Genomic DNA, 144,179 nt, shown 5'->3' on the forward strand with positions numbered 1-144,179 from the left:
GGAATTATTGTGTGTAGGTGTAACCCAAAGGAGAGTGTGAAGACGCACCATAAGCTGAGGATGGAAACCTCTACGTATGAGTAGTCATGGGAGATGTGAAGCTGGGGATAGTGAGGGGGATGCCCATCACAGTCATCCCAAGAGTTATGGATGTGTGATCCAACCCCTAGGGTGTGTGATGCAGATGTGGAGTGTAATCCAAGGTTTTAAAAGATGATGAGAGGTGTGATATAGAAGAGGGTGGGATGGGAGGGAAGTGAGAAGTGTGTGTGATATGCTTAAATGAAACAGAAGCTGTAGATGTACTTGAATTTCGTCTGCTTCGGGAGCCCCCTCTATTGAAGTTCACATACGCAAAGTCATCCGGATCTTGTACCTCAAAAGAAGAAACAAATGCCATGCTGGCTGAACGCTGGAGCAAGCCGTGGTACCTCTCCTACATCCGACTCCAACCATTCTGTATAGCAATGACGGTTCCTTCAACTATACGCGAAATGGGTCAAGTGTTACTAACCCTACTTTTCTGTTTGCAAGTGTATGTGATGTCTTAAGTGTGGGGACGCCAGCGTCCAGTCAGTTTATGAGTCCTAGGTTATGTTTCTGCATCTAACCCTATCCGTTAAGGTTTTAAGTGTGGGGACGCATCCCTACGCGTCTATGATGAATACTTGCCCTGTATATGCCTCACTTTAATCCTGTATGTATGCCATGACCCAATTTTACCCTGATGGGCTCCCTTTCCCACCCACTCGTCCATATTCAACCCATCCTTGGGGCCGTTCCTTCTCTGTTTCCCTTTATCCATTATTGTGATGATTTTCCATGACAACACATCCTACGTTCACCGAGACCCCCATTCAACCTTATAGCCTTGTTTGTCCTTTTGAACTGTCCATTTTTCCTTTTTACCCATCCCTATTCTGCCCAATAGTTCTTGAGTTATTAATTTTTGATGAATTTCCATAAATTGGATGGTTTTCCATGTGAACACACCTTTATTGCTTCCGAACAACCATCTAACATGACAGCCTTGTCCTCCATCTTCCTTTTGTCATTTTTTAATTTTTTTCTCCCTATCCTTCGGATGCACAGTTTTCGGGACCTTTTCGTGCGTAATTTTCACAATTTTCCCATGACCACATGCCCTGTTTGCACAGGACGTCCCATTTAATTTGACAACCGTGTCTCCCAGCCTTTTTTCCACTTTTTCCTTTTTCCTCCCCCCGTTTTGACTACCATATTTTTAGTTATTAAAATTTCCATGTATTTTCGGGTGTCTTTTTTGTGTTTTTTGCATGTGAATCCTTCTTCACTCCACCAGCAGTGAGTTTTGACTTGACAGTCCTATGCATTCCCTTCCTCCGGACATTTTTCATTTTTACTGTCCTCTATTCTGGTGCACAGATCATTCCATATTAATTTTCACATCCCTTTTCGGGTACAATTTTTGGGTTTTTTCCATGTGAACGCATCCTCTCTCTCGGTCGAAACCGTGTGTTGACATGATAGGTTTGTCGAGCACATTATTTGGCACATTTTTCCTTCTTTCTGCCTTGCGTTCCGACGGGTGGATTTTTCCCTATTACTCCTCGAATGTATTTTTAGCACTGTTTTTTGTGTTTTTTCCATGTGAACACCCTGATTTTGCCTCGAAACCCGTGTCACATTTTTTTAAATCATATTTTCCTCGTCTCCCGGCACATTTTTCCTTTTTATAGTTTTTCGATCCGGTGTATGATTTGGGTTTTATTAAATTTTCTTCCTCTCGCTGTGTGGCCACGTCTCTCATGTTGCGTGTGAACGTGCCTAATTTTGGTTTTCAGCGCCTCGGGACGCCCTGTGACCTCTTTGCCTCGCGTGTCGCCGTCCCCACTCCGTTTGATCCCGCCGTTGCAAATTTTTTTACTTTCGTCCCGCGTGCATGCGCGAGACAGGGTGCACTCACTTTTTAATGGATTTCGCAAAAAAAAAAAGGAAAAATAAACGAAAAAAAACGCACACAAAACACAACTAAAAAAAAAAAGAAAAAGACAAACACGAAAAGCAATAACCAAAGAAAAAAAAAACAAGACACAAAGAAAAACACCAACAACTGAAACAACCACACATAATTCAAAAATAAACAATAACAAATTTTAAAAAAACTAAGAGACGAAAAAAAAGCCAAACCCAAAAAGATCGCAATTAAAACTTCCACACCACAAACAAAAACCACAAAAAAAAAAAACATAAAACACACAAATTAAAACAAAATTTTCAGCACATAATAACATATAAAACAAAAACACAACTAATTTTTTTTTAAAAAATTAAAAAAAAACAAACAAACAACGACCTTACCTATTCGTTACCCCGCGGCCTCCTCCTCCTCGTCCACGTCTTCTCCCCCCTCCATCATCGCAGCCTCCGTTCTCCCCCCTCCATGGTCGCAGCCTCCGCGGCCTTGGCCCCCTCCTCTTCCCTCGCCTCTGTCCTCCCCTTCGCCCCACCTGTTTCTCACCTCTTCTTTCAACCCTCGCCGCCTCACCTCCTTACGCTCTCCACATGCCTTGCCAACCGCCTGGGTCCAAGCCTCCGTCGCCTCACCTCCTCACGCCCTCCACACACCGTTTGCGTGGGTTCACGCCCCGCCGCCCGCCTGGGTCCACGTCGTCACCTCGCTTGGGTCCACACTGCCGCCGACCTGGTTCCACACCCCGCCGCCCGCCTGGGTCCACACCGCCGCCTGCCTGGTTCCACACCCTCACCCACCTGGTTCCTTTTTACACCTCCCCTTGAGCACCACCCCCAACCCCTATTTTATCCTTCCACCGCCACTTTTACCCCCCCTTCCCCACTTTACCCTACCCCCACATTTAACCCCCCTTCCCTCTATTTACCCCATCCCCCATTACCCTGTGTTCACGAGCTCATGTGTTTGTGTGTGCGCATGTTCACGTGGCGTCATGTGGGAGCCGCTCTTGTGTTTGTGTGCCTGGTTCGTGCACGAGTTTGTGGGAATTTTCCAGTGGGTGTTCATGCACGAGGATGTGTGTTTGGTATTCTCTGTGCGGTGGTGTGTGTCGTGTCCGAGCACACACAGCTGTTCACACGCAGCCCGGTCAGTGGTTTTTGCTTTTTTGTTGGATTCCTTGCATTTGGGACTACTCATTTCGCCCTCAGTCTCTTGCATACACACCATTACCAGGCTTTTTTGTTGGATTCCTTGCATTTGGGACTACTCAGTGCGCCCTCAGTCTCTTGCATACACACCCCTACCAGGCATTCTCTATGATTGTCTGTGTTTGGTGTGTGTATATTCCATCTGAATGGCGCCTCAAGATCCGCCTCCTATTCAGTATGTCCCATTGATCAATAGGGATTATTCTTCCCTGCTAAGTTTTGAGCCTATCGCGAAAGCTAGCCTTGCAACTTTTGTGGCTACTTCACTCCCTTTGATTCTAGACGATCCAGCCCTATGTGATGAGTGTCTTGTGTCATACAGTAAGAAATCGGGCTTGGTTCATGGTACTTCCATTGTTTTGACACCTAGAGGGTTAAGGAAGGCTTTGTCTCTTCCCTACGAAGGAGACCCCTTTGTTACAGCCAGACAGTTATTCTCAAATGATGAGATTCTCAAGCTGTTACAGAAGCAGATCAAAGAGGTCCTCGATGTCAAGAAGGTGATTAACACTTCAAGAGTGTCTTTTTCAATGATCTCACTGATCCTCTCTGGAAGCTAGTCTGCCAATTTCTCCAAGACAGGTTTATGCCTGCCAAGACACCATCCCACTATTTGTCCAAGGAGCTCTTCACAGCTTCTAGGATGGTGTTAAAAGGGGTTGCCATTGATTGGAGTACTTACCTTTTTACGAAGATGGACCAACATTTTGTCAAAGTGACTAGAGGGAATGCTACTAATGTAACCTATGGTTCATATTTATATGCTTTCTTGACATATTCAGGCCTTAAGAAGGATGTGCTTCCTCCTCCATCTGATCCATTCCCTCCCCCTCCACCTTCAGAAGATTCAGAACCCATTGACATAGAGGATCTTGATTCCCCTTCTCCATTGGTCATTCAACGGAAGCACTTGAAGCGTGTAGTAGAGAAAATTCAACCAGTCATTCCTTCAATAACAGCTCCTGCTACCTCTGGAAGTGACCTTCCTGCCTACCTCACATGCAACAACTTATTCAGGGCACATCAAGAGGGTTCTTTGGAAATATCAATTCCTTTGCTGAACAGTTTAGTGTCAGGGGATGCCATTCCTTTCCTTTGTAATGACATCCAGAGTTCTATTGAACTCTCAGTGATAGCTTGTGTTCAATAGTTATATGCTTCTTTCTATGAAGAATTGATGCAATCCAAAAATCAGATGCATAAGGCAACCACAGAGTTAGCCTCTACTAAAGACACTCTTGCCGATTTGTTTAAGCAGATGGAGCAGCAGACACAAATGATTGAGACCCAGAGAGAAGAAATATCTTCTTTGAAAATTCAGTTATTAGCAGAAGCTCAGTCAGAGCTCACTAGAGTTTTGACAGAGAAAGAGAAAATGTCCAAAGAAGCTCAAGAGTTTAAGACTCTTTTAGATATGAAATTGTCAGCTTTGCACACTGCTCACCATACATTGGAATCCCAAGCTTCCTAGATTAAGCAGTTGTTGCAGGACCAACTGGCGTAGTCACGGTCCATTCCTCCAAGCCCCAATGTTCCTATGATTCCTTCTATATCTCAATAGGACTTGGCAGTTCTCTAGAGACAAGCCAGATTATGTCCGTTGTTTCAAGCTAAAGTGGAAAGATTGCAATCCAGGATGGATTTATTATGGTCTACATTTGAGCACTTTCAGGAGTATGTTCCTCCAGACCATTCCTTTTTTGTCCACTATTAGTTGCAAAAGTTGGCCTTCTATATTAAGCTTTCAACGATGGATGTCCCTCTTCCAAAGGATGGTTGGAGTGGGGCTTGGTCTTCTGATTTGCTAACAGAAGTTGTTCGTATAGTCTTTGAAGGTTCTGTGTGACGACGGATACCATGCTGATGCCGTATATGTATCTATGAGGTGATCTGTTAATTTTAGATGATGTAGATCTAGCTTGGTATGTGGGGGATGTGGTCTTACAAGCTACCTTATATGTCAACTATTTGGAGTTGAGGATAGATGACATGTTCCAGTGCTATTCTTCTAAAGTGGCTACTTGCCCTGACACTTCATGGCATTCAATGATTGATTCTGTATTCTTGAACCAATGCCAGAATACAACTTCTACTTATGTGCACATCACTAACCAACTGAGGGTGAATCTCCTAGCTTATCTTTCCAAGAACCATCCATTTGATTCATCCTTCTTTGATGCCTACCATCGACGATCTATTTTAGGTCCCTCTGTTCCTAGCTTATTGTACTATCTACAAATGGCCCATCGTTATGATGCTTATTTTTCCCTTTATAAATCCAACTCAGCAGCTATCTTACCTCTCCTTTTTCAACCTCAGGGTTTTCCTCAAATTCCAACCTTTGCCTATTGTTCTTTAATTGAAGTTGAGTCTTTTCCCCTTCTCCACCATGTCCTTCTCCATCTATCCATATACCTTATACTTTTCTTTCTTATCAATTGACACATTTCTTAACTGATTCACTTAAATTTTCAGCCACTCCTTCTTTAGCTTATTCCTCATTTTATGATTTTTCCTATCCGTCTCTTCATCCTCTTTTACGTATTCCACTTCCATCTCCTACCACTTCTATTTCTCAAACCCCTCAGTTGGTTAGTGGTTATGAAGGATTTGATTAGCAGATTCCGAGAAGAAGAGGATGGAACTCAACTGATTCTCTCACGGTGTCGTGCTGCTGTGCATTCGAGCCGTAAACACCTCCAATTTTTGTTGTGCATCTGTGTTATCTTTTCGCGCGTGTTTCATTGTGTGTGATTGATGCATTATCTTTCCGTCCTTTTCAGTACCCGCATCCAATGTATATACTCCACTTGTGTGTTTGTGTTTATGTGTGTTTCTGTTTGTGTGCATGTTGTGTGTGTGTGTGTCAGAAAAATATGAAAAACTGATGCCAAAGGACATTATCAAGCTGTTAATTTCAATGATGATCTCCAAGAAAAGTGCAAGAAATCGTGGAATCGAAGGAAGGCTCGGGAATTCGCTGCGGATGCTGCGATGAAGTGGTTAGCTATTCATCATTTGAAGCTCATGCTGAATGTGGAGAAGGTTGAGGCAGGAGAATTTTGAAACTCTCTCACCTCAGGAGTGCTCGAGAAATGGTTTTGGAGTATGGAGTGGATACATTGGCTGAGGTTCTACTTGAAGGTTTCTCGCGCGTCAAGAAATGTACTAATGAGGGTCGTGCTCTAATGTCACTAGACCTTCAGGTTTTGATAAATGGATTGAGGCATCTAGCTCCACACAGGCTTGCCGCAAATCTGCATGTCATTGAGGCTTATATTAAGGCATTTTATCTTCCTGAGACAGAATACATTCACTGCATTCGTGCTCATCTGGAGTACACGAAGACCCAAGTGACAAATCTAATAAACTTAGTTGTTCTTTCAAATAACTGGAAGAGGGAAAACCGGGAGCTAGCTGTTGGAATTTCGGAGGGAAAAGCGAGAGGGATAAGCGCTGGTTGTCATTGTTGATGTCATCGACCAGAGCAGGTCAAACACCAGAAATATTTAGTTTATTGGTTTTTTTTAGAACGATCGGTCTCTCTCCCAGGGAATCAATGGAAAAAGCTAGTAAGGGAGAATAGGGCGGCTGAAACTCAGGGAGATCTTCCCTAAACATGGCACGGAAAAAGCAATGAACAGAATTATCTAATCGCTGGTGGAATTGGGCATGAATCTTCAACCAGAAACAGTTCGCGATCCTCCTCTGCAGGTCTTCCCACCACAGCTGATCTGCCGCATCGCCTTCCTTCCTTCCGATCTTTCTTTGCCCGATTGTTCATTTGAATGACCTTCTCAGCTCCGTTTCATCATCATCGAAGCTCAGCAGGATCTTCCAGGACTTGTTTATTTGTGAAGCCGAGCATGAGGTCGATGCTATCTTGGACAGAGGTTGTTGAATGGTCTGATTGATAAAACAAAGTTTCAATGTCTTCGTACATTTCTCCTTCTTGACGTGGAAACCTTTCACTTCTCCGCCTTCACCCTTTTGGGAAACGGATCGAGGGATGGCATCGAAATCCCTCCACAACACGTCCGCCATAGCCATTGCTTCCTTGCAAGCTAAGCAGGGCAAGTGGATAAGCTACGTTACAGGAGTTCTGTTCCAGGATTTCTATTGTTATTTCAACAAGCCTGTCTTTCTATCGTAAACGCTCTGCTGACATCTTCTCCGTTGTGGGGGCCCTGCCATGTAATTCAAACATAGATAATCGAACAGTTATTGATATCTATGTTGCAGGTGATTAATTGATCGAACCTCGTCATCTGAAATCAATTAGGAAGGATATCTATTGGTCTGGATTGTGGTGGTGGTCTATCATCAACAGAGGTAGCGTTGTCTTTTATTATGGCCGAATAACAAGAAAATATAGAATTCAGCACATTACCAAAGAATTTGGAAAGTTAGCTAACTATCTCAACTCTGTCGTTGATGGAGTGCTGACATTGGAATGTACCTTCACAATTTTCCACATATGCTGCAACAAGTTGCAGAATTATCAGTTGGCTATGAGCAGGGAAACACGCATGAAAATTGCACATGGTGCTGCTCGTGGTTTGGCATACCTGCATGAAGATTGTCATCCTCGAGTTATCCACCGGGACATCAAATCTTCTAATATTCTGCTATGTTTTGAGGCACAAGTTTTAGATTTTGACCTTGTAAAGCCAATATCAGATACAAATATACATGTGACCACTAGAGTTATGGGAACATTTGGGTATCTGGCCCCTGAGAATGCTTCAAGTGGAAAACTCACAGAAAAAATCTGACATGTACTCTTTTGGAGGTTTGCTGCTGAATACAGTTTTGAAGTTTCTAAACTGAAACTTGTTGATGCAAAGCTACATTTTTCAGATAACTATGTTCTTGTAAGAGAATGTATCAGTGTGAAGATTGATTGGGTGTACTCTGGTTCATACACTAGAGGGAAAATTGAAGCAATTATTGACCAAATTGAAGTATGGCCGATGGCTCAGTTGTACTTATTGTACTTTGATACCACAGTTTTGCAATGAATGCAGTTTTTGTATGTTATACCAGTTGCACACAGAACTTCAATGTTTTGGCACTGAATGGATTTTTGAGAATTGATCACAGGGATAGCTGCCCAGCTGAACTCATCAAGCCTATGTGCCAATGGCAAAATTGTTCTTGAACACCTAAATGCAAAGCTGGTTATGAGATACTACAGATTTTTCTGATCATGAACCTCATGTAATTTACTTGACAAGCAATATAGTGATCTTTGGAATCAAATATTGAGTTATTGAGTTCATCATGTTAGCCTCTTTCCTTGTTGTACCTTGAACACTGTATTCTGCAGCTCTTGCACGAACTCTACGACATTTCTGGTGAACCCGACGTGACAGTGCTGCGTTAATTTTCAGCAAGATGGGAGACTTGCAAGAAGAGATGACAGATAACAATGTCATGAAGCATCTGTTTCAGTCATTTACAACCTATATGCAGCAGAGCAAGCTACGCGAAATGTGATAGTGATGCCATGGATGCCTTGAAAGATGTCCAACAGGAGATGAAGCAGTTCAACGGCCAACAAGTTTCAACTTACTTGCATTTGTATGAAGAAAAGATGAAGTTTTTTGGGGTTTCTCAAGATGTTTGGAGCCGCTACTTCTTGCGGATCGTGGTTCGCGTGCTTGAAGTCCAAATTTCAGAAATTCAAGGAACACATGCTGGTTGGACAGAGTTTAAGAAGGCATTAAAAGATGAATACTTCCTGGAGGATACAGGTCTTATGAACCACAGGAATTTCTTAGCATGGGTTTCTATGCCTAATAAAGGACTTTCAGCGCCCTTCTGCGAGAGTTTGAGAGCCGCTATGATCAGTTGGATGGAACTGAGCAGCAAGCTTTTGAGATGCAGAAAGTGGAATTATTTTTACAAGCTGCTGATGCTGATTTGCAGGAAAAGTTGGATGATCTTTTGGAAGATCAAGCTACCGATTCAGGTTTAAAGACCGAGTGGAGACATGTCATTGATGCTGTGAATGCTCTTGTTAAGAAGCAGCGCAAGAGAGTACGATTGCATCGTAATACAGGATCTGCATCTGAAAAATCTTTGGAGACCTCTACTTCTACCCCTGCTGCAAGTTCTATGCCTAAGCCTACTCCTCCTGTTGTAAATCCACCAGTTCCTACTGCTCCAGTGCCCTTATCCGTAGATGATGTTATTAAAGGCTTGGCAGATTTGACGATAGAGGCAGTCAAAGCTGAAGTTGGAAAGTTAAAAGAGCAACTTATGTCAGTACCTGCTGTAGCACCTGCTCTAGCAACTACTTTTCCAACTGGCCAAAGAAAAGGGAGACGATGTATTTGGTGCGATAGTACAGAGCACCAACACTGCAGAGATTGTGATGCTTTTCAGGAAGCGCATAAGAAGAACGTAGTGTTTTGGGGACAAGATGGGAAGATATGGCTGATAGAGACTAGTGCTCCTCTTGACACGAACTTTGGTAAGGGAGGCATGAAGAAGCTCGTTGATGATATGGCTGCGCGATCAGCTTATGTGAGTGTTAGAGGCGATGCTTCAGCTTATGGAGTCCAGCTTGAGCAGAAATCAGATGGAGACTCTGCTTTATGGTCCTCTGCCTTGGAGATAGCGAGAAGAGGGAAAGTTCAGGCATCTAGTATGACTTGTGTGGGCTCCAGCATTTGAGGAGAAACGGGATGGGATTCTCCTGTTGATAGGTATTCTATTTTTGCTTATATGGCAAAAACACAGGGTTTAGATGCCATGGTTGAGGAAAAGAGAAGAAGAGATGAGGAGGGTCTCAGCACCTCCAAAAAGACTAGAGGGGGTGACTTTGTTTTGCCACCTATTACAGCTCCACCTATGACGAGTTCTCCAGCTCAATCAGGTCCTGAACAACCTATGGGAGACAAGCAGATGAAAGAAAAGAGGCAACCAAGAAAGGAGCCAGGATTCAAGCTCTTGTCGGACCTTGATATGTAGACGGATATGAGTAAGATTTTTCATGAAAGAATTTTGAATAGTGAAGTCACTTTTACTATTGGAGAAGCTCTTGGGATTGCTAGAAGAGAAATACAGGATCAGATGCAGGATCTTTTGCGGAGGAAATAACATGCGATGGAAGGACCTGCTTTACAGGGATTATGGCATGGAGCTCTTGGAGAAGAGCATGATGATGCAGTGATGGTTGAGAATGCTTCTGTCAATCCACGGTTGGAGAAAATAGTTCAGCCTATGCAGTATGAAGATGATGAAACCCCTATCCTCATTCCTCGCAGCCATTTTTCACGCAGTCATTGGGCTAGAGCAACCACTGAGATGGTGGTAAGGATTGGAGAGAAACAGATTCCTTTGGTCGCTTTAGTCGATCATGGTTCCGAGATTAATCTTATTGCTCGAGGTGTTTATGAGAGTGGCAAGTGGCCTATGGATGCAGAGCATGGCTGGCGCATGAGAGCAGCCAATAATACTTCTGGTGATATGTATGCTGCTTGTCCGAGCATCAGAATTTCTATTGGTAATATTGAAGAGGATTATCATTGCTTTGTTCAGGATTCTTGCTCTTATCCGATTATTCTTGGACAGCCTTTCATTACAGAAGCAAGAATGGAGACAAAAGTGATGGATGATGGCTCAGCCTATGCACGGATATGCAGTAAAGATGGTATGCGAGCTGTTCAGTTTATGACTGTTGGATTAAATCATCCGAGAAACAGGGACTCCTTGCGTGAGGCACCACTACCTGCGAAGGAGTTGGATTTTCATTAGGTACCGCTGTCTTGCGAGACGCTAGTGGTACAGTGCAGAGAAAAGAGGAGATCTTCCCTGCAATGGATGATGGCTCAGCCTATGCACGGATATGCAGTAAAGATGGTATGCGAGCTGTTCAGTTTATGACTGTTGGATTAAATCATCCGAGAAACAGGGACTCCTTGCGTGAGGCACCACTACCTCCGAAGGAGTTGGATTTTCATTAGGTATTGCTGTCTTGCGAGACGCTAGTGGTACAGGGAGATCTTCCCTCAACATGGCACGAAAAAAGCAATGAATAGAATTATCTAATCGCTGGTGGAATTGGGCATGAATCTTCAACCAGAAACAGTTCGCGATCCTCCTCCGCAGGTCTTCCCACCTAAGCTGATCTGCCGCATCGCCTTGCTTCCTTCCGAGCTTTTTTCGCCCGATTTTTCATTTGAATGACCTTCTCAGCTCCGTTTCATCATCATCGAAGCTCAGCAGGATCTTCTAGGACTTGTTTATTTGTGAAGCCGAGCATGAGGTCGATGCTATCTTGGACAGAGGTTGTTGAATGGTCTGATTGATAAAACAAAGTTTCAATGTCTTCGTACATTTCTCCTTCTTGACGTGGAAACCTTTCACTTCTCCGCCTTCACCCTTTTGGGAAACGGATCGAGGGATGGCATCGAAATCCCTCCACAACACGTCCGCCATAGCCATTGCTTCCTTGCAAGCTAAGCAGGGCAAGTGGATAAGCTACGTTACAGGAGTTCTGTTCCAAGATTTCTATTGTTATTTCAACAAGCCTGTCTTTCTATCGTAAACGCTCTGCTGACATCTTCTCCGTTGTGGGGGCCCTGCCATGTAATTCAAACATAGATAATCGAACAGTTATTGATATCTATGTTGCAGGTGATTAATTGATCGAACCTCGTCATCTGAAATCAATTAGGAAGGATATCTGTTGGTCTGGATTGTGGTGGTGGTCTATCATCAACAGAGGTAGCGTTGTCTTTTATTATGGCCGAATAACAAGAAAAGACAGAATTCAGCACATTACCAAAGAATTTGGAAAGTTAGCTAACTATCTCAACTCTGTCGTTGATGGAGTGCTGACATTGGAATGTACCTTCACAATTTCCCACATATGCTGCAACAAGTTGCAGAATTATCAGTTGGCTGTGAACAGGGAAACATGCATGAAAATTGCACATGGTGCTGCTCGTGGTTTGCATACCTGCATGAAGATTGTCATCCTCGAGTTATCCACCGGGACATCAAATCTTCTAATATTCTGCTATGTTTTGAGGCACAAGTTTCAGATTTTGACCTTGCAAAGCCAACATCAGATACAAATATACATGTGACCACTAGAGTTATGGGAACATTTGGGTATCTGGCCCCTGAGAATGCTTCAAGTGGAAAACTCACAGAAAAAATCTGACATGTACTCTTTTGGAGGTTTGCTGCTGAATACAGTTTTGAAGTTTCTAAACTGAAACTTGTTGATGCAAAGCTACATTTTTCAAATAACTATATTCTTGTAAGAGAATGTATCAGTGTGAAGATTGATTGGGTGTACTCTAATTCATACACTAGAGGGAAAATTGAAGCAATTATTGACCATATTGAAGTATGGCCGATGGCTCAATTGTACTTGTTGTACTTTGATACCACAGTTTTGCAATGAGTGCAGTTTTTGTATGTTATACCAGTTGCACACAGAACTTCAATGTTTTGGCACTGAATGGATTTCTGAGAATTGATCACAGGGATAGCTGCCCAACTGAACTCATCAAGCCTATGTGCCAATGGCAAAACTGTTCTTGAACACCTAGATGCAAAGCTAGTTATGAGATACTAAAGATTTTTCTAATCATGAACCTCATGTAATTTACTTGACAAGCAATATAGTGATCTTTGGCATCAAATATTGAGTTATTGAGTTCATCATGTTAGCCTCTTTCCTTGCTGTACCTTGAACCCCGTGTTCTGCAGCTCTTGCACGAACTCTACGACAACGGGACCACATATTAATTGGCCATTAATTCCAGGGGACTGGACAACTACTATTCAAGCATACCAAAATTACCTCCATTTTTCTCAACAATATTCACAATCTCTAGATCCTTCAGTGAGATTGACAGCCCATTTTGCTTGGTACTTAGCATATATGCATGGGCATTCCTATAATGATCAAAAGGCCATTCCAAAGCTTTGTATGAATGTCAATGTGAACATTGATTCCCAACAGTTGGATGTCTTATATTTTCATTCCCTTTGTCTACCTAGCAAATACCTTGTTTTGCTAGAATAGATGTGTTGCCTTCAATTCTTTCAGAATCCTCCAAAATCTTTTGTAGATGATTCTTTATCCCTGGATCACTTTTGTAATCATCAAGCTTTCAAGAGGGATCATCTTGATTGATACCCATGAATGTATCTTCTGTGCTTCTTAATGAGACATTTTTTGGAGGTGTCATTCAGATGGTTGTGTTTGTGTGTGTGTTGTAATAATTTATACATGATGAGTTCGTGCTGGTTGAATAATTTTTTCAAGAGCTCTCTTTTCAACTATTTATGGTGATGGTGGATGGCAATCCTATGATGGAAAGCTGAAGAATCTCTTATATCCTTTACAAATTTGTTATGAATTTTATTGATTATTAGATATGTTAATGAATAACAAAGTTTTCCTTTAGTAGTATTCTTTTCTAGAGATACAGGTGATAAGTTGGGGTCATGGTGGAGTGATTGTTGAAGATGCTGAAGAAGATTAAATTGAGCTCTTTACTGAACTTGTATTCTTATTTTCCTTAGGTCGCGAGGACGCTTCCTTTCTAAGTGTGGGGATATGTTGAGAGTGGAAAAAGACTGAATTTTTGTTGTTTTTGAGGTCTCAATGATTGATTTTTGATGGATTTAGAGTGATGTATGGTTGTTAATGGAAGTTTTTTTTAAGTGTTTTGGATGATGTTGATTATGTTTTGGAAGTTCATAATGATTTTTAGTAGAAATATGAAGCTCTGTTATGTTCTGATAGGTTCTATTGAGGTTATGATACCTTCTGTATAGCTTCTATTTTGTTCTGATTTTCTTCTGTGTATGAAGCATGGATTGATGATTGATGAAGGTTAAAATCTTTTGGAAGTTTATTGAATAGTTTTTTGATAGTTTAGAATGGTTTTAGTATGAGTTATGAGGATTTTTTGTTCTCTGATGAGCTTCAGTAACCCTTTGTAAACCTTTTATAGAGCCTCTGTCTCTGTTCTGTCTCTGCTCTGTACCTGTTCTGTTTTGTTTTGTAGAATGTAGGTGTGACTTTGGAAAAATTTTCTAACTTTTGGAAAGGATGAATCTAAGTTCAAAAGAGCTAAAATAAATGGAAGAAGTAGCTGCTGAAGACTGAAGAGAAGACTGAAGTGATAGTGACAGTAGTGAGCTATGAAGGGACACTATAGTGGCTCTGGTGCCTCTTCGCATCAGACATACCTCTTGGCAGGTGCAACCACAACCTAAGAAGGATTATTGAGAGTCATTATTGAGTATTGTACTGAGGAGATGATGTACTATTGAGAGAGAGAGAGAGAGAGAGAGAGAGAGAGAGAGAGAGAGAGAGAGAGAGAGAGAGAGAGAGAGAGAGAGAGAGAGCCAGAGATAGCCGATTCTATCAAAATAGTGTATCTATATATGAGAGATTGAGAGAGAAAACTATGAAGACATTGAAGATGAATACTATGTGATTGATTTCCATTCAAAAATGGTGTATTATTTTATGTTCCTTGTTCTATTGATGGATTCTATGAAGATGCTGAAGATTATGATTGATTCTATCAAATCCGTGGGAGATATCTACTATGATACTGCGTGAAGATTTGATGTTTCTTTTGTTTTGATCATCAAAAGAATAAAATAAAAGCTTGTTGATGTTACAAGATAGATTTTCTTGCAGTAGAATCCCCTTTTCCTTGGTATTCCTCTTGGGGCTCCATGTTTCCACAGGAAAAGAGCACAATAGGTATAGAATGGTAACCATCAAAATCAATACATGAATGAAGAAGATGCTTTCTCTATCAACAACAGCTTCAACAGATTGTTTTGAAGACATTTTCATTGTATCTTTCCCATAGTGGACCTTGTGTTTTCCCATAGTGGGTTTTGTTTCCCTTAGTGGATGATGTTTTGTAGAAACCCTTGCGAAAGATGTATAGTTTCAAGCTTTAACTTGACTAGGCTGCCTATGGGCTAGTCTCCTGGGCCATGTCATCATGTAGGGGTGGGGGGCAAAAGCCAGCAAGTGTAGGAACTCATCATTTGAGGGGGTGTGTTGAAAGATATGACAAATGATGTACAATCTAGAAAGAGATGCTATGTATCCCATAAGCATAGTGAGGAGAGTGGAACAACGCAAAGGCTACATAAGCATGTACTTGGTTCTTATTTCAATGCAATGCTATTGTGCTTTGTACTTCCAATCTGTGTCCTTGTCATGTCCTACTCAAGACTGTGTTTATGAGTTCAAGCACTTAATCTTGGAACCTAATTCACTTAAGTAACAATCCTTGTCTCTTGTCTATGTTACCATGGTTCATGTGTATGTATTCTATCCTCCATAGTTAAACCATGCTCAAGATTTGTGTTTCTCAACAAAGACAGGGAGTATCTAAGGTGATGGATGGGACTCAAGGCTAGGAAAGAGGGGTAGATCTACAAAACACAGATATGAAGGGTACAAATGCAATAAATGAAATAAAATAGATAAAAAACGTGTCACTTAGCTGAGAAAAGGGGTTGCCTGGCAGAAAGAGTACTCATCCTAGTAAAGACATCAAAAAGTAGATCTCTTTACATGTATGTACCAATGCGACTTGCATAAAAAAGAGCATATGATGGTTGTGAAACATGCTATCCTAGTCTAGAAATGTATAGCCTATGTCTACATAGAACGTGCCTTGGATTGAGAGTAGCAGCTTGGTCAAATAGATCCCTGCCTTGGTCTAAAAATAGCGACCATAGTTAAACATACGCTACCTAATTCTAAGAAATGGCTAGCAGATCCAAATAATGGTCGTCTTGGCACAAAAAAAAAGATTAATGGTAGCACTACATGAAACACAGATGTGTTGATCAGTTCAAGAGCTGCCAACTAAGGGAGGAATAGGTCACCTAGCTATTAGGAAGATGTGTGTACATACAGAACATAGCTTGTCCCTACAAAAACACAGCTAACAATGGGCTAAAAACAAGCCACCCTGCAATGTTTGATGCCAAATGCAAATTTTGCAACATATGTGGATAGCATCTACTAATTGAATGTGTCCATATATAGCACACTCTTTGAGATATTTGCCTCCCAACTATGCCTCTAATACCATGTGAGAGTACGCAATGGAAAGAGGAAAGTGAGCATAGAGAGAAGAATGAGAAAAAGAGAGAACACAGGTGAGAGAAGGAACAATGTGATTCCAATGGCTGAACGTACAAGGCTACAATAGTCAGTCCCAATAGGAAGCTCTGTGTGTCAGCGTGGGCATGAGGTGATACTTGGGGGATAAGAGAATGAGGGGGGTTGGATGATCCCGAAGGAACAATGATGGATAATGAGAGTAGGAGGGCAAGCCACCTACACATAGGCAAAACTAGGGCCAAAAGTGACTAGGCCCAAAATAGGGCACCTAGGATAACCAAAAGTACTAAAAAAGAAATGCACTAATGTGTCCTTCATCTAAAGTTCTTGAAACACATAAAATGACTAATAATTACGATGTTAAAGCTCCTAATGTCCTTGTTTGAACTCTCAGACTGAGGCTCATAGGCAGGAGATGATCGTACAAGATACACATGATTGCTAATGCACTTTGCATGAAAATTTTGAAGTAATTGTGACCTCGAGGCATGCCAACCTAAATAAGCTAAGAAAATAATAATAAAATGATCAAGTAAGGCTAATTACAAAACAAATATCTGCCTAACTACTCTTGTACATGGTGAAACTGCCTTATATATGCTTGTGCCTGACCAAATCTCTAATTCCCCCTCTTAGATTTTGGACATAGCATGAGGCTAAGGGATCTAGAATGCTGACAAAGAATGGCCCACGGAAGTGTCTCGATGAACAAATAAGCCACGTTGTCCTTTGTCTTGTAATACACCACATTAATGCTCTTATCCAAAAATGAATGAAGTGGCTACTCGATCTCCATGTTCTTCATCCTCACATGAAATATGGGATTTCGACCAAGGCTATGCAACTCTCATTGTCACATAGAAGTGTAGTAGTACTTGTCTATTGATAGCCAAGCTCTCCCAACAACCTCGAAAGCCATGGTCTCACATGTGGTAGAAGATTGGAGATGAAATGACAACTATAAGCTGCTTCTTGATGCTCTAAGAAGTCACACCTACGCCAAGAATGAAGCAATAGCATGTAGCATGTAGTAGATCTTTTGTGATTGACATCACTAGTCTAATTTCCAGCCTCGAAGTACCAAAGCTGAATCACTTGCACCTATTTGATAAAATAGGCCAAAGTTTAGGGTCTCTATCAAGTTGTTCGGCGATATTGTCAATTCATGTCTGAGTTTGCGCATATCTCAAATTCCAATGGGCTGGTTGAATTTTATTATTTTATTATTTCATGCTAGATTGTTGGTGGACCTAATCATACCAAGGGCCTATTTATGTCAAAGCACTTCCTCCTTCACATTTTTTCATAGCATACATTTACACGCAGGTTCTAGTATTGGTAGCCGGTTGGTATGATTAAAACATGGATGAGATTATGATCATTTGATGCCATAGCTACTAACAGGGAGTTGGTGCCTAGTGCCCACACAAGTGAAGACTCATGTTGTTCACATATTGTCTCATATCTTGCTATATGGATTCCATTTCTTGAGCATCTTCTTTCTTTTGAGTTTTTTGTGCAGTGTTCTTCTTTGTACTATTTCTCTTCTCTCTTGTCTTGTGTTACGTAGTCTATTACAACAGTTTTCTATGCTTCCATCACTACATCCACTTTTGACATGCTATTAGAGCTCACTATCAAAGTCTAACTTTGTTAGCCCTCTCTACTTGAGTTATTGGTGATGTTTTCTACTATTGTAGGTTGGTGCTTTGATCTTTTTGTTGCTGATTGGACCTCTCCTAAACTACTCCAAGTGTTCTATAGCTTGGATGACCACTTGTTGCAACGTTTTGGCCTATCTCCACCCTATTCAACTAGTTTTAGGACAAGTGGTCATCCAAGCTATAGAACCATCCAAGCTATAGCTATAGAACAAGTGTATAGAACCATCCAAACACTTGTTGAATAACGTCATAGCTATAGAACCATCCAAGCTATAGCTATAGGACAAGTGGTCATCCAAGCTATAGAACCATCCAAGCTATAGAACACTTGTTGAATAACGTCATCCAAGCTATAGAACCATCCAAGCTATAGCTATAGGACAAGTGGTCATCCAAGCTATAGCTATAGAACCATCCAAGTATTGTCATGAAAGATGGTTTGTGCAAAAGCAACTAAGATACCTTGTTTTAAGAGCTATTTGTGTTTCCATATTGTAGATCCTATTCCAAATGATTGGGACCACAACAACTATGAGGAAGTGTGCATGCAAGAAGCTATACAACTACATGAAGGCAATAGCATACATGCAAATATTCTTCAGACAAGGTTGCTTAAGCAATACATTCATGTGAGCACTACCCTAATCCAAATATATGCCAACTATGGATACTCACACAAGCACAAGATGTGTTTGATGAGCTTTTAGCAGCAAATTCAATGTCCTGGAACATACTAATAACTAGATATGCTAGTGTGAATATAGTAATGAAGCTCTAAAATGTAGTGGGTGCATGCATGTGAAATTTTCTTCCCAAATGTAGTCACTTTTATTTTATTTTCAAAGCTTGTGATATCATACAAGCAACTAATAAGGGCAAATAGATATATGCTAAGGTCCACAATGCATCTATTACACAAGGATTTATCAATTTCTTTTATGAAAAAAATAAACTTACAATAAGGGATTGATAAAATATGGTAAAAAGTTATAGAAGGATCAAGAAAATATCACAAAATAGGTTACATAGGGATATATAAAACATACCACAAATGCATGTTATATACAAGATTTATACATAGTGACCCTCCCTCCCCTCCGAGTTTGTGGTGCACCAAAAAGAAAGGAAAAAATTTGATACCTGTAGGTTGTGTGAATGCACCCTAATCTCAATGAGCACATGAAAATTGATTGATGGAGAGGAAACCATGACCAAAAAGCAATCTCGAAAAGCAATCTAGACAAGTTGAAAATTGATAGCATAAGGAGAAAAAGAAAAATACAACATGTAATTTTCACGATTTATTTTGGAGTTTTATGGAAATTTTCTCAATTTATTAGACTTTAGGTTTTCTTGTTTTTTAAATAACAAATAAAACCAATAAAAAAGAGGAATTTTGGAGTGTGATCAATCAACTTAGTTGGTATGTGTTTGTTTTGTTTTTATTAAATAAATAAGATTGGGACATGTGTGAATATGTGTTTGGATTAATCAATTTCTTTAATTTTTTTGTGTTTTTTAATTGAAAAAATATTATTTTCCTTTTTTTCAACTCAAAATGTGAAAAGAATGTGTCATGAAGTGTTTCAAATTTCTTTGGTAAAATTTTTGGCTATATTTTTTAAATTTTATGAGTTTTAAGGGATATTGGATATTTCAAAAAGTAATAATTTTTAAATTATTTTTAAAAATATTCAAACATTATATTTTAATGTATTCTTATTTGTGAAATATTTTCAATCTTTTTTATTTTTAAATTAATTTTCGAATGTGAGAAGGTGTGTACCTAGACTCATATGCTGCACGTGAAAAGTAGCTCTTTGAGCTCCACGACACGATTAAGATGGCACGCATGTCCTCACATGTAAACAATAGCCAATCAACCATATACGCACATATGGAAAGATCACACAGGAATAATAGGTGAGAGTGAAACACACAAGAATTAGGTTGCAGTCCCATGTGCGAATATTATTAGTGAGTATGACACGCACATGCAAGCGCAAATCGCACGATGAGCCACCACAAGATGGAGGCATGCGAATCGTATTGATGAAGGCATGGGGAAAACACACCCGTTGTCGTGCCGCTACACCCACACAGTGTAAAAAAATCTAGAATGTGGCTTCCTTTTAGATTTAGAGAGCCAATGCCACTTTTGGCATTAGTGTTAATGTCCATGGTTCAAAATATTAGATTTTTTTGGACAAGTTTTTAGTCAATTTTTTATATTCCAGATATTATCTCTTGTAGAGTGATCTGGCTGAATGTTGGCTAGGTGTCCTGGTATTTAACCTCTCCTTTCGGAGCTAATGGAGGCATCAGATTGGCAATCTAAGAAGCATAGAGGAAGGTATTATTTTGTACACGTTTTTGTCTATTAGAGTTATATTTTCTCATAATGTTGAAAGAAACAGACAGGCTTCATCTCTATTAGTATTCTTCTATATTTTCTAATTCTTTTTTAGAGTATTCTTCTACATCTTCAATCTCTTCGAACCCCTTCTCTTCCATCTACTCCTCTCCCTAAATCTACCTTCATCTTGATGTCTCTTATCTTCAAGAACTTGGCTTGAAACCTCCAACCCTTCTCTTATCTCTACCATCTCCCGAGTAAAAGCTCTTGAACCCCCATACATTCTTCTCTTGCCAAACCCCTATGGTGACCTTCAACCCTACGTGCTCCGACATTGGTGAACCTGACGTGAAGGTCGGTGTAAGAGAACTCCAAGATGGGGGATTCTTCAGGAGATACTCTACAACAATTGGTGCGCATACTACAGCAGACTCAGCAACAACAAACCCAAATGTTACAACAACAACAACAAAGGCAAGACGAAGAGAAGATTGATTCCACATCTATCAAGGCCCTAGAGAAAGTTGGGCGTGAATTAAAACAATTTAATGGTCAAAATATCTCTGTTTTTATTCGCTTATATGTTGAAAAAATGCTCTTCTTTGGTGTACCACAACATGCATGGAGCCGTTATTTTGCCAGACTAGCCAAGCATGGTCTTCAAGAAAGAATCCATGGTCTTTTTCAGCAAGATGCAGATTGGGATGCATTCAAAAAATCACTATGCAAAGAATTATTCTTAAAAGACTTTGGCCTAACGCGACGAAGAAAAGTTTCACTGATTGGGTTGAGAAACCCAACAAAGGTTTAGCTGCAACCACTTTATACTATGAGTTTGAAAGTAAATTTGGACAACTTGATGCTGAAGACCAACGAAGTATGGAAGGTCGGAAGATTGAATTATTCCTTAAGGCCGCAGATCCCATTCTGCAAGAGAAGCTTGCTGATCACCTAGAAGATGCTACCTCTGAATCAGGAGTCAAGACTACATGGACAGATTCTACTTCAACTTCAACAACTCCATTGATGGAGCTTGTTCCACCTTCAAAATCCCCTATTCCTTTGACTAATCAACCAACTCTTTCTTCTTCTATTCCTTCTAAAAATGATGTAATGGATGAACTCATTAAAAGCATGCGTGACCTTCATTTGAATCTTATAGAAATTAGTTCCAAGGTGGAGAAGTTGGATGTCAAAGTTGAAGAACGAGGATGATCATCAACTCAAAGACCCATGAGAGAAGGCTTTAAGAGGCGTTGTATTTGGTGCGATAGCCAACAACATGACAAGAGGGAGTGTTCTGCCTTCCATGAGGCTGAAGCACATAAGCTCTTCTTTTGGAAAGACGAAAAAATTCATGCAACTGAAACTGGTCTTCCACTAGAGCCAAATTTTGGCAATGGTGGAATGAAGAAAAGATTAGAAGATTTAGATGTAATGAATGCCTATGCAGCAACTGATGCAGCTACCTATGGGCTACACATTGAGCCAACTAAATCAAGTTTGAAAGCATGTAAAGCTAATGTGTAATCTAAAGTATGGATGCAAGCACTAGATCAAATGGAACGTGGTAAAGTAGCCAAAGAAGATTTGGCCAATGCTAGTCAATGCATTCGAGGAATAATTGGTTGGAAAGAACCGGTAGATTCTTTTTCCACCTTTTCACATTTGGCTGACATCAATCATAAAGAAGTCCTGATTGAAGAAAAAATAAGAAGAGAAGATGAACCACGGCCTTCCTCTTATGGCCCTCCAAAACGGGTAACTAGAAGAACGGCTGAACAACCAAAGCTTGCTGAAAATATAACCCCAGATCAAGAGATGGAAGATGCACCACAAACAAAGAAGACCGAAGGAAAGAAGAAAAGCAAGCAGTCAGGCTACAAATTGCAGTCTGACATAGAATCTGCAAAAACCGATCTCAAATGAGTCCTAGAAGAATGAATTCTAGGAAGCAAAATTGAATTCACCTTAGGCGAAATTCTTGGAATTGCCAAAATGTGAATTCCATGATGTAATTATTAATGTAATCAAAAGGAAAAGACAATATGTTGGTGATGAAGTTGAAGAAATAGTGCATGCCTTTTTGCAAGTTTTTCAAGTTTTTGTGTAGGATGAAGAGAAGCTAACTTCACAAGGAATTCATCTTGAAGCAGTTAAATAATTAATTACAGCAATTGAGGCTGAAGATAAAGAAAGCATGAAAGCTGAAGATAAAGAAAGCATGAATGCAAAAACTAAAGAAGTGAAAGCTGAAAATGTAATGGTTGGCTGGTCCAAACCAGTTGAACAATCCACCTTTCAAAAAGTAGACCGTCTACAGCACATGAATGAGGAGAAAGAGGCTTGGTTCATTCCAAATAGTCACTACTTGTGTACGCATTGGGCAAGAGCAATAACGGAGGCAATCGTCAAAATTGGAGAAAAAGAAACACCATGTATTGCACTCTTAGACCATGACTCGGAGATAAACTTCATGGCAAGGAGTCTCTATGAAAGTGGTGGATGGCCCATAGATGTTGATCCAGGATGGCAAATGAGAGCTGCAAACAACTCTTCTGGAGAGTTATATGCTGCATGTCCTAATGTGCAGGTAACTATTGGAGACATAAAGAAAATTTTCTCTTTTTTGTTCAAGACTCTTATAGTTACCCTATCATTCTTGGGCAACCTTACATTTCTGAAGCCCACTTGGAAACAAAAGCTCTTGATGATGGTTCTTCCTATGCTTAAATCCGAAGCAAGGATAATGAACGAGCTATCCAATTTCTTATTGTGTGTGCAACCATCATCGAAACAAAGATTGACTATGTGATTATCTTGTGCCTCCTAATGCCCGAGAATTCAAGGGTTTTCGGGCTGCACTACTATAAAAGGAGGCTATGGTAGTGCGTCATGTAAAAAGATTGAACCTCCTTATGCTACAAAAATTGTGTCTCTAGCAAATTTGTATGTATGTACAGCCAATAGTATGGGCTGTTATAAGTCTCTTCCAGCCATGACTAAAGCTGAAAGAAAATATTTATGTCATGTAAAAAGGGAGTTGAAAACTTATGACATGATGGCTGAAAATGAAGATATTTCAGGCATTTGTTTTGGACTAATTACTACTAACACATTGGGTGAAATATATGCAGCTGCTCATGCAGAAAATAGGGCTGAAAATTAGTCCATAGAAGTACGTACATTGGATTTTTATCGAACAATTTAAGAATTTTTTGAGCAGGAAGACATTGGTTTACTCAACAAGGCTGAAGCGCAAGTGGAGACAAAATACAAGATGGTGGATAAGAAAGTCAAACCTATGGTAGTCCCACTACCTCCTGAAAGTGAAGAGCTCGCTGATAGGGCAGCAAATAAGCCAAGTCTTCGTGGTCCGCATGTGCACTCTACCACAAGGTGCAACAAGCTTCGTAGCCCATATGATGAATGCCATGCATAAAGTCTTGAGGGACTATATTCCACAACTTACTCTTCCATTTCTTGATGATGTACCTATCAAGGGATGTGAAGTCAATGAAAAGAATGAGGAGCTTGAAAAGATGGTTGTAGGACATTTGCAGTTAACCATATTCATGATTGTGACAGGATTTTGACAAGGCTAGAAGAGGTACATCTTACCCTTTCTGGAGCTAAGTCAATTTTTGGAGTAGAAGAAGTCCTAGTGGTCGGCCATCTATGTGTCCCCTATGGACGCAAACCTTCTCCAATTAAGATAGATGCCATTAGCAGAATGCAAGAAAAATACACAAATGTTTCAGAGGTGAGAATATTTCTTGGCGCATGTGTATTCTATCTCATATGGATACCACATTTTGCTTATGTAGCCAAAAATCTTTATCAATTATTAAGAAAAGGCCAAAGATTCTCTTGGAATAAAGAGCATACTCTCACTATGCGTAAATTAAAGAAGCTGTTAATTTCAACCCCCACTCTCAAAAGGGCTGACTATTCAAATGGTCAACCCATCACCCTTACTGTGGATACAAGTCCCATTGGGATAGGATGGGCTGTTGGCCAAGAGGATCTTGAAGGAAACAGATATGCAATTCGTTTTGGAGCAAAAGTTCTCAATGAACATCAAAGAAGGTATGCACAAGTAAAAAGGGAATTATGGAGAGTTGTAATAGCATTAAAGTGTGATCATGAATACTTTATAGGTGCTTCCATAGTGGTAGAAACTGATTGTCTTCCACTCTTGGGCATGATTGCCAACTGCTCAACACCCGACATTGCTATGCTAAGATGGATTGCATATATTAAGTCTCTCAACCCCAAATCAAAGCATATTGCAAAAAAGGAAAATCCAGTTATTGATATGCTATCACATGCAAGATATGACAATGAAGAAGAGCTGATGAAAGAAGATGAAGCTGAAGAATCTATACTTGCTGAATTTCATTCCATGGCTACTTAAAATACCTTTTTAGGTATTGCATATACTAGTCCAAAGCTGAAAACAACAGGATGGTCAACTAGAAGCCAGCATGCTCATTGCATTGCTCAAGTTCTAGTTCATTTCATTGAAGAAGATTATGAAGAAGATAGGCTGAAGATTTGCCAATGTTTGAGCACAATGAAGAAAAAGGAGACTTGGACTGATGAGGAATTCAAGCATATGAAGAGAAAAGCTTATGGTTTTTTTCTTAAAGAAGGACATCTATGGAAGTATGCAACGAAGAAGAAAGGATCGCCTGTCCGAGTTGTAGGTAACAAAAGGTTCCAACAATAGATAATGAAGGAATTTCATGAAAGCTTGTGGGCAGGACATAGAGGCATATGGGGAACCTTTATTAAAGTCAAAGAAAAATATGGTGGCAAAACATGTATCGGGACATAGCACATTTGTTGAAACATGTTATGTGTGTCAGATGTATTCTATGGTCAAGCATTGAGATGGGTTACAACTAACTTATCCCTTGTCTATACATTATAGATGGGTTATTGATCTTGTAACCATGCCTACAGGAATATGGAATATGTGACATTTAGTGCTTGTAAGAGAGGATCTAACCAATCAAGGAAAGGGAAAAGCCTTAACAACCAAATCAACTCAAGTTGTTTGTTGTTTTTTGCTTGAAGAAGTGTTTTGTAGATATGGTTGTGTAAGTAAAGTAACTGCAGATAGAGGAGAGTTGGATGCTGATGAGGCACACAACTTCTTTGCTCAATTGGGTATTAAGTTGGCTTTAACATCAGCCTACAACCCTAAAGGTGATGGGAAAAGTGAGAGAGGGCACTAGCCTATTCTCAAAGCTCTAGCAAAGTCTTGTAGAGAAAAGATCAAAGAATGGCCTAAAATGCTACCTTTTGAATTATGGGCTGACCAGACTACTCACAAGTACAATGATTGGCTATATGCGAGCTGAACTTATACATGGACAACAACCAATTATGCCAATTGAAGAATCTATTCTCACATGGAGTCTTTTACCTTGGGAGGAAGGCATCAGTAGAGAAGAGTTGTTGACTTTGTGCATATGGTAGCTAGAAAGAAGGCTTGAAGATGTTCAAGCAGCTATTGAGAAGCTAAAGACATCAAGACTAAAGAACAAAAGAAGATTTGATAAGTGACATCAACTTTGGCCAAGAGCAATTCAAGAAAATGATTGGGTGCTTGTCTATGACAGCAGCCTAGACAATCAATACAGTGCTTCTAGGAAGATGGTGAAGCGTTGGTTTGGTCCATATGTGGTAAAGGTCATTCATGAAAATGCCACATATCCATTGGCTAAATTGGATGGAACAAGCATGAAGATACCCATAGATGGAAAAAGAATCGAGCTCTTCAAACGAAGAGAAAGTTCAACATATGAGCTAGAAGACTTGAATATAATTCAAGAGCATGAAGACATAGAGGAAGAAGAAGAGGCAGAAGATGAAGACATTGACATGGTAGAAGATACTTCTTCTGACACTGCAAATCCGTAAGACTTTGGCACATGCCAAAGGATGTGCAGGTTAGGAGGGGATGGGTGTCGTGCCGCTACGTACACACCATGTAAAAGAATCTAGAGTGTGGCTTCCTTTTAGATTTAGAGAGCCAATGCCACTTTAGGCATTAGTGTTAGTGTCCATGGTTCAAAATATTAGATTTTTTTAGACAAGTTTTTAGTCAATTTTTGATATTCTAGATATTATCTCTTGTAAAAATCCATAAAACTATAAATAACTTCTAGATTACGATGACATGTAAAAGAAAGCATGTAGTTTTCAGCAAATTTGAGAAGAATTTATGTAAAAAGAGATTGACGAAATTGTGGGATGTGCGATCACTGTTTTCAGGCAGTGAATAACACTCCAAAGTGGGAGATGAAGAAGGAGTGATTTGGCTAAATTTTGGCCAGGTGTCTTGGTATTTAACCCCCCCTTTCAAAGCTAATGGAGGCATCAAATTGGTGATCTGAGCAGCATAGATGAAGGTATTATTTTGTACACATTTTTGTCTATTAGAGATATATTTTCTCATAATGCTAAAAGAAACTGATAGGTTTCATCTCTGTTAGTATTCTTCTATATTTTCTAATTCTTTTTGGGAGTATTCTTCTACATCTTCAATATCTTTGAACCCCTTCTCTTTCGTCTACTCCTCTCCCTAAATCTACCTTCACCCTATTATCTCTTATCTTTAAGAAATTGGCTTGAAACCTTCAACCCTTCTCTTATCTCTACCATCTCCAGAGTAAAAACTCTTGAACCCCCATACATTCTTCTCTTGCCAAACCCCTATGGTGACCTTCAACCCTACGCACTATGACACCGTGACCATGCAAGAATAGGGCTAGGGGTTGTTTGTATTTTTTGGGTGGGGGGGGACAAGCATGGTTTAGAGAGGGGGGGAGGGTCATGAGGGTGGGGGGAATAGGGGCTATGGGGGGGTGAAGGAGGCAAGGAGGGAGGGAGGGAGGTGGAGAAAGGGTTGATTGTGGGGAGGGAGGAGGAAAAGGTGGGGAGGAGGAGGAGATAAGGAGGAGGTTGCGGAGAAAGGACGAGGAGGAGGAGAGGGAGGAGGATAAGATGGAGGGGGGAGAGGAGGAGGAATGGGCAAGAGGCTGGGCGATAGTGGGGTGGAGCTGGGGGTGTGAAGAAGAGAGGTAGTAGGGGCAGGGGCAGGGCGGGAAGCTGGGTAGGGTGGAAAGTTGGGGGGTAGAGGGAGTAGGGTGGTGTGGGGCAGGTTGCTGGGTGGGGTTGGAGGTGGGGAGGGAGTACGGGTAGGAGATGGGAAGGGAGTAGGGTGGGGGGCAGCATGGTGGGGTTGGGGGGGAGAGGAGGAAGTGGTGGAAAAGGAGGAGAGGAAGGGAGGTGGGGGGAGGGAGATGGGAGGAGGTGGGGGAGGATGGATAGAGACAGAGAGAGAGAAAGAGGTGGAAGAAGGAGGAGGAGGAAGAGGATGAAGATTCTACCAACTTTTCTTGGAGCGAGGCCTGTTATGACAGGGAATTTCTTCATTTTCTCCCATGATAGTTTTTATTTTTCTCTTTTATTTATTTTTAATTTTTTTAATTTATCTTTTTTATTTCTTTTATTTCTTTTCTTCCTACCCTTGAGGGTTTTGCACCTTTTCTCAAAGAGTAGGTCAGCATGACAAGGACTGAAGTCATTTTCTCTCATGACCTATTTTATTTTTTTCCCCCTTTTTTAAAGGTAAAAAGCAGAAACAACATATATCATAATCATCCTCACCACATCTGCAGATTGAAAAGAAAGGTAACAGAACATGGGTGGGAGGTGGAGGTGAGGGGCTAAAAGAATGATACCACCTCATCAAGATGAGAATGATAGATAGAAGCAATAGCATGAGAAGTAGTAAGGAGCGATGCCCAAGAGGGAGAGGAATTGTTAGTTGTGATTGTCACGATCCCCAGGGAGGGAAATACTTCTTTAGGTAGTATCCATTAATTAGGAAGGGTCATTAGAGGCATCACCGACTTGCACTTGGACAGAGCCATTAGGGTTGACATTGAGTACCTTGTCAAGGCCCAACATTGTTGGAACTTTCCTGATAAACTTTTCAAAGTGCGAAGAATAGGCAAGGATTAGGTCACCTTCCTTAAATTCTTTGTGCTTGATGAAGCTCTCATGGTAAGCCTATGTGGCTTCCATACACTGTAAAGCCATCTTGTGAGTCTCATTTAAACATTCCAAGTGTAGTAGGTGGCATTGCAGAGACTCAACATCTCCTAGCCGTTCTTTGATAGCTACTTGCAAATAGGGTAGCTCTAGCTCAATAGGAAGATGAATTCTGTGATGTACACTAGTTAGAAAGGTATCTATCTTGAAGTAGCCTTATGGGAGATTCTATATGCCCACAGAGCCTCTATAAGGTGATCGTCTCAATCACGATGATGTGCAACAATCTTCTAGGATCAAACAGAGAATGTGATTAATATCTTTGACTTGGCCATTGGCTCTCTAGGGTAGTGGGGTGTGGACTTGCAATGGTGGATCTTGTAAAGCTCTGTTAGTTCTTCCATAAACTTATTTAGAAAGTAAGCGTCTCTTTTACTTACCAACTCAAAGGGACTACCAAAGCGGGTGATGATATTCTTGTACAAGAATAGAGCCACACTATTGCGGTTCTCTCTCTTGAGCCTTGGCTTCACACCACTTTGTCACATAGTCCATACATATCAAGATGTACCGATTCTGCTTCCCTTTGGCTCTGGAGGGTTGATTGGGCCCACCCTTCATTCAATCATGAGATTGCAAGATGGGTGCTCTGATGAGGCACTGCTTCAAGGTATTAAAAGATTCTTAAATGGATGGGAATGTTTTCTTATTTGTGTTAACTCATTAGGTTTTAGGACTTCGAAACCTAAGGTCAAGTCCACTATGAGGCAAATCAATAGAGTGTAAGGCTCTCAATAGCCAGATGACAAACTCTCCAACTCCTCTTACAATGGTCTTGTGTGGTTCTTGGTGTGGGTGTTCTCGTTCAACTCTCTAGGCTTGTCAGTTCTTCTTGGATTTTGCAACTTTATTTCTTGGACTTCCTATCCTTCAAATTTGTTTCTCGTTGGTTAATTGATCTTGTGATCTTGCATTAAATGCAAGTGGTGAAATTATGGGTTCAGTGGTTGGCTTATCCTCTCAATTGCTGCAATCTTGGTACTTTCTTTGAATGGGGTTCAAAGTGATTCAAAGGGGGCTTAGGACTTGTGGCAACTTGGTTGACAATATTTTACTCATTGGGCCCTTGCAATGATTGGAATGGAGCATATAATGATGGCAGCTTGGTTGGACAATTTCTCCCCTAATGACTTGCAGTGTGTCCTATATGTAGATGTGAAAGCGATTGTTGTGGTTGTGTATTATGATCCTAAATGACCTAAGGTAATGTCATGCCAGTGTGTGTTGCTAAGGTTGCCTAGGTGCTATGTGCAGTGTGCTAGATCCTTAGTAAGTGATGGGGTCAAATATTTCAGAATTTCCTTGTTTGTTGTTTTGTTTAGTTATTGAGTGGGATTGTGAAGTACCTTAAGGATTATCTCAATGTTGGTTAAATACAACACATTCTCTTCATCAATTCCATTGGCAAAGTTAAAAGAAATACAAAGTGTGAAATCAAGCTTTCTTCCTTTGAAATTCAATGTGCATGGGTGCAAGCAATTCCTCAAAGTATCACAACCATGTCATGCTGACAATATGGCAAGTAAGGATGACACTTTGATGCAAATATGTAAAGCAAGAGGTTCAAATTTAGAATGTGAGTAAGATAAGTATGAGTGAGCCTTAAGGCATAGTGTGTGTGTAAGTGGGAGTGTGAATGAGTATGTGAGTGATTGGTTAGTTTGAGTGAGTGAGTATGAGTAAGGGATAAGTGGGGTATGAGTGTGAGTGAAGGATAAGTGAGATGTGAGTGTTAGTGAAGGATGAGTGAGATGTGAGTGTTATGGATATGAGTGTGTGTGGATATGAGTGAGTGAGTATAGGTATGAGTGTAAGTGAGTGAGTGTGAGTGAGGATGAGTGAGTGGGTATGAGTGATGAGAGATGAGTATGAGAGAATGAGTGTGAGCGGGTAAGTGTGAGTGAGAGATGAGTGGGTAGAGATAAGAGTGTGAGAGTATGAGACAAGTTGCAAGCTTTCCAAGAAGACACAAAAATTAATAGCATATGCGTAACCTTGCCACATAAGAAATCCAACAAGGAGAGTATGATTTTGCGTTTTGTGTTTGAGTTTTGAATTTTGAGTTTTTGGTGTGTTTTTTTAAAGTTTGTGTTTTGCATTTTTTTCCTACCCTAACAATGCCGAATGGTCCAACTATTATTTTAAGGAAAAAATACTAAATTCATTCAATACCTAAATTCATGGAAAAATCCTTTTTAATTCCAAAAATAAGCTGAAAAATACTAGATAAATCTAGAAACATTGTTGAAATTTGATGGTCTAGTTTTTATTCATGGTGGATTGCTGAAATCTCACCATCAAATTTTATAATATATTCATGTGTCTCATTTATCCCATTTTAATCATATTAAAAAAAACAAACAAACAAATAATAATAATAATAAATAATAACCTAACAACACAATTAAAAAAACAAAAACAAAATAAATCGTGCACATCAAACAAATATATTTCCACTAACCTTACATTAACGTGTCATATCATTTTCAGTTCATGGTTTTTTTTCCTTTTTCGACTACTGACTTGTATCTTGGGATTGAGATGTGCACATTCCATTTCATTGCATACACACATATCCACTTCCAGGTATTTTTCTTTTTTCCTTCCTATTTTTTATTTTCTGCTACTAAAAAATTCACGGTTAATTCTTAAAATAAATCCTAAACACCACCATGGCACGCGCGCTCGTACCAAACACACATTTTTTAATAAATTAAAATAAACCCGCCATTCACTTTGCACGTGCTAGATGCGCTTCAAAGGCGCTTAAATAAAAATGAACCACCCCTCACAAAAATGCATGCGTTGAAAAAGAAGAGCGCTTCAGAAACATTAAATTTTTAATCAATGAATATGTATTTAGAGACTTGAGTCTAGGTATCGAAGTCGAGGATTTGTTAAAAGCATTGTTCTACATTAATAAATTGTAACTAACAACTTAAAAATGAACAGTCTTTTTCTTATTAAGGTTTACAACTAATAAAAATTTTCCCATTGTTAATAATTTATTAAAACGAACCCTTCACTAAAATCATTTCTCTCACTGCACTTTTTTCCCTTTTCAATAAATACGCTTCATGGGATGGGCACGTGTAGTCTTTTAGGCTGTCATTGCTTATAGAAGTTCTGGTTATGTCCTAAGAAGGTTATTGAGGTATTATGGTTTGATAGTGGGATATGATTATGGGTGCAGTTTGTAGTTTTCTTTTCTGCCTGATACGGGGTCTCTGGTGCATGTTTGTTGAATAGCATGAAGCTTTCAGTCACATATGTGTAGGGATCATGCTGAATTTTTTCTAGGATATGGATTGTTTGGGGTGGTCATTTGGTTAGTCACGTCTGTGTGTGCTTATTTTGATCGATTTATTTTTTATAGATATTCTATTGTTTTGTAGGCATTCATTGTAGATGGACCAGCATTTTGTCAAGGTGACTAGAGGAAATGTTACTAATGTAACCTATGGTTCATATTTATATGCTTTCTTGACATATTCAGGCCTTAATAAGGGCGTTTTACCTCCTTCTCCATCTGATCCAATCCCTCCCCCTCCACCTTTAGAAGATTTAGAGCCCATTGATATAGAGGATACTAACTCCCCTCCTCCATTGGTCATTCAAGGGAAGCGCTTGAAGCATGTAGCAGAGAAAATTCCATCAGTAATTTCTTCAGTGTCAGTTCTTGCTACCTCTGGAAGTGACCTCCCTGCCTACTTCACATGCAACAACTTATTCAAGGCACATCGAGATGGTTCTTTGGATATATCAGTTCCTTCGCTGAATAGCTTAGTGTCAGGGGATGCCATTCCTTTCCTTTGTAACGACATCCAAAGTTACTCTGAGTGATAGCTTGTCTTCAATAGTTATATGCTTCTTTCTATGAAGAATTGATGCAATCGAAAGACGAGATGCATAAGGCGACCATAGAGTTAGCCTCTACTAAAGACACTCTTTCCGATCTATTTAAGCAGATGGAGCAGCATACACAAATGATTGAGACCTAGAGAGAATAAATATCTTCTCTGAAATCTCAGTTTAGTAGAAGCTCAGTTAGAGGTCACTAGACTTTCGAAAGAAAGAGAAAATGTCCAAAGAGGCTCAAGAGTTTAAGACTCTTCTGGATACAAAACTTTCAGCTTTGCAGATGTTTACAATACAGTGGAATCTCAAGCTTCCCAGATTAAACAGTTGAAGGATCAACTGGCATAGTCACGGTCCATCCCTCCAAGTCCCAGTGTCCTCATGATTCCTTCTATATCTTAGCAGGACTTGGCAGTTCTCCAGAGACAAGCCACATTATGTCTGTTGTTTCAAGCTAAAGTGGAAAGATTGCAGTCCAGGATGGATTTATTATGGTCTACATTTGAGCAATTTCAGGAGTATGTTCCTCCCGATCATTCCTTTTTTGTCCACTATCAATTGCAGAAGTTGGCCTTCCATATTAAGCTCTCAACGATGGATCTCCCTCTTCTAGAAGATGGTTGGAGTGGAGCTTAGTCTTCTGATTTGCTGACAAAAGTTTTATGTATGGTCTTTGAAGGTTCTGTGACGATGGATACCATGTTGATGTCTTATATGTATCTATGAGGTGATCTATTAATTTTAGATGATGTAGATCTGGCTTGGTATGTAGGGGATGTGGTCTTACAAGCTGCCTTATATGTCAACCATTTGGAGTTGAGGATAGATGAAATGTTCTAGTGCTATTCTTCTAAAGTGGCTACTTGCCCTGAAATTTTATGGCATTCAATGACTGACTCTGTAGTCCTAAACCAATGACAGAATACAGCCTCTACTCATGTGCAGAACACTAACCAACTGAGGGTGGATCTCCTAGCTTATCTTTCCAAGAACCATCCATTTGATTCCTCCTTCTTTGATGCCTTCCATTGACGATCTGTTCTAGGTCCCTCTATTCCTAGCTTATTGTATTATCAACAAATGGCCCACTGCTATGATGCTTATTTTTCTCTTTATCAATCCAACTCAGCAGCCATCTTACCTCTCCTTTTCCAACCTCAAGGTTTTCCTCAAATTCCAATCTTTACCTATTGTTCTTTCATTGAAGATCGAGTATTTTCCCCTTCTCCGCCTTGTCATTCCCCATCTATCCATATACCTTCTACTTTTCCTACTTATCAATTAACACCTTTTCTAACTGATTCACCTAAATTTTCAGCTAATCTTTCTTTAGCTTATTCCTCATTTTATGATTTTGCCTACCCATCTCTTCATCCTCTTTTACTCATTCCTCTTCCATCTCCTACCACTTCTATTTCTCAACCCCCTCAATTGGTTAGTGGGTTTGAAAGATTTGATTAGTTGATTCCAAGAAGAAGAGGATGGACTCAATTGATTCTCTTATGGGACCACAGATTAATTGGCCATAAATTCCAGAGGATTGGACAATTGCTAGTCAAGCATACCAAAATTACCTCCATTTTTTCCAACAATATTCACAATCTCTTGATCCTTCAGTGAGATTGACAGCCCATTTTGCTAGGTACCTAGCATATATGCATAGGCATTCCCATAACGATCAAAAGGCCATTCCCAAGCTTTGTATGAATGTCAATGTGAACATTGATTCCCAACAATTGGATGTCCTATATTGTCATGCCCTTTGTTTACCTAGCAGATACCTTGTTTTGCTAGAACGAATGTGCTGCCTTCAATTCTTTGAGAATCCTCCGAAATCTTTTGTAGATGAATCCTTATCCATGGATCGCTTTCGTAATCATCAAGCTTTCAAGAGGGGGGATCATCTTCACTGATACTCCTGAATGTATCTTCTATGCTTCTTAATGATATATTTTTTGGAGGTGCCATTCAGATGGTTCTTTTGTGTTTGTGAAGTATTAATTTGTATGTGATGAGTTCGTGTTGGTTGAATAATTTGTTCGAGAGCTCCCTTTTCAACTATTGACACTGATGGTGATAGTGGATGGCAAGCCTACGATGCAAAGCTGAGGAACCTCTTATATCCTTCACAAATTTGTCATGACTTTCTATTATTTATAAGATGTGTTACTGAATAATGATGTTTTCCTTTAGTAGTATTCTTTCTTAGATACAGTTGATAAGTTGGGGTTGTGGTTTGGAGTGATTATTGAGGATACTAAAGAAGATCGAATTGAGCTCTTTATTGAAATTATATTCTTCTTTTCCTTAGGTTGCGAGGACGCTTCCTTTCTAAGTGTGGGGATATGTTGAGAGTGGAAAAAGACTCAAATTTTTATTGATTTTTGTTGTTTCTGAGGTCTGAATGGTTGATTTTGATGGATTTTGAGTGATGTTTGGTTGTTTTTGGTAGTGTTTGAGAGTGTTTTGGATGATATTGATTATGTTTTGAAAGCTCATGATGATTCTTAGTGGAAATACGAAGCTCTGTGATGTTCTGATAGGTTCTGTTGAGGTTCTAATTGGTTATGATACCTTTTGTTTAGCTTCTGTTTTGTTCTGATTTTCTTTTGTATGAAGTATGGATTGATGATTGGTGAAGGTTGAGGTCTTTTGAAAGCTTATTGAATAATTTTTGATAGTTTGGAATGGTTTTGATATGAGTTATGAGGATTTGCTGTTCTCTGATGACCTTTTGTAACCCTTTGTAGACCTTCTGTAGAGGCTCTGTCTCTGCTCTATCCATGTTCTGTTCTGTTCTCTATATATTCTGTAAGTGTTCTATAGAATGTATGTGTGACTTTGGGAAAGTTTTCTAACTTTTGGAAAGGATGAATCTAAGTTCAAAACAGCTAAAACAAATGGAAGAAGCAATTGCTGAAGACTGAAGTGACAGTGATAGTAGTGAGCTATGAAGAGACACTGTAGTGGCTCTGGTGCCCTTTCATACCTCCCATACCTCTTGGGAGGTACATCCATGACCTAAGAAGGATTATTATGAGTGATTCATGAATATTGTAGTGAGGAGATGATGTACTATTGATAGAGAGAGAGAGAGAGTCAGAAATAGCCAATTCTATCAAAAAAATGTATCTTTCTATGAGAGATTGAGAGAGAAAACTATGAAGACAATGAAGATCAATACTATGTGATTGATTTCCATTTAAAAGTGGTGTATTCTTTTAGTGAGCACACCCCCGTCCCACATGCATGCGTGGGGCGGGAGTAAAAAAATGTGCATCGGCGGGATCAGACGGGGTGGAGACGACAACACACGAGAGACAGACGCCACGGGGGCATCCCAAGGCACTTAAAATAAAAAATAGGCACGTTCACACGTGACACGAGAGACGTGACCACATGTCGAAAGGAAGAAAAATTAATAAAACCTAAACCGTACATTGGATCGAAAGACCGTAAAAAGGACTGTCACGTTAAATTGTTGTTCGGAAGTAATAAAGGTGTGTTCACATGGAAAACTGTCCAATTTATGGGAAATGCTTCAAAAATTAATAACTCAAGAACCGTCAACCGGAACAGGGGTTGGCAAAAAAGAAAAATGGTTAGGTCAAAGGGGCAAACATGGTTGTAAGGTTGGATGTGGATTTTCGTGAACGTAGGATGTGTTCACATGGAAAAACGTCACAACAAGGTATAAAGGGAAAAAGAGAAGGAAGGGCCCCAAGGGTGGGTTGAACATGGAGAGGTGGGTGGAAAAGGGACCCCATCATGGTAAAATTGGGTCATGGCATACATGCAGGATTAAAGTGAGGCATATGCAAGGAATATGCATCATAGACGCGTAGGGACGGCTCCCCATACTTAAAACCTTAACAGACAGGGTTGGATGCATCAACAAAGCCTAGGACTCGTCAGTCGACTGGACTCTGGCATCCCCACACTTAACACATAACATGCACTTGCAATCATAAGGATAGGGTTAGAAAAACTTGGCCCGGTTTGTGTATGATTGAAGGAACCATCACTGCCACAGAAGGGTTGGAGTCGACTGCAGGAGGTACCACGACTCACTCCAACGTTCAGCCAGCATGGCAGGGACCATGCAGCAACACCCAGGGAGATAGCTGGTTGATAAAGCCCGTCAGGGTAGGTGTCGTTAACGAAGGATAGTCACTCAACTCATGGGCACTCAAGAGGATGATAGAATAGTCGCTCACCCCACGACACACATCGCTCAATGAATAAGCATGAAATCCCATAATTCACGCCCAGTGTAGAATTGAACAAGGGGAAATTGATTTGGAGGGAGTATGCCAATGTGCGCAATTGATGGTGCATTCATGCATTCCACCCATTTGGCGTAGATGCAAGGAGGAAGGCCAGGGAACCTTGTAGTGCAGTGCACAGAACAGGGTGACATGCCATGTGCTGATGGCAAAGACCCTCCCGTGTGTGCTTAGAGAAACGAAAACGTACCTGACTCCAATGGTGGTAACGTCCCTCAATCTCACCTCTCGGAATTGATGAAGGAGAAACACCAGTCACACTCAGCCCACCCTCTGTCTCACACTTTGTTGAAAGATACAGGAGGCAACCCATTCTTGAAATCCATTGATGTAATCCTCACATTCACTTCTGCAGAGGTTGTATGCCTTGTGCGCATTTGATGGTGCAATAGTGCATCCCGCCCTGTGCCGGCATACAGTGCAAGAAGGAAGGCCAGGGAGCCTTATGGTGCAGTGCACAGAAACAAATCATGCATTGTGCATTGAGAGGCTGAACCCGTGTGTGCAACACTCCATTCACACATCTTGTAATATTTCCACACGAAATATTAAAGAATTTTGACCAGTACACGCCCTACCCAAAAGCAGTGCTAAGTCATCTCCCGCAACGGAGTAATGTCAGTGGCTAAGTCCTTAACCAGTGCACGCGATAATAAACCCCAACCCCATTGTGCAAATAAGGCCGAGGCTAAAACCCGCAAGCTGCATCAGAACACCCTTTACAGGGAAGGCAAATGGATAATGGTTAAATTTATGGCAAATTTTTTTATTATTTACCCCCCCTTCAGCCAATGCATGGCAGGGGAGAGGAGTATGAGAGGGAGTGAAGCTAAGTGGTGTGGGGAAGCATGAGGGAGGAGGCGTGCACACAAGCCATGTGTGTGGCTATCTCCCCCCCCCCCCCCCCCCTTAGCCTATATAAACTCCCTCTTGGAGCTTGGGGAGAAAGGAGGATCCAACGCCGTGCGCTGCAGCCTGCCATCACCGCCCTACTGCGCCAAGCAGTCCTCCAGGTTGCCGCCTGCTGCCGCGCTGCTGCGTTAGATCGCCGCCTCCACTTCACCATCACAAACATCATCATCTTCATCTCCCCCAATTGTCGCCTTCATCCCTCCTCCCCAATCATTTCCACCCCACTCCACGTCACGTTTCTGAGACAGAAATATAAGAAGCTTCTTTAGAAGCTTCTAAAGACAAAGCTTCCATAAGCCTTGTGCACACGGCTTATCCTTGGGATTCTTAAAACCGCATCTTGTAAAGGAAATTCTTGCGCGAGAGGGAGTAGGCAGATTTTTGAGATTGATTTGCCAAAGGCTGGAGGAAGTTCGAAGATCGCAAAAGGGCAAGGACGAGTTTGCGGAGTCAAGAGTCTACATCATCAATGGCCCCCAAACAAAAGACGCAAGGTGCTCACGCGGGAGCCTCTAACCCAAGTTTACACGTGGACATCGCTGTGAGTCCTCATGCCCAGGTTCTTAGAAGTTTAATTCCGCATAAAAGGAATGCATTAGGCACGTTTAAATTTGATGAGGAAGTTATGAATGCAATTATTCAGTCATCTTACAAGTTTTAGTTGCATGTTGCACTTCGCTTGCATTTCCAAAGCTGCAATCCTAAACGCATATTGCATAGATTAAAAAGATGAAATTGTTTAAATGCATCCTTGTCTTCCTCGCAAGAAAGAACAAGCACTTAATGCATTAAGGCAATGATTCCCTAGATGTGTTTTGTAGGAAATAATCGTCGACGTCCATAAAAATGTTGTCCAAGTAATTGCATTACATGGAAGGGATTTATGTACCATGCATATTGCATGCAATGTTAATTGCATCCTAGGTTTGTTAAGTGTCAAATGAAAAATTAAAATCATTAATGGTCTCGTGACATTCATGAACTTCTTTATCCAATTTGTTTTAGAAAAAGATGCATTTCATATTAAATCATGAATTCAATGCATCAGACAAAGGGTTTATAGGTATAGTTCTTGATGCGATTGAACGTAGGCTTTTATATGAGTTAGCCATGAATTGTCAATCATTATAGATTAGGCAAGGAAAAGAGATGGTCATTTTACGTTTTATAGTTGCATAGAAGGAAAAAGTCAATGAATCGCGTATTTGCACGTAATGTGATGTCTTGAAACTATTTACACCTTTTAGGACAAATATTAGCGTCTCTAAGAAAAGATCGTTTCTTGTCGCAAGAAAAGTAGACCGATTTAGCTAAATCACTTGTAATGACATAACCCACCTGGGATTCTTAAAAGCATAAACAGTTAGTACAACATACACCTCAAAGTGCTAGCTAGGGTTTAGTTACGTTAAAAATTATGCCTAGTATCGCACTTGGGACGCCAAGTCAAGACTTTCGATCCCAAGATCCTACCACATTCATGGAATGTTAGGGTTAATTGGACGCCCATACAATAACGATCTAGGGTTTTTACCCTAGGGAAAATTGGCCTAATACTAGACTTTTGATTGAGATTAGAAACCCTAGGGCCAAATGTTGTCGGCCTAGTATGGTTAGGCTTGGGTTGGGTCAAAAGACATCTTGATCAAGCGCATTTCTTGACCAAGAAACGCCATTTGATGGGAGAAACGATCCCCTAAGTTAGGTGCGACACTTGTGCACAAGTTGCAACATCGCATGGCTTTGTGTTTAAGTCACAATATAGATTTGCCACTCTTTAGAACAAGGGTTGGCAGGTTCCAAGTATAAGCTTAATTTGCAAGAGGATGAGTAGTCATCCTGTTACTGAGTTGCCAACGTGAGAGGTCTCTCCGTGGGTTCTACTTGGAGTAGGAGGACGCTTGGGTGCCAAGGGGGCTCTAGCCGTAAATCCCTTGCCTCCGGGTCCTGCACAAGAGGCCGATGTGACTCGGGATTGGATCTCGAGGCCCACATACTAGTCTACGGGAAGAAACTTGGATTAGTAATCCCTGAGGATTATGGATTGCCTTCGAGCAGATTATGGATTAGCCTTCGGGCAGATTATGGATTGCCTTCAGGCGGATTATGGATTAGCCTATAAGTTGGATTATATGATGTATTTCAAAGACTGATAAATAAGATCAATTGTTGAAAAGGAACTTGTTTGACATTATTTTTCTATGTTAGTGCTTAAGATTACGTGAAGGAACCAGTGACTAAAAATCTAATTAAGGAAGTTGTTTTTGCATGTCAAACTAAATGTGGTAAGTAATTAGACAGCTAAAGCAATCCTGAGGAAAGTGTGGTGGATGTGGCCGTGGGTCCGTCCTACGGATGGGTGGTCCCGATTGGCCGAAAACTTTTCTCAAAGAAGTTGACAGCAAGGTAACGATGACTTAGAATCTAGAAAGCCAGAGTCCCGATTTGTGCTGTTTTAGGGGAACATAATGGGACTATGCCTTATGGGCAGAGAGGTTGAGCTTTGCATCCCTCTTGTTTCCCATTCTCCTTGAACCAAGTGCAGCATGGATCCGCTTCGACCCTGATGTTTCTATGTAAAGTAGTTCGCCTAGGGTTCGACGCTAGCTACCATTCTAGGAATTTGACCACTAGAAAAACCCCGATTTAGGTTGGTCCTAAGTGGGAACGGTCGGAATGCTTCCGCTTCGTGGCAGACTCGGGAGGACCTAGATCGCAAACCCCGTGACATTCCGTGGGATTGCCGGGTGGCGCTTTCTAGACTCTCTTCCTGATGGGCTGCTAAGACGTGTACTACAAGTGAACAGGTGGACACGTTACAGTTGGTATTAGAGCGAACCAACGAAGAACTAATATTTACAAGAAAAATTAATGAGGAGAAGTAGAGAAAATGTTGTTGTTAAGAATATTTCCTTACTTATCAATGCTGACTTGCAGAGTTGTGAGGCATGGAACAGATTCTTAGTGTTCCAAGTTATATTTATGATTGCGATGCGTGCTTCAAATTATCGATGGAGGATCGATATGATAAATATCCTAGACTGCATCTACAATCTTTTACCTTTGTACACGGAACGGAGATGGACGGGTGATTCAAGAATCTATTATATAGCTGCCCACCGATTTGCATACCTTCGAATCAAATTAAAGAGAATCAAGTGGTTGGAGGACCTAAAGATCGTGAAGCTGTTCATCTTTGTTGAGGCTCACGCAAACGCAACCCTACATGTCGACGGTCGAAAGGTCAAGCAAAGCATGTATGTGTATGAGGAAGTGACCCGAACAATCCCTGCCGACAGGATCAAGGTGTTGGGACATTACGAGAAGAACAGGTACCAAAGGAAAGGATATCCTAATCTTCCTATGACCTATCGATTCCTGAAAATCCATGACCCTAATCTATACTATTACTCAGTTTTCGTAGCTGGATGTTACACAATATTATTCTCCCTGAATTAATGTATCAGCTTGCTCTACCATCCCAAGAATAATTGTACTCGAAAGGGCGATGCCCACATGAATGGAATAAACTTTTTTTAATCAATGTCGGTCATGGCTATGAGTGTTGGTACGGAGTTAAGTGATTAGGTCACTTGGTTGAAAGCTGAACTAGGCATGTAATGTAATGTGAGAAATGTTTAGCAAGTTTTTAATGTAAAGAATCTCAATGCCCAGGCACAACCTCAAGTGCAGATTCCTAGTCTGACCCCTGCACCAAGTACAGCCGTGACTCAGGAGAAGAAGTTTCTTCTCAAGAAAATCAAGCCACCAGAATTTGATGGTAAGGGAAGGACCGTCCAAACTAATGCCGAGATTTGGATCGAATCCATGGAGGATTACTTTGAAGTAGAAGGTACTGCACCTGCTAACCAAGCGATGCTCGCCAAACTGAAGCTTACTGACGAAGCAAGGTTTTGGTGAAAGCAATGGTGCAGAGACCAAGGGATCTTGGAAGGGTCAGTTACTTGGGAGAAGCTAAAAAGGGCTGTGCGAGGAAGATATCTACCACCTGCCTATTGCACACAGAAGATGAACAAGTTCTATGAGCTAAAGTAGCTTGGTCTATCTCTTGACGCATACTATTCAAAGTTTGTCTCTCTTTTGAAGTATGCACCACAAATGGATATGACACAACAAGTGTCAAAGTTTTGTGCCAGATGAAACCCACCTATAAACACTCGCCTCAAATCAATGTTCCCAAAAGACCTTCAGGACACACTCATTCGAGCTGCACCCATAATACAGGAGGTGCAGACTAGGCCACGAAATAACAAGACTTGGTCTTACAAGGATCAAAACAAAGGAGTGTATAGGTCCCAGTCGAAGAGAGCGCAAGGCCAAAATCAGGGACAAAGGAAGAAAGCTAGGGCAAATGCTACCAACAACTTTGTTCCTACCCAAGGTAATGGCTGCAATCTCCATTGTTTCCATTGCAATGAGCCTGGTTATTTCAAAAGGCAATGTCCTAAGATTAACAGAGGATAACGTCAAGGACCATTCCAAGGAACTGCCGTCCGTGGCCAAGGAGCCGCCACCCGGGCCAGAGGAAGAACCACCAGTGTTGCTAACAGGGAGATGTGCGATGAAGAAGACCCCACCATGGCAGCTGACTTTGAGAGGGAAACTATTCATGCCGTTCTTCATAAGAAAGGCCCGAATCACCAATTTTCAGTGATTCAGACTCCATTGGATTATCAAGGTAAAGGCTTCAGAACCTTGATTGATTGTGGCAGCACACATTTCTTTATTTCACCAGTTTGTGCAAAAAGATTAGGAATAGCCACAAAAGATGCACCCACCTTGCTTGTGGAATTAGAAAGTGGTCGTGAGGTCACTTGTACCAGGCAAACTACTAAGGTGGAATTCCTACTGGGAGGAAAGTCGACTTTGGTCAGATTCAGGGTTATGAACCTAGGTATCCATGAGTGTTTGCTCGGAATGGATTGGCTTAAACCTAACGATGCCCACATTCACTATGGAAAGGGCCAAGTTTTCTTTCAAAATTCTGAAGGGGAAGTGGTCGTCACAACTCAAGGAGAGGTTGGGAAGCCAAAAATTCAACTAGCCAAAGCATCTTGGATAATAAAAGGAGTTAGAAAGGGGCTACCTATCTATTTGATTAAGCTAAATAAGCTAGATCATAATCAGGAGTCTAGTGAAGAACCTTCATGGCTAAAGAAGTATGCAGACATATTTCCCGAAGAGCTGACAGAACTTTTGTCTCAAAGGGAAGTTGATCATGAAATCAAGCTAGTGCCAGGAGCTGCACCAATTGCAAAGAGATCTTATAGAATCGAGAAGCGATTGAGCTGAAGGAGCAACTCAAGCAACTATTAGAACAATGTTACATTCATCGTAGCAGTTCACCATGGGGAGCTCCAATGCCATTCCAGAAGAAGAAGGATGGAATGCTTCAGCTATGTATTGATTACAGAGGGTTGAATCAATCAACCATTAAGAACAAATATCCCATTCCAAGGATAGATGAACTTCTTGACCGTCTTCAAGGTCTTCTCCAAGATTGATCTCAGATCTGGATATTACCAGATAAGGATCAAGGAAGAGGATATCCCAAAGACGGCATTCAACACAAGGTATGGACACTTTGAGTTCCTGGTCATGTCATTTGGGCTGATAAACACACCTGCTACCTTCAACAGGCTAATGCAGGATATATTTAGGCCATATCTTGATGACTTCATACTCGTCTTCTTTGACGATACCTTAGTCTACTCCAAACAGGAAGAAGATCATGAGCCCCAGCTTCGAATTATCCTTGAAACAATGAGGGCACACAAGCTTTATGCCAAAAAGAAGAAGTGTGCATTCCTCAAGCAACAGATTGAATATCTAGGATTCATTGTATCAGCGGAAGGAATTTCAATAGACCCGGCCAAGGTCAGATATGTTCTGGAGTGGCCAATGCCAACAACTACCAAAGAAATACATAGTTTTCTTGGATTGACAGGATGATACAGGGTCTTTATCAAAAACTATGCCCTGATTGCAGTGCCTCTAATGGATCTACTAAAGAAGCAAACATCGATTGTATGGTCAACTGCTGAACAATCTAGTTTTGACAAACTAAAGCAAAGCTTGGTATTAGCACCTATTTTGAAACTTTCGGACCTTAGTAAGGAGTTTGAAGTGATAACTGATGCTAGCACACTTTTCTTAGGATGTGTGCTTATGCAAAAAGGTCATCCTGTAGCATACTCTTCAAGCAAACTGAAGAGCCATGAGAGGAATTATGCTATCCATGATTTGGAGCTGTTAGTTGTCATCCATGCTCTCAAGCTTTGGAGACACTACTTGCTGGGTAACAAGTTTACCATAGTGACGGATCATAAAAGTCTCAAATGGATCTTTACCCAGAATGAGCTCAACATGAGGCAACGTCGATGGATTGAAGTGCTGGAGGAATATGATTTTGAAATCAAAGACTGGGATGGAAAGGAGAATGTAGTTTTCGATGCACTCAATCACAAGGCATTTCTAAATTCTCTAATCTTGCAAGATCCATCAACAACTAGATCTTTAGCCACAAAGGTATCCATGCTAAACAACCCAATACTTGAACTAGCTAGAGAAGAGGCATGCCATGATCCAATCTACCAGAAGTTGCTAAGGGAGATCCCCATCAAGGATCAAGACCCAAAGCTACAGGAAAAGTATCAAGAATTCTCTATTGATATAGAACGAGATTATGTATACCGGCAAGCCAGTCGCTCAAGCAGAAAATACTTAGGGAAGCTCATGACTCCCATTTTTCAGGACATCGTGGCTATGCCAAGACCCTCAATGCAATCAGAAAGAGCTATTATCGGGAGAGGCTTAAAGGTGACGTTCTCAAATATGTCACGGAATATTTATCTTGTCAACGTATTAAGGCCGAACATGTCAAAATGCCAGGGAAGTTGCAACCACTTGACATTCCCCAAACGAAATGGGAATTCATCAGTATGGATTTTGTTGTTGGCCTGTCCAAGTTCAGGGAGGTTACAACTCCATTATGGTTGTGGTTGATATGCTTACCAAGGTTGCACATCTTATTCCTGTTAAGACAAACTATAAAGACTCAGACATTGTAAGGTTATTTATCAAGGAAATATTCAAACTGCATGGGTTACCCAGAAGAATCATTAGTGATCGTGACTCTCTCTTCACACCACACTTCTGGAGGGCTATCTTTGAAGCCATTGGAACTCAACTCTATTTTAGTATAGCTTACCATCCCCAAACCGATGGTCAAACGGAGCGAGTCAACCAAGTTATTGAGGATATGCTAAGGGCACATTGCTGCCTCAAGCCCAATAAGTGGATTCAATATTTTCCACTGGTTGAGTTTGCCTAAAATGCTTCCTACCAACAAAGTATTCAGATGACCCCTTTTCAAGCATTGTACGGGCACAATTGTCAAAGTCCTTTAAACTTCTCGGATCCAACCTTGAGGGTTGAAGCTTCAAAGCAGATGCTAGAATATATGGATGACCAAATCAAGTCAATAAGACAGGAAATCCAAGCCGCCAAGGACAGAAAGAAGGCTCACGCAGATCTGAAATGTCAAGATAGATCCTTCACTGAAGGAGATATGGTCTTCATTTGCGTACATCTAAAGAAGAGTTCCCTATCCTTGGGAGAGTGCAAGAAGCTAAGTCTAAGGTATTGTGGACCCTACAAGATCCTCAAGTGCCTAGGACCTAATGCTTACAGACTTCAACTCCCTGAGAACCTAAAGGTTCATAATGTATTCCATATCAGCCTACTGGAAAAGTATATGCCTAACCCTACACATGTACTTGATGATCAACAAGTTGTAATGCCTAGCCAAGGAGTCCTTGAGCTACGGCCTGACAGGATCTTAGATGTTAGGGAGAGGCATTTGAGATCCAGAACCTTAAGAGAATACCTTGTCTAGTGGAAAGATTATCCCAAAGAGAATGCCACTTGGATGGATGAAAGTACTCTCAACCAACAATACCCCCAGTTCTTCTCGAGATGAGGACATCTTGATTCCTCTAAGGGGGAGAGAATGTAATATTTTCGCACGAAATATTAAATAATTTTGACCACTACATGCCCCGCGCAAAAGTAGTGCTAAGTCATCTCCCGCAACGGAATAATGTTAGTGGCTAAGTCCTTAACCTGCGTGCACGATAATAAACCCCAACCCCGTTGTGCAAATAAGGCTGAGGCTAAAACCCGCAAGCCGCACGAGAACACCCTTTACGGGGAAGGAAAATGGATAATGGTTAAATTTGTGGAAATTTTTTTTATTATTTACCCCTCCCTCTCAGCCGATGCATGGCAGGGGAGAGGAGTGTGAGAGGGAGTAAAGCTAAGTGGTATGGGGAAGCATGAGGGAGGAGGCATGCGCACAAGCCACATGTGTGGCTATCTCCCCCCCCCCCCCAACCTATATAAACTCCCTCTTGGAGCTTGGGGAGAAAGGAGGATCCAACACCGTGGTGTAGCCTGCCATCGCCACCTTGCTGCGCCACGCAGTCCGCCAAGTTGCCTCTTGCTGCCCTACTACTGCGCTAGACGGCTGCCTCCACTTCACCATCACAATCATCTTCATCTTCATCTCCCCCAATTGTCGCCTTCATCCCTCCTTCCCAATCACTTCCACCCCACTCCAAGTCACGTTTCTGAGACATAAATATAAGAAGCTTCTAAAGACAAAGCTTCCATAAGCCTTGTGCACATGGCTTATCCTTGGGATTCTTAAAACCGCGTCTTGTAAAGGAAAGTCTTGTGCGAGAGGGAGTAGGCAGATTTTTGAGACTGATTTGCCAAAGGCTGGAGGAAGTTCGGAGATCGCAAAAGAGCAAGGACGAGTTTGCAGAGTCAAGAGTCTATGTCATCGATGGCCCCCAAACAAAAGACGCAAGGTGCTCACGCAGGAGCCTCCAACCCAAGTTTACACGTGGACATCACTGTGAGTCCTCATGCCCAGGTTCTTAGAAGTTTAATTCCGCATAAAAGGAATGCAGTAGGCACATTTAAATTTGATGAGGAAGTTATGAATGCAATTATTCAGTCATCTTACAAGTTTTAGTTGCATGTTGCACTTCGCTTGCATTTCCAAAGCTGCAATCCTAAACGCATATTGCATAGATTAAAAAGATGAAATTGTTTAAATGCATCCTTGTCTTCCTCGCAAGAAAGAACAAGCACTTAATGCATTTAGGCAATGATTCTCTAGATGTGATTCGTAGGAAATAATCATCAACGTCCATAAAAATGTTGTCCAAGTAATTGCATTACATGGAAGGGATTTATGTACCATGCATATTGCATGTGATGTTAATTGCATCCTAGGTTTGTTAAGTGTCGAAGGACAAATTAAAATCATTAATGGTCTCGTGACATTCATGAACTTCTTTATCGAATTTGTTTTAGAAAAAGATGCATTTCATATTAAATCATGAATTCAATGCATCGGACAAAGGGTTTATAGGTATAGTTCTTGATGCAATTCAAAGTAGGATTTTATATGAGTTAGCCATGAATTGTCAATAATTATAGATTAGGCAAGGAAAAGAGATAGTCATTTTACGTTTTATAGTTACATAGAAGGAAAAAGTCAATGAATCGCGTATTTGCACGTAATGTGATGTCTTGAAACTATTTACACCTTTTAGGACAAATATTAGCATCTCTAAGAAAAGGTCGTTTCTTGTCGCAAGACAAGTAGACCGATTTAGCTAAATCACTTGTAATGACATAACCCACATGGGATTCTTAAAAGCATTAACAATTAGTACAATAAACACCTCAAAGTGTTAGCTAGGGTTTAGTCACATTAAAAATTCTTCCTAGTATCGCACTTGGGACGCCAAGTCAAGACTTTCGATCCCAAGATCCTACCACATTCAGGGAATGTTAGGGTTAATTGGACGCCCATACAATAACGATCTAGGGTTTTTACCCTAGGGAAAATTGGCCTAATACTGGACTTCCGATCGAGATTAGAAACCCTAGGGCCAAACATTGTCAGCCTAGTATGGTTAGGGTTGGGTTGGGTCAAAAGACATCCCAAACCCTACATCTTGATCAAGCGTATTTCTTGACCAAGAAACGCCGTTTGATGGGTGAAATGATCCCCCAAGTTAGGTGCGACACTTGTGCAACAAGTTACAATGTCGCATGGCTTTTTGTTTAAGTCATAAGATAGATTTGCCACTCTTTAGAACAAGGTTGGCAGGTTCCAAGTACAAGCTTAATTTGCAAGAGGATGAGTAGTCATCCTGTTACTGAGTTGCCAAGTTAGGGTAACGAGCAATTGACCAATCAAGTTAGGGCGACGAGGTTGCCCAGGATTTACTATCTTAATTTGAGGAACCGAAGGTGTTGATTAAATTGGGTTAATAGGGTATAAACCCAAACCCAAGGATAAAAGGGTAAACAAGCAACGAAACCCTTGGGATCTTGCCAAGTCGCAATTGATCCCGGATGCATTCGGAGAGAAGGATTCACTCCTTAGCAGTTGGCCGAATAAATGACCACTGGATTGATTGTATTTGTATAGTTAGGAGCAATGTTTGTACTCTTTTCTCAAGGAACTAAAGATGGAAAAATAATTAATGCTTCAGGTTGAAGGCCTGGAGGGAGAGGCAGCACCAGTTACCACCAGTTACCCCCGACTGTCTGCCTGACCCTATCCAAGGGGGTTGTTAGCCATGCCGGGTACGTGGACCGAACCTGCCGTGAGAGTCTCTCTGTGGGTGCTACTTGGAGCAGGAGGACGCTTGGATGCCAAGGGGGCTCTGACCGTAAAGCCTCTGGGTCCTGCACAAGAGGCCGATGTGACTCAGGATTGGATCTCGAGGCCCGCATACTAGTCTACGGGCAAAAACTTGGATTAGTAATCCCTGAGGATTATGGATTGCCTTCGAGCTGATTATGGATTAGCCTTCGAGCGGATTATGGATTTCCTTCGGGCAGATTATGGAGTAGCCTACGGGCTGGATTATATGATGTATTTCAAAGACTGATAAATAAGATCAATTGTTGAAAAGGAACTTGTTTGACATTGTTTTTCTATGTGAGTGCTTAAGATTACGTGAAGGAACCAGTGACTAAAAGGCTAATTAAAGAAGTTGTTTTTGCATGTCAAACTAAATGTTGTTTTTATGTGTCAAACTAAAAGGCTAATTAAGGAGGATGAATTAGAATCTAGAAAGCTAGAGTCCCGATTTGTGCTGTTTTAGGGGAATGGAATGGGACTATGCCTTATGGGCAGAGAGTCGAGCTTTGCATCCCTCTCGTTTCCCATTCTCCTTGAACCAAGTGCATCATGGATCCGCTTCGACCCTGACGTTTTTGCATAAAGTAGTTCACCTGGGGTTTGATGTTAGCTACCGTTCTAGGAATTTGACCACTAGGAAAACCCCGATTCAGGTCGGTCCTAAGTGGGAATGGCCGCAATGCTTCCCATGGCAGACTCGCGAGGACCTAGATCACAAATCCCGTGACATTCCGTGGGAGTGTCGGGTGGCGCTTTCTAGACTCTCTTCCTGATGGGCTGCTAAGACATGTCCTACAAGTGAACAGGTGGACACGTTACACATCTCGCCTCTCATTTGATTTAAAGGGAAATATTGGTTACTCACCCCACCCTCTGTCTCACGCTCTTTTAATAGATCGAGAGGGCAACCCATACTACTCACATCCCCATCCTGTTAGGATGAAAGCTTGCATCATTCAGAGGGTTGGTGATGAAGATTGCTTTGTCTCTTATTGTCATCAGGATGTTGAAGAGGAGACGTACCCAGGGAGGCAGCCAACAAGTCTGGTACTTCAATGATTTGTAAGAAAGGTCATTTGTTAAGAAGGGCAGACGGACTGATATTGTAGAGACAGTGCACCAAGGGAGGTGGCTTCAAATTGCTTGTAGAAAGGTTCTGCTCTGATGAATCAACTATCCTGAACTGCGGGGTGTTGTCACCTTTTCCACAGTCAACTTTCCACCCAAGGGTATTTCCATCTTTTCTTCGAACGAGGCCTTCTATGACAGGGAATTTCTTCCTTTTCTCCCATAACAGTTTGTTTATTTTGTTTTTTATTTTTTTCTTTCTTTTTTTTTCATTAATAAAGAGAATGGTAGAAATACCATGTGTTAGGACCAACCTCACCACCGTTGTTAGATTAGACGAGAAGAGAACAAAGTAGGGTTGAGAGGTATCTATGAGGGGCTAGCAGAACGAGACCGCCTCATAAGGAAGATCATAAGAGCTATCAAAAGCACAAGGAGAAGGACAGTGCAACATCAAAAGGGAGAGGGTAGGTCGACAGTGATTGTCAAGATCCCCAGGGAGGGAAGTACTTCTTCAGGCGATAGCCATTTATTAGAAAGGGATCCTTAGAAGCATCGACAGCTTGCACTTGGACAAAGCCATTAGGATTGATAGCAAGTACCTTGTACGGGCCCATCCACCATTGTTAAAGCTTGCCAGGAAACTTGCCAAATCTCGAATCATAGGCCGGGACAAGATGACCTTCCTTGATTTCCTTATGCTTGATGAAACTATCATGATAGGCCTTGCATCGCGCTTGAGTGGTTTCCATGCATTGTAGAGCCATCCTGCAAGTCTCGTCTAAACATTACAAGTGCAGGAGGTGGCATTGCAGTGATTAATCAACTCCCAAGCGTTCTTTAACTGCCACTCACAAAGAGGGCAATTCCAGTTCAACAGGGAAGACGGCTTCGGTACCATACACTAGCTGGAAAGGAGTTTGTCCTGTAGTAGCATTATGGGAGCTTCCATATGCCGAGAGAGTCTCTGTAAGTCAATGGTTGTAGTCACAATGATGTGGGAAAATTGTTCTTGTCAAGATCGAGCAAAGGATATGATTGGTGACTTCAACTTGGCCGTTGGCTCTGGAGTAATAGGGAGTGGACTTGCGATGGCGGATCTTATATAACTCTGTCTGCGCTTCCATGATCTTGTTAAGGACATGAGTACCTCTGTCACTTACCAACTTGAGTGGACTACTAGAATGGGTGATAATATTCTCTTACATGAATAGGGATATGCTATTACCATCGTCTTGCTTCAGAGCTTTAGCTTCACACCATTTTGTGGCATAATCCATACATACTAAGATGTATCTGTTCTCCTTCCGTCTGGTGGGAGGATCGATGGGGCCCACGAAGTCGATGCCCCATTTCTCGAATGGCTTTAGGGGAAGAATAGGTTGCAGTGGCATGGCACTTGTTTGGTGGGTTTCCCCATTCTCTAACAAGCATCGCATCTCTTCCAGTAGCCATATGCATCCTTCTGGAAGGTCGGCCACCAGTATCTCGCTAATAGAGCCTTCCTGGCTATTTCTTCTCTTGCGAACTTTGCCTCTCTTGTACACTGCACCGCCTAGCAAGGTGTAGGGGGCTGATTCTAACAGAAGCTTCTTCTTCTCACGACTTGAGATGCGAGAAGGATACTATTGAGTTTATAGGAGGTTGGCTATGTCTGCATACCATGGAGTAACTGTTTCAACTAGAAACAAGGAAGCATCAGGAAGGTCTGGATCATCCTGTTCCTCTTCTCTAGTTTGAGGGATCCGTGGGACAGATGATCGGCTAGGATATGGGAACGACCAGGCTTAGTGACCACTTCAAAATCAAACTCCTAGAATGGGAGCAACCATCTCGTCACTCATCCTTTAACATCTGCTTTTTTCATCAAGAAGGACATGGCTTCATGGTCCATGTAGAACTTGAAATGCATTGATAGTAGATAGTGTCAAAACTTCTCCACTGCAAACACCATTGCTAAGCACTCAAGCTCTGTCACTGTGTAGTTCCGCTCACGATCAATTACTTTCTAACTTGCATAATAGATTGGCTGATCTAATTTAGAGGGGCCCTTTTGACATAGGACAACACCTAGCCCTTCAACTGATGCATCTGTGTGCACATGGAACTCCTTCGTCCAGTCAAGAGGCTGCAAAATGGGTACTTGGATAAGGCACTATTTTAGGGTATTAAAGGCTTCTTTGCAATCATCAGCCCAAAGGAAATCCACATCTTTCCTTAGGAGCTTGTGCAGAGGGACTGTCTTAGTTTCAAAATGTGCAATAAATAATCTATAGTAGCCCACATGGCCAAGAAATCCTCTCAGTTGCTTAAGGTTTGTTGGTGCTGTCAAGGTGGAAATCTTCTCAATCTTCGCCAAGTCTGTTGCAATCCCTTGTGCAGAGACAATATGGCTTAAAAGAACTCTTGATGAGATGCCGAAAACACATTGTCAGGGTTGAGAGAAATCCCATACTCTTGGCATCTTTCAAAGCATTGCTCTAAGTGTCCCCAATGCTCATGTATTAAGCTATAGACACTGAAGTCATCAAGATACACCTCAATGAAATCATGCAGATGATTCTGGAAGGTAGCCATCATTACTCGTTGGAAGGTGGCAAGAGCATTACAAAGCCCAAACGACATCACTCTATAGGCATAGGTCCCCCATTCTGTGATGAAGGTTATTTTGGATTGGTTTTCCTCTCTGCGATTTGGACTTGGTTATATCTACTGAATCCATCCAAGAGGGAATAGAGCTCATGGCTTGCCACTGTGTCCAATAGTTGGTCTATGAAAGGGATAGGGAAATGATCCTTCTTCGTCTTTGATTTCAGCTTTCGAAAGTCCACACATATTCGAAGTTTCCCATTCTTCTTGGGTACAACCAAAATGGGCGAAACCCATTCACTGTTAGCCACAGGATAAATGAACTCTGCTTCAAGAAGCTTCAATAATTCGGCCTTCACTAGAGTTGAATAATTAGGATTCATATGCCTTTGTCTGTGCCTCAGGTTTGAAATCAGGGTCTAGGTCGATGTGATGTTGGCATACTGTGGGATCAATCACCTTTAGGTCTTTGTATGACCAAGCAAACATGTCTAAGTTCTCCTTCAGTAGGTCTTGCAGGACCACTAGTTCTTCTTCTGGAAGATTGATACACATTTTTAGGTGATGTTCAGTACTGTCAGTATCCAAGAACGTCACTTGCCTTTTACCTTCCACTTCGCGGATAAATGTCCCACGGATTGCTTCTGGATAGAGGTGTGACTCTTTCAAGGGAGTAGTGTCATCGTCTGATGTTCCACTAGAACCAATGTCGTCCTTCTGAACAGATGACTCATTTTTCTATTGAGATTTTTGGAAGGGTATCAGAGCTTTATTTGCTTTTGTGTGATTGGTGATTTCTTTTGGACTTAGGGATTCATCTTCAGATGATGCATCTAGGAATGTCACATAGCATGGACCTTCTATAAGCTGTGGCTCTAATGGCTATGGCTTCTGTTGACAAGGGATATCATCATCATTTTTTCTCCAGAATGAATAGTTAGGGCAACATGAGCCACTGGTGAACTTAATTTTTATACCTTTGATCCATTGCTTATGCAGATTTTGCATACTTTGTGATCCATTGGTCAACCCAAATGGAACCATGGCCATTCCATCCAACACCCCAAGACCTTCGGCCTCTAAGGTCTCTGTAGGGACATAAACAAGATTGTCCGCTATTAGAGAAACTTCTTCAATTGCACTTTCATAACCTGCTTTGTTTTCTTCCTCATCATTTTCATCCTCTTCCTCTGGAGGCTTTGTCTTTGCTTCTGTAGAGGCTCTGTAGGAGAAGAATAGATCCTCCGTCTCTGTGTCTACTTCTACTTTTGCCTCTATCTCTGCAACGACTGTCTCTGTTTCTGACTCTGCGACTGCCATGTAACAAGGAGAACAGTACATCCACGCTTCTATCTCACTGTTAGAGGTGATTTCAGAAGTCAATTCTAGTTGAGGCAGGAGGTATTCTCCCATGGACAAAGACTTTGCTTCTTTCAGTAATTAGCTTATAGTGCCCATTGTTAGGGACTGTGCCTCTGTTTTCTTGGGAAAGATATGTTTATTAATAGCCTCTTCGTCTCCTGATGTACCATTTGTTACTTCATTGGAGGAGTCTATTATGACTTCGATTGTAATGTCCTCGCGCTCCCCATAGGAACCCCCCCTAGGACAAAATTTTCAATTTTTTTAAAAAAAAATTTACCCCATCTCTCTCCCCCTATCGACTGCATGGCAGGGAGAGAGAGAGAGAGTGGAAGTAGTAAGGAGAGGGGGGCATACAGCCCCCAGGTAGCGGGAGGATGTTGCCTCTCCCCCCCCCCCCCCCACCACCACCTCTATAAAGCCCAATGGGGGCTCGTCAAGAAGGGGAGAAGCTCCCCCCCCTCCTCCCTCCTCACTGTCAGGCTACGCTCCCTTCCCCCGTCGGCAGAAAATCTCCCCCCCCCCCTCCGTTGCAGGCTCTGCCCCCATGATGTTAGCACCTCCCCTTTTTTTTATCATCGACTATAGCGAAACCCATTTGTGTGAAGGAGGAGAAGGGAGAGAAATAAGGGGAAGAGAAGGAGAATAAGAGGAAGAAGAAGAAGGAGAAGGAAGAGAAGGAGAAGAAGAAGGGTGAGAGAGAAGAGAGAGAAGAAGTGAGAAGAGAGAGGAGAGAAGAAGAAAGAGAAGGAGAATAAGAGGAAGAAGAAGAAGGAGAAGGAAGAGAAGGAGAAGAAGAAGGGTGAGATGGAAGAGAGAGAAGAGGAGGAGAAGAGAAGGAAGAGAAGGAGAGGCTAGGGGAGATAAATAGAAAGAATATAGGCTGAGAGAGAAAGGTTAAGAAAAACAAATAGACAGAAATAAAGGGAGAAGGTGAGAGGTAGGGAGAGTGAATTGATAGTGAGAAAGAGAGAGATAAGGGATAGGGATAGAGTTAGATTTTGTTATCCTCCCTCTTGACTATCATCATCACCTTACCCTCTTGATATCATATCCGCAATTTTTGGCTAGCTACTTACCATATCCCCCAAGCGTCGCGAAGGAGTGAAGATCGCGGGAGCTACCATAGTTGCTCAAGGGACAAGTACAGATGGAATTCATGGTGCAATTGGAGCCATTGGAATTGCGTCCATTAATGGAGCACTGGGTATAGCCAACGCAAGAATTAGCACAACTCCAGACCCCATCTCGCTGAACTAGGTTATCCTTGGCCTAGGGAAGAACTATTGATTTCATTTTGCCACATGAAATGATAAGGTTTTCATAATATGTCACATAAAATGATAGACTTTCACTTAGTTTAGTGCATGATTTGTGAACTGTAATTCATGGTTTACTTCCGTGATTAAAATAAATACATGAAATGTTAGTTTCCATTCATAGGATGCAACTGCACAAAAGCATAGAGGACTTGTCATTTATCTTGCATTCCACGCAGAAGATAGGTCTTGATCTTGCATACCACAAATAGGTTGTCTTATCCTATGATAGCCAATGTTTATGTTTGGAGACCTCATGAAATATTAGGGTAAATTTGCATTTAGAATACTAACATGTTCTTAGACTTTCATGGATCGCTTACAAGGAAAGATTTTTTATGCATTATATGATTATCTTTTACCTATGTTAGAGCATAGAGGTGATAAGTGAATTGAGTTTAAACTTTTATATACTCAAATCACATGAGACCCTGCACTTTAGGAACAAATACTCATTGCCAGATATGAAGAGAGTTAAAGATTGTTTAGGCTGTACTAATATATTAAACTCACCATGTGCATACGAGATAAGTTTGATTAGGAAATTTTGCATAGCATCGCACTAAGAGAGGATGGAAAGAATGTATGACAAGTCTTGCAATATATTGTGTTTTAAAGATTACCAAGTATGTTAAAAGACATGCAAAGAATCAAGGGTTCACAACTTGGAACCCTAGGATAAAACCCAAGGGAAAGAGAGATTCAAAAGAATTTGAGTGATTAAACACACGTTCTGTGAGTTGTTCTTAATGATCTTGTCTTGGATTATTGGAAGTGGATACCCTCCTAGTTTAAGCTAGACTAGTAAGTTGACTCTAAATGGAATGTTGATCAAGGTCTATGCTTGGTTGTCTTGAAAAGGATATTTCTAAGTGAATTTGGCTAGTTGCCTTGGTAAGAGGAGATCCTACTAAGGACAAGTGGATTATAAGCAAAGTGATTGCTTGATATTTTCTTGATTGGAAATGAAAGGGATGTTTTCCCTAGAAATTGTTACTATGCTAGTTTCTTCAGCTATGGTTGATTTCCTAAAGGAATGATTAAGGAAGGATGGTGCTAGCTACCCCCCGTGAACCGCCAAACCCTAACGAAGGGGGTTGTGAATCCGCACCGGGAATGTGGACCAAACCCGCCGCGAGAGGTCTCTCTGTGGAAATTACTTGGCATAGGAGGACGTTTGGGTGCCAATGGGGGCTCTGGCCCCGTAAATCCCAATGCCTCCGGGCCCTACACAAGTGTTCGATGTGACTCGAGATGGGATCTCGAGGCCTTGATACTAGTTACAAGGCGAAATCTTGGGAGGATAAACCTTCGGGTTTTATTATCGAAAGATGGAAGGATTTTTCTGCGGAGGCAGAAAGGAACACTTAATTCTCTTGTATGGGCAGGAGACAAACATTAATCTTAAGATAAGTTAATGAAGTGTTTGATCTTGTTTTATCTTGTCTTCGTGTCAGTGCCCTAAGTTACGTAAAGGAATCTGTGACTAACGGGTTAAATTAAGGAAGCTGCTTTTATGTGTTAAATATAACGTGGTAGGTAATTAGATAACTAAAACAACCTCGAGGGAAGCGTGGTGGATGTGGCCAATGGGTCTATCCTACAGAAGGGTGGTCTCGGTTAGCCGAGAGCTTTCCTCAAAAGGAAATGTTAACAAGGAATGTTAGGGAAGTACGGATGATGACCTTAGACAATGTTGGTTAGAATCCTGATTCACACCATTTTAGGGGACCAGAATAGGACTATGCCCTATGGGCAGAGAGGTCGAGCGATGCATCCCTCTCTTTTCCCATTCTCTTTGAACCAAGTGCAGTATGAGTCTGCTTGGGTCCAGTTGTATCTACGCAAGGTGGAGCAGCTGTAGACCGACACTAGGACTTCAAGTCGATCCTAGTCGGAACGGCCGGATAAGTTCTGTTGCAGGGCAGACTCGAGAGACCCTAGTTGGCAAACCACGTGTCATTCCTTGGGGGTGTCGGGCTGTGTCTTCTAGATCGATGGGCTGCTAAGATGTGTCCTGCGATTTGAGGGGCGGACAGGTTACAGTTGGTATCAGAGCAAAACTTCTTAATGATGCATGATTGATTAATGTTCAGAACATAGACATAACCTAAATAACCTAAGTGATATGGCTTGATTGTCTGGCAGTTTCTGCACCTATGAATGCTGACATGCAAGAGAAGAAGTTCCTTCTCAAGCAAATTAGGCCACCCAAGTTTGATGGCAAGAAAAGGACTGTTCAAGTGGACGCCGAGATCTGGATTGAGTCCATGGAGGACTATTTTGAGGCAGCAGAAACTGCACATGCTAACTAAGCCATGCTCGCTAAACTTAAACTTACAGGTGATGCGAGACTTTGGTGGAAACAGTGGTGCATAAACCAAGCAATCTCGGAGGGGACAGTCACTTGGAACAAGCTTAAGGAAGCTATGCGAGGGAGGTGTCTGCCACCTGCCTATCGCACACAGAAGATGAACGAATTCTATGAATTAAAGTAGCTTGGACTATCCCTTGATGCATACTATTCAAAATTCATCTCTCTCTTAAAGTACGCACCACAAATGGATATGACGCAATAGGTGTCAAAGTTCTGTGCTGGGTTGAATCCACCCATAAACACTCGATTGGAATCAATATGCCCAATGGACTTGCAAGATGCATTACTCCGAGCAAATCCAATCGTCCAAGAGCTTAAATCAGACAACTATGATGTAGATGACTCACGAGATTAAGACAAGAGGTGCCACAAGTGCGGTGAGATAGGTCACATCCGTAAAAGATGTCCCAACCACCGATGTTTCCACTGCAATGAACTAGGACACATTCAAACAGATTATCCTGAGTTGGACCCTGAGAATTAGGAACGTGCGGTCAAACAAAGCTATCTAAACTCTACGTTTGGCACACATTATGAACCACATTATGATGAAGGCTTGGAGTCTATTGTAACCTTTGAGGATGACTAGATATCCTAAGAAGATCCTCTTGAGATAATAAGTCTTGTACTTGGAATAAATCCAATTGAACCCTATGAGTTGTGACAAGTTGTCATTTTAATAATTTGAGTAATCAGAGTAGCATAGCGGAAGCGTGATGGGCCCTAACCCACAGGCTCTAAGGCCCAATAGTGCTTGTCTGCCCCAGGTCCTTTCGAGATGAGGACATCTCGATTCCTCTAAGGGGGAGAGGATGTAATGTCCCCGCGCTCCCCATAGGAACCCCCCCAGGACAAAAATTTCAATTTTTTTTAAAAAAAATCTTTTTTACCCCCTCTCTCTCCCCCTGCCGACTGCATGGTGGGGAGAGAGAGAGAGAGTGGAAGTAGTAAGGAGAGGGGAAGTAGTAAAAAATTCTTTTTAACCCCCTCTCTCTCCCCCTGCCGACTGCATGGTGGGGAGAGAGAGAGAGAGTGGAAGTAGTAAGGAGAGGGGGGCATGCAGCCCCCCAGGTGGCGGGAGGACGTCGCCTCTCCCCCCAACACCACCTCTATAAAGCCCAATGGGGGCTCGTCAAGAAGGGGAGAAGCTCCCCCCCTCCTCCCTCCTCACTGTCAGGCTGTGCTCCCTTCTCCTGTCGGCAGAAAAATCTCCCCCCCTTTGTTGCAGGCTCTGCTCTCGTGAAGTCAGCACCCCCCCTTTTTTTATCGTCAACTACAACGAACCCCCCCCTAAGAGGAAGAAGGAGGAGGAGAAGGAAGAGAAGGAGAAGAACAAGGGTGAGAGAGAAGAGAGAGAAGAGGAGGAGAAGAGAAGGAAGAGAAGAGAAGAGGAAGGGAGAGAGAGAAGAGAGAGAAAAAGTGAGAAGAGAGAGAAGAAGTGAGAAGAGAGAGGAGAGAAAAAGAAAGAGAAGGAGAATAAGAGGAAGAAGAAGAAGGAGAAGGAAGAGAAGGAGAAGAAGAAGGGTGAGAGAGAAGAGGAGGAGAAGAGAAGGAAGAGAAGGAGAGTCTAGGGGAGATAAATAGAAAGAATATAGGCTGAGAGAGAAAGGTTAAGAAAAACAAATAGGCAGAAACAAAGGGAGAAGGTGAGAGGTAGGGAGAGTGAATTGATAGTGAGAAAGAGAGAGATAAGGGATAGGGATAGAGTTAGATTTTGTTATCCTCCCTCTTGACTATCATCATCACCTTACCCTCTTGATATCATATCCGTAATTTTTGGCTAGCTAGTTACCATGGCCCCCAAGCGTCGTGAAGGAGTGAAGACCGCGGGAGCTACCACAGTTGCTCAAGGGACAAGTATAGATGGAATTCATGGTGCAATTGGAACCGTTGGAATTACGGCCATTAATGGAGCACTGAGTATAGCCAATGCGGGAATTAGCACAACTCCAAACCCCGTCTCGCGGATTCTTGGCCTAGGAAAGAACTATTGATTTCATTTCGCCACATGAAATGATAAGGTTTTCATAATATGTCACATAAAATGATAAACTTTCACTTAGTTTAGTGCATGATTTGTTAACTATAATTCATGGTTTACTTTCGTGATTAAAATAAATACATGAAATGTTAGTTTCCATTTGTAGGATGCAACTGCACAGAAGCATAGAGGACTTGTCATCTATCTTGCATTCCACATGGAAGATAGGTCTTGATCTTGCATACCACAAATAAGTTGTCTTATCCTATGATAGCCAAAGTTTATGATTGGAGACCGCATGAAATATTAGGGTAAAATTGCATTTAGAATACTAACAGGTTCTTAGACTTTCATGGATCACTTACAAGGAAAGATTTTTTATGCATTATATGATTATCTTTTACCTATGTTAGAGCATAGAGGTGATAAGTGAATTGAGTTTAAACTTTTATATAGTCAAGTCACGTGAGACCCTGCACTTTAGGAACAAGTACTCATTGCCAGATATGAAGAGAGTTAAATATTGTTTAAGCTATACTAATATATTAAACTCACCATGTGCATGGGGGATAAGTTTGATTAGGAAATTCTGCATAGCATTGCACTAAGAGAGGATAGAAAGAATGTATGACAAGTCTTGCAATATATTGTGTTTTAAAGATTATCAAGTATGTTAAAAGATGTGCAAAGAATCGAGGGTTTAAAACTTGGAACCCTAGGATAAAACCCAAGGGAAAGAGAGATTCAAAAGAAGTTGAGTGATTAAACACACGTGCTGTAAGATACATTGTTTTGATAGAATTGGCTATCTCTGACTCTCTCTTTCTCTCTCTCTCTCTCTCTATCAATTATACATCATCTCCTCAATATAATACTCAAGAATCACTCATAATAATCCTTCTTAGGTCGTGGATGCACCTCCCAAGAGGTATGGGAGGTATGAAAGGGCACTAGAGCCACTACAGTGTCTTTTCATAGCTCACTACTGTCTCACTGTCACTTCACTCTTCTCTTCAGTCTCTTCAGCAGGCTGCTTCTTCCATTTGTTTTAGCTCTTTTGAACTTAGATTCATCCTTTCCAAAAGTTAGAAAAATTTTCCAAAGTCACACATACATTCTATAGAACACTTACAAAAGATCTACAGAATAGAATAAAACAGGAACATAGCAGAGACAAAGCCTCTACAGAAGGTCTACAGAGGGTTACAGAAGATCATCAGAGAACAGCAAATCCTCATAACTCATACCAAAACCATTCCAAACTATCAAAAACTATTCAATAAGCTTTTAAATGACCTCAAAATTCATCAATTATCAATCCATACTTCAGATAGAGAAAATCAGAACAAAACAAAAGCTAAACAGAAGGTATCAGAACCAATCCGAACTTCAATAGAACCTATCAGAACATCACAGAGCTTCATATTTCCACTAAGAATCATCATGAGCTTCCAAAACATAATCAATATCATCAAAAAAACTCTCAAACACTTCCAAAAACAACTAAACATCACTCAAAATCCATCAAAATCAACCATTCAAACCTCAAAAATAACAAAAATCAATAAAAAATTCAGTCTTTTTCCACTCTCAATAGGGTTGATCTACAGGGTTGTCACTTTGGATTTTGATTCTTCAGAGCTCCTATTGAGACTATTGGTTGTTGGTTCCAATTGGTAGGGTTCCACTATTATTATTGAGTTGCCATTAGGGTTCCAATTGGAACCCTACCAAATAATAATAGTGGAATCCATCTATCACATACAGCTCGAATCAAGATAGTGACATGTCTTTGTAAAAATTACACGGCGCAGTGAACAGAATCTGAGAAAGAGATAGAGAGTACACAACAGATAAGAGGAGAATCAATAAATTCTTTAGCTCCAAACAACTGATACAAAGATGGCTCTGTCCACCTGTGCGCTTCCACTGTGTGAAGCTTAGATGGCGATCTAGACAGAAGATAGGTGAAGAGCTTAAGGCTAGCTAGAACAACAACTCTGACTGGGTGAAAGATGAGTGATGGATGGCTATGAAGGGGTTTAGCTTTTATAGCCCGCGAAGGTTGTTAGGTCGGCCTGGCCGACCTACCATATGAGCCTCCACTAGTCGACTAGGGAATATTCCCTTTACCATCGGGCCGGGGGCGCTGCCCCCGGACCCCAAAATAGGGGCCCCTTTTAACTCCCTTACACTGCAACTCGATGCAATGCGCCTCGAGTTGCTACTAGCTTAACCACTCCATCTAACCCAAAGATTAGACCCACAACGGTCACCTTTTTGCCATCCAGTCACATAGACCTCATCTGATATACAAGTCAGGACTCAACCACCGGGCTCACATTTGGCTTCTCCTCATAATGGGGGCCTTACAACTTTGAGCACCATGGATCATTGGTGGCACCTAATGAGGGTGGGGCATTGATCATATCTAACACCCCCCCTCAATGTCCGCCCATAGGTGAACTATCTCCTCGGCCCAATGCCAAGTCTCTGAAGATGAACTTGAAGCAGATCCTTCATAAGTGCTTTGGTGAAGATATCTGCTCCATTCTCCTCTGTTGGACAGTAGACTAGTTCCACTATCCCATCCTCCATCAAATCACTCACATAGTGATACTGGATCTCTATATGTTTGGTGCGTGCATGAAACACTAGATTTTTGGCAATGGCGATGCAACTCTGATTGTCACATCTCAGCACAGTTGGTTCTTCATCCTGCACTCCCATATGCCATAGAATCCTTCTCAACCATACGGCTTCACATGCAACAAAACAAGCTGCCTTGTACTCTGCTTCAGTAGAAAACAATGCCACTGTTGGCTGCTTCTTACTAATCCAAGAGAAAATTCCTGAACCCAAAGAGAAACAATAACCAGAAACTGACTTCCTGGAATCAATGTCTCCTGCCCAATCTGAGTCACAGTTCCCCACAAGAGAAGTTCTAAAACTGTATGTGATACCATAGTCAAGAGTTTCCTTCAAGTATCTGAGCACCCGCATCCCAGCCTTCCAATGACTCTCATGAGGTTTGTTTGACAACCTACTCAAAACACCAACAACAAAACTGATATCTGGTCTGGTGTTACACAAGTAGATCAGACTGCCGACCAACCTCCTATACCTCCCAATGTCTGCTAGTGCTGATGTATCCTCGACGGATAACTTTGCATTCATCTCCATAGGTGTAGCTATCTCCTTGCACTCGGTCATGCCAAATGGCTTCAAGATCTCCCATGCATACTTCTTCTGAGAGATGAAGACCTTTCCTGGCTCTTGCCAGACTTCAATCCCCAAACAATAGTGCAGCAAGCCCAAGTTTGTCATTTCAAACTTAGAACTCAAAGCCTTTCGAGTTTGGTTGATCATATCTTCAAAGTCACCTGTAATAAGAAGGTCGTCCACATATAGGACAATCACTACATACTTTTTACCATCCCTGTAAACATACAAGTTAGCATCTGAGGCACACCTTTTGAAGTTTAGGTTTAAAAAGAACTTATCTATCTGCTGGTACCATGCTCTGGGGGCTTGTTTCAGCCCATACAATGCCTTCTTCAACTTACACACTTTGTTCTCAGAATGGGGAGCCTCAAACCCTGGTGGCTGAGCCACGTAAACCTCCTCCTTGAAGTCACCATTTAAGAACACTGACTTAACATCCATTTGGTACACTGGCCACTTCTTGTGGATAGCCACTGCAAGTACCATGCGAATAGTGGTCATTCTGGTAGTTGGGGCAAATGACTCTTGAAAATCAAACCCTTCAACTTGTGAAAATACTTGGGCAACCAGTCTAGCTTTGTACTTTTCTAAGGTACCATCAGCCTTGTACTTTACCTTCCAGATCTACTTGGTGCCAATAACCTTCCACTTTGCTGGTTGATCCACTAGCTCCCAAGTGTCATTCTTCATTATGCTGTCATACTTCGCCTGCATAGCAGCCTTCCATGATGGATTTGCAAGTGCTTCTTCTAAGTCAGTTAGCTCCTTTACTTCTCTCATAATCTCAACCATCAAGGCCATATTGACTATGTGAGCAGAAGCCCTCCTTTGCTCCTCTATTCTCTGAGACCTCCTTGGTCCGTCTGCCTTCTCCTCAACAGATGCAGGCATAAGATTATTGTGGTCATAGAGCTGCTTCACCTAGCGGGGCAATGGCTTTTCCGGTGGGGTGATGTCAGGTTGGTGAACTTTTTCCTCATCAACTGAAGATGATGCTTCCTCCTCCTTAAGGATAGGGATAGCTCTCGGGACAGGTTCATAGTGGACTACTTCTTCGCTTGATGATAAAGTGGAAGAACTTGCCTTCTCCTCCTCCACTGTATGCGGCTCCTCCTTGAACACCACATCACAGCTCGCGATGATCTTCTTTGCCTCTTGGTCATATAATTTGTAAGCCTTCTGCTCATCACTATAACCCAAGAAGATACATTTTTTGCTTTTTGGTTTTAACTTGTTTCTCTTCTCATCTGGAACATGTGCATAACATTCACATCCAAAAATTCTGAAATGTGAGACAGATGGTTTCTTACCAGTGTAAGCCTCATGAGGTGTTTTTCCCTTGAGAGCCTTTGTGTAGCTCCAATTTAGAATGTAGACTGCAGTATTAACAGCTTCAGCCCAAAAATGGTTAGGCAATCCCTTGCCCTTTAGCATGCATCTTGCCATCTCCACAACGGTGCGATTCCTGCATTCCACAACACCATTCTGCTGAGGTGTGTGAGGCGTCGTCAATTGACGCTTGATCCCTTTGCTCTTGCAAAAGCCTTCAAACTCCTTTGAGTTGAACTCACCACCACCATATTTGTTCTAAATTTCTTCACACTTTTCCCTGTTTCATTCTCAACAAGTTTTAGCCATTCTTTAAACTTACCAAAAGCTTGAGCCTTATCATGAAGGAAGTACACCCACATCTTCCTACTGTAGTCGTCGACAATCAACATAAAATAAGAAGATCCCCCCAAGGCCTGTGTAGGCATCTTACCACACAAGTCAGCATGCACCAACTCTAGAGGAGCCTGTGCTCTATTCTTGCTTTCTTGTGGAAATTCCTTTCTCTGTTGCTTGCCCATCATACAAGCTTCACATGGTTCCTTCAATTTAGTTATTGTAGGTAGGTGAGCAACCATACCTTGCTTTTGCATCTCCTTCAACACTGCAAATTTGATGTGTCCAAACCTTTCATGCCAAAGCTTACTTGTGTCCACTCCAGCGGTGGCTGTAAGAGCACTTAGCTCATACAAGTTGTTCCTTCTTTCTCCTTTGCCAACAATTGTGCCAGCACTATCAAGAATTTCTGCACCTGTCTTCTTGAACCTCATTTCATGACCAAGATCAGTTATGGCAGACTAATAGCATATTTCTCCTGATTTCGGGAACATACAACACATTTGAAAGCTTTTTGACTTCACCATTTGCAACAACAAAAGAAATAGTAACTGTGCCTGCAGCAGGGCATTTAGCATCATTTCCAACCATCACAGTGATGGATTCTTGTAGAGGCTGCATAGAACTGTATAGACCTTTCTTATTGATCATGTGACGGGAGGCCCCACTATCCAACACCCATGAGTCAGTGGTAGATTCTTCTTGCTCCGAGGAGCACACTTCCTCAATGGTCGCCATGAATAATTCCAACTCTGCTTCAGCCGTATTGGCTGTCTCTTTCCCTTTACTTTTAAGGGTACCATTCTTTTCATCTGCCTTCTTGACATGACAATCTGCAATTACATGTCCTTTCTTCTTGCAGTAGAAGCACTCTCCTTGAAAGTTCTTCTTGCTGCCCTTTTTCTTTTTGTCACCATCATTTTTGGTGGAGGAACCACCTTTGCCTTTTGCATTGGCAGAGAATGGAGCATCTCCATTGTTGCTTCCTTCTTAGGCTTTCAGTCTCAACTCCTCCTCCATTAATAATGCACAAAACTCTTCACCTGAGTATTAAGGGCAGTTACCAGTCCATCAAACTTTTGTGGACAAATCCGAAGACACCTCCGAGCTAGTTCTTCGCTAGTCTTTTGTATCCCAGTGCCAGACATCTGGTCGCGTAGATTCTTAATCCAAGTGATGAATGCTTCAACCGCCTCTCCTTCAGCAAACTTCTCCGCTGCTAGTTGATTCTCCAAGTTTTGAATCCTTATTTGGTTTCGTGTTTCATACTAACTTCTTAGTACATTCCAAGCCTCTGATGCTTTGGTTGTATGCTGAATCAAAGTCAAAACACTGTCAGAACAGCTTGTAACTAAGGCACACAATGCATCTGCATTCCTTCATTTCCAAGCTCGTAGAAGATCTGCATTCGGAGGAATCATCACACTAGGATTTGATGGGTCAGAGGTAGGTTGTGGTTCTGCGTCAGTCCCCAGCACAATCTCCAGAAGCTCATAAGAATCAAGGATAGTTGTAATTTTGAACTTCCACAAGGTGTAGTTTGTACCATCTAACTTGCCTTCGCTGAAGGTTGGTGGACGAATCCTCAGTGTTTGAATAGCCGGTACAGTAGCACCACCTCCTGCACCGCTTCCTGATGCGCCAGAGCCGCTTCCGAAAGTCGACATAGTTTCTCTTTGGTGTTGAAGCCTTTGCCTCTTGCACACTCTTCGATCTCTAGAGCCCCCTGGGCTGTAATATCATGTAAAAATTACACGGTGCAGCAAACAAAATCTGAGAAAGAGATAGAGAGTACACAACAGATAAGAGGAGAATCAGTAAATTCTTTAGCTCCAAATAATTGATACAAAGATGGCTCTGTCCACCCGTGCGCTTCCACTGTGTGAAGCTTAGATGGCGATCTAGACAGAAGATAGGTGAAGAGCTTAAGGCTAGCTGGAACAACAACTCTGACTGGGTGAAAGATGAGTGATGGATGGCTATGAAGGGGTTTAGCTTTTATAGCCCGCGAAGGCTGTTAGGTCGGCCTGACCGACCTACTATATGAGCCTCCACTAGTCGGCTAAGGAATATTCCCTTTACCATCGGGCCGGGGGCACTGCCCCTGGACCCTCGCCAGGGGCCACTTCCGCGGCCCCCGGACCCCAAAATAGGGGCCCCTTTTAACTCCCTTACACCGCAACTCGATGCAATGCGCCTCGAGTTGCTACCAGCTTAACCACTCTGTCTAACCCAAAGATTAGACCCATGTCACCTTTTTGCCATCCGATCACATAGACCTCATTTGATATACAAGTCAGGACTCAACCAATGTCCGGGCTCACATTTGGCTTCTCCTCATAATGGGGGCCTTACAACTTTGAGCACCATGGATCATTGGTGGCACCCAATGAGGGTGGGGCATTGATCATATCTAACAATCTCCGCCATTGATGAATGCACTTCTTGTAGAAAGTGGCTTTGGTAATGAAGATCTCCAATTCTTCAATAGTAAGAGTAATTCTATAATCTTCCATTTCTTTTCTTCCTCTTCAACAGTGCCACTACTTCTATTTCTAGCCCCTTTGTTTGTGCTTTTTGCTTATGGCAGTTTCCCTAGTTGCACACCAAAAACATGGAGCCCCAAGAGAAACACTAAGAAAATGAAAAAAATAATGTAAGAAAATATATCTTGTTACATCAACAAGATTTTTTCATTCTTTAATCAACTATAAGAAGAAAAAGAACACCAAGAACCATGAATCTTCACACAACATCATATAGTAAGGCCTCCATGGATTTATCAAAACAAATCTTTAACATAGTCTTCATATTCTTTCATAGAAACCATCCAAGAACCAAAAGAACACAAAGGAATGATCAATTTTGAATGTAATTTATCATAAAGTATTCATATTTCATCATCTTCATAGTCTTTCTCTTAATCTCTCTCACAGTCTCACTCATAGATATATTGTTTTTTATAGAAAATGGGGTATCTTTCATACACTATCTCTCTCGCATATGCTCTCTCTCAATAGTACATTGGAATAACAAAGAATAACACTCAATAATCCTCTCTTGGTCGTGGATATCCCTCCCAAAAGGTATGTTTTGTATGAAAGGTCACCAGAGATACTACAGTGACCTTTGCTAGCTCATTATTATCATTGACACTACACTCTTTAGTTCAAATCTTCATCAGCTACTTCTTTTGCTTCTTCTAGCTTCAAAGAGCTTCTATTCATCTTTTTACAAGATTGCAAAATATTCTAAGCCAAACATTCATCCAATAGAACACTCATAGAAGAACAAAATAGAAGATTCACAAAAGCTCTACAGAACACTTTACAAAAGGTCAACAGAAGGCATAAAAACCATATAGCTCAAACCAAATCCAATTCTAACCATCAAAAAACCATTTAATTATAACAATAAAATAAACCATTCAAAACACTCTCAATCATTCCTCAAACTAGAACCAAATAGACACATCACATCATGAATAACCACATCATATCTCAATCAAAAACCATCATGATCTTCTCAATCATAATCAAACCATCCCAAAAGACTTCAAAACACTTCCAATATCAATCTATAAATCCTTAAAATCAACCATTCAGATCATAAAAATAGCAAAAATCAACTCAAAAAACAAGTCATAATTCAACTCCCAACAAAAGAAAAAGACTCATCTTTTGTGCTTCTCTAAAATCCTAAGTTTCTTTCTTTAATTATATCGAACTACATATAGTATTTACACAATTTGATAAAATAACTTGTGAAATTTTAAGATAAAACTTAAATCTTTAGAAATACTTTTGTTTTTCTTCACCAAATTTGATTATTTTCTATGGGCCAATGATCATTGTTATGGGGTATGACCACAACTTTGCAATTTTGTGTGATGATCCATTCTTCAGGTTCAATGGGTTTTGGGATAACTTTAAGGTATGCTCTAGCTTCAAGTTGAGGTTTCGTTCTAGTGATCCTTCATTATGCATGGGAACTTGCATAGCATCTCTATGTCAGTTGGGTGTCATGGAATAGGCTTGGTGAAACCTAGCAAAGCTTGAGCACTATATGGGGAAGATGAAAGAGCTTAGAGGATTATAGTAGCTCTTCTAAGTGATTGCATAAGAGAGATGCAATTTATGATGAAAAAGATCCATCCTATATGCTTTTCTAATTACATTGAAGTGCATATGGGTAACCATATAAGGTGACTAAAGAATTTATGATATTTTGAGATAAAATTTATAAAACTTGAAATAAATCTCTTTTCCTTCACCAAACTTGATTATCCTCTATGGGCAAACCATCATTATTACATACTAGTCTCACTGTAACTTTAGGTTGCCATGCAATGATGTCCTCTATGGAGCAACCATCGTTGTTATGGGGTATGATTGTGACTTGAGGCTATCATGTGATGATTGATTCTTGACGTTTGATGGGTTTGGGGACAACTTCAAAGTGTACCTCAATTTTAGGTTGACATTCAACACCCCTTTATCATACATGGAAACTCGCAAATCATCAATACGTCTCATGGGAGTGAGAGGATAGACTCAAAAAAATGTGATAGGTCTTTTGTGCCCTATGGGAAAGGGAGGGAAGAACTTGAAGGATTATGATAAGCTTTTGCCTGATTGTAGAAGGGAGACAATTTATTTAAAGAGTTAGAATTGACTCTATTTTCATTCACCAAACCTAATGATCCTCTATGGGCCAACCCTCGTTGTTATGGGACATAACCTAATTTAAAGTTGCCATGTGATTGCTAGTTATTTGGGTTGGATGGATTGGGAGACAAATTCAAGGTGTGCTTTAGCTTTAGGTTGAGCTTCACTACCACCAACCCTTTTATCATGCATGGGAGCCCAAACAATATCTCTGTATCTCTTATGAGTCATGAAATACACTCAGCAAATTTTGTCAAAGCTTCCATACCGTGTGTGGGAAAGAGATGAAAGAGTTGGGAGGATTTCAATTATGATTTTGCATAATTGCAGAAGAGAGACACAAATGTGTAAGATCCTTAGCTAGTGAAGACTATGTTTTTGCAACAACTGCTCAAAACTCTTAACCCACCCCACATAGCCATGGATGAGTCTATGATCTTATTTTATTTTCACAATGACCTCTTTGACTCACTAATATATGAGTAGGGCATAGATGCTAAGGAAATGAGGGACTTTGTGAACTACTTATCAATTATTTAGGACAACAATGACTTCAATTTAAACTTCGAAGATTATGACACTCATGGATGCACCATTGAGAAAATCTACTTAGATCAACAATCATCTCCACTTGAGGGACCACTCATTGATGCTAGACTTGTTCAACTTACCTCAAAATTGGAATGACTTGATTATCGCAAGGTTCTTGACTAAGGAACATGCAACATTAGACTAATGATTTGTACCTAAATCATCATGACAGATACTCCTAGTTGAGAATGACCAAGACAAAGTTCAAAAGGATATCCTTGACTTTGATATAGATGGAGATAGTGATTTTGACCCTAAAATTCCTTATCCATCCTAATCTATGAAACCTAAAACCAAACTCCATATCCATCTTCAAAGAAAACACCTAAAAAACAACACATGCAATATTGAGTATGAATACTGAAGTAAAAAAGAACCACATGACTTACCACCACACTTCACAAAGTTCAAGAAGGATAGTCGAATAGTCATACTGCTCAGGCAAAGTGTGAAAGCACATCCAAATCCTTCACCAAATCTGATTATTTTCTATGGGCCAACCATCATTGTTATGGGATATGATCACAACTTTTTATTTCCATGGTTTCTAGGATAACTTCAAGGTGTGCTTCACCTTCAAGTTGAGATTCCATTCCAATGACCCTTCATCATGCATGGGACCTTGCATATCATCTCTATGCCTACTCAGTGTCATGCAATAGACTTGGCAAAATCTAGCAAAGCTTGAGCATTATATGGGAAAAAGAGGGAAGAGCTAAGAGGATTACAATAAGGCTTCTAAGTGATTGCAGAAGAGAGATGTATTTTATGATGCAAAAGACTCATCCTACTTGCTTTTCTAACATCTTGAGATTCTACCATTAATTACATTGAAATGCATATGGGTAACCATATAAGCTAACCCAAGAGTTTATGAGATTCTAAAATAAAATTTATAGATTTAGAAATAACTCTCTTTTTCTTCACCAAACTCTTTAGACATCAGTCATTGATTATGGAATTGTCAGAGTGACCTTAGAAATGGAATGACTTGATTATCTCAAGGTTCTTGACTCATGAGCATGCAACAACGATTTGTATCTAGATCCTTAGATACTCCTAGTCAAGAAGAACTAAGAAAAAGCTCACAAGGATATCAGAATAATTTTTGACTTTGATATAGATGGAGATAATGATTTTGACCCAAAAATTCCCCAAGAATCCCAATCTATAAAACCTAAAACCAAACTTCGTACTTGTCTACAGAGAAAACACCTAAAAAACAACACATGCAATATTGAGTCCAAATATTGAAGTAAAAAAGAAGCACATGACTAACCACCACACTTTACAAAGTTCAAGAAGAGTAATTGAATATGTAATGTGACTGCTCCTCAAATCGCGGGACACGTCTTAGCAGTCCATCGAGAGATGTATCTAGAAGACGTCGCCCGGCACTCCCAAGGAATGACACAGGGTTTGCCAAGTAGGATATCTCGAGTCTGCCCTGCAACAGAACTTATCCGACTGTTCCCACTAGGATCGACTTGAAGTCCGGGTTCCTTGTAATCGGGTCTTCCTAACATTCCTCGTTAACACTTCCTTTGAGGAAAGCTCTTGGCTATCTGAGACCACCCTTCCGTAGGATAGACCCATTGGTCACATCCACCACGCTTCCCTCGGGGGTTGTTTTAGTTATCTAATTACCTATCACATTATGTTTGACATATAAAAGCAGCTTCCTTAATTAACCCATTAATCACACGTTCCTTTACATAATTTAGAACACAGACACAAAGACAAGATAAAACAAGATCAAACACTTCCTTAACTTATCTTCGGATTAATGTGTGTCTCCTGCCCATACAGGAGAATTAAGTGTTCCTTTTTGCCTCCGCAGAAAAATCCTTTCGTCTTCTGACAATAAAACCCGAAGGTTTATCCTACCAAGATTCCCCCTTGTAACTAGTATCAAGGCCTCAAGATCCCATCCTGAGTCACGTAGAACACTTGTGTAGGGCACGGAGGCATTGGGCTTTACGGCCAGAGCCCCCACTGGCACCCAAGCATTCTCCTACACCAAGTAATTTCCATGGAGAGACCTCTCGCGGCGGGTTCAGTCCACATTCTTGGCACGGATTCACAACCCCCTTGGTTAGGGTTTGGTGGTTCGAGGGGGGTAGCTAGCGCCATCCTTCCTTAATTATCCCTTTAGGAAATCAACCACACCTGAAGCATCCAGCTTAAAAACAATCACTAGGGAAAAAATCCATTTTGTTTCCATGGCAATCAGTCATCTCAGACCCGGCCATGCAATCATCAAGCACACCCCACTTGGGTTAACATCCAAAACCACATTAACAAACAGTTGAATGCACAACCTCTTACTTCAAGGCATCGCAATCCCATTGCATGCACAATCAGAATTTAACTTGGATGTACCAAAACACTTGCTCAAGGGATGTACAACCTTTTCAAACAAGCAAGCATAACTTGGGTTAACAATCCATTTAGGGTTAGGTCACTAGCTTCAACTAAGTTAGGAGGGTATCCATTAGCGATAGTCCACAGCATGATCGATAAAACAATTCGCAGGCAATTATACTTATTCCTAATGCACCGGATCTCATGAAGGTCTAGGTTTCTATCCATCAGTGCAATTGCATCCTATGAACGGAAACTATCATTTCATGTGTTTTTTTTAGTAGTGATCGCGAAGCATGAATTCTAAATGTCTATTCATGCATTGAATTGGTTTAAAAGCTATTATTTTATGTGAAATATTGCAAAAACCTTATCATTTTATGTGTGTAAAAGCTATCATTTCATGTATATAAACTTATGCGAAATCCATACTTTACCATTTCATGCATGCAACCCAACGCTTAGAGTAAACAAAAACCCTAAGACTCGTCCTTGTTTCATGCACGTAGCTAACCCCTTCATTTCTTCCACGAGAAATAATATGTAATTAATTATAGAGCTTAACGAACCTGGGTTTGATTCGTGATCATAGGGGCATTCGTTGCGTTGGTCGCTCTGCTTGCCTCTCCCACATTACCGGTACCAATGGTAGCTTTGGCACCTATGCTTCCCGTGAATTTCTTCTTGGGGGCCATTTGCCATGTGGAGGTTGGACAGTCCGAACCTCAACGGCTTTCAGGATGATAGGCTCGGGTAGGAAGGATTGTTAGATGGGGGTCCTTCGCCAGGGGGGTGGTTTGAGTGTGGCTCTTTGCACCCTCACCTCTCACCAACTCTCTCTCTCTCTCTCCCTCTGTCTCTCTCTCTCTCTCTCTCACTCACTTCTCCTTCTCTCTCTCTCCCTCTTCTTCTTCTTTTCTTTTTTTCCTTCTCCTACTCTCTCTCTTTCTATTCTTCTTCTTCTCTTCCTCTTCTCCTACTCTCTCTCTTCCTTTTCTTTTTCTTCTTCTCTTCCTCTTCTCCTACTCTCTCTCCCTCTCCTTCTCTTATTCTCTCTCCTTCTCTCTCTCTCCTCTTCTTTCTCTCCTGCTCTTCTTCTCTCCCTCTCCTCTTTCTCTTCTCTCTCTCCTGCTCTTCTTCTCTCCTTCTCCTCTTTCCCTTCTACCTCTTCTCCTTCTCTCCCTCTTCTCTTCCTTCTTCTCCTTCTCCCTTCCTCTCCTTCTTCTTCTCCCTCTCTCTCTTCTCTCTTTCCTTCACTCCTTCTCTTCTCCCTCCTCGTCGCCTTCTTCTTCTCCTTCTCTTCTCCCTCCTCTTCTCCCTCTTCTCCTCCTCTCTCTCCCTCATCTTCTCCTTCTTCTTCTCCTCTCTCTCCCTCTTCGTTCTTCTCCTTCTCCTCTTCTTCTTCTTCTTCTTCTTCTCTTTTCTCTCTCTCCTTCTCTTCCTTTCCCTCTCCTTCTCTTCTTCTCTCCCCCTCCTTCTCTTCTTCTCTCCCTCTCCACTTTCTCTCCTCTGCAACAGTGTAACCCCATAATCTTTCCCCCCTAGCCTTGTGATCGCATAGGCCTTTCATAGTCTTTGCAAGTGGAGTTATCCCCTCTCTCTCTCATTGTCTTGGACATCAAGTGGATGGCCGACTCCATCATGCAAGTGCATGTATTCGAGAGGAGGCGGAAGCTTTGAGAGGAGCTAATGATCATGTTGATCGTGGACGTGGCGATGATCACGAAGCTTGCAGAGGGAGGATGGGTGGCGCTCCATGACGGTAGGTAAGTCTTTGTTTTCTTTTCTTATTTTTCTTCAAACCTTTTTAAGTTTCAAACCTTAATCTCTTCCCTTTGCTTTTTCTAAACCCTTTTAATCTTTAGCCCCTAACCCTTGTTCTTATATGCAAGGGCGAGGATGAAGAATTTTAAGATCCCCAGGGTTCTCGTGTAGGGAAAACCTTCAGAATCCGTGTCTTTTGAGAAATGAAACTCCAAAGTAGTGCTTACCATGCATACGGAAAAGGAAAAACGTGACATTTTTTATTTGAGACATTACATCCTCTCCCCCTTAGAGGAATCGAGATGTCCTCATTTTGAGAAGAGATTGGGGAAGACAAGCACTAGTGGGGCTTATGACCTGTGGGTTAAGACCCACCATGCGTCCGCTGTGCTACTCTTAATGCTTCAAGTAGTGCACTCATATTATTTAAATTGAGCATAGGTACAAGAGTAGGATCTATTCCAAGTACTAGACTTATTACTTCAAGAAGATCTTCCTAAGATATCTAATCATCCTCAAAGGTTACAACAGGCTCTAGGCCTTCATCATCATATGGTTCATAATATGAGACAAAAGTAGAGTTTAGACGGCTTTGTTTGACCGCATGTTCCTGATTCTCATTAGACGGCTTTGTTTGACCGCATGTTCCTAATTCTAAAGGTCCAACTCAGGTTTGGAACATCGGCGGTTGGGGCATCTCTTACGGATGTGTCCTATCTCTCCGCACTTGTGGCACCTCTTGTCTTGATCTCATGAGTCATGTTCATCATAGCTACATGATTTAAGTTCTTGGATGATTGGATTCGCTCGGAGTAATGCGTCTTGCAAGTCTGTTGGGTGCATTGATTCCAATCGAGTGTTTATGGGTGGATTCAACCCAGCATAGAACTTTGATACCTGTTGTGCCATATCCATTTGGGGTGCATACTTTAGGAGCGAAACAAACTTTGAATAATATGCTTCAAGGGATAATCCTAGCTGCTTCAAGTCATAGATTTCTTTATTTCTTTTTTGTGCGGTAGGCAAGTGGCAGATTTCTCCCTTGCACAGCCTCCTTAAGTTTATCCCAAGTGAGTGTCCCCTCCAAGATTGCTCGGTCTGTGCACCACTGTTTCCATCAAAGTCTCCCTTTGCCTGTAAGCTTAAGTTTGGCGAGCATGGCTTGGTTAGCATGTGCAGTTCCTGCTGCCTCAAAATAGTCCTCCATGGACTCAATCCAGATCTCGACGTCATCTTGAATAGTCCTTCCCTTGCCATCAAACTCAGGTGGCTTAATTTGCTTGAGAAGGAGCTTCTTCTCTTGCATGTCACCATTCGTGGGTGCAGAAGGTGCGTGACAATCAAGCCATACCACTTATGTTATTTCTGTTTACAATATGTCTATGACCCGAACATTAATCAATCATGTATCATTAAGAAGTTTTTCTTTGATACCAATTGTAACGTGCCCGTTCCTCAAATCGTGGGACACATCTTAGCAGTCCATCAAGAGATGTATCTAGAAGATGCTGCCCGGCACTCCCAAGGAATGACATGGGGTTTGCCAACTAGGGTCTCTCGATTTTGCCCCACAACGGAACTTATCTGACCGTTCCCACTAGGATCGACCTAAAGTCTGAGTTCCTTGTAATCAGGTTTTCCTAACATTCCTCGTTAACACTTCCTTTGAGGAAAGCTCTTGTCTATCCGAGACCACCCTTCCGTAGGATAGACCCATTGGTCACATCCACCATGCTTCCCTGGGGGGTTGTTTTAGTTATCTAATTACCTACCATATTATGTGTGACATATAAAGTCAGCTTTCTTAATTAACCCATTAATCACAGGTTCCTTTACACAATTTAGGGCATAAACACGAAGACAAGATAAAACAAGATCAAAAACTTCCTTAACTTATCTTCGGATTAATGTGTCTCTTGCCCATACAGGAGAATTAAGTGTTCCTTTCTGCCTCCACAGAAAAATCCTTCTGTCTTCCGGCAATAAAACCCGAAGGCTTATCCTATCAAGATTCTGCCTTGTAACTAATATCAAGGCCTCGAGATCCCATCCTGAGTCACATAGAACAGTAGGGCCTAGAGGCATTGGGATTTACGGCCAGAGCCCCCACTGGGACCCAAGTGTCCTCCTACACCAAGTAATTTCCACGGAGAGACCTCTTGCGGCAGGTTCGGTCCACATTCTTAGCGTGGATTCATAACCCCCTTGGTTAGGGTTTGGCGGTTCGCGGGGGGTAGCTAGCGCCATCCTTCCTTAATTATCCCTTTAGGAAATCAACCACACCTGAAGCACCCAGCTTAAAAATGATCACTAGGGAAAACATCCCTTTTGTTTCCATGGCAATCAGTCATCTCAGACCTGGCCATGCAATCATCAAAGACACCCCACTTGGGTTAACATCCAAAACCACATTAACAAACAGTTGAATGCACAACCTCTTGCTTCAAGGCATCGCAATCCCATTGCATGCACAATCAAAATTTAACTTGGATGTATCAAAACACTTGCTCAAGGTATTTAAATCTTTTCAAACAACCAAGCATAACTTGGGTCAACAATCCATTTAGGGTTAGGTCACTAGCTTCAATTAAGCTAGCAACGTATCCATTATCGATAGTCCACAGCATGATCAATAAAACAATTCGCAAGCAATTATACTTATTCCTAATGCACTGGATCTCATGAAGGTCTAGGTTTCTATCCATCAGTGCAATTGCATCCTATGAACGGAAACTATCATTTCATGTGCTTCTTTTAGTTGTGATCGCGAAGCATGAATTCTAAATGACTATTCATGCACTGAATTGGTTTAAAAGCTATTATTTTATGTGAAATACTACAAAAACCTTATCATTTTATGTGTGTAAAAGCTATCATTTCATGCATATGAACTTATGCGAACTCCATAATCTACCATTTCACGCATGCAACCGAGCATTTAGAGTAAACAAAAACCCTAAGACTCGTCCTTGTTTCATGCATGTAGCTAACCCCTTCATTTCTTTCATGAGAAATAATACGTAATTAATTATAGATCTTAAAGAACCTGGGTTTGATTCGTGATCGTAGGGGCATTCATTGCGTTGATCGCTCCACTTGCCTCTTCTGCATTACCGGTACCAATGGTAGCTTTGGCACCTATGCTTCCCGTGACTTTCTTCCTGGGGGCCATTTGCCATGCGGAGGTTGGACAGTCCGGACCTCAACAACTTTCAGGATGATAGGCTCGGGTAGGAAGGATCATTAGATGGGGGTCCTTCACCGAGGGGGTGGTTTGAGTGTGGCTCCTCGAACCCTCACCTCTCACCAACTCTCTCTCTCTCTCTCTCTCTCTCCTCCTTCTCTTCTCCTTCTCTCTCTCGCTCTTCTTCTTCTTTTCTTTTTTTCCTTCTCCTACTCTCTCTCTTCCTATTCTTCTTCTTCTCTTCCTCTTCTCCTACTCTCTCTCTTCCTATTCTTCTTCTTCTTCTCTTCCTCTTCTCCTACTCTCTCTCCCTCTCCTTCTCTTCTTCTCTCTCCTTCTCTCTCTCCTCTTCTTTCTCTCCTGCTCTTCTTCTCTCCCTCTCCTCTTTCTTTTATCTCTCTCCTTCTCTTCTTCTCTCCTTCTCCTCTTTCCCTTCTACCTCTTCTCCTTCTCTCCCTCTTCTCTTCCTTCTTCTCCTTCTCCCTCTTCCTCTCCTTCTTCTTCTCCTTCTCTCTCCTCTCTTTCCTTCACTCCTTCTCTCCTTCTCTTCTCCCTCCTCGTCTCCTTCTTCTTCTCCTTCTCTTCTTCCTCCTCTTCTCCCTCTTCTCCTCCTCTCTCTCCCTCTTCTTCTCCTTCTTCTTCTCCTCTCTCTCCCTCTTATTCTCCTCTCTCTCCCTCTTCGTTCTTCTCCTTCTCCTCTTCTTCTTCTTCTTCTTCTTCTTCTTCTCCTTTCTATCTCTCCTTCTCTTCCTTTCTCTCTCCTTCTCTTCTTCTCTCCCCCTCCTTCTCTTCTTCTCTCCCTCTCCTCTTCCTCTCCTCTGCAGCAGCGTAACCCCATAATCTTTCTCCCCTAGCCTTGTGATTGCATAGGCCTTATATAGCCTTTGCAAGTGGAGTTATCCCCTCTCTCTCTCTCATCGTCTTGGACGACAAGTGGATGGCGGACTCCATCATGCAAGTGCACGTATTCGAGAGGAGACGCAAGCTTTGAGAGGAGCTAATGATCATGTTGATCGTGGACGTGGCGATGATCGCGAAGCTTGCAGAGGGAGGATGGGCGGCGCTCCATGACGGCAGGTAAGTCTTCGTTTTCTTTTCTTATTTTTCTTCAAATCTTTTTAATTTTGAAACCTTAATCTCTTCCTTTTTCTTTTTCTAACCCCTTTTATTCTTTAGCCCCTAACCCTTGTTCTTATATGCAGGGGCGAGGATGAAGAATTTTAAGATCCCCGAGGTTCTCGTGTAGGGCGAAGCTTCGGAATCTGTGTCTTTTGAGAGATGAAACTCCAAAGTAGTGCTTACCATGCATACAGAAAAGGAAAAACCTGATATTTTTGATTCGAGACATTATATCCTCTCCCCCTTAGAGGAATCGAGATGTCCTCATCTCGAGAAGAAACTGGGGAAGACAAGCACTAGTGGGGCTTATGACGTGTGGGTTAAGACCCACCATACGTCCGCTATGCTACTCTTAATGTTTCAAGTAGTGCACTCATATTATTTGAATTGAGCATAGGTACAAGAGAAGGATTTATTCCAAGTACAAGACTTATTACTTCAAGAAGATCTTCCTAAGATATCTAATCATCCTCAAAGGTTACAACAAGCTCCAGGCCTTCATCATCGTATGGTTCATAATATGAGCCAAAAGTAGAGTTTAGACGGCTTCGTTTGACCGCATGTTCTTGATTCTCAGGGCCCAACTCAGGACAATCTGTTTGGAACATCGATGGTTGGGGCATCTCTTACGAATATGTCCTATCTCTCCGCACTTGTGGCACCTCTTGTCTTGATCTCATGAGTCATGTTTATCATAGTTGTGTGATTTAAGTTCTTGGACAATTGGATTCGCTTGGAGTAATGCGTCTTGCAAGTTCGTTGGGTGCATTGATTCCAATCGAGTGCTTATGGGTGGATTCAACCCAGCACAGAACTTTGACACCTGTTGTGTCATATCCATTGGTGTGTGCATACTTTAGGAGTGAAACAAACTTTGAATAATATGCTTCAAGGGATAATCCTAGCTACTTCAAGTCATAGAATTCATTCATCTTTTGTATGCGGTAGGCAGGTGGCAGATACCTCCCTTGCACAACTTCCTTAAGCTTATCCCAAGTGAGTGTCCCCTCTGAGATCGCTTGGTCTCTGCACCACTATTTCCACCAAAGTCTCACTTTGCCTGTAAGCTTAAGTTTTGCGAGCATGGCTTGGTTAGTAGGTGCAGTTCCTGCTGCCTCAAAATAGTCATCCATGGACTCAATCCAGATCTCGGCATCAACTTGAATAGTCCTTCCCTTGCCATCAAACTCAGGTGGCTTAATTTGCTTGAGAATGAACTTCTTCTCTTGCATGTTAGCATTCGTGGGTGTAGAAGGTGCCTAACAATCAAGCCATACCACTTAGGTTATTTCTATTTATGATATGTCCATGAACCGAACATTAATCAATCATGTATCATTAAGAATTTTTGCTCTGATACCAACTGTAATGTGCCTGCAACTCAAATCACGGGACACGTCTTAGTAGTCTATCGAGAGATGTATCTAGAAGACGCCGCCCGGCACTCCCAAGGAATGACACGGGGTTTGCCAACTAGGGTCTCTTGAGTCTGCCCCGCAATGGAACTTATCCAACCGTTCCCACTAGTATCGACCTGCAGTCTGGGTTCCTTGTAATCAGGTCTTCCTAACATTCCTCGTTAACCCTTCCTTTGAGGAAAGCTCTCATCTATCCGAGACTACCCTTCCGTAGGATAGACCCATTGGTCACATCCACCATGCTTCCCTCGGGGGTTCTTTTAGTTATCTAATTATCTACCACATTATGTTTGAGGTAATCCCTTTCTAGCTCCCTTTATTATCCGAGATGCTTTGGCCAATTGAATTTTCAGCTTTCCCGCCTCTCCTTGAGTTGTGACCAATTCCCCTTTAGATTTTCGAAAAGAAACTTGGCCCTTTCCACAATGAATGTGGGCGTCATTAGGTTTAAGCCAATCCATTCCGAGCAAACACTCATGGATACCTAGGTTCATGACCCTGAATTTGACTGAAGTTGACCTTCCTCCCAGTAGGAATCCCCATTGCATTACATGTCCCTTCAGCTTTTAGCCAAGTGTCCAAATCACTTTACTTCTTTATCAATATTCACACTCAAGACAATAATTGATAAAGAGAAGTCTTATTTCATTCATATGGGCATAGCCCTTTCGGAGTACAATTATTCTTGGGGCGATGGAATAAGCTGATACATTAATTTGAGGAGAATAAGATTGTGTTACATTCAGCTACAGGAACTGAGTAGTAGTATGGATTGGGATCATGGATTTTCGGAATCGATAGGTCATTGGAAGATTAGGGTATCTTTTCCTTTGATATCCGTTCTTCTTATGACATCCCAACACCTTAATTCTGTCGGTAGGGATTGCTCGAGTCACTTTCTCGTACACATACTTGTTTTGTTTAACCTTTTCACTGTCGACATGTAGGGTTGTGTTTGTGTGAGCCTAAAAAAAGATGAACAGCTTCACGATCTTTAAGTCCTCCATCCTCTTGATTCTCTTCAAGTTGGTTTGAAGGTACGCAAGTCAGTGGGCAGCTATGTAATAGATCCCTGAAACACCCATCCATCTCCGTTCCATGTACAAGGGTAATGGATTGTAGATGCGGTCTAGGATATTCATCATATCGAGCTTTCATTGATATTCTGAGGCACGCATCATGGTCATAAACATGACCTGGGACACCAAGAATCTATTCTATGCTTCCCAACTCTGCAAGTCAGCATTGATAAGTAAGTAGGGAGACAATCTTATCAGCAACATTTGCTCTACTTTTCCCTATTAAGTTTTCTTGTAAACATTAGTCCCTCGTTGGTTCGCTCTGATACCAACTGTAATGTGTCCACCTGTTTGCTTGCAGGACACGTCTTAGCAGCCCATCAGGAAGAGAGTCTAGAAAGCGCCGCCCGGCACTCCCATGGAATGTTACGGGGTTTGCGATCTAGGTCTTCTCGAGTCTGCCACGTAGCGGAAGTATTCCATCCTTTCCCACTTAGGACTACTTTACGTAGAAATGTCAGGGTCGAAGTGGATTCATGCTGCACTTGGTTCAAGGAGAATGGGAAACGAGAGGGATGCAAAGCTCGACCTCTCTGCCCATAAGGCATAGTCCCATTCCGTTCCCCTTAAATAGCACAAATCGGGACCCTAGATTTCTAGGTCAACATTCCTTATTATTCATTTCCTTAGAGCAAAGTTCCCTGCTATCCATTTCGTTTGAGAAAAGTTCCCGGCCAACCGGGACCACCCATCTGTAGGACGGACCCATGGCCACATCCACCACAATTTCCTCAAGGTTGCTTTAGTTGTCTAATTACCTACCACATTTAGTTGGACACCCATAAAACAACTTCCTTAATTAACCAATTAGTCACCGGTTCCTTCATGTAATCTTAGCACTTGACCAATTAGTCAAACAAGTTTCTTTTCAACAATAATTGATCTTATTTATCTTTGGAAAATATAATATAATCCAACCCATAGGCTAATCCATAATCCGCCTGAAGGCAATCCATAATCCGCCCGAAGGCAATCCAGCAATCCACAGGGATTACTAATCCAAGATTTCACCCATAGACTAGTATGCCGGCCTCGAGATTCAATCCCGAGTCATGTTGGCCTCTTGTGCAGGACCCGAAAGGTAAGGGATTTACAACTAGAGCCCCCCTGGAACCCAAGCGTCCTCCTGCTCCAAGTAGCGCCCAACGGAGAGACTTCTCGCAATGGGTTCAGTCCACATTCCCGACGCGACTAACAACCCCCTTGTTTAGGGTCAGGCAGACAGTCGAGGGTAACTGATGTTGCCTCTCCCTTCAGGCCTTCAACCTGAAGCATTAATTATCTTTCCATCTTTAGTTCCTTGAGCAAACAATGCAAACAGTGCTCCTAAAGTGTTACAAACACAATCAATCCAGTGGTCGTTTAATTGGCTAACTGCTAAGGAGTGAATCCTTCTCTCCGAATGCATCCAACATTCAATCTAGGATCAAATTGCGACTTGGCAAGATCCTCAAGGGTTTGTTTGTTTACCCTTTTGTCCTTAGGTTAGGGTCTTACCCTCTCAACCCAATTTAACCAACACCTTAGGTTTCTTAAGTTAAGATAGTAAATCCTGGCAACCATGTCGCTCTAACTTGATTGATCCTTTGCTTACTAAGCAATACATAACTTCCCTTAACTTGGCAAATCAGCCCAAGAAAGGTGATGTAACATGATGTCTACTCATCCTCTTGCAAGTTAGACTTGCGTTAGAACCTGCCAACCTTATTCCAAGGAGTGGCAAATCTATTCTGTGATAAAACCACAAGGCCATGCAACGTTCCAACTTGTTGTGCAAGTGTTGCACCTAACTTATGGGATCATTTCACCCATCAATGGAGTTTCTTGTTCAAGGAATTTGTTTAGTCAAGGTGTAGGGTTTGGGGTGTCTTCTTATCCAACCCAACGCTAACCTTACTAGGCTAATAACATTTGGGCCTACGGGTTTCTAAACTCAATTGGATGTCGTTTGATCCTTAAGGTAAAAACCCTAGATCGTTATTGCATGGCATTCACTTAACCCAACCATTCCGTGAATGTGGGTAGGATCCTTTAGGTTTGAGGGTCTTGACTTGGCGACCAAGTATGATACTAGGCAGAATTTCTAACGTGCTAAACCCTAGCTAGCACTTTGAGGTGTTTATTGTATCGACTAATTATGCTTTTACGAACCCCCTTGAGGGTTATAACATCACAAATGATCTACCAAATTGATCTACCAAATGATCTCTTCTTAGAGATGCTAGATTTGTTCTAAGGGTGTAAATAGTCATGATACATCACATTACGTGTAAATATGAGATTCGTTACCTCTATGTACTATAAGGTTTGCAATAACCCTTTTCTTTTCTTACTAAAGTCATGACAAATGACAATTTGGATAATAACTTGCATAAAACTTACAAAGATTTACATCAAGGAACTATGCCTACAACCTTTCATTTAATGCAATGGAATTTCATGCTTTGATATGACATGCAACCTTTTTTACATGCAACTTTGATAAAATGAAATATACACATGACGAATATGTAACATGTAACCCTTTCCTAGGTACAACATCGTTAATGAAGTTCATGCAAGACGAATATGTACCATGCAACCTTAATCCATTGTACAAGCGTCCTCGCATGCAACATGCAGTGTCGATGGTTTTATTTCAATGTCATGCAACAGACGTTTAACAATTTTCTCATGCGAGTCGTAACAAGGAAGTTATTGACTAAATGCAAGATACACTTGTTCTTTCACGGCCAATCAAGGATGCACTTAACAATTTCATCTTTTACCCTAAGCAATATGTGTTTAAGCTCATTACTTTGGAAATGCACCAAAATGGCAACATGCGACTATGCTCGTAAGATGAATAAGCAATTTATATTCGTAGCTTCCCTATGAATTTTAAACATGCCCAACGCGGAATTAAAATTTCAAGAACCTGGGTTTGTGGATCCGTGGGGATGTCCACATGTAAACTTGGGTTCGAATCTTCCACGCGTGTGCCTTGCGACTTTAACTTTGGAGCCATCCTAGAGGTAGTGTGTTTAGACTCCGGGTTTGCCTTCACCCTTACACAATCTGCGAATTCCCTCCAAGCTTGGTAAATAGCTTCAAAATCTGTCCGCTTCTCCCTTACGTAGGAATACCCCTTTTCAGAAGTGGGTTATAAGGCCCGAGAAAAGATCGCGTGTACAAGGCTTAAGAGGTTTTCCTTTAGAAGCTTCTATCTCCCAAAAACAGGTGGGAGAAAGGAGAGGTGATGATTGGGAGAATTATGATGACGAAAGAAGGGGGGATTATGATGTTGATGGCGAGGATGGGCGGCGGCAACAGCGCTGTAGGCGGTCCTTACCGCGGTGTTGATGGCGGGCAGCATGGCGCTAGCAACAGCGGCAGGCAGCCTTTCCTCCTTCTCTCCCTTTGATCATGCCTCCCCCCAATCCCTAAGGGGGAGGCTATATAAGCTAAGGGGGGAGATGGTAGCCACCACGTGGCCTATGCATGCCTCTCCCTCCTCATGCTTCCCACACACCACACTACAAAACTCACTCTTTTACACACTCCCTCTCCTCCAGCCATGCATCGACTGGGAGGAAGGGATAATTGGTTTAAAAAAAACGGCCTTAATTGCACATCGCGGATGGGGATTTTTAATGTGCGTGCGGGGTACCCACTTAGCCACTGTCATTAGTCGACGCGGGAGATGACTTTGCACAGCTTTTATGCAGCCATGTGGGGGTCAAGTTCTATAATATTTTTGAGTGAAAATATTACAATGGCTTCGAAGATAGCCCTCCAGAAATGTGATGTGAAGAGAGAGTCACGATCACTGATGATTCTTTTGGGTAACCCATGCAGTTTGAATATCTCATTGATGAACAACCTTGCAATGTCTGAGGCTTTATAGTTTGTCTTAACAGGGATAAGATGTGCAACCTTGGTAAGCATATCAACGACAACCATAATGGAGTTGTATCCTCCCTAAACTTGGGGCAGGCCAACAACAAAATCCATACTAATGAATTCCCATTTCATTTGGGGAATGTCAAGTGGTTGCAATTTCCCTGGCATTTTGACATGTTCAGCCTTAATGCGTTGACAAGACAAACACTCAGTGATATATTTGAGAATGTCACCTTTAAGCCTCTCCCAATAATATCTCTTTCTGACTACCTTGAGGGTCTTGGCATAGCCAGGATGTCCTGAAAAAGGGGAGTCATGAGCTTATCAAAGTATCTTTTGCTTGAGTGACTAACTTGCTGGTATACATAACCTCGTTCTATAGTAGAAAAGTCCACTATTGATAGAGAATTCTAGATAATTTGCATGTAGCTTCGGGTCTTGATCCTTGATAGGGATCTCCCTTAGCATCTTCTGATAGGTTGGATCATGGCATGTCTCTTCTCGCGTTGTAACCAGTTCCCCTTTAGAATTTTAAAAGGAAATTTGGCCCTTTCCACAGTGAATATGGGCATCATTAGGTTTAAGCCAATCCATTCCGAGCAAACACTCATGGATACCTAGGTTCATAACCCTGAATCTGACCGAAGTCGACTTTCCTCCCAGAAGGAATTCCACCTTAGCAGTTTGTCGATACAAGTGACTTCACGCGATCATTTGCTAATTCCACAAGTAAGGTAGGTGCATCTTTAGTGGCTATTCCTAATCTTCTTGCATAAACTGGAGAAATAAAGGAATGTGTACTGCCACAAACAATCAAGGTTCTGAAGCTTTTACCTTGATAATCCGATGGGGTTTGAATCATCAAAAATTGGCGATTCGGGCCTTTCTTGTGAAGAGCAGCATGGACTGTTGCCCTGTCAAAGTTTGCTTCCATGGTCGGGTCTTCTTCATCGCACATCTCCCTGTTGGCAACACTGGCGGTTCTTCCTCTGGTCCTGACGGCGGCTCCTTGGGGCCACAGACGGTTCCTTGGGATGGTGCTTGACGTTGTCCTCTGCCAACCTTGGGACATTGCCTTTTGAAATGGCCAGGCTCATTGCAATGGAAGCAATAAAGATTGCAGCCATTTCCTTGGGTAGAAACAAAATTATTGACATTGTTGGTCCTAGATTTCTTCCTTTGTCCCTGTGTTCTCTTGGCCTGGGACCTATACACTCCTTTGTTCTGATTCTTGTAAGACCAAGTCTTGTTATTTCGTGGCTTGGTCTGCACCTCCTGTATTATGGGTGTAGCTTGAATGAGCACATCTTCAAGGTCTGTTGGACGCATTGATTCAATGCGGGTGTTTATGAGTGGGTTTAATCCAGTACAAAACTTCGACGCTTGTTGTGTCATATCCATTTGTGGCGCATACTTCAAAAGAGAGACAAACTTTGAATAATACGCATCAAGGGATAGACCAAGCTGCTTCAGTTCATAGAACTCGTTCATCTTCTACGTGCGATAGGCAGGTGGTAGATATCTTCCTCGCATAGCTCTTTTTAGCTTCTCCCAAGTAACTGACCCTTTCGAGATCCCTTGATCTCCACACCCTTGCTTCCACCAAAGTCTTGCTTCGCAGGTAAGCTTCAATTTGGCGAGCATCACTTGGTTAGCAGGTGTTGTACCTGCTGCTTCAAAGTAATCCTCCATGGATTTGATCCAGATCTCGGCATCAGTTTGGACGTCCTTCCCTTGCCATCAAATTCTGGTGGCTTGATTTTCTTGAGAAGAAACTTCTTCTCTTGAATTACAACCGTACTTGGTATAGGGATCAGACTAGGGATCTGCACTTGAGGTTGTGCCTGGGCATTGAGATTCTTAACGTTATTAAATGTTTCTTACACTACCTTACAAGCCTAGTTCAGCTTTTAGCCAAGTGACCTAATCACTTAACTTCTTTACCAATACTCACAGCCAAGACAATCATTAATAAAAAAAGTTTATTTCATTCATATGGGCATAGCCCTTTCGAGTACAATTATTTTTGGGAAGATGTAACAGGCTGATTGACATATCAATTTGGGGATAATAAGATTGTGTTACATTCAGCTATACAGGAACTGAGTAATAGTATGGATTGGGGTCATGGATTTTCAGGAATCGATAGGTCATTGGAAGGTTAGGATATCCTTTCCTTTGATACCTGTTCTTTTCGTAACATCCCAACACCTTGATTCTGTTGGCAGGGATTATTCGAGTCACTTCCTCATACACATATGTGTTCTGCTTGACCTTTCGACCCACTGACATGTAGGGTTGCGTTTGCGTGAGCCTCAACAAAGATGAATAGCTTCAAGATCTTTAAGTCCTCCAACCACTTGATTCTCTTTAAGTTGGTTCGAAGATATGCAAATCAGTGGGCAGCTATGTAATAAACTCCTAAATCACCCGTCCATCTCTGTTCCACGTACACGGGTGAAGGATTGTAGATGCGGTCTAGGATATTCATCATATCAAGCCTCCGTCGATAATCTGAAGCATGCATCGCGGTCATAAACATAACCTGGAACACCAAGAATCTGTTCCATGCTTCACGACTCTTCAAGTCAGCATTGATAAGTAAGTAAGAAAATGTTCTTAACAGCAACATTTGCTTTACTTCTCCTTATTGAGTTTTCTTGTAAATATTAGATCCTCGTTGGTTCGCTCTAATACCAACTGTAATGTGTGCACCTGTTCACTTGCGGGACACGTCTTAGCAGCCCATCGGGAAGAGAGTCTAGAAAGCGCCGCCCGGCACTCCCACGGAATGTCATGGGGTTTGCGATCTAGGTCCTCCTCCCGAATCTGCCACGAAGCAAAAGCATTTCGATCGTTCCCACTTAGGACCAACCTAAATCGAGGTTTTCCTAGTGGTCAAATTCCTGGAATAGTACCTAGCGTGGAACCCCAGGCAAACTACTTTACACAGAAACGTTAGGGTCGAAGCGGATTCATGCTGCACTTGGTTCAAGGAGAATGGGAAACGAGAGGGATGCAAAGCTCGACCTCTCTGCCCGTAAGGCATAGTCCCATTCCGTTCTCCTAAAATAGCATAAATCAAGACTCTAGTACTCTAGATTCTAGGTCATCATTCCTTGCTGTCAATTTCCTTCGAGAAAAGTTCCCGGCCAATCGGGACCACCCTTCCGTAGGACAGACCCATGGTCACATCCACTGCACTTTCCTCAGGGTTGATTTGGTTATCTAATTACCTATCACATTTAGTTTGACACGCAAAAACAGCTTCCTTAATTAGCCAATTAGTCACTGGTTCCTTCATGTAATCTTAGTACTGACATAGAAAAACAATGTCAAACAAGTTCCTTTTCAACAATTGATCTTATTTATCAGTCTTTGGAATATATCATAATAATCCAGCCCAAAGGCTAATCCATAATCTGCCCGAAGGCAATCCATAATCTGCCCGAAGGCAATCTAGCAATCCATAGGGATTACTAATCCAAGTTTCCGCCTATAGACTAGTATGCAGGCCTCGAGATCCAATCTCGAGTCACGTCGGCCTCTTGTGCAGGACCCGGAGGCAAGGGATTTACAACCAGAGCCCCCCCTGGCACCCAAGCGTCCTCTTGCTCCAAGTAGCACCCACGGAGAGACCTCTCATGGCGGGTTCCGGTCCACGTTCCCGGCGCGGCTAACAACCCCCTTGATTAGGGTCAGGTAGACAGTCGGGGGTAACTTATGCTGCCTCTCCCTCCAGGCCTTCAACTTGAAGAATTAATTATTTTCCATCTTTAGTTCATTAAGCAAAGAAGTACAAACAGTGCTCCTAACTGTACAAAGACAATCAATCCAGTGGTCGTTTGTTTGGCCAACTGCTAAGGTATAATTCCTTCTCTCCGAATGCATCTAGCATTCGATCTGGGATCGATTTGCGACTTGGCAAGATCCCCAAAGGGTCTCGTTGCTCATTTATCCTTTTATCCTTGGGTTAGTGTTTGTACCCTCTTAACCCAAATTAACAAACACCTTAGGTTACTTAAACTATGACAGTAAATCCTGGGCAACCTCGGCGCTCCAACTTGATTGGTCATTGCTTGCTAGGCAATTCATAATTACCCTAACTTGGCAAATCAGCCTCAAAGAAGGGTGATGTAGCAGGATGATCACTCATCCTCTTGCAAATTAGACTTGCACTAGAACCTGCCAACCTTGTTCTAAGGAGTGGCAAATCTATCTTGTGACTTAAGCACAAAGCCATGCGACGTTGCAACTTGTTGCATAGGAGCCACATCTGGCTTGCGGGATCATTCCTCCCATCAAACGGTGTTTCTTGGTCAAGATGTAGGGTTTGGGAGTTCTCTTGACTCAACCCACAACCCTAATCATACTAGGCTCTAGTATTAGGCCAATTTATCCTAGGGTAAAAACCTTAGATTGTTATTGTATGGGCGTCCGATTATCCCTAACATTTCAAGAATGTGGGTAGGATCCTTGGGAATTGGAAGTCTTGACTTGGCATCCCAAGTGTGATACTAGGCAGAATTTTTAGCGTACTAAACTCTACCTAGCATATTGAGGTAATCACCGTTTGAGTTACACCTTTGCAAGTGAATTATCTAATCGATCTAATGGCTTGCAACAAGAAGAGATCTTTCCTTAGAGATGCCAATATTTGTCCTAAAAGAAAATAATTGCAAGACATAACATTCCATGCAAATATGCGATTGATAGGCTTTTCCTTCTATGCAGCTAAAAGATTTCAATGATCATTTCTTTTTCCTTGCGCTAAGACTATAATGATGCAACGGAACCAATCTTTAATGATTGACAATTTAGGATTAACTCGTATAGAAACCTACGTTGAGCTTCAATGAGAACTATACCTATAAACCTTTTGTCTAATGCATTTAATTCATGATTTAATATGAAATGCATCTTTTTCTAAAACAACTTCGATAAAGAAGTTCATGCATGATGAATGTCATAAGACTATTGTTGACTTAATCCATTCAACGGCACTCAACCTGACTTAAAAATGCAAGTGTCCTCGCATGCAACAATTAAGTTCATGGTTTCCTTTTTATGCAATGCAATTCTTTGCACAATATTCAATGGCGTCTAAGATTATCCTTTATACGAATCACGTCCATGGATTTAAAATCATAAGTCCAACATGCAACAAGCTCTATCCTTCTTAGCACGATCCCTCTTCCAATTTAAGCATCATACATTCAAGGGGATTGCAACTACCCTTGTTGACGGGAGTGCAAGCAATTTCAATTAATCAGCATGCACTAATCATTGTAAAACGAATGGATGAATGCGTTTAAAATTTTTCTAAAAACTATCGTTCTCAATGCATCCCTTTCATGCAAGAAACACAATTGGAACCTGGGCATGAGGACTTGCAGTGATGTCCATGCGTAAACTTGGGTTGGAAGCTCCCGCGTGTGCACCTTACGTCTTTTTTTTGGGGGCCATCGATGACGTCGGTTCTTGACTCCGCAAACTTGTCCTTGCCTTTATCCGATCTACGAACTTCCTCCAGCCTTTGGCAAATTAGTCTCAAAACCTGCCTACTCCCTACCCTTGCGCAGAAATTATCTTTACAAGGCGTGGTTATAGAAACCCGGGGAAGGCCGCATGTACAAGGCTTATGAAAGCCTTGTTAGAAGCTTCTAAAGAAGCTTCCAAGAAGCTTCTGTTTGGAACAAAATGACGTGGAGGGGGGAAGAAATGATTAGAGGAGAGGATGATGGGCAGGGCGATGACAACGAGGAGGAGTACGATGATGATGGTGGTGAGGACGGAGTGGCGAGGCGCAGTGTGGCGACGTGGCGATCAACGTGGCGGCGTCCTCCTCAGGCACAAGCAACATGCGTCTGATTCCTCTCTCTCCCCTCTCAAGGGGGGATTCTTATAGGTTAAGGGAGGGGAGATAGCCACACATGTGGCTTGTGTGCATGCCTCCTCCCTCATGCTTCCCCACACCACTTAGCTCCACTCCCCCTCACACTCCTCTCCCCTGCCATGCATCGGCTGAGGGGAGGGGTTATTAATAAAAAAAACTGCCATTACTTTAACCATTATCCATTTTTCCCTCTAGAAGAGGTGTTCTCGGGTGGGCTTGCGGTCTTCAAGCCATGGCCTCCTATGCACAATGCGGGTGGAGTCTATTAACGCGTGACGGTGGAGGATTTAGCCCAGGGTTCTTCTAGTCGTGGGGAGATTATTTTAAGCTGCTCTTGCGCGGAGCATGTAGTGGTCAAAATTCATTTATATTTCGTTCGGGAATATTAAAAAAGTAGTCTAGTCGACAAGTTCGACCATATTATGAACCTGCCCTAGTCAACAATAGAATATTCTAGGGAATGTTTTCTTTATCGTCGAGCAATAGGGGTCCTTGATAACTTTCACATCCCATAACTCGATGCATTGTGCCTCGCATTCCTACTAGCATAACTAATCTATATAACCCAAATGCTAGATCCACAAAGGTCACCTTCATCCTATCACATAGACCTCATTTTACATACAAGTCAAGATCCATCCAATATCGATGCTCACACATGGCTTCACCCGCCTCAATTTCCACCCACAAGTGAACTACATTGTCGGCCCAATGCCAAAAGCCTCTGAAGATGACTTTGAGGGAGATCCTTTGTAAGATCTTTGGTGAAGATATGTGGTCCATTATCCTTCATTGGATAGTAGGGCATCTCTATTATCCTATCCTCAATCAAGTCATGCACATAGTGATACTGGATCTCAATGTTTGGTGCGTGCATGAAAAATTGGATTCTTGGTAATGGCAATGCAACTCTAATTTTCACATCTTATCACTATTGGATCTTCATCCTACACTCCCATATGCCATAGGATCCTCCTTAACCATATTGCTTCACATGTAGCAAAGCAAGCTGCCTTGTACTCTGCTTTGGTAGAAGACAATGCCATAGTTGGTTTCTTTTTACTGATCTAAGAGAAAATTCATGAACCTAAAGAGAAAAAATATCTAGAAACTGATTTCTTGGAATCATTGTCACTTGCCCAATTTGAATCACAGTTTCCCATAAAAATACTTATGGAACTGTATGTGATACCATTGTCAAGAGTTCTCTTCAAGTATCTAAGCACTCACATCCCGACTTTCTGATGAATTTCTTGTGTTTTGTTTGAGAACCTACTCAAAATAGCAACAACAAAACTTATATCTGATGTGGTGTTACACAAGTTGATGAGGCAACCAACCAACCTCCTGTACCTCCTGATGTCGGCTACTAGTGCTAATGTATCCTCAATGGATAACTTCACATTGACCTCCATAGATGTAGCTATCTCCTTCCACTCGATCATGCCAAATGCTTTTAAGATCTCCCATGCATACTTCTTTTGAGAGATGAAGATTTTACCAACAAGTAGACTTCAATCCCCAAACAATAGTGCAAGAAACCCAAGTCTATCATTTCCAACTTAGAGCTCAAAGCCTTTTGAGTCTAATGGATCATATCTTTATAGTCATCTAAGGTCATCCACATATAAAACAATCACTACAGACTTTTCACTATCCCTGTAAATGTTGAGAATAGCAATTGATGCTTGGCCATAGAGGCCAGATGAATGCTCATAGAGGCTGAATCTATGCCCTAAAGTGGTTAGAAGATAGACAAATGATGTATGCTCTAGGAAGAGATGTTTAGAATCCCATATGCATGGTGAGGAGAGTGGTACTATCCAAAAAAGATATAAAGGCATGCACTTGACACTCATTTCAATATATGGAACAATCATTTTGAGTAACTCAAGATTGTGTTTATGAGTGCAAACTAATCTATCTTGGAACCTAATTCACTTGAGCTACAATTTCTCATTCTAATCATGTATCGTTTGTTTGATTTGTGTCCGCCATAGCTCATCTAATTCTAGGTCCATAATGCTCAACATAGTATCAGAGCCATGACTGAGCTAGGTAGCTAGTGGTGTGTTTTCTTCTTCCTTGCAAGCTCTACAATATTTTAATCTATTTCTATTCCAATCTCTCAAGCTATTCAACATCCATTGGTGTATATGAGGTAAAGGAGCTCTAGGAAGGAGGTGTTGTGATGCGTGCCTCGGATTATCGAGGGAGGCTAGGTGTGATGAATATCCTAGACTGCATCTACAATCCTTCACCCCTGTACGTGGAACGGAGATGGACGGGTGGTTTAGGAATTTATTACATAGCTGTCCACCAACTTGCGTACCTTCAAACCAACTTGAAGAGAATCAAGTGGATGGAGGACTTAAAGATCGTGAAGCTGTTCATCTTTGTTGAGGCTCATGCAAACGCAACCCTACATGTCGGCGATCGAAAGGTCAAGCAGAACAAGTATGTGTACGAGGAAGTAACTCGAGTAATCCCTGCCAACAGAATCAAGGTGTTGGGACGTTATGAGAAGAACGGGTATCAAATGAAAGGATAACCAAAGCTTCCTATGACCCATCGATTCCTGAAAATCCATGACCCCAATCCATACTATTACTCAGTTCCCATAGCTGAATGTAACACAATCTTATTCGCCCTGAATTGATGTGCCAACCATTGAAGCCCAGTTCACGGTTCATGTTGGTGTGCCCTTAAGTCAGCTAAGGGCCTCCTTAAGCAAGGGGGTTGCTTTTCTAAAGAAACAGGGGGGCCTTCTGTGGCTATAGGGAGGGAGGCCGTCCTGATTTGTCTGAAGTAGGCTAGATTTTTGTATTTGAATAGATCAACTACTACTTATTATGTTTAGGGAGGATTGAGAAAAGACAAATCTTCGAGAGGGAAGCTATTTCGGCATGAATCTAGTCTTTGTGGGCACTAACTGAAAAATGAGCCCTTGCAACTTCAACAACTGTGCCTAGACCACCACCTCCAACCCTAATACAGGGAAGAAAAGGAAGTGAAACTTGGATTCAAAGCTATGGTGATGGCAAAGCAAAGAGCTTTTCCCTGGGATACTGCATTGGCATTAGCAGTGGTCCACTCCCAGTCTCATGGTGGCGAGGTAGTAGTGGTGATGCAGCAATAGATGACGACAAGTGGCAGTGGTGGTAGCGTGGTTTGGTGCACGGCAACGTCAGACTCGATGAACTTGCAGAATGCGCTGGATTGGGCATGTGGGAAGGGCAGTGACCAAGCCCAAGTGGACTACGGGCCAATCTCGTAGGGTGGCCAGTGCTTCAGCCTAGACATGATCGCCTCCCACACCCCCTACACCTTCGATGCCTACTTCTAGCAGATGAACCATGCCCCCGACACCTAAAATCCATCATTTGCTTCTTTTAATCCTTATCCTAAGGTTTACAACATTAAAAGTCTCTTTTCCTTAACCCCCTTTCACACCCTCTCTATCAAACCTATTTTCACACTAAACTAGGTTGATAAAACCCATTCACACCTTCACTTTCATACTTCAAGATTGAAATTTATTTGCATTGAAAAAGGCCAATAGAACCCTAAATGCTATGTATCCCAAAATCTATGTCAAAGAGAGCTTGTCAAGACAATGCCATGAACTCATTATTGTATCCATTTGTAAAAGCATAAAGCAAAAAGAAGAAGTACCATGCATCAACAAAGGGACAAGAATCACAACAAAGGCAAAGATCCTGAAGACCAAAAAGAAGTCCAAGCAGATTAAAGACTGCACAACAGAGTGTGAAAGAAGCACAAAGAAGATGAAGAAAATATTCTCTGCTGTCAATAACAAAAACCTTCCCATAGTGGATCCTTATTTTCCGTAGTGGATTTTGTTTCCCACAGTGGATATAAAAACCCTGCCAAGAATGTAAAGTTTCAAGACTTAACTTGACTAGGCTGCCAAAGAGCTAGTCTCCTGGTCCATGTTTGCATGTAGGCGGGGCAAAAGCGAACAAGGGTAGGTATTGTTATAAGATCTGAGATACATGCTTGACTTTCTTATATACTTAAAATATATATGGAAAAAATTATGCTAGCATAGAGGGAGAATAGATGAGAGAAAAGAAATATGTAGAGAGAGAGAGAGAGAGAGGTAGAGAAATTGGCAACACACTAGGGACTAGAAGATGGGCCAGTCCCCCCCCCTTGTGGAGTTATATTATTGACAAGGAGCAAGCTCCTCCGTTACACATAAGATAGTTTTTACTTGTAGATCTTGGAAACGAGATCACGGTTCCTTGCATGGTATACAACTGGCTAATGCTTGCACAACTTGGAAGTTGGTACCTTTTGATCCTTCTTGAGTCTCCTTCTCTCCTACACAATATGTGTAGGTCTCTTCTCTTGGCGCTTGATTTCAGCAGAGCTTTCACAGCACTTGCACCTTCTCTTCTCCTCTTGGAACTTGATTTCAATAGAGCTTCTACAGCACTTCCACCTTCTCTTCTCCTCTTGGAACTTGATTTCAGTAGAGCGTCCACAGCACTTGATTTCAGTAGAGCTTCTGCAGCACTTGCACATTCTCTTCTCCTCTTGGATGCATGCAAAGTGGTGCTTCCTTTACCTCCCCCACACCCAGGGAGAGCCTCCTCTTTTATAGGCTTTCAAGAGCTTCTCTTCTTGGAGAGAGACTTGAGTTGATCTTCATGCAAGATGTGGTTGCTCCATGACCTACTCTAGAGCACTAATTTTGAGATATCTCTCCGTGTGTTGTTCGGATGAAAAAACATCCAACACGAAAGTTGTAGATCTCGTTGTTTCTGATAATCCTAGCAGCTTGTTTTTAGAGATTGTCTTTCTATCGTGAGATATTTTAAAAATGGATTCACCATGTCTTTTTAAAAAATAACAACTTCTTAAACTGTACTCTTAACTTGTGGTCCCTGCAACCACCTTAACGAGAGTTCATTAAATTGCATTGGGCATCAACCTTAAGATTGACTTCCACACAAAAGCTTGTGTCTTTTGAGACCTTAGAAAGAGAAAATCACTTCTCTCCTCACTTCCAGAGGATCATGTCTCTTGTCTTTCTTAGTGAGAGAATTACCTCTCTTGTCTTTCTTAATGAAAGAAAAGACCTTAAACCTTGACTTGTAAGGGAGAGGATGACCCCAAATGAATGCAATGCTCATTACACACAAGTAAACGTTCCTAGGCATCCACAGATACACACATAAATACATATACACAATGCTAATGCAGTTTCTCTTCTTAGAAATTAATCCATATTCATTTATGTGTAACTCCTTAGTTCTTATGTACACTCTTACACTTGGCAGACACTTCTTTCCCCCTTCATAACTTGTACTGCTTATACCAGATATCCCCGTCATAGTGCTCTGATCACCCCATTAAGTGATGCACTAGGAATATTGGTCTCTAAATGGTCTGATGGCCTTGCTAGATCATCATCAACACTTTAAATAAAAGTGAGTCATTAATTTATTGACATGAATTTATTAAATAGAGAATGTGTAATAATCAATCAATTTAGTGGACAGGAACTCATCATTTGAGGGGGGGTGTTGAGAATAGAAAATTATGCTTGGCCATAGAGGCTAAATCTATGCCCTGAAGAAGAGGCTAGAAGATAGACAAATGATGTATGCTATAGGAAGAGATGTTTAGAATCCCATATGCACAGTGAGCAGAGTGGTACTATCCAAAAAAGCTATAAAGGCATGTACTTGACACTCATTTCAATATATGGAACAATCATTTTGAGTCACTCAAGATTGTGTTTATGAGTCCAAGCTAATCTATCTTGTAACCTAATTCACTTGAGTTACAATTTCTCATTCTAATCATGTATTGTGTGTTTGATTTGCGTCCACCATAGCTTATCTAGTTCTAGGTCCATGATTCTCAACAGCAAATATACAAGTTATCATTTGAGGCACATCTTTTAAAATTCAAACCTAGAAAGAATTTTTTTATACACTGTTATCATGCTCTAGGGGCTTGTTTCAGCCCATACAATGCCTTTTTCAGCTTAGACACTTTGTTCTTGGAATGGGGGGACCTAAAACCTTGGTGGCTCAGCCATATACACCTCCTCCTTTGTAACGTGTCCACTAGTATCATCTAGGACATGTCTTAGCAGTCCATCGGAAAGGATGTCTAGAAAGCTCCGCCCGGCACTCCCATGGAATGTTACGGGGTTTGCGATCTAGGGCTTTCCGCGTCTGCCACGTAGCGGAAGTATTCTGGCTGTTCCCATTTAGGATCGACCGGAATTTGGGTTTTCCTGATTGGTCATTTCCTAATAGCAACTAGCGTCGGACCCAAGCAAACTACTTTACGCAGAAACGCCAGGTCCGAAGCGGATTCACGCCGCACTTGGTTCAAAGAGAATGGGAAACGAGAGGGATGCAAAGCTCAACCTCTTTTCCATAAGGCATAGTCCCATTCCGTTCCCCTAAAATAGCGTAAATCGGTTAAGACATAATTCTAGGTCAACGCTTTTGTTGTTCGTGTCCTTTGACGATCATCCCGCTGTTCTTCGAGATTTGAGAAAAGTTCCCGGCAAACTGGGATCACCCAACCGTAGGACGGACCCATGGCCCATCCGCCACACTTTCCTCGGTTTGTTTTAGTTAGGTAATTATCTAATACGTTAGTTAGACATGTAACAATCAGCTTCTTTAATTAAACCATTAAGCACTGGTTCCTTCACGTAATCTTATCACGTGACATAGAAAAACAATATCAAACAAGTTCTTTATTAACATATCATCATATTTATCTTTGAAATACAAGGAGTTTCACCCGTAGGCTTGTCCATAATCTGCCCGAAGGCTATCCAGTAATCCACAGGGATCACTATTCCAAGCTTCCGCCCGTAGACTAGTATGCGGGCCTCGAGATCCAATCCCGAGTCATGTTAGCCTCTTGAGCAGGACCCAGAAGGCGAGGGATTTACGGCCAGAGCCCCCCCTGGCACCCAAGCATCCTCCTGCTCCAAGTAGTGCTCAACGGAGAGACCTCTCGCGGCGGGTTCGGTCCACGTTCCCGGCGCGGTCAACAACCCCCTTGGTTAGGGTCAGGCAGGCAGTAGGGGGTAACTGAAGCTGCCTCTCCCTTCAGGCCTTCAATCTGAAGTATAGATATTCATTTAATTTGTACTTCATAATTCAAACAGTGCTCTACAATCTCTAGCAAGCACAAACATTTCTGTTAATCGATCTTGTTGTTGGCAAACTGCTAAGGAAGGAGTCTTTCCTTTTGAATGCATCTAGCACTCGATCTGGGGCACCTTGCAACTTGGCAAGATCCCTTATATTCTAGGTTAGGGCGTACCCTATTAACCCAACTTGGTCAACCCTAAAGTTCATTGGATACTTTAGTTTCCGGTTTTTAACCTTCCTTACTTAGAAGGATATCAAAGAATACATCCTTTTGCAAGATAACTTGCGTAAGGATCCGCCATCCTTGTTGAGGGTATTTCACTTTTCTTCTTGTGAATCAATCACAAGACCATATGACTTCGTACTTGCTGCGCAAGTCCTGCATCGTAATATGCAATGAAACAATCCGTTTTAGTTTCTTTAAGCTGACCTAGGGTCTCCTTTTATTATTTTCTTTAAGAACCTCAAGGACAAACCCTAGTTCTTTTACGTTAACGTTTTATTGACCCTACAATCAGGGAAGGTGGGCAAGTATTTAAGGTATAAACGTTTCTTGGATTTTAAATCATTCCCAATGCATATTTTGCAGCATAGGTATTTCTAAGTTTACATTAATTCGGTTAACTTTTAAAAGGTAATATTGAGATCACCTCAGTACGATTTGTTATCTATGTGACAATTGATTTTTCAGTCCTAAACTTTATTGCTTTGAGGTTAGGTAAATTCAATTAATCTTCCTTTTTCCTTGCGAACAAAACTCATGCCAAATAAACAATCTTTTCCTTGCTAAGAATATGCAGTTAGCAATGGTAACTTCCTAGAGTTTAAGCAACGTAAGAAACCTTTCATGAATTTCACCTTCTAGGATGATTCATTGTAAAAAGAATAGGGGTTTATGGTGCAAGATGCAATTTTTATACCTTCAAGATTTAACCGAAATATACTACTTTAGTGGGTAAATAATCTTGCACATAATTCATTTCAGTGCATAATGCTATTTTAAGGAAGCTATGTTTATACATTATCCATTTTGCATGTTCAATTAAACTAAATTCCTTCATCGTAAATAACTAGGACAAAATATATCTTATCCCTAACAATTCATCTTGCATGATTGAATTAAAACCGATATAAAACCAAGAAGGAAAAACCTGGTTTTGGGGTGAGATATCCACATGGATACTGGGAGATGACCCTCCCACAGCTACTCCTTGGACTTTCTTAGGCAGCATCGCAGTTGTAATCCTTCGAACGTGAAGGCAGCTTTACACTCCTTTTCGAAATTCCACCACCGCTTCAATACTCTTCTTCTCTCTTTCGAGGCAAGGAGCCGTTAAGGGATTGACCACGAGAAGGGAGTAATAAGACCTTTAAGGTCTTAGCTTCTTCGGGGGGGAAAGGTTTATAAAGCCTAAAAAGAAAAGGCCCTATGGGGATTTATACGTGGTGGAAATGGTGTGTGTGAGTGTGGTTTCAAAAAACATATGAAGGGCCTTGAAAGGGTATAAAAAAGGGGATCTTGAAGGGATTTCTGGACACACGGGGGTAAGTTCCAAACCAAGGGAAAAGGGGAAGGGTGAAACGGGGTAAAAATCACAAGAAGGGGGTAATAAGTTAAACACGGGGGTTAAGGTGGATAAGACTTTTCAAGCCTTAGTTCTTTGGGGGGTTCCATCCAAGGGAAGGGGCTTAAGGGAGAAAGGCCTTAAGGCTTATAAAGCACAGAGGGGGGGGTTAGTGGTTTTTGAGGCCAAGGGGAGAGGGGGCTATGGTGGCTTAAACACGGGTTGGGGTTTAGTGGCTCCACGGGAAGGGGTTAAGGGTTTAAAAAACCCGGGGGGGGGGGATGTGGTTCCAAGGGAAAGGGGGCTTAGGGCCTCTTAGAAGCTTTAGAGCTTCAAAACCAGGGGGGTGAGGGGGGGGTGTGATTCCAAGGGAAAGGGGGCTTAGGGCCACTTAGAAGCTTTAGAGCTTCAGCATACACGTGGCAGGGGGGTAACCAGCCATCCGACGTCTACAAAGGCGGTAGCGGTAGCTCAACAGCCTCGTCCGGCCAGAGTGGTAACGAGGCGGCCCTCCCTCCTTCAATCTTGCACGAGGGCGGTAGCGGCTTGGCTTTATCCTTCTCTCTCTCCCTCAGGGTTCAGCACGGCGTTATGGAAGCATTCCCTCTCTCACAGCAGATAGACGGATGTTTTAGTATCAGGTGGCAGCAGTAATTAACTTCGTCTTCAGTCCTATCTCCCCTTCCCTGTAGCTTGCGGCCCTCCCTCAATTTTATAGGGGAGGGGAGGGAATCCTCCCCCCTCAATGTGTCCATTCGCATGGTTGTGAAGCCGAGCAAGCTCCAGCGAGCAAGCTCCAGCGAGGAGCTTGCTAGCTCCTCTATCCCCTTCCAGCACGACGCGCCGCCGAGAGAGGAAAAAATAAATATTTGATATATATTACATTCTCTCCCCCTTAGAGAAATTGAGATGTCCTCATCTCGAGATAAACTGGGGATATTGATGGTTGAGAGTACCTTCTTCTATCCAAGTGGCATCCTCTTCGGGATAATCTTTCCACTGGACGAGGCATTCTCTCAAGGTTCTGGATCTTAATTGTCTCTCCCTAACATCTAAGATCCTATCGGGCCTTAGCTCAAGGACTCCTTGACTAGGCATTACAACTTGTTGGTCGTCAAGTACGTGATTAGGATTAGGTACATACTTTTTCAATAGACTGATATGGAATACATTATGAACTTTTAGGTTCTCAGGGAGTTGCAATCTATAAGCATTAGGTCCTAGGCATTTGAGGATTTTGTATGGCCCACAATACCTTGGACTTAGCTTCTTGCAATCTCCTAAGGATAGAGAACTCTTTTTAGGGTGTACGCGAATGAAGACCATGTCTCCATCTTCGAAGACCCTTTCTTGAGGCTACAAATCCGCGTATGCCTTCTGTCTATCCTTGGCCGCTTGTATGTCCTATCTTATTGACTTCATTTGATCATCCATGTCTTCCAACATCTGTCTTGAAGCTTCAACCCTTAAGGTTGGATCGGAAAAATTTAGGGGACTCCGACAGTCATGACCATACAATGCTTGGAAAGGAGTCATGTGAATGCTCTGCTGATAAGAAGCATTGTATGCAAATTCTACCAAAGGTAAGTATTGAATCCACCTCTTTGGTTCTCAACAGCAGTATGCTCTAAGCATATCCTCGATGACTTGATTTACTCGCTCTGTTTGGCCATCCATTTGGGGATGGTAGGCGGTGATAAAACAGAGTTGAGGCCCAATAGCTTCAAAGATAGCTCTCCAAAAGTGTGATGTGAAGAGAGAATCTCGGTCACTAATGATTCTTCTGGGTAACCCATGTATCTTGAATATCTCTTTGATAAAAAATCTTGCAATGTCGGAGGCTTTATAGTTTGTCTTTACTGGAATAAGGTGTGCAACCTTGGTAAGCATGTCAACCATAACCATGATGGAGTTGTATCCTCCCTGGACTTGGGGTAAGCCTACAACAAAATCCATACTGATGAATTCCCATTTCATGTGGCGGATGTCAAGCGGTTGCAGCTTCCCTGGCATCATGACATGTTCGGCTTTGATACATTGGCAAGACAAACACTCAGTGACATATTTGAGAACATCACCTTTGAGCCTCTCCCAATGGTAGCTCTTTCTAACTGCATTAAGAGTCTTAGCATAGCCAGGATGTCCTGCGAAAGGGGAATCATGGGCTTCCCACATTATCTTCTGCTTAAGTGACTGGCTTGCTGGGATACACAGCCTTGTTTTGTAGTAGACAAGTCCATTATCAATGGAAAATTCCTAATACTTAGCTTGCAACTTTTGATTCTGCTCCTTGGTAGAGATCTCCTTTAGCATTGTTTGGTAGGCCAAATCATGGCATGCTTCCTCTCTAGCTAACTCAAGTATAGGGTTGTTTGGCATAGATACTTTTGTAGCTAGAGATCTGGCCGTTGATGGATTCTGCAAGATTAGGGAATTTAGGAATGCCTTGAGACTAAGTGCATCAGCAAACAACTACATTCTCTTTCCCTAGTTGGTACTTGATTTCAAATTCATATTCCTCCAACACTTCAATCCACCGACGTTGCCTCATGTTGAGCTCGTTCTGGGTAAAGATCCATTTGAGGCTCTTATGGTCAGTTACTAGAGTAAACTTGTTACCCAACAGGTAGTGTCTCCAAATCTTTAGAGCGTGGATGACAGCTAGTAATTCCCGATCATGCGTAGCATAATTCTTTTCATGGTTCTTCAGTTTCCTTGAAGAGTATGCTACTGGATGACCTTCCTGCATAAGTACACATCCCAAGGCAAGAATGCTAGCATCAGTTACTACCTCGAACTCTTTATTGAGGTCTGGAAGTTTTAGAATAGGTGCTGATACCAAACTTTGCTTCAATTTGTCGAAGCTATTCTGTTCGGGAGTTGACCATGTAATGGAAGTCTGCTTCTTTAGTAAATCCATCAGAGGTGCTGCAATCAAAGCATAGTTTTTGATGAAGACCCTATACCATCCTATCAATCCAAGAAAGCTGCGTATTTCTTTGACAAATACTGGTTTTGGCCATTCAAGCACATCTCTGACCTTGGCTGGGTCCATTGATATTCCTTCTGATGATACTATGAATCCGAGATATTCAATCTGACGCTTGAAGAATGCACACTTCTTCATTTTTTCATACAACTTATGTGACCTCATTGTCTCAAGGACAATCCGAAGTTGAGGTTCATGATCTTCTTCCTGTTTAGAATAGACTAAAGTGTCATCGAAGAAGACAAGCACGAAATCATCAAGATATGGCCTAAAGATATCCTGCATTAATCTATTGAAGGTGGCAGGTGCATTCGTAAGCCCGAATGACATAACCAAGAACTCAAAGTGCCCATATCTTGTATTGAAGGCCGTCTTTGGGATATCTTCTTCCTTGATCCTTATTTGATAGTAACCTGACCTGAGATCAATCTTGGAAAAGATCTTTGCACCCTGAAGACGATCAAGAAGCTCATCTATTCTAGGAATAGGATACTTGTTCTTGACTGTTGATTGATTCAACCCTCGGTAATCAATACATAGTCGAAGTGTCCCATCTTTCTTTTTCTGGAATAGTACTGGAGCTCCCCACGGTGAATTGCTAGGCCGGATGTAGCCCTGATCTAACAGTTTCTTGAGTTGTTCCTTCAGCTCAATTGCTTCTGGTATGGACATTCTATGAGGTCTCTTGGCAATTGGCGCAGCTCAAGATACTAACCTAATCTCATGATCCACTTCTCTTTGAGGCGGAAGTTCGGTCAACTCTTCAGGGAATACGTCCGCGTATTCCTTTAGCCAAGAAGGTCCTTCATGAGACTCTTGCTTTTGATCTAACTTGTTGAGTTTGATCAAGTAAACAGGTAATCCTTTTCTGACTCCTTTTATGATCCGAGATACTTTGGCCAATTGGATTCTTGGCACTCCTGCCTCACCTTGAGTTGTGACTAATTCCCTTTGAAAGTTTCGAAAGGAAACTTGACCCTTTCCATAGTGAAAGTTTCGAAAGGAAACTTAAGCCAATCCATTCCGAGTAGACACTCACGGATACCTAAATTCATGACTCTGAATTTAACCGAAGTCTTCTTTCCTCCTAGAAAGAATTCCACCTTAGCAGTTTGCCTGGTACAAGTAACCTCACGACCATTTGCCAATTCCACAAGCAGGGTAGGTGCTTCTACTGTGGCTATTCCTAATATTTTTGCACATGCTGGTGAGATAAAGGAATGTGTACTGCCACAATCAATCAAGGTTTTGAAACCTTTACCTTGATAGTCCGACGGTGTCTGAATCACCGAGAACTGGCGATTTGGCCCTTTCTTGTGTAAAGTGGCATGGACTGTCGCTCTTTCGAATTCTGCTTCCATGGTTGGATCTTCTTCTTCTCCTTCTTCGCACATTTGCCTATTGGCAATGCAGGCGGTTCTTCCTCTTCCTCGGGTAGCGGCTCCTTGACCACGGCCTGTTCCTTGGAAAGGCGCTTGGCGATGTCCTCCACCAAGCTTGGGACATTGCCTCTTGAAGTGATCGGGTTCGTTGCAGTGGAAACAACAGAGGTTTTGGCCCTTAGTTTGAGTAGGAACAAAGTTGTTGACTTTATCCGTCCTTGCTTTCTTTCTTTGTCCCTGATTATGACCTTGAACTCTCTTCATTTGAGGTCTGAATGCTCCTCTGTTTGGGTCATTATAAGACCAAGTTTTGTTACCCCTTGGTCTAGCTTGCACCTCCTGAATTATAGGCGCCACTCGAATGAGTGCATCCTGAAGATCTGATGGACGCATAGATTCAAGACGGGTATTTACTGGTGGATTTAAGCCCGCACAAAATTTGGACACCTGCTGTGTCATGTCCATCTGTGGCGCATATTTTAAAAGTGAGACGAATTTAGAATAGCATGTGTCAAGAGTGAGTCCTAGCTGTTTTAGCTCGTAGAGCTCGTTCATTTTCTACGTGCGATATGCAGGTAGTAAATATCTTCCCTGCACGGCTTTCTTCAGCTTCTCCCAGGTAACGGATCCCTCTGCAATCCCTTGATCCCTGCACCATTGCTTCCACCAAATTCTGGCTTCGCCGATGAGTTTTAATTTGGCGAGCATAGCCTGATTGGCTGGTGCAGTACCGGCTGCTTCGAAGTAATCCTCCATGGATTCAATCCAAATTTCAGTATTAGCCGGAACGAATCTGCCTCTCCCATCAAACTCGGGTGGCTTAATCTGCTTGAGAAGGAACTTCTTCTCCTGGATCACAACAATACTTGATGTAGGAGGCGAATTAGGAACCTGTACCTGGGGTTGTGCCTGAATAAATATTTTTCTTAACGTTATTATACGATAATCAACGTTAGCTTATATTACATCTTTAATTCAGCTATCTCGTACTTAACTTTTTATCAACTCTTATGCACAGCCAGACATTGATAAAAATAAGTCTTTATAAGCAACTCTATGATCACAAAAATCCTATGCCTACACAACTAAAGAAAATGAAAATGGACCAAGGAGGTCACTCAGAATAGAGGATCAAAGAAAGGCTTCTAGTGATATAGTCAATATGGCCTTGATGGGGCTGAGATCTTGAGAGAAGTAAAGGAGCCAACAAACTTGGAAAAAGCACTTATCAATCTAGCATGGACAGCAGCTATGCAAGCTGAGTATGACAATATCATGAAGAATGACACTTGGGAGTTAGTGGGTTGACTAGAAAAAAGAAGGATTATTGGCACCAAGTGGATCTGGAAGGTAAAGTATAAGGTTGATGAAAGCTTAGAAAAGTGCAAATCTAGATTAGTTACATAGGGATTTTCAAAGGTTAAAGGATTTTATTTTCAAGAATCATTTGCTCCAACTACTAGAATGACCACTTTTCACATAGTACTTTCAGTGGTTGCTCATAAGAAGTCGCTAGTTTACCAAATGGATGTCAAATCAACATTCTTGAATAGTTATCTCAAGGATGTAATATATATCAAATATTTATTTTTTTCCCTCTCTCGGCAGCATGTCGTGCTGGAAGGGGGGAAGGGGATAGAGGAGCCAACAAGCTCCTCGCTTGAGCTTGCTCGGCTTCACAACCATGCGAATGGACACGTTGAGGGGGGAGGATTCCCTCCCCTCCCCTATAAAATTGAGGGAGGGCCGCAGGCTACAGGGAAGGGGAGATAGGACTGAAGACGAAGTTAATTGCTGCTGCCACCTGATGCTAAAATGTCCGTCTATCTGCTGTGAGAGAGGGAGTGCCGCCATAACGCTGTGCTGAACGCTGAGGGAGAGAGAGAAGGATAAAGCCAAGCCGCTGCCACCCTCATGCAAGATTGAAGGAGGGAGGGCCGCCTCGTCACCACTTGGGCCGGACGAGGCTGTTGAGCCACCGCTGCTGCCTTCGTAGCTGCCGAATGGCTCTTACCCCCCTGCCACATGTATGCTGAAGCTCTAAAGCTTCTAAGTGGTCCTAAGCCCCCTTTCCCTTGGAACCACACCCCCCCGGTTTTGAAGCTCTAAAGCTTCTAAGAGGCCCTAAGCCCCCTTTCCCTTGGAACCACACCCCCCATCGATCGTAGCAATGGATTTTCTAGTGGCATGATTGTTGTAGATTGGTAAACTTTGTTCTCATCATTCAAAGATAGTGCTTCCTCCTCCTTGAGAGTAGGGAAAACTCTTGGGATATTGACTACTTCTTTGCTAGATGATAAAGTGGAAGAACTTATATTCTCCTCCTCCATCGCATATGGCTACTACTTGAACACCACATCATGCCTCACTATGATCTTCTTTTCCTCTTCGTCATATAATTTGTAAGCCTTTTGCTCATCACTATAATCCAAGAAGGTACACTTGGTGCTTTTTGGATTTAACTTATTTCTCTTATCCTTTCAAACATGTGCATAACATTCATATCCAAAAGTTCTAAAATGTAATAATCAAAATAGGCCTTATGATGAGTTTTTTCATTAATAGCCTTTGTGTAACTCCAATTGAGAATGTAGCCTACACTATTAACAACTTTTTCCCAAAATTGCTTAAACAATCCCTTGCCCTTAAGCATGCATCTTGCCATTTCCACAATTGTGTGATTTTGGCATTCGACAATTCCATTCTACTGAGGTGTATGAGGCATCATCAATTGATGCTGAATCCCTTGCTCTTGCAAAATTCTTCAAACTCCTTTGAGTTTAACTCACCACCAAAGAACCTCCCAAGGCTTTTGTAGTAATTTTACCGCATACGCTAGTATGCATCAACTCTAGAGGAGTCTTCGCTCTATTCTTTCTTTCTTGTGGAAATGCCTTTCTCTACTGCTTGCCCATTGTACAAACTTCACATGGTTCCTTTATTTTAGTTACTGTAGGTAGGTGAGCAATCATACCATGCTTATGCATCTCCCTTAACACTACAAAATCAATGTAACCAAATATTTCATGCCAAAGTTTACTTGTGTCCACACCAATGGTGGTTGTAAGAGTACTGAGGTCATATAGGTTATTCTTCCTTTCTCTTTTATAGTCAACTTTGCCAGTACTATCGATAATTTTTGCACCTGTCTTAATGAACCTCACCTCATGTCCAAGATCAATTTATAAAAGTAATTGATAAGTAGATTTCTCTTAATCTTTGGAACATACAATACGTTTGAAAGATTCTTGAGTTCACCATTTGCAGTAAAAAAGGAAATAGTACATGTACCCTCAGCATGACATTTTTATCATTCCCAACCATCATAGTGATGGATTCTTGTAGAGGCTTTATAGAACTATATAGACCTTTCTTATTGGTTGTGTGATGGGAGGTGCCACTATCCAATACCCATGAGTCAATATTAGATATTTCTTGCATTGAGGAATACACTTTCTCAATGGTTTCCATGATGAATAACTCCAACTCTGCTTCAACCATATTGGTTGTCTCCTTCCCTTTAGTCTTCCTGATGCAATTCTTTTGATCTGCCTTCTTGACACAACAATCTATAATTTCATTGCCTTTCTTCTTGTAGTAGAAGTACTCTCCTTTAAAAAATTTCTTACCACTCTTCTTGTTTTTGTCACCATTAATGGAGGAATCACCTTTGTTTTTTGCATTCGTGGAGAAGGTAGCATCTCCACTGTTGCTAGATTCTCGATCTTTAAAGCCTCAACTCGTCCTCCATTAGTAGTGTATAAAATTCCTCAAACATCAAAGCTTGGGGTCTCACCTGAGTATTTAGGGAAATTACCAATCCATCAAACTTTGGTGGACAAATCTGAAGACACCTCAAAGCTAGCTCCTCACTAGTGATCCAAGTGATGAATGCTTCAGTTGTCTCTCCTTTGGCAAACTTCGCTATTGCTAGTTAATTCTCCAAGTTCTGAATCCTTGTTTGAATCCACATTTTGTATTGACTCTTCAATACGTTCCAAGTCTCTAATGCCTTGGTTGTATGCTACTGAATCAAGATCAAAACACTGTGTTAGAACATCTTGTAATTAAGGCATATAGTACATTTGCATTCCTTCATTTCCAAGCTCATAGAAGATCTATATTTGGAGTAATCATAATACTCAAATTTGATAGGCCAAGGGTCGATTGTAATTTTGGATCGGTCCCCAAATCCATCTCTAGAAGCTCATAAGAATCAACGATAGTTGTGATTTTAAACTTCTGCAAAGTATAGTTTGTACCATCTAACTTGCCTTCACTGAAGGTTGATGAATGAATCCTCAATGTTTGAATTGCCGATAAAATGGAAGCACCATCTAATGCGCTAGCACCGCTACTTAATACAACAGATGACATTTCTCCTCTTCGCTATTGAAGCTCTTACCTCTCGCGTACTCTTCACTCCTCAAAGCCCCTTGGGTGCTGATACCATATAGAAATTACATTGCACAATAGGCAGAATCTAAGCAAGGAGTAGAGAAGACATAGCAAATATGAGAAGAATAGAGACTACTTTAATTTCAAACAAATTGATATAAAGATGGCTCTGTCCACCTGTGCGCTTCCCACTATGAAGCTTAAATGGCAATCTAGATAGATGACAGGCAAAGAGCTTAGGATGGTTGGAAGAACTCTAGGACTGGGTTATAGATCCAGTAATGATGGCTTTAGAGGAGTCTTACTTTTATAGCATGGAAAGGTAGTATGGTCGACAAGTCTGACTATATTATAAACATTACCTAGTTGGCACTAGGAAATATTTTCTGTATTGTCGCATCGGAGAGGCACTACCTCTGGATTCCCATTAGGGGAGCCATTGGCCCCTCTGAGACCCCCTAGCGAGGGGCTTCTTCTGCGACCCCCAGTCCCCACCACAACTCAATGCATTGTGCCTCGAGTTGCTATTAACATAATTACTCTATCTAACCCAAAGGCTAGATCCACAAATGTCACCTTTCTGCCATCCCGTAACATAAACCTCATCTCATATACAAGGTAGGAGCCACCCAATGTCTATGCTCACATAGGGCCAATAGCGATGGCTATTTGCAATGCAAAAAAACAGTGTCGCTGCCTAAAGTGTTGCTAATTCTATTAGCAACACTTATAGTGATGCTAATAGCGACACAAATAGTGATGTATATAGCAATGCAAATAGCGACATGCATAGCAATGCAAATAGCATGCGATGCCAGTCTAAGAAAAAAGTTTCAAAAACCCGAGGGTGACATTTGTTGAGAAAACATTTGCGAGAAAGAATGAAAGAGAGAGCGAGAGAGCTTAAAGCTTTGAGAGAGAGAGAGCTCATCATCACCGTCACTGCCTCCATCTCTATACACGAAGAAGAAAGAAAAGTGTGCGAGGGAGAAGGGAGGGAAGGTGCGAAAAAAATGTACGAAGGGTTTCATCTTTAGGCCTTTGAGGTAGGTACATTGCCTCTTCTTGCTTTATTTTTGTGTTCTCTTCTTTTCTTTTCTTTTTCTTTGCAAAGAGATGAATGGAAAGAGAGGGAGGGAGGGAGGGAGGGAGGGAAGGAAGGGAGAGGAAGAGAGAAAGAGGGAGAGAAAGGGGAAAAAGGAAACAAAGAGGAAGAGGAAGAGAGAAATGAGAGATGAAGGGAGGGAGAGAGGAGGATGAGTGAGAGAAACAACAAGAGAGAGGGGAGGGAGAAAAAAAGAGAGAGGAAACAAAGAAAGGGAAATAGAGAGAGAAAGAGAGGGGGAGAGAAATAGAGGGAGGGAGAGGGAAGGAAGAGAGGAGGAGGAGGTAAAAAGAAGGGTGAGGTAAAGACAGGAAGGAGAGTGAAAAGAAGAGAGAGAGAGAGGGAGAAAGAGAGATAAGAGAGAAAAAATAGAGAGGGAGAGAGAGATAGGAAAACAATGAGAGAATGAGAGAGAAGGTTAAGAAAGAAAAGAAAAGGGAAAGGGCGGAGAAAGAGATAAAGAGAGGTGGGGTGACATTTCTTTCAATATCTTTATTTTTTAAGCTTTTTATTTTCTATCTTTGATTGTCTTTGCAATGAGATGCATTGAGCGAGAGTGGGGAGGGAAGGAGGGAGAGAAATAGAGAGAAGAAGGCAGGGGAAGGAAGAGAGAGACAGAGAGAAATAAAAAAGAGAGGAGAGAGGGGCTTCATAAAAAGGTATCTAAACTTGAGCATGGCATTTTACAGGTTTGTAAACAAGCAAGAGAGAGAGAGAGAGAGAGAGAGAGAGAGAGAGAGAGAGAGAGAGAGAGAGAGAGAGAGAGAGGCCGCCACCACTGTTGCCATCCATGAAGAGGGAGGAGACAAATGTAAAGGAGAAGTAAGGAATTCGCGAAGGAGAAGAAAAAGGAGGGAAGTAGGAAGGGATTCTTCTTCAAGCTTTGAGATAAGTGCATTATCTCTTCTCTCTTTGTTTTTCTCTTTTCTTTACTTCTCTCTTTCTTTTTGTTGATCAAGAGATGTATAGAGAGAAGAAGTGAGAGACATCGATGCAAGGGAGATTGAGAGAGAGAGAGAGAGAGAGAGAGAGAGAGAGAGAGAGAGAGAGAGAGAGAGAGAGAGAGAGAGAGAGAGAGAGAGAGAGAGAGAGAGAGAGAGAGAGGTTGTTGCCACCACCAATCCACCACAAGAAGAGAGGGCACAACTGCAAAGAAGGAGGAAACCTGTGAAGGAGAATAAGAATAAAGAGAGAAGCACGAAAGGATTCTTCTTCAAGCTTTGAGGTAAGTGCATTCTCTCCTCTCTCTTTGTTTTTCTCTTTTCTTTACTTCTCTATTTCTTTTTGTTGATGAAGAGATGCATAGAGAGAATAAAGGAGAGAGATCAACACGAAAGAGAGAGAGAGAGAGAGGCTGCCACTGCCACTACCATTGCCACCGCATCCACTAAAAGAGAGGGACAACTACAAAGGAGAAGGACGAAACCCGTTGTCAAAGGGTTTGTGAAAGCAATGTTGCAACCACAGAGGACCTTGATTAATTTCAGGATAGAAGATCAATCATGCAAATAAGCAAGATGAGAGGATTTGTGAGCAGCAAAAGCACTAATATTGTGACAGAAAAATCTGCAGAATCCACTATTCAATCAGCTAAATATTTCGACAATCTCTGAAACTCTTGACCAATATAAATCAGTCTTCAACTCTGTCGCTGATAGATATCAGCCCTCAATAACTTTGGAAACCATAAAATCACAGCCTATGTCTCAATATGCTGACATACAATAGTAAACTCTGTCTCTTGCTGAGTGATCTCAGCTATCTACTCATCTCTCATAGAAACTGTAGTCTCTGAATGCATAACAAGGAAAGAATCCTGCACATAACTTAAACTCTCTGTAGTACTCTCTGCATATTCCATGTTTGAAGGTGGCTTTGTTGGGTAAAACTCCCTGGCATGAAGCAAAAACTGAAGAGTTGAAGTAAGCCCTATTCTTTACATACCACTCAGTGCATCCATATCCTGAGCTGCACCACCATAGCTGCTATGACGTGCATTCAGGTGAGTTCTTGTGTTGAAACCCTGCATTATATTTAGTTCACAGTCTTGAAAACCTTGGGCAGGTGTCCAAATAAGCCTGTGTGTCCATATTCCTGTGGAAGAGCATACTCGGGCAAGAAAATTCTGAGGGAGAGGGAAGCTGTATTGTATATTCCCTTTGAAGCAACACCATCAACAAAGGAAGGATTGGCACAAGGGCAGTACTGAACTCCAAAGGAGAGCTGAATCCATCCTTATTGCTGTGATTTAGCAACCTGTGAGCTTTAAATCATTGTGCAGAGCAGAACTCGATTTGGAGTAAGCAGCTGGTAGTACTTTTGCATCAAGCTTCTCAAGGTAGTTCTGGAAGAAGCGCAGAGAAGGATCCTGAAGAATCGAAGGATTGCTTTTGTAGAGTTGGATGAAAGGCTTGAGCATGTATGACATTCTTCTTGTATTTCCATAGCTTGTCGGATACCTCACGCTCTTTAATTACAACTTATAATTCTTCCATACTCCAGTGAAGTTCTGCAGCCTCCTCTTTCGATCAAACTACTATTGCCACTGTGACCTCTGCACGAGGAAGAAAATACCCTGTCAGAGGATGTAGAATTGCGGGTTTTTCATGGCTGCGATGTGATGGGCTCCGTCTCCAACTAGAATGAGATCTCTTTCCCCATAGAAAATTTCTCTCCGTTTCGAGCCTCCTGTTTTTCTTGCTTTTTCTTCCCCCAGCTAGACAACATGCCTCCCAGGAAGCAGGCCGCTTGCTGAGGAGAATTTGAAGGTAGACGGCTATGGAAGTTTAGATGCAACAGCAAGAGAATGCTATCAGAAATCAGTTAATAGTTGTTTTTCATTTCAATTTGAGCCATCGAGGATGCTCCCAGACATTGGCGGATGGAGAAAATCGATTTCCCTTTCTTCCTTTCGTTTGTTTCCTGGTTGGAATCGTCCTCTCATGTCAATTGCCTGTCTTCTGCTGAGTATTATGTTCGCTGATGATCGTCACCTTTGAACTTCGTCTTCTTCACTTGTTCGTCTTCTTCTTTTCGTAGTCCTCTCCCGTCGATCTCCTCCGAGTACAGGATTCCCTCTGATTCCCCATTTCCAGCGTAATACCTCCTTGTCGAGCAGCAGAGTACCTTCCTTCCAGTCCAAAACTACTCCTCCTCGTAGTCACAGAACGCAGAGCTCGCCCTGTAAATCCAGACGATGATCCTCTCCTTCCCACCTGAATCAAACGTCTCCTGTTTTCTTCTCGTTAGAGCCTTTTTATCCCTTGTGAATCTCCGAAAATTGTCTATCTCCCTCCATCTCCCGTTGATCCTCTCCTATCGATAAAGCTCTTCCCCATATCAGCTCCTCCTCGTCCAGCGCAGTGTACCTTCGATGTTGAAAAGCACGAAGGATCCATGAAATCCCCTGCTCTCTATTGTCGATGCCTTCCTCCTCAGTCGATCCTCGTCTTTCGTTCTTGCTCGACAGGTTCAACGACAGGCATGTCCCTCCTTTATCGTTTTGCACTTAAGGAACTGAACTCTCCCCTCTTGTCGACTGAGCAATGTTTGCACTCCAGATGACGACCTTCAATTCAATTTCTGATACATGCAGCTCTTGAAGAACAAGTCCCCCATCCCCTCTCTGAACTCCTCGTAGATCCCCGAATGCTATGTTCCTCTATCTTTCCCCAGATTAGCCTCGAATTCTTTTTCGTCCCATACGCATGCTTTTCCCTCCCTCTTTAGCTTTTTAAAATCCCTCATTAGCCTCCTCCTTCCGTGTTTTCTTTTTCCCTTCCATTTCTCCTCAAATTAGCTTCCCTCCCAGAACCACAAAAGCACCCCTCCAAGGAAAAGTAGGCCCAAAGTAGCCACGGCTGTAATGCCAAAGAACCTCAATCGAAAATGCTCCCACTCGGAAGAAAACATCCCATGTCCATGAAAGAGACATTTGAAATCGAAACTACCTTCAAATCTAGTCGTTCATGTGTTGCAATCACAATTTCAGCATCACATGAGCTTAACCCTTCAATTTGATGCAGAACAGAAGTCTGTGTGTGTAAGCATATTGAATGCATGCCAAAGGTTAGCTTTAAGAGTTTACAAACTTTTCTGATCTGTAAAGTCCGCTCCGCTGAGTACACGAACAATAGTGCTGATGGATTTTGGTAAGCAGTGGTTCCATGCTCAAGGGCAAGCTGCACATGAGCCTCATGTTCATCTGAAAATTCACTGGTCTTCTTAAACTCCCTTGTCGATACCATTTGTATCTTCAGCATAAGCAAACAACTTGGGAAGCTCGGAAAAACCATACTCATTGCAGATCTAGAACCCATTCTCCTTCTAATTTGTTTATACCAAATATCAGATTCAATCCCAAACAGCGCTTGTCTCTTCTGTAAAATTGAACATGAACCACCTAAAAGCAAAATGTTCAAGCAAAGCAAAGCACAACGTCTACATCTAAGTATGTACAAAGTAACAAATCTCACGCACAACTTTTGGGTGGTTTTCACACCTCGAATGCGCAGCAATACGACATCCACCCCCTCTAATCCTGCGCATCCTCCGGATGGGCCAACTACCCGTGGTCATTATCATCAAGATCCACAAACAAATCAATCTCTTCATTATGCATTTCCGGTGTCATATCATCTGTTTCTTCCATTGGAATTTCTTCTCGTTGCTCTTGAAAATTCTTCCAATGCATATTCCTCATCATCTCTTTTCTTGAAAATCTTGATTCTTTTTCCAGGTACTGTCCCATCCAATTCTGTCATCTCATATGTTGCATTATCAAAGACATGTCTGACTATGTATGGCCCAAACCATCTTTTCACCATCTTCCAAAGTGCAGTATGCTGATTTTCAAGGCTGCTATCAAAGACCAATACCCAATCTCCCTCTTCTATTGCTCTAGGCCGCAAGCGATGCCTGCTGTCAAACCTATCCTTATTCCTTAGTCTAGCAACCTTTAACCTGTCAATAGCTAGCTGAATATCCTCTGGTCTTCTCTCCAACTGTCGAATTCGAAGAGCTAAGAGCTCCTCTCTCGTCAAATCCTCCTGCCAAGGTAAAACTGACCAAGTCAAAGAACAAGTCTCAGTCGGCATAACCGGTTTCTGACCATACATCAACTCTGCAGGCATATATCCTGTGGTAACACTATGAGTCGTACGATCAGCCCACAAAGCAAATGGTAGAAGTCTCGGCCATTCTCCAATCCATCCTCTGCATGCTTTGGCTAATGCTTTCACTATCGACGGATGCCCTCTTTCACTCTTTCCATTTCCCTCCGGATTGTATGCTGTTGTTAGAGCCAACTTGATTCCTAGCTGAGAGAAAAACTCCCTAGCTTCATCTGCATCCAATTCACCACGATCTGCAGTAATCTCACCCACACAACCATACCTGTAGAAAATTTCCTCCAATAAGAACTTACACACTGCACTAGTGGTCTTCGTTCTCAAAGATCTGCCCTCAACATGATTGGTAAGATCCTCTCTAGCCAAAACAATGTATCTCATCTGCCATAGACCCATAGGCATGGTAACCAAATCAACTACCCACTTATAATGAATGCATAGCGAATAGGTTGGATGAAGCTCATCTCGATGACGCACTACTGAATACATCTGGCAATCTCTGCAAGTCTCAACAAAGTGAGAAACATCTCTGTACATGCCTTTCCACCAATATTTCTCCTTGATTTTCTCATAAGTAACCCATACTCCTCTATGACCAGCCCAAGGACTCTCATGAAACTCCCTCATCACCTGTAACTGTGTCTCTCTATCGCAGACAACCCGCAAAGGTAATTCGCCTCTTTTCTTCGGATGCTTCCAAAGAAATCCATCCTTGAGAAAATAACCATAGGCTTTCCTTCTAATCTTCTTGAACTCTTCATCTGTCCATTCATCTCTTTTGCTTAGTGTACTAAGGTACCTGCCAATCTGCAACCAATCTCCAACATAGAGTTCTTCTGTGAAAGCCACAATATCATAGACATGACAAACATGATCAACCATAGTGGCTGAAATTTCTGCATCATCCTCTTCTGCAAGTAGAGTCTCCTCATCATCATATCTGGCTCTAGACAACATATCTGCCACTGGATTATCCTTCCCTGCTATGTGTTTAAATTCTGGATTTAATGACTTGATGTATGCAATCCATCTCAACATGGCTATATCCGGAGTAGAGCAACTCGTAATCATACCAATCAATGGCAAGCAATCTGTCTCTACCACAACTGAAGCTCCAATAAAGTACTCCTTGTCACATTTGAGAGCCGTGACAATCCCCAATAACTCCCTCTTGATTTGTGGATATCTCCTCTGTCTCTCGTTTAGGACTTTCGCCCCAAACCAAATAGCATACATATTTCCATCTGCATCATCTTGACCCACAGCCCAACCTATGCCAATTGGACTAGTGTCAACTGTCAATACAATAGGCCTTTCACAATTATAATCCGCTTTCCTGAGAGTAGGAGCATTCTGCAATAACTTCTTCAATTTCCGCATGGCTCTAGTGTGACTCTCATCCCAATAAAATTTCTGCCCCTTTCGAAGCAGCTGATACAAACTTTGCTATGTGTGCAAAATGAGGTATCCAAATCATATAAAACACACAAGCACCAATGAATCTCTGTACCTTCAAAGTGGTAGAACAATACTCTGCAATCTTGCCTATAGCATTCACCTTATCAGGTGAGGGTTTCTTGCCATAATATCCACACATATGCCCAACAATGACAACCTCATTCACTCCAAAAACAGATTTTTGCCCTGAAAGTGTCAAGTTCACTTCTTCTAATGTGGCCAAAATCTTCTCACATGCTGAAATATGATCAGCCACAAAGTATCTGCATCCCTGCTCACTTAGACTCTCATTCTTCTCTTCTTCTGCACACCCCTTAATGGGCACATCATCCAAGAAAGGCATAGTAAGTTGAGGTATGTAATCACGAAGGACCTTATGCATGGCATTCATCATATGCGCAACAGAATTACTGGCACCTTGAGGCAAGGTACACATCCTGACAAGCCCAATAGGGGTTCTCATGGTGGTTATGTCCCTGCTTTCCAAAGCCAGCTGAAACTGATCATATGCTGAATACAAATCACCCAAAGAATAGATGGCACATCCAGCAAATGCCTCTGCAAACTCATCCACAACTGGACCTATACCAACATTCCTGATAGTAACTCTGTTCACTGGCTGCATGTCCTGAATAAATCGGAGAGTACCATTCTTCTTTGGAACTGTAAACCACCTGTTTGAGTATGGTGCAGATGAAGGCTCAAGGATTCCCATCCTAATTTTCTCATTCAATAAATCAATCAGCTTTGGTAAGTGTGCTTTAGGCACCGGAATAGGTCGGAGATTCCATGGGATATGAGGAATAGTAAAAATGACCATAGGAGCAACAATATCAAGATTCACACATCCAATCTCATGCGGAAAAAAAGCAAATCCCTTTCCATGTCCCTCAAGCATATCCTGAAAGCATTGCTTCTCTATGGATAACAAGAAATCACCATTTCCAATTTTCAATTCAGCAAGAGTCTCTGCTGAAAATTTATGACCAATATGCTCCGGATTCCTCAAAATTTGCTGTTTAGCAGCCCTCTCTATTTGCTGATCACTGTCAGGTGGAAGCGGTACAGCAACTGGCTTCACCTTCTTATCCATAGTTTTGTATTTCGTGTCAACCCTGGCTTCATTATGCTCTTCTGCATTACATAAACCTTGCTGTAAATCAGCAATTCTGCACTTCAATGGCTGAATATTCTCAGCCCTCTACTCTATGGACTGCATAGAAACAGCCCCAAACTCTGAATGCTGAAATATTTCAGCAGTAAACTCTGTTGGCTGAAAATTTTCAGCCCTTTGTATCTCTGAAAGCTGATCATAACCAGCTGGAAACTCTGTTTGCTGAATTTCTTCAGCACTCAACACTCTTTGCTGAGTTACCTCAGCCTCTGACTCAATCTGTGACATAAAATCTGCAATTTCATGAAACATGTCTAGGGACTGCACTAATACATTACTGTGACAATTCAGCATATCAGTTTTCAGCATATCTCCCATCTCTGTCATCGTATCTGCACAAATCACACTGTCATACATCCCATCTATGTGCTCATCATCCTCCAAAATTCCTGCATTTTTCAATTTTTTCTCCTTCCTGCATATATACTGCCTAGCAGCTCTAGGCAACCTAGAAGTCTTCTGATAGCTCATCGAACTGTTTGCTGAAATCCCAACAAAACCGGAGGAGAAAACACTGCTGCCAGGAGGCGAGAACTCCAATCTCCTCTGCTCTGTACCACCGTCGTCTCGCGAAACGGCGGTACCTAATGAAAACCCGAATCCCTCACAGTGGGCAAAGGTGCATCTCTGAGAGTATCCCTGTTTCTAACATGGTTCACACATACAGTCATAAACTGAACTGCTCTCATACCATCTTTACTGCGAATCTGTGCATAAGCAGATCCATCATCCATGACCTTTGTTTCCATGCGCATCTCTGTAATGAATGGCTGTCCAAGAATTATAGGATAAGAGCATGAATCCTGCACAAAGAAATGAAAATCCTCCTTTACATCACCAATAGAAACCCTAACACTAGGACAGGCAGCATACAAATCACCTGCAGTGTTATTGGCGGCTCTCATACGCCACCCATGCTCTACATCCATAGGCCATCTGTTACTCTCATAAACTCCACGAACTATGAGATTAATCTCTGAACCATGATCAACCAATGCAACATAAGGCACCTGTTTCTCTCCAATCTTTACCGTCGTCTCTGTAGTTGCCCTAGCCCAATGGCTCCACGAAAAGTGACTACGCGGTATCAAAACAGGCTCATCAATTTCAGCATAATGCATAGGCTGAACCCTCTTCTCAACTTGCGGAAAAACAGAAGCATTATCAATCATAACCTCATCCTCATCCTCATCCAACTCCCCAATCAAAACTCCCTGTGTATCAGTGGTAGACAATGCATGTCTTTTCCTCTTCAAGACCTCCTGAAACTGATCCTGAAACTCTCTTTTTGAGATGCCCAAAATCTCATAAATAGTGAAAGTCACCTCACTGCCAAGTATCTTATCATTAAAGATTTTCTTCATGTCTGTAGATGTCTCAATATCGGACATCAATCTGAATCCTGGCTGCTTTCTCTCTCTAGGCTCTTGCCTCTTTTCTCTCTTTTGAGCATCCTCCATCTGTCGATCTGGCCCTGGTTTTGAAGACGGTCCTGCAGTAGGTGGAGTAACAAACTCACCCCCTCTAGTCTTCTTAGCTGCACTTGGATTTTCTTCATCCCTCTTACGCTTCTCCTCAACAAGTACATCTGCACCATGAGACTTAGCCAAATAAGCATAAATAGAATACCTGTCAACAGGCGAGTCCTAACCTGTCTCTGATCTGATGCTAGAGCCTGCACTAGTCAAAACAGTTTGCTGAATTTTCCCTTTGTTTGCAGTCTCCATAGCATAAGTCCATAACGCTGACTGAGTCTCTGATCCCTTCTCAATCTGGACTCCATATGCAGAAGCATCACCTCTAGCTGTCACATAAGAAGTACGCGCAGCCATGTCCTCCACTAACTTCTTCATTCCACCTTTACCAAAGTTGGTAGCAAGTGGAGCTCCTGTCTCAGTCAACCAAATCTTACCATCTTGCCCAAAATATACCAAATTCTTCCTCCTTGCATCCTGAAAAGACTCACAATCCCTGCAATGCTGATGGTCCGTACTATCGCACCAAATACATCTCCGATCTCTCCTAGGTGCACTAGGAGCACTCCTAGGTGCAGTAGGAGCACTAGAAGAAGTAGCAGGCGCAGTCGATGCAAACTGCTCCTTCAACTTTCCCACCAACTCCGCTTTGACTGACTCCAGTGTCAAATCTGTGATGCCTTTGATTATGTCATCAAGAGAGATAGGCACCGATGGAGCGGATGGTTTTGGAACAGAAGGTGTAGGCATCGGTCGTGGAACAGGAGGAATAGGTGGAGTGGAAACAGTAGGCACTGGCATAGGCATGAAACTGGCTGAGGAGGAGAAGAAATAACAGGGATAGAAGTAGGCATAGGAGCTGATGATGGTGTAGGTGTCATGGAACCATTCTGTAGGCGAGTCTTCCATATCTTCCTCTTGGTCAAAGTCGAGACTGCATCCTGAGCATCCTACCAATCAGTTTTAAGACCCATAGGCTTCGTGCGATCTTCAAGAAGCTCACCCAATTCTTCTTGAAGAGTAGGATCTGCAGCTTGCAAGAAAAGCTCAAATTTTTCCACATCCAATGCTCTTTGTTCAATGGCATCAAGCTGACTATACCTCTCTTCGAATTCTCGAATCAACTCCGAAGCAGCTGGACCTTTGTTTGGCATGTAGACCCACTCTCGGAATGACCGCCGAGTAGCCATACCAAAGTCCTCAAGGAAGTATTCTTCTTTCAAGGCCTTCTTAAAATCTTGCCAATGTGTATTTTGAATAAAAAGATCAGTCACTTTTGTCCTCAAAGCAGGTGTGACAAGACGAAGGAAGTACTTACTCATAAGTCCAGCAGGAACTCCCAAAAACCCCATCTTGATCTCATATGTCTTCAAATATGCTGAAACATTACGCCCGTCAAATAGCTTCTTCTCATTCTCAACTGCTTCAATAGCCTTAGTCGCGCTGTTTGCATTCTCCTGCTCCGAATAGAGTTGCCTTTGCTGAGACAACTGCTGTTGATGCAATTGTTGTTGCTGCTGCATATACAATTGTGTTTTCAAATTCTCCTCAGCAACAAGCGGCCTGCTTCCTGGGAGGCGTGTTGTCTAGCTGGGGGAAGAAAAAGCAAGAAAAACAGGAGGCTCGAAACGGAGAGAAATTTTCTATGGGGAAAGAGATCTCATTCTAGTTGGAGACGGAGCCCATCACATCGCAGCCATGAAAAACCCGCAATTCTACATCCTCTGACAGGGTGTTTTCTCCCTCGTGCAGAGGTCACAGTGGCAATAGTAGTTTGATCGAAAGAGGAGGCTGCAGAACTTCACTGGAGTATGGAAGAATTATAAGTTGTAATTAAAGAGCGTGAGGTATCCGACAAGCTATGGAAATACAAGAAGAATGTCATACATGCTCAAGCCTTTCATCCAACTCTACGAAAGCAATCCTTCGATTCTTCAGGATCCTTCTCTGCGCTTCTTCCAGAACTACCTCGAGAAGCTTGATGCAAAAGTACTACCAGCTGCTTACTCCAAATCGAGTTCTGCTCTGCACAACGATTTAAAGCTCACAGGTTGCTAAATCACAGCAATAAGGATGGATTCAGCTCTCCTTTGGAGTTCAGTACTGCCCTTGTGCCAATCCTTCCTTTGTTGATGGTGTTGCTTCAAAGGGAATATACAATACAGCTTCCCTCTCCCTCAGAATTTTCTTGCCCGAGTATGCTCTTCCACAGGAATATGGACACACAGGCTTATTTGGACACCTGCCCAAGGTTTTCAAGACTGTGAACTAAATATAATGCAGGGATTCAGCACAAGAACTCACCTGAATGCACGTCATAGCAGCTATGGTGGTGCAGCTCAGGATATGGATGCACTGAGTGGTATGTAAAGAATAGGGCTTACTTCAACTCTTCAGTTTTTGCTTCATGCCAGGGAGTTTTACCCAACAAAGCCACCTTCAAACATGGAATATGCAGAGAGTACTACAGAGAGTTTAAGTTATGTGCAGGATTCTTTCCTTGTTATGCATTCAGAGACTACAGTTTCTATGAGAGATGAGTAGATAGCTGAGATCACTCAGCAAGAGACAGAGTTTACTATTGTATGTCAGCATATTGAGACATAGGCTGTGATTTTATGGTTTCCAAAGTTATTGAGGGCTGATATCTATCAGCGACAGAGTTGAAGACTGATTTATATTGGTCAAGAGTTTCAGAGATTGTCGAAATATTTAGCTGATTGAATAGTGGATTCTGCAGATTTTTCTGGCACAATATTAGTGCTTTTGCTGCTCACAAATCCTCTCATCTTGCTTATTTGCATGATTGGTCTTCTATCCTGAAATTAATCAAGGTGCTCTGTGGTTGCGACATTTCTTTCACAAACCCTTCGACATCTTTGGTGAACCCGACGTGAAAGCATCGCAGAAATTTCAGGATGGGAGATACTTCAGCCTCTATTTCAGCTTCTTCTACAACTCCAGCTGCGTCTACTTCAGCTCCATCAATGACTGCTGCGTCAAGTACTTCAACAGAGGATCTAAAATAGATTTTGCAGAATATGTCCATGTATATGCAGCTCCAAAATCAGCATGCTCATATTAGTGCCACAATTGCAACCGTATAATATGTGATATGGGGGATTGAGTCCCCTCTAAATTAATGATTTGCTCATTCCATGTCCCCCACTACAACCACATAATATGTAGGGATGGACATTGCAACCATATAATGTGTGATAGGTGGGATGGAAACCCCACTAACTAAAGAAGCACATCAGCGCATCCAATTAGTTAAACCAATTCACCAATTAACCAAAGGAAGTGGACGATATCATAGAAGACAGATATATGATCAATGTGCTATAATGAGAAATATGTTCCCTCATGTAGAGAATGATATTGTTGCCAAAGTCCTAAGCAAGGATATGGTAAAAAATGCATTGTAAACTTGTAAATTCAGGGGCATTGTAGATGGTGTCCCAAGTGAACATCTTAGGGATGTAAGCAAATTGTTTACTGCTGTAGATACTCAGGGATTATGTGACAAGGTGGGAATGAGATATGAGTCATATAGTATGCTCTATCAACAATTGGATACAAGTTTTAATCAAGTCTTCAAAACTAAGCGAGTCTTCAAAACTAAGCTACCAAAATCATTTCACGTGAAGAAGGCTCAAAAACAACTAAATGAGAAAGTTTTATAACTATTTGGTGAGCCAACACATCTGGAGAATACACACATATTGAAGTATGGTTCCAAAGAAGTTGCATTTGTATTGAATGCATCCAACAACTTTGTATTGGATATATGTAGGGTTTAGATTGCTATGGTCAAGTTCTACAATATGCCTATGGAAGAATGTAGAGGCAAGCTTTAGTTTGTCCTCAAACTTGATGAGAGTGAGATTATTAAGGGGAAAAAACTTGAACATGTGAGTATAACACTTATGAATCGAGCATTGGATCCCAACATCGATGAAAACCATCCTATATACTTCAATGTACAATCAAATAATGAAATATGGTGGCTTCCAGCATATTTGAAGTACCAAAGGAGGACCATGAAACACTTAAAGTTTTTTTAAGCCTCACTAATATACCCAATGTTATTCAACAATAAAATAATGGAGCAATTTTACACATCGAGGAGTTTGGGGACTATCAAGTTGAATGGCATCTTGCAGGTGATTTAAAAACATTGAAGTGTATGTTTAGTATATCAAATGCAGTGAATGCGAAATTTCCATGCATATACTGCATGCAAACTAGGAAGAAAGGGAAAGATGGAAAGAAATAATAGCTTGCCAAGGCAGAACAACAAGGTGCTCCAACACGTGATCAAAAAGTCATAAGAAATGGAATGCTAGTTCCAGTGGATCCAAACTAGTGCCCTATTTTGGAAATACCACTAATAAGGGTTCACTTTTGCACATTGCATTATTTAGTTAGAATAATTGAGAAGCTAGTATATAAATATATATGCTTTGCATACAAGATGCAGCTTGTGGAGAGCCTGTGTCAGAAGTTGATGCTACATGCAAGAATGTAGAACAAGTCCTCTCTAAAGTTGGATTACATGAAGACCAAGTAGAAATAAAAAAAGACGAGAAAAATTTGGAAAAGACTGGAAATATCCCTTGTAAACCATGCTTTGGTGGACCCAATGCTAGGAAGTTTATATCTCCACCTTGAGATGAGGACGACAATATACTTGTAAAACAATCAGAGAGGTATGAAGCATGGAAAAAGTTGCATCTTATTGTTCTGGATTAGAGCAATGGGGGATGAACGAGGATTGCAAAGGCAAAAGTGTGGATATACCTAGTGTAACGTGTCCACCTGTTCTCTTTAGGACACGTCTTAGTAGTCCATCAGAAAGGAGGTCTAGAAAGCTCCGCCTGGCACTCCCATGGAATGTCACGTGGATTGCAATCTAGAACTTTCCATGTCTGCCATGTAGCAGAAGTATTCTGGCCGTTCCCACTTAGGACCGACCTGAATCACGGTTTTCCTTAATGGTCATTTCCTAAACAGTAACTAGCGTCGAACCCCAAGCGAATTAATTTATGCAGAAATGCCAGGGTCAAAGCGGATTCACGCTGCACTTGGTTCAAGGAGAATGGAAAATGAGAGGGATGCAAGGCTCGACCTATCTGCCATAAGGCATAGTCCCATTCCGTTCCCCTAAAACAGTGTAAACCGAGATTATTGTAACTTAGACTCTAGGTCAACGCCCTTGCTATTCGTGTCCTTTGAACGATCTTTTTGCCGTCGATTCCATTTGAGAAAAGTTCCTGGCCAACCGGGACCACCCATCTATAGGACGAACCCATGGCCACATCCATCGCACTTGCCTCAGGTTGTTTGAGTTATCTACTTACCTACCACATTTAGTTGGACATGCATCAATCAACTCCCTTAATTAGCCCGTTAGGTACCTGTTCCTTCACGTAATCATAGCACTTGACATAGAAAAAAATTGTCAAACAAGTTCCTTTTCAACAGGTTATCATATTTATCTTTGAAATACATTTATAAAATCCAGCCCGTAGGCTTATCCATAATCCGTCCGAAGGCTATCCAGCAATCCACAGGGATTACTAATCCAAGATTCTGCCCGTAGACTAGTATGCAGGCCTCAAGATCCAATCCCGAGTCACGTTGGCCTCTTATGCAGGGCCCGAAAGGCGAGGGATTTACAGCCAAAGCCCCCCTGGCACCCAAGCGTCCTCCTGCTCCAAGTAGCACTCAACGGAGAGACCTCTCACGATGGGTTCAGTCCACCTTTCTGGCGTGGTTAACAACCCCCTTGGTTGGGGTCAGGCAGGCAGTTTGGGGTAACTGGAGCTGTCTCTCCCTTCAGGCCTTCAACCTGAAGCATTAGATATCTTTTCATCCTTTAATTCCTTGAGCAAACAAAGCAAACAGTGCTCTATACAACTGTTACAAGCACAATCATTTCCAGTGGTCATTATTTGGCCAACTGCTAAGGAGTGAATCCTTCTTTCAGAATGTATTCAACATTCAATCCGGGATCAATTTTGACTTGGCAAGATTCCCAAGGGTTTGTTTGTTAACCCTATATCCTTGGGTTAGGGTTGTACCCCATTAACCCACCTTAACCAATACCTTAAGTTCTATTAGCAGTAAATATGTTATTCCAATTTACTGATTGGTCCTTTACTTTCAAGCAAATATCTAATCCTCGTATCTTGGTCACTTTACCCAAGAAAGGTACTATATCAGGACGATTATTCATCCTTTTGCAAGATAAACTTGCGTAAGAATATGCTAATCTCATTTCGAGGAATTGACCATCCCCTTGTGATCAATTCACAAGATCATGCGACTCTGCAACTTGTTGCACGAGTGTCGCATCAAAACTCATGGGACTATTTTACCCATCGAATGGCGTCTTCTAATCACAAAATCATGATTAGATAGGAAACAGGGTTAGGGTGTCTTCATAACAATCCGTTCCTGATTGAATTAGGCCGACATTGTCAGTCTAGGGTTCCAAATTTAAATCGAGTTTCATCCTTTTAGCGAGCGATCCTTAGGGTAAAAACCCTAGATCATCTCTCGCAAGTACGTTCTATTGTCCCTACATTTCGTGAATGTGGGCAAGTCTTTAGGTATAAGAGTCTCAGCTTTGGCAATAAGAGCGATTAGGTCACATCCTCAAAATGCTAAATCCCAGTTAGCACTTGGGATATGTTGCATCGATTTAACCATTCCTAACGAGTCCCTCGCGGTTTAGGTGTTTAGGTTAAACCAATTTACTTGTCTACTCTTGAAGATAATTACGCTACCATTTTCGTAACCACATGATCCATTGCCTACGTATTGAGTAGATTTTACAAACCCTAACTTTTCTGGTTAAGATCAAAGCATATGCTAAGTTATGGCATAATTCCAATTGATCCTTTTGTAACATGCATTCAAGATTCATGCTACTAAACTTTAGGGGTTTATGTGAACCATGCAGCTTTTTCTAACTTCTTTTCTCAATGAGATATTCGTACGCTGAATGAGCATTACACAACCTTTCGTAACTACCTACGTAATTGATTGAAATTTATGTGAATTGCCTAGAGTTTAATCTACTTCATGCAGCTCAAGAACCATTTCCATGCCTTGTAAATTCCTACGGATTATTAGTGACCTTCTTTTAATGAATCATTTCGAAGGAAAGATGCCTAATAATGCGACATGTGATTTATTCTTTCCCATGCATTATCGAAGTGTACATCAGTAATTTCGATTTTATAAAGATGGGAATTAGTTAATCCGAGTTCGTTACTTTGCAATGCATAATAACCACTTGCTAGGAATGCATAGAGATCTTATGCTCTTCATTTTCATTCGTTTAATACAAATGACCGATTCTTTGATCGAAGTTATTTCCTTTAATTTAGCCAAGGTATTTCAATAAAAAAAGTGAATCCTAATTCCATAAATGATCTATGCACAATCAAAATATTACGACGTTAAACAAAATTTAGGAAGAAAAACCTGGACTTGTGGTGAAATGTCCACATGGATGTTAGGAGATGATCCTCCTGCGTTTGCGCCTTGTGCCTTCTTAGGAGCCATCTCAAATTCGACCTTTTTGCCTTGGATGCAGATTTATGATCTTGGCCATCTCCTTCGTAGGCGAAAACTCCCTTTTGGTTCGGCTTCCTTGATCAATTTCACCATCTTTTGAAACCGAGCTTTAGAAGGCCTTAAAGTCTTCCTCCTCGAAGTAGTGATTTCACGATTAGGAAATGGATTTAAAAAGGCTTGTAATGGAATGCCTTGAAAGGAAACAGGGTTTAAAAACTTTGTGGGGATGCAATGGCTTAAACTCTGGGTCTATAAGGGAAGAAAAATGCCTTAAACTTCAAGGAAAAAGGGGTGTAAAAGATTGCTTTGGGAAGGCAAATAAAAGGGGATTTTAAAAGATTCCGGGGTAACAAGAACTCGATGAGAGGGCAATAGGGAAGGGGGTTTAGAACCTCCGGCTAATGGGAGCTTGTGGGGGAATCCAAGGGGGGAAAAAGGGGCTTAATTTCTGGGGTACATGGGGTTTTAAAGGGCTTGGATGGACCCCCATAGAAATGGGGTTTAAATCCCAGGGATGGGGTTATAAAAACCCTCTTTGTAAAGGCAATAGGAAAGGGGGTTAAATGACTTTAAAGATAGATTTTTGTGTGTTGGGGGGGGGGGGGGGGGGGGGGGGGGGGGAACCCACGGGAAGGGGTTTAAATCCCGGGGATGGGGGGTTTTTAATTTAAGGAAGCCCACAAGAAGAGGGGCTTATATCCCTCCCCTTAGAAGCTTCCAAGAAGCTTCTTGGAAGCTTCTATGGTCTCAGAAACCACGTGGGCAAGAATCGATGGCAGGCAGGAGGCGGAATGCAGTAACGATTTGGACGGAATTTGATGGCGTGTATGGCTTGTGGTGGTGGCGCTGACGCAGCAGACTGGCGGCTCCACTCCTTCTTTCACATGGCAGCTTCAGGATTATTACCGCCTCCTCCTCTCTGCAATGTCCTGGCTCTCTCCCTCACAAGGTTTTTATAGGGAGAGGGAGAGGTATCTCCCTCCCCCCACGTGGCCATTTGCATGGCATTCACCCCCCCCCATGGCATCCAGTGGGGTGCTCAGTCATCGCGCCTCCCCTCCCTCTCCTCCAGCACGACCGTCGGCTGGGGGAAAGAGGGGAAAAAAATTTGTCATAATTCCAACAATTTTTCCTTTTGGCCTCCTAAGAGGAGGTTCTTACGAAGAATGTGGTTTTTTAATCAAACCATAGTCCTAAATCTCAATTTGGCCCATGGAGAGTGTACAATGCCACTATTGACATTTGCCCGGGACTCATGCGCACACGTAATATTTTTCAGCAGAAATATTACACCTAGATAGATTAGCAACTCTCTTACAAAAGTTGAGGTGTAGCGATGGTGATACCAATACATTTAAATAGACAGTTACTAAATTCCATAAGTCCATGGTGAAGGCATGGACTATGAACAACATAACACACTACATGGTCAATATTGTCACCATTACAAAAAAATATCATCATATCAAATTAGTTTGTGTTTCTAATCTCTCTTCTTGTGCAGCATGTACTTGAAGCACATGGTCCATACTTTGCATATCAAGGAAGTTTAGCAGTATGGTCAACTCAAGGCATGGAATGATCTCATTGGCAAGCTTGTTGTGCTTTTCAAAAGGCAATTGATCATGGAGGTGGCATCAATGATTCCAATTCTATGAGGCAATTATTACAATGGTGGTATAGGAGATTAGAGATACGATACAAGGAAAAAGAAAAGAATTCCAAAACCTCTCAAGTAGAATTTATAAGTAGGGCAATTTATGAAGTGAGAAAAGCAAGATATGAAAATAGCACAGTTAGAGAACACCACACAGAATTGTTGGAGACCCAAGAGAGAGATGGCAAGAAATGGAGACCTACATAAAGATAATACTTTTGATGCATTTAGAGCCCACGAGAGAGCACAGGTACTAAGGATATGACACATTAGTACTCCTACCTTTAACATGAGATGTCTTGCAAATTTTGTTTAAAATTTCAAAGGTTTGTCACTATGTTTTTCAAAGTTGATTTTGAACTATTTTTTTAAAATATGAAAAGTCAATTTCAAAATCTTAACACAAAGATATGAAAATTCCAAACCTTGGAACATTCACTGGCCTACATAGAGAGGGGCATGAGGGGGGGTAAAAGAGAGAGAGGCAAGGATGGGGTGGAGAAATGAAATGAAATAACAATTTTAAAGTTCATTTATACCATAGTAACTTGTAAAAGTTTCGTACTTAAGTCAAGTCTCTGCTTTCATTTTTTTCCATTACTCTTCACTCTACCCTCCACCTTTCTATCCTTCATCATCACAACCATGGAACGTTCCAAGCTTTCTATCAAGAAGGCACCTGCAGGAGCAAGAGCTCAACACTCTTCCAAATCTAGTGAGCATACTGTGCGTGACAAAGGTCCCTTGGTGGTGGCTGACAATGGTGGCCCTACTGCAGCTAATAATGGTGGTGCTATTGTTTCCAACAATGGTGGCCCTAGTGTGGTCAATAATAATGGTTTTCCATTGTCCAAAAATGGTGGTCCACATGCTCTAGTTGCTCCACCTCCCACTATTGCTCCATCTGGAAATACGCGTCCTCCAACACATAAGAAGTGAATATGGAGACTAGGCATAGCTGTGCTATGTGAGATAAGGAAATTCCAAAAGAGTGCCAACTTGATTATTCCTAAGGCACCATTCTCTAGGTTGATGCAAGAAACTGCAACATCTGCAGTTAGGGCATCATCACAAGTTATTTTCAAGGAACCAAGCAAGGAATGTGGGGCGATGGCCAAGCCAAGCTTTGCTTGTTCTCCAAGAAGTAGCTGAAAGTTACTTGATTGATCTAATGAGTGATTGTCAACTTTCAGCCATTCATTCCTCACATATCACTATTAAGCCCATAGATATGGTTTTTGTTTATAGGATCCACAACAACAAGGATGCATTTAATCTTGATGTCAACAATATGCTTTGAGAAGCTACGTTGTAATTGGATCTATGTTTTTAGCTTAGGTTTGGTTGTCGATTGTAAGGAGCTTAGTTTTGGGTTACCTTCCTAATAGACCTTCAAGTATTTGATAGTGGTGGTTTGCAAAATGGAGCTAAATTTTTTCTTGCTCTAGTTGTACTTGGTGCAATGCACTATCTACCGTGTATTTTATGGTTTCGTAATGCCAAAGCTGATATTTGATATTCTATTTTACCATGATTTGCATTGCGCATATTTCCAAGTTTCTAATTTTCAAAGTAGTTTCATTGAGGATAAACTCAATGCGTAATCATGCACACATCAATGATCACTTGTACATGGGCAGATGCACTATATCTTTACTGTATATAGCGGTTTGGCAACACTATATCCGATATGCGATATTCTATTTGATCCATGACTTATTTTTTGTGAATTTTTAAGTTTCCAACATTTTACGTAGTTTGGTTGACAACACATTTAATATGCAGTTGCGCACACTCGGTGGTGAGTTTTTCTGTTATCAGCGAAGTATAATCCAGCTAATGCATTTTAAAAAATTGATTGAACTATCAATTTTATAAATTGAAATCTAGTGAAACTTCACCCATATGCCGGGCATCATAAAAACTCATGGATATTAAAAAATTGGCCCCATCAGAAGCCTCTGGGGGACAGTTCTTCGGAGGCTCACATCTGGGGCCTTGAAGCTGGGGATTTAGGGCTCCAGACACCAACATCTGGACAGGTGTCCTAGAGTCTTCTGATGAGGTCAATTTTTTTTGGGTAGTTGATGTGTCGTAGAGGAGTCTACAAGTAAAATTTCTCGTCAATTGGATCATTGGTCATATTTTTCCAAAGCCTGGATAAATTAATACAACTTTAGGGGTTTTTGAAAAGTTTTGCTATAAGCTTAAAGTTTCACCTCATTTTACACATTTCACTTTTGAGTTTTGAGTTTTCTCTCCTAGAAGACATGTCACGCACTAAGCAAGCCGCCCGGAGACAACCCCCTAGAAATCCCATGCACAGACCACTTCCTCCAGCTCCACCACCACCACCACGCCAACATCGCAAGTGTCGATGGAGGCTAGGCACATTGGCTCTTCGTGAGACCCGCCATTACCAGAAGACCACACACCTCTCTTGATACCAAAGGCTCCATTCCAAAAGCTAGTGTGGGAGATTATGAACGACATACTGATTAAGAATAGCAGGAGGCACTTCCTAGATGGATCACGCTTGCAACAACTCGATCACTGGACTGCCTAAGCCCTCCTTACACTACAGGAAGCTATTGAAGATTACATCATCGACTTGTTCAGAGACTCGGTCTATGCAGCAGTGCATGCAAGGAAAGTCATTGTCACCGATAGGGATTTGCGGATATAGTGAGGTTCTTCCAAGATGGAAGGATAGTCGTCGTGGAGATCAATAATGATAGGGGTGTACTACTAAAACATATACAGAATGTAGCTTCCAAACAGATTTTGTAAAACCTTGGTTGTAATGGATCTCATATAAAATGTTATGAATATGAATACAGATTTTTTGACATGTCTTATTTTTGTTTATTCACTTGTTATTTGTTTTATTTATGTCTTTAAGTTATCGTTACATGTGTTTGAACGAATACATGTTGCACACAAACTCGATAAAGCACTATGTATTAAATTTAGGGTACAAATCATGTTGCATATAATTTCGATAAATAAACGTAACATTCAAGTAAAAAACAATAATAAACGATGCATATGATAAACTACATTGCACGCAAATCCAACAAATATGGATTTTCATTACTTCAAGAGAAGATTACAAAGTGCAATACATTGCTAATGAGATATCATAAGTACATCTACTCTCTCCTAGGCTTCTTCGAGCTATACTCCCCATGGTCAAAGCTATTCTTGATCATACGCAGCAATACATTTTACCCTATTAGTTCTTGCCTAATGACATTGGGGTCTTGAACACCAGCAATGATGCTACGAGCCACCATGGAAAAAAAAGGCTCAGACCTAGTACTAGAGAATAAGTAGAGAAGCTTCGAACGTCGAAGCAACGCTACTTTCTCTAAGCTAGAGTTCATTGGGATGGTCTTGAAGGGACTAGCCTTTGTTAGTGCCCTCAACTTCAGGAAGTTCTCAGCAAAAGCCAGAGTGCATGTCTTATGAAATAAAATAATGTCACTCACAAGTTGGTCGATATACTCCTTCAATGCCAAGTCTTGCACCCTTCCTTAGCTACCAGATGGGCCACCTTGTCTAGATGAAAATTCATCTATATAGACAATGTCTTGCATTACATGATTCAGTGTCAAACTCACTATGCATGGAGTGTGCTAAAGATATATACATTGGATTTGCATGAAAATTTACCAGTAGGGCCTCTAGGGTATCAAGACCATTTGGATTAATTTTTGCTGGGATCGGGCCCCTAGAGAAGCCATGGTGAATTCACACGCAAATTTACCAGTAGGGTAGTAGGGCCACTAGGGCATTAGGACCATTCAGATTAATTTTTGTAGATTCAGGCCCCTAGACGCAAGCCTCCGACCAGAGCTTCTTTGGGGATGGATCTTGGCAAAAATTAATCCGAATGGTCCCAATGCCCTAGAGACCCTATTGGTAAATTTGTGGCGAATTTGATAACATTACCTTCTCTGCATCATCCATTTGCTACTATAATGGAGCATCCATGTATGCTCCTGCAATTGGACAACCCTCTTCTCTCTCTTGGGAAGGTATTATGTAGTCTAGTCGAGGTCCAAAAATGCTTTCTTGCAACCGCTTAAACTCCCCATCTGAGATATCATACTGTGTTGCCACATCCTCAATCTGCTCTTGGATGCTCACAATGGCAAAGATGTCATTGAGACTTGTGCCATCATATTATTGAGACACCTTATCAACATATAATGGGGCATCTTGTATATCAAAACTATAAAATCATTAGGTGCATCATGCACCATGATACGATATAGTTTTTCTTCTCTTAGCTCCAAAATTTCTAGTACATCTTTGCATGAGTAGATATTCCACCCCCTCGATGATGATAGCATGGAGAGAAGTGAGGGGTGGCTCATCGCTTGTCGGCGTCTCATCAGGGAAAGGAGGTGGGTGCACAATGGCTAAGCTTTGTGTTGCCTCTACACTCAGATCAAGTATGATCTCCTTAGGCTCCCTCTCAAAATACTCTAGCTGTGGCTGAGAGGGTGCGTTGATCTCTTTGTCACTGTCGTCTTGCACCTTAGTGCACAAAACATATATGGCAAATGCTACATTGTGCTCGATGAGATCCATCGTTGTGTGGTCTTGTGATGAGGTGGGCACTGCTCAAGCGTGGAGAGGCTGCCCCATATGCATGAGGGCTCAATTAATCACCTTTGCATGGCTTAATCCAACACGTAAACTATATAAGAAATCTGTGGGCACCCATCTGAGAGTAGAGTCCAAAATAGAGCAGGTGAGAGGGTCTGGCGCATCACAAAACGATGCCACTATACTAGAGCTAGGGTCTATGGCAGAAAGAAAGCTCTCTAGACTCAAGGTCATGCAAAACCTAGGGTATATTTGGTCTCCTATGTGTGCGTATTGTGTGGAGCTAATCCATGCGGTGTGGTAGTCATGGCACATAAAGAGAGAAGGAAGGAGAGCACAAGTGTAGGGAAGTAGAGAATGAAAGTGAAAATGAGTTTGGAGTTATAACTTTTATGTATCTAGGGTTTTAAAGGTTGGCTTTTAACCCTAAAGTTTCAAATTAAAAATCTTACCTTAGTTTCTTTATTTCAATACTTTAAAGTCACAGTTAAAATTACACATACAGACAAACACTTCATTCTACATTATCATATCCTTGAATATACTTGTTGAGAATCAGCAATCACACTCACTAAACAGCCTCTTTGTATGGAGCTTCAGGGTCAAGGACATGCAGGCTAACTTATCCCATATGCACAATGGTGCCTACTGCAGTTTCCTACTTTCCTATAAAGCATTGTACTTGCTTTCTTTCTTAATGCAATGATAGTACTCTTTTCTTTTCAGTGAAGTGTCAATGTCATTGTCCACATACACAAGATTGTGTTTATGAGTCCAAGTCTCAATCTTGGAACCTAATTCACTTGTGTAACAAACAGTGTCTTTGTCTTCTCCATCATGAGTCCACACTTCTCATTTCATCCTCCATAGCTTCCGGATTTTGCCATGCTCTAGATCCCGCATCTTTAACATGGTATCAGAGCCCAGTTGGGCATGGCATTGCTCCTCTAGCCTCTCTTGATTCCTCTCAACCTCAGTCTAGCTCAATGTCAGCTCATGACTTCATCTCCCAACTCTACTCTCACTGAAGCTTCCATGGCAGCCATAGCCAGCAGCACCCTGTCAGATTGAGCTGCTTATATCTCACTCCACAGGTCAAATCTCTTGGAGCTTCCTTCTGGAAAAGTATTCCCCAACTCACAAAGCTTCCTTATATCACATCAATCCAGGACATTGGACCATCTGGAGCTCAACATTGTGAAAATCCTCAATCTCTGCTCTGTGTCTGCCATAGCCAGACAGGACCTACCTTACTTGGAGCTTCAATAACTCCTCAACCAGGCCATTTCAGCCCACGATTTCTTCTAGGGAGTTGTTCCTCTACTCAAGGCGATTCATCCTGGCACAAAAATCGACTGCATTACTGCGCCTTGACTCTAGCATTGCGGAAATCGCAGAAATCTGTCAGAATTGCGCCTGCTTACGTTCGAGCTGCCTGCGTGCTGCATACAGTCCACGATGTTGACGATTATCATGGGGCTTTGATAGCCCATGAAGTCAGCTTCCTAGGCATATAAAAATTTTTGAAAATGATCCACTGTAGCTCCTGCAATCAACAAAAAACCAGGCTGCCCCCAGAAACCCTAATGCAAAAGCCATAGCCAAAGCTTCAAAATTCTGACATTTCTCACTGTTTCTCTCACTGAAGTTATCAACAGTGATTTTAATCACTGAGCAATACTCTCTGAAGTTCATTAAAGTACTGTCACTCAGATTTGAAGGTATCAGCATCAAATCAAGAAGGGGAAGATTACACTTGGATTTAAAAAGAGTAAAGGCAGATTTGGTATTCATTGACACTCAGTTAGTGTTTTTAGCACTTGTGTCTCTCAACCAACTCTTCTACTGCTCAAATCTAATAAGTCTGAAGTTGATTTGCTACTGTTCCCGTAAGTCTAACATGGGAAAAGACTCTCCAAATGCTCGATTCAAAGGAGTGGGTTTCCACACATGGCAAACCCGCATCAAGCTCATCTTGATGAAAAAGGGTCTTTGGGCCATCACAAATGGCAAAGAGAAGAAACCTCGGGACGCGGACCTTGCAACTACTTGGCAAAAGAATGATGACAGAGCCCAAGCCATTATCAAACTGGAGCTAGACGATAGTTATATCCATCATGTGGATAACTGTGAGACCTCACAGGATACATGGAAAAGACTTGACACCCTGTTCGGTGCACAATCTAAATCATCAAAGTATGGTCTCCTGATTGAGTTCTTCAGGCTTGAAATGAAGTCCAGCACATCACTTGCCACACATCTCAATTACATGGAAGGACTCCTAACCCAACTTGCAGGAATCAACATTAAAATGGATGAAGATGTTTGCATCGGTGTTCTACTTAAGAGCTTGCCTCCTGAATATAATAATGTATCAACAACTTTAATCAACATGCCAAATCCTAAACTTGTTGATATCCAGGCATCACTGTTAGAAGAAGAAAAGAAGCTAAAAACTAAGGAAGAACCAAGTACCTCTAGAGATGAGCATGCATTATATGTTGGCAACAGGTACAAAGGCAAGAAGGATCAGCTCTTCTGTGACTTCTGCAAAAGGACCGGACACACCGAGAAGTTCTGCCACGCAAGAAAGAGATCCCAAAAGGCCTATCTAGTCGCAGTCAAAGAAGAAGAAGAAAATGGAGCAAAGGAAGAAGAAGATGAAGATGAAGACTACTAGGATCGGAAGGACAAGACTCATCAGTCCTTGTACTCTCATAATTCTGATAGACTGTTTTAATAGCCTTGTATTTTCCTTGCCCTAATGCTTCCTGCCATAAGCTTTGTAAACTCCTTATGTAACTTCGCATTACAGTCCCTGTACACTTTGTGAGGCCCCTGTTACAGCCTCTGGATGTTCACCATGTTTATGGTACCCACACTTAGCCTTTTCTGCGACAGCCTCTGGTGTTTTGCCATGTTTGTGGTATGCCCACACTTTGCAGGTGGTTCTCATTACAGCCTCTACACACTTTGTGCCTTTCTAGTTGTGATTGAGGAGGGGTGTTGAGAATCAGCAATCACACTCACTAAACAGCCTCTTTGTATGGAGCTTCAGGGTCAAGGACATGCAGGCTAACTTATCCCATATGCACAATGGTGCCTACTGCAGTTTCCTACTTTCCTATAAAGCATTGTACTTGCTTTCTTTCTTAATGCAATGATAGTACTCTTTTCTTTTCAGTGAAGTGTCAATGTCATTGTCCACATACACAAGATTGTGTTTATGAGTCCAAGTCTCAATCTTGGAACCTAATTCACTTGTGTAACAAACAGTGTCTTTGTCTTCTCCATCATGAGTCCACACTTCTCATTTCATCCTCCATAGCTTCCAGATTTTGCCATGCTCTAGATCCCGCATCTTTAACAATACTTGGATCATTGAGTATATTCAAGTCCAACTAGAGAAAATATATAAAATTTTTAAGAAAAGAAATCTAAAAGACCTTCAAGATCCCTTGGATCCAATTTAATATTTAAATTTAAGAAATGAGTAGAAGAGATGAGCTATAATATATCATTATGCAAAGACAATATTGCATAGATTATAGAACTCCAGCCTACAATTTAATTATGATTTTAACCAGTATGATTGACTAATTACAAAAAAGTATTATCACATGCTTGGATCACAGTAAACTAAGATGATCTAAATTGAAAGTACTCAAAATTTTAAAAACAGTTTATATTTATTCTTTAAAAAAAAAATTACAAGGATTTCACTATCTCAAGGATATGTGGAGAAGCACATTGCTTACATATCATGGATTAGTCACTACTACGAATCCTGACATTTCTATTATCTAACTTGAAATAGAAGTTGCAGAGGGGCTCATTGGACATTAATTGGATTTCTTGTCTCATAATAGAAATGGGCCAATGGCTCTCTCCACTGACCACAAAAGGATTATGATCATTCCACAAGATAACCACATCTATGAGAGGTGTATGTGTCTCATCTCGGGTATCTTGATTCAAGCTGATCCACTCCCCTCGCAAAAGTATCCATCTTTTATATCGAAAGCAAATACATAATAATTCTAAAAATTTCAAACAAAAGTTAAAGATAATAAAAATATATATATTTAAAAATCATACATTTTGATTTTTAACATTATTAATTGATTACTATTTTTAAGACACGTTGTCGTATTGCTGCGCATTCGAGGTGTGAAACCACCCAAAAGTTGTGCATGAGATTTGTTACTTTGTACATACTTAGTTGTTATGTTTGCTCTTTCATTCTATGCCGAAGATGGAGAAGAATAAGGTTTTTGATAGATTGGAAACTCGAGATGCAATCTCATGGGCTACACTTATTTCAAGATATGCCGAATATGGACTTTGTGAGGAAGTACTAAACTAATTCCAAGAGATGCAAGTCGAAGTACATTGATGGATATGTTTGCCAAATGTGAGAGCTTGCTTGATGTTTAGCACACCTCAGATTGGTGCAATATAACTAGTAGGAGCATCAAGACAGGCTTGATTATGAGTGTCATTGTATCACAGTGGACTTGGGCAGCTACTATTTTGCAAAGCTCTAATGTTACATAGGAGCACGGTGGCCATGATCATGAGCACACACAGGTGCATGCATATGTAACTACACACGCATCGGAGGAGAAGGAAGAAGCTAAAACTCCTACAAGTTCTAGAATAGATGGTTTAAAATTGAACCAAGAATAATAATATGGGAGTTACAAAGGCTAAAGAGGGGATTTTGAATGGTTAAAGAAGATATGGATCAGGCTGGAAAAAGAAAAGCTTTTGATCTATTTTTGAAAGAGGAGCTTTTTGAATCGGGAGAGAGAGGGAAAATAGAAAAAGGAGGAAAGAAAGATGGGAGGAGGAGGCAGAAACAGAGGAGGGAGAGAGCGGAAATAGATGAGGGAAGAAGAGGAGCCTATTTTGGAGCAAGGAGATGACATCGGAGCTCGCCAGTTTTTAGAGGGACACGGAAGAAGAAGACGCAGATCAAACGGAAACGGAGGAACGATGATGTAGAAGAAGAGGCGTCGACTCAGTCCTGACACATTCAGAGGTAAAAGAAGATCTTGGAGAACAGAGGCGCACACTATTTAGATGATGTTTTAGGTTTTTGTAAGTGGCTTCTGGCTTACGAGCAGAAAGAAGTTGGAAGCAGGCTAAATACCCTCTTGAGCTTGCGAAATCATATATACATGTCGAATGCTTTCCTTTTCTCTGCACAAGGGCATGGCTGGCCGTATCCATTGCTCAGAGCGCTCTCTTTTCTTTGCGCTCCAATTTCCTGAACAGCAGCACAAAATATGTTGTGCACGACTATGGCGTTGACCGAATTTGCCCATGGATTACGAACTTTGTTAAATTTACACTCCATTATATTTCTGTTCTTTATTAAAAAAGATGATCCTTGGCAGCCTGTCCTTCGATCTCGCTGTGTGCTAAGAGGCAAGCTTTGTCAGTGAGAGATGGCCCTGTCAGAGGCCTCCTTCCTATCGCTTCGTCCAGAAGGCGCTTCACCATTCCTTTATCCAGTAGAAACTCTATGGCATTCCGCTCAATCATAATCATGACAGAGAGAGAAAGAGACGTATTGTTGGCCAGAGCTGATGACCCAGGAGTTCGATCTGATTACGCAGGTTTACGTGTTTAATGCAAGGTGACCAGAGCATTATAAGGCCGCGTTATAATGTGTGAAGAATAGGTGGTGTGATGAAACGGCAAGTTTCTCCTCGGACGAGAGCATACGCAGGACGAATCGTGACGATGAGGCTGGATCTCCGAGGCGACGGCTTCATATACCCAGAGTGGTCAAAGAAAGCAGGCCTTCCAACTGTTTCAAGACATGCAAAGAGACAGTATTCTAATCAGTTCATGTACCTTTCTTACCATCCTTGATGCGTGTCGAAGCAAAGAAACTCTTAGTGAGGTGCTGTAGCCCAAATGATGCAAGGACGTGGTTTTATACCATGCCTGAACGGAATGATGTATCCTGGAACTCTTTGATCACTGCATTAGCTGATAATGAGCTCGTGGAAGGTGGCGGGAAAGAAGAGAAAGCGAAGCAACAACAGTTTTGATGAAAGATCGTCTTCTCGGGTCATCTTAGTCTTAATGGTTTGGAAGCAGCTATGCAATAGAGCTACAAAGATTGGAGAAGGAGCGCTGAGACTGCACTCCTGAACGAGTGATGTATTGTCATCATCCAACAGCTAGGTAGATGTCGAGGATGCATTTACAAGTGAAGTTCATTGAGAATATGATCCTAAGATAAGTGAAGTCCAAGGCTGACTGGTGGACGAATGTTGCACATTACAATAGGGAAAGAATACGTTGTGGTGCTACAGTAAATAAAACTGTGTGCAGGAAAAAATCTGGAAGACTAACTTGACTCTGGTTGGAAGCTGAACATATATAGATAGAATTGATGGAAATGCTTCCTCTATGCTCACACAATATGACATTGAAGATGTTCAAGAACACTGTAGACTCTTAAAACAGTTTCATAACAGGAAATTGTCTTCCTCTATGGAAGATTTTGCCTTTCTTTCAGTTTTCAATGATGTAATGGGAAAGACTTCTTCTCTGCTAAGAAGTTACTATCAGTTCCAGAGTTTATTACTACAGAAAATGATAAAGTCTATGATGCAGATGGAGAGGGGAAAATGACTCGTGAAGACATTTTGGAAGTTCTCTATGACTTAACAAGCTTTTTCCTTTCCGAAGAACTAGGCCAACAAGTCTGTTTGCCACATTCAAGAGACTAAAGGCTTGAACAAATTGATTATAGGGTCATTTTCTGACATTGCATTCACAAATTGAATCTTGATCTTGTTTGATTGATCTTCTATCTTGGACCAAAGTCCTCTGTGGATGCGACTTTGCTGCTTTCACGAACTCTTCGACATCTTTGGTGAACCCGACGTGAAAGCGTCGCAGAAATTTCAGGATGGGAGATACTTCAGCCTCTATTTCAGCTTCCTCTACAACTCCAGCTGCGTCTACTTCAGCTCCATCTATGACTGCTGCGTCAAGTACTTCAACGGAGGATCTAAAACAGATTTTGCAGAATATGTCCATGTATATGCAGCTCCAAAATCAGCAAACACAAATGTATATGCAGCAGCAACAACAATTGCATCAACAACAGTTGTCTCAGCAAAGGCAACTTTATTCGGAGCAGGAGAATGCAAACAGCGCAACTAAGGCTATTGAAGCAGTTGAGAGTGAGAAGAAGCTATTTGATGGGCGGAATGTTTCAGCATATTTGAAGACATATGAGATCAAGATGGGGTTCTTTGGAGTTCCTGCTGGACTTATGAGTAAGTACTTCCTTCGACTTGTCACACCTGCTTTGAGAACAAAAGTGACTGATTTCTTTATTCAAAATACACATTGGCAAGATTTTAAGAAGGCTCTTAAAGAAGAATATTTCCGTGAGGACTTTGGTATGGCTACTCGACGGTCATTCCGAGAGTGGGTCTACATGCCAAACAAAGGTCTTGCTGCTTCAGAGTTGATTCGAGAATTTGAAGAGAGGTATAGTCAGCTTGATGCCATTGAACAAAGAGCATTAGATGTTGAAAAAGTTGAACTTTTCTTGCAAGCTGCAGATCCTGCTCTTCAAGAAGAATTGGGTGAGCTTCTTGAAGATCGCACAAAGCCTATGGGTCTTAAAACTGATTGGCAGGATGCTCAGGATGCAGTCTCGACTTTGACCAAGAGGAAGATATGGAAGACTCGCCTACAGAATGGTTCCATGACACCTACATCATCATCTGCTCCTATGCCTACTTCTATCCCTGTTATTTCTTCTCCTCCTCAGCTAGTTTCTTGGCCTATGCCAGTGCCTACTGTGCCTACTGTTTCTACTCCACCTATTCCTCCTGTTCCACGACCGATGCCTACACCTTCTGCTCCAAAACCATCTGCTCCATCGGTGCCTACTTCTCTTGATGACATAATCAAGGGAATCACAGATTTGACACTTGAGTCAGTCAAAGCGGAGTTGGTGGGTAAGTTGAAGGAGCAGTTTGCTTCGACTGCGCCTGCTACTTCTTCTAGTGCTCCTATTGCACCTAGGAGTGTTCTTAGTGCACCTAGGAGAGATCGGAGATGTATTTGGTGTGATAGTACGGAGCATCAGCATTGCAGGGATTGTGACTCTTTTCAGGATGCAAGGAGGCAGAATTTGGTATATTGGGGGCAAGATGGTAAGATTTGGTTGACTGAGACAGGAGCTCCACTTGCTACCAACTTTGGTAAAGGTGGAATGAAGAAGTTAGTGGAGGACATGGCTGCGCGTACTTCTTATGTGACGGCTAGAGGTGATGCTTCTGCATATGGAGTACAGATTGAGAAGGGATCGGAGACTCAGTCCGCACTATGGACTTATGCTATGGAGACTGCAAACAAGGGAAAAATTCAGCAAACTGTTTTGACTAGCGCAGGCTCTAGCATCAGATCAGAGACAGGATGGGACTCGCCTGTTGACAGGTATTCTATTTATGCTTATTTGGCTAAATCTCATGGTGCAGATGTATTTGTTGAGGAGAAGCGTAAGAGGGATGAAGAAAATCCAAGTGCAGCTAAGAAGACTAGAGGGGGTGAGTTTGTTACTCCACCTACTGTAGGACCATCTTCAAGACCAGGGCCAGATCGACAGATGGAGGATGCTCAAAAGAGGGAAAAGAGGCAAGAGCCTAGAGAGAGAAAGCAGCCAGGATTCAGATTGATGTCCGATATTGAGACATCTACAGATATGAAGAAAATCTTTAATGATAAGATACTTGGCAGTGAGGTGACTTTCACTATTTCTGAGATTTTGGGCATCTCAAAAAGAGAGTTTCAGGATCAGTTTCAGGAGGTCCTGAAGAGGAAAAGACATGCATTGGCTACCACTGATATACAGGGAGTTTTGATTGGAGAGTTGGATGATGATGATGATGAGGTTATGGTTGATAATGCTTCTGTTTTGCCGCAGGTAGAGAAGAGGGTTCAGCCTATGCATTATGCTGAAATTGATGAGCCTGTTTTGATACCGCGTAGTCACTTTTCGCGGAGCCATTGGGCTAGGGCAACTACAGAGACGATGGTAAAGGTTGGAGAAAAACAGGTGCCTTATGTTGCATTGGTTGATCATGGTTCAGAGATTAATCTCATTGTTCGTGGAGTTTATGAGAGTAACAGATGGCCTATGGATGTAGAGCATGGGTGGCGTATGAGAGCTGCCAATAACACTGCAGGTGATTTATATGCTGCTTGCCCTAGTGTCAGGGTTTCTATTGGTGATGTAGAGGAGGATTTTCATTTCTTTGTGCAGGATTCATGCTCGTATCCCATAATTCTTGGACAGCCATTCATTACAGAGATGCGCATGGAAACAAAGGTCATGGATGATGGATCTGCTTATGCACGAATTCGCAGTAAAGATGGTATGAGAGCAGTTCAGTTTATGACTGTATGTGTGAACCATGTTAGAAACAGGGATACTCTCAGAGATGCACCCTTACCCACTGTGAGGGATTCGGGTTTTCATTAGGTACCGCCGTTTCGCGAGACGACGGTGGTACAGAGGAGAGGAGATTGGAGTTCTCGCCTCCTGGCAGCAGTGTTTTCTCCTCCGGTTATGTTGGGATTTCAGCAAATAGTTCAATGAGCTATCAGAAGACTTCTAGATTGTCTAGAGCTGCCATGCAGTATATATGCAGGAAGGAGAAAAATTTGAAAAATGCAGGAATTTTGGAGGATGATGAGCACATAGATGGTATGTATGACAGTGTGATTTGTGCAGATACGATGACAGAGATGGGAGATATGCTGAAAACTGATATGCTGAATTGTCATGGTAATGTATTAGTGCAATCCCTGGACATGTTTCATGAAATTGCAGATTTTATGTCACAGATTGAGTCAGAGGCTGAGGAAACTCAGCAAAGAGTGTTGAGTGCTGAAGAAATTCAGCAAACAGAGTTTCCAGCTGGTTATGATCAGCTTTCAGAGAGACAGAGGGCTGAAAAATTTCAGCCAACAGAGTTTACTGCTGAAATATTTCAGCATTCAGAGTTTGGGGCTGTTCCTATGCAGTCCATAGAGCAGAGGGCTGAGAATATTCAGCCATTGGAGTGCAGAATTGCTGATTTACAGCAAGGTTTATGTAATGCAGAAGAGCATAATGAAGCCAGGGTTGACACGAAATACAAAACTGTGGATAAGAAGGTGAAGCCGGTTGCTGTACCGCTTCCACCCGACAGTGATCAGCAAATAGAGAGGGCTGCTAAACAGCAAATTTTGAGGAATCCGGAGCATATTGGTCATAAATTTTCAGCAGAGACACTTGCTGAATTGAAAATTGGAAATGGTGATTTCTTGTTACCCATGGAGAAGCAATGCTTTCAGGAGATGCTTGAGCGTCATGGAAGGGGATTTGCTTTTGTCCCACATGAGATTGGATGTGTGAATCCTGATATTGTTGCTCCTATGGTCATCTTTACTATTCCTCATATTCCATGGAATCTCCGACCTATTCCAGTGCCTAAAGCACACTTGCCAAAGTTGATTGATTTGTTGAATGAGAAAATCAGGATGGGAATCCTTGAGCCTTCATCTGCACCATACTCAAACAGGTGGTTTACAGTTCCGAAGAAGAATGGTACTCTTCGATTTATTCAGGACATGCAGCCAGTGAACAGAGTTACTATCAGGAATGTTGGTATTGGTCCAGTTGTGGATGAGTTTGCAGAGGCATTTGCTGGACGTGCCATCTATTCTTTGGGTGATTTGTATTCAGGTTATGATCAGTTTCAGCTGGCTTTGGAAAGCAGGGACATAACCACCATGAGAACTCCTATTGGGCTTGTCAGGATGTGTACCTTACCTCAAGGTGCCACTAATTCTGTTGCACATATGATGAATGCCATGCATAAGGTCCTTCGTGATTACATACCTCAGCTTACTATGCCTTTCTTGGATGATGTGCCCATTAAGGGGTGTGCAGAAGAAGAGAAGAATGAGAGCCTAAATGAGCAGGGATGCAGATACTTTGTGGCTGATCATATTTCAGCATGTGAGAAGATTTTGGCCAGGTTAGAAGAAGTGAACTTGACACTTTCAGGGCAAAAATCTGTTTTTGGAGTGAATGAGGTTGTCATTGTTGGGCATATGTGTGGATATTATGGCAGGAAACCCTCACCTGATAAGGTGAATGCTATAGGCAAGATTGCAGAGTATTGTTCCACCACTTCTGAGGTACGGAGATTCATTGGTGCTTGCGTGTTTTATATGATTTGGATACCTCATTTTGCACACATTGCAGATTGTTTGTATCAGCTGCTTTGAAAGGGGCAGAAATTTTATTGGGATGAGAGCCACACTAGAGCCATGCGGAAATTGAAGAAGTTATTGCAGAATGCTCCTACTCTCAGGAAAGCGGATTATAATTGTGATAGGCCTATTGTATTGACAGTTGACACTAGTCCAATTGGCATAGGTTGGGCTGTGGGTCAAGATGATGCAGATGGAAATAGGTATGCTATTCGGTTTGGGGCGAAAGTCCTAAACGAGAGACAGAGGAGATATCCGCAAATCAAGAGGGAGTTATTGGGGATTGTGACGGCTCTCAAATGTGACAAGGAGTACTTTATTGGAGCTTCAGTTGTGGTAGAGACAGATTGCTTGCCATTGATTGGTATGATCACGAGTTGCTCTACTCCGGATATAGCCATGTTGAGATGGATTGCATACATCAAGTCATTAAATCCGGAATTTAAACACATAGCAGGAAAGGATAATCCAGTGGCTGATATGTTGTCTAGAGCCAGGTATGATGATGAGGAGACTCTACTTGCAGAAGAGGATGATGCAGAAATTTCAGCCACTATGGTTGATCATGTTTGTCATGTTTATGATATTGTGGCTTTCACAGAAGAGCTTTATGTTGGAGATTGGTTGCAGATTGGCAGGTACCTTAGTACACTAAGCAAAAGAGATGAATGGACAGATGAAGAGTTCAAGAAAATCAGAAGGAAAGCCTATGGTTATTTTCTCAAGGATGGATTTCTTTGGAAGCATCCGAAGAAAAGAGGCGGATTACCTTTGCGGGTTGTCTGCGATAGAGAGACACAGTTACAGGTGATGAGGGAGTTTCATGAGAGTCCATGGGCTGGTCATAGAGGAGTATGGGCTACTTATGAGAAAATCAGGGAGAAATATTGGTGGAAAGGCATGTACAGAGATGTTTCTCACTTTGTTGAGACTTGCAGAGACTGCCAGATGTATTCAGTAGTGCGTCATAGAGATGAGCTTCATCCGACCTATCCACTATGCATTCATTATAAGTGGGTAGTTGATTTGGTTACCATGCCTATGGGTCTATGGCAGATGAGGTACATTGTTTTGGCTAGAGAGGATCTTACCAATCATGTTGAGGGCAGATCTTTGAGAACGAAGACCACTAGTGCAGTGTGTAAGTTCTTATTGGAGGAAATTTTATGCAGGTATGGTTGTGTGGGTAAGATCACTGCGGATCGTGGTGAATTGGATGCAGATGAAGCTAGGGAGTTTTTCTCTCAGTTAGGAATCAAATTGGCTCTAACCACAGCATACAATCCAGAGGGAAATGGGAAAAGTGAAAGAGGGCATCCGCCGATAGTGAAAGCATTAGCCAAAGCATGCAGAGGACGGATTGG

This window comes from Lygodium microphyllum, chromosome 19, assembly GCF_053477565.2.
Source record: "Lygodium microphyllum isolate KBCC chromosome 19, Lygodium_microphyllum_v1.1.10, whole genome shotgun sequence".
NCBI lineage: Eukaryota > Viridiplantae > Streptophyta > Polypodiopsida > Schizaeales > Lygodiaceae > Lygodium > Lygodium microphyllum.